This window comes from Salmo salar, chromosome ssa09 (genome assembly GCF_905237065.1).
Source record: "Salmo salar chromosome ssa09, Ssal_v3.1, whole genome shotgun sequence".
NCBI classification, from domain to species: Eukaryota; Metazoa; Chordata; class Actinopteri; order Salmoniformes; family Salmonidae; genus Salmo; species Salmo salar.
The window spans coordinates 6267756-6411934 of NC_059450.1; the positions used below are offsets into that span (position 1 = coordinate 6267756).

At 41.8% G+C, this 144179-nt stretch overlaps 4 protein-coding genes and 1 pseudogene across 6 annotated transcripts; all 5 read left to right on the forward strand.

Annotated features, from left to right (window-relative positions):
• The first annotated feature begins 5153 nt into the window (after positions 1 to 5153).
• Positions 5154 to 8458, forward strand: manea (mannosidase, endo-alpha). Its single transcript, XM_045723328.1, is given in 6 exon segments — positions 5154 to 5200; positions 7844 to 7959; positions 7962 to 8022; positions 8024 to 8119; positions 8121 to 8211; positions 8213 to 8458. Coding segments are annotated over 6 exon segments (657 nt in total).
• Positions 8459 to 9809: 1351 nt separating this feature from the next.
• fut9a (fucosyltransferase 9a) lies at positions 9810 to 36990 on the forward strand. Of its 2 annotated transcripts, XM_014209981.2 has the most exons (4): positions 9810 to 10180; positions 17374 to 17417; positions 34417 to 34625; positions 35550 to 36990. In XM_014209981.2, the coding sequence occupies exon 4, from the start codon at positions 35558 to 35560 to the stop codon at positions 36644 to 36646; it is 1089 nt and encodes a 362-aa protein (XP_014065456.1). In that variant the 5' UTR covers positions 9810 to 10180; positions 17374 to 17417; positions 34417 to 34625; positions 35550 to 35557; the 3' UTR covers positions 36647 to 36990. The 2 variants fall into 2 exon arrangements, with proteins under 2 accessions (XP_014065456.1, XP_014065457.1); XM_014209982.2 differs by lacking the exon at positions 17374 to 17417.
• A 28790-nt stretch (positions 36991 to 65780) lies between these two features.
• LOC106610578 (four and a half LIM domains protein 2-like) lies at positions 65781 to 84263 on the forward strand (annotated as a pseudogene).
• Positions 84264 to 85137: 874 nt separating this feature from the next.
• si:ch211-266g18.9 (transforming growth factor-beta receptor-associated protein 1) lies at positions 85138 to 101366 on the forward strand. Of its 2 annotated transcripts, XM_014209979.2 has the most exons (13): positions 85138 to 85212; positions 85404 to 86145; positions 86556 to 86750; positions 88028 to 88182; positions 89018 to 89100; positions 89284 to 89628; positions 89735 to 89792; positions 90026 to 90169; positions 90327 to 90467; positions 90582 to 90741; positions 91044 to 91465; positions 91610 to 91709; positions 99962 to 101366. In XM_014209979.2, exons 2-13 carry the CDS (start codon positions 85458 to 85460, stop codon positions 99994 to 99996), a joined length of 2526 nt encoding a protein of 841 aa, XP_014065454.2. In that variant the 5' UTR covers positions 85138 to 85212; positions 85404 to 85457; the 3' UTR covers positions 99997 to 101366. The 2 variants fall into 2 exon arrangements, with proteins under 2 accessions (XP_014065454.2, XP_014065453.2); XM_014209978.2 differs by lacking the exon at positions 99962 to 101366 and having other exon boundaries at positions 91610 to 92608.
• A 35061-nt stretch (positions 101367 to 136427) lies between these two features.
• Positions 136428 to 143339, forward strand: col10a1a (collagen, type X, alpha 1a). Its single transcript, XM_014209977.2, has 3 exons — positions 136428 to 136648; positions 137051 to 137186; positions 141008 to 143339. Exons 1-3 carry the CDS (start codon positions 136643 to 136645, stop codon positions 142852 to 142854), a joined length of 1989 nt encoding a protein of 662 aa, XP_014065452.1. The 5' UTR covers positions 136428 to 136642; the 3' UTR covers positions 142855 to 143339.
• Positions 143340 to 144179: the final 840 nt, after the last annotated feature.

Here is a 144179-nt window from a genome sequence, read left to right on the forward strand (position 1 = left end):
GGCCACTCTGGCAGAACAGGGCAGTCCGGCCACTCTGGCAGAACAGGGCAGTCCGGCCACTCTGGCAGAACAGGGCAGTCCGGCCACTCTGGCAGAACAGGGCAGTCCGGCCACTCCGGCAGAACAGGGCAGTCCGGCCACTCCGGCAGAACAGGGCAGTCCGGCCACTCTGGCAGAACAGGGCAGTCCGGCCACTCTGGCAGAACAGGGCAGTCCGGCCACTCCGCCAGTTCAGGGCAGTCCGGCCACTCCGGCAGTTCAGGGCAGTCCGGCCACTCCGGCAGTTCAGGGCAGTCCGGCCACTCCGGCAGTTCAGGGCAGTCCGGCCACTCCGGCAGTTCAGGGCAGTCCGGCCACTCCGGCAGTTCAGGGCAGTCCGGCCACTCCGGCAGTTCAGGGCAGTCTGGCCACTCCGGCAGTTCAGGGCAGTCTGGCCACTCTGGCAGTTCAGGGCAGTCTGGCCACTCTGGCAGTTCAGGGCAGTCTGGCCACTCTGGCAGTTCAGGGCAGTCTGGCCACTCCGGCAGTTCAGGGCAGTCTGACCTCTCTGGCGACTGTTGACTGGCGGGCAGCTCTGACGACTGTTGACTGGCGGGCAGCTCTGACGACTGTTGACTGGCGGGCAGCTCTGACGACTGTTGACTGGCGGGCAGCTGCACCATCTCGTCCGTATAGGCGAGATGGTGCGCACCTCAGCGTAACATGGCGCCCTCCACCTCGTACGCACCTCCCTGTAGTCACGGGTAGCTGGCTTACGGCTCTTCCCTGGCCTGGCCAAACTACCCGTGTGCCCCCCCCCAAAAAAATCTTGGGGCTGCCTCTCGGGTTCCCTCAGCTCCCTTAACTTGTCCGCCCAGAATTTTCTCTCGTCCTGCCAGGTCCATTCTTCCATTTCCTTCTCCTGTGGCTTCCTCCTCTTCTGCTGCTTGGTCCTTTGGTGGTGGGTAGTTCTGTAACGGTTGTCTTCATGAATGGACCAAGGCGCAGCAGGTATGTGAATACTCATGGTTATTTTATTACCAAAAAAAGAGTAAAGCATCCACTTGAAAAAACAATGACGGTGACAACAGTAGCAGTTTTACAGGCTATACACGCAGTGTAAAAACAACTACCCACAAACCCAAGTGACAAACATACTCCTACATATATGACTCCCAATCAGGAACAACGATCCCCAGCTGTTCCTGATTAGGAGTCACAAGACCAACACAGAACACAAGACTGCCACGTCCTGACCCCAAAACTACAACAACAGCTCCATCTGCTGGTCAGGACGTGACAATCAGATGACAACCCTAGGACATTATGTTATACAATACATGCATGTTTTGTTCAATCAAGTTCATATTTATATCAAAAAACAGCTTTTTACATTAGTATGTGACGTTCAGAACTAGCATACTTCCGGGGAATTCGCTAACATTTTACTAAATTACTCACGATAAACGTTCACAAAAAGCATAACAATTATTTTAAGAATTATAGATACAGAACTCCTCTATGCACTCGATATGTCCGATTTTAAAATAGCTTTTTGGTGAAAGCACATCTTGCAATATTCTAAGTACATAGCCCAGGCATCACGGGCTAGCTATTTAGACACCCGGCAAGTTTAGCACTCACCAATATCAGCTTTACTATTATAAAAGTTTGATTACCTTTTGTTGTCTTCGTCAGAATGCACTCCCAGGACTGCTACTTCAATAACAAATGTTGGTTTGGTCCAAAATAATCCATCGTTATATCCGAATAGCGGCGTTTTGTTCGTGCATCCCAGACACTATCTGAAATGGTAAATCAGGGTCGCGCGCATGGCGCAATTCGTGACAAAAAAAATCTAAATATTCCATTACCGTACTCGAAGCATGTCAACCGCTGTTTAAAATCAATTTTTATGCCATTTTTCTCGTAGAAAAGCGATAATATTCCGACCGGGAATGTCCATTTAGCTAAACTGAGGAAAGTAAACAAAGCTTTCGGTCGACGCGTGCACGCGCCTGAGTCTCACAGTACTGTAACCAGCCACTACCCAAACGCGTTACTTTTTTTCAGCCAGAGCCTGCAAAGCCACGATTCAGCTTTTTGCCGCCTTCTGAGACGCTATGGCAGCCGTAGGAAGTGTCACGGGACAGCTAAGATCCTCACTCTTCAATAAACAGAGACAAGAAGAACGACACCTTGTCAGACATGCCACTTCCTGCCTGAAACCTTGTCAGGTTTTTGCCTGCCAAATGAGTTCTGTTATACTCACAGACACCATTCAAACAGTTTTAGAAACTTTAGGGTGTTTTCTATCCATGTGTAATAAGTATATGCATATTCTAGTTACTGGGTAGGAGTGGTAACCAGATTAAATCGGGTACGTTTTTTATCCAGCCGTGTCAATACTGCCCCCTATCCTAAACAGGTTAGAAAGACAATGCAATCGTCCCCCTTGAATCTTATTGGAGATCTGGTTGAAAAAGGCCCTAAAGATTTATGTTATACAACGTTTGACATGTTTGAACGAACCTAAATAAATTAAAAAAATGCATTTTGTTGAGAGAGAAGTCCCGCGACCGACGGAATTTTTGGAGCAGCCTTCAGAACGCGCTAACAAGAACAAGCTATTGGGACGTAAAGGATTAACTTTTTCGAATGAAAATACATTTGTTGTGGACCTGGGATTCCTGGAAGTGCTTTCTGATGAAGATAATCATAGGTAAGGGATTATTGACAATAGTATACAAGAGTAGATTTGATATGCGATTGTTACAAGATGGTGCTGACCTGTAACGGTAGCCTATTTTTCTGAGTATCGCATCCCCTTTTATCGCAAAGTGTGATTACCCAGTAAAGTTATTTTTAAATCTGGCATTACAGGTGCTTTCAAGAGATATTCATCTATAAATCTTAGAATGACAATATTACATTTTATTACAAATGTTTTCGAATAGTAATTTAGTAAATTGTAGCGCTGTTTCACCGGATGCTTTTGAGGGAAAATAGTTAGTCAACGTCACGCGCCGATGTAAAATGCTGTTTTTATATATAAATATGAACTTTATCGAACAAAATAATGCATGTATTGTATAACATGGTGTCCTAGAAGTGTCATCTGATGAAGATTGTCAAAGGTTAGTGCTGCATTTAGCTGTTTTTTGGTTATTTGTGACGCATGTGGTTGGTCGGAAAATGGCTATGTGGCTACTTTCACGATTTACTCCTCTAACATAATCTAATGTTTTGCTTTTGCTGTAAAGCCTTTTTGAAATCGGACAACGTGGTTCGATTCAGGAGAGGTGTATCTATAAAACGATATAACATAGTCCTATATTTGAAAAAATATATATATTAAATTTCGTTATGCTAATGGCGATAGGATTTTTCGCTGGATGTCCGCTGGATGTCCGTCCCGAGCCCGCCCAGAGGTTAATAAGATTATTTCATTCATTCAGATCTAGGAAGTGTTATTTTAGTGTTCCCTTTATTTTTTGGAGCAGTGTATTAAAGGCAATGCTACCAAATACTAATTGAGTGTATGTAAACTTCTGACCCACTGGGAATGTGATGAAGGAAATAAAAGCTGAAATAAGTAAATATCTCTACTATTATTCTGACATTTCACATTCTTAAAATAAAGTGGTGATCGTAATTGACCTAAGATAGGGAATCTTTACCAGGATTAACCTTTCTGGCGCAGGCGTTCCGCTAGCAACCCACCTTGACAACATCCGGTGAAATTGCAGAGCTCCAAATTCAAAATACAGAAATAGTCATGATAAACATTCATAAAAAATACAAGTGTTATACATTGGCTTAAAGATTAACTTCTTGTTAATACAGCTGCTTTGTCAGATTTCAAAAAGACTTTACGGCAAAAGCATACCATGCGATTATCTGAGGACAGCGCCCCGCTTACAAAAGCATACAAACATTTTACAACCAAGTAATGGAATTACAAAAGTCAGAAATAGCGATAAAATTAATCACTTACCTTTGAAGATCTTCATATGGTTGCAGTCACAAGAGTCCCAGCTACACAATAAATGTTTGTTTTGTTCGATAAAGTCCCTCTTTATATCACAAAAACTCTGTTTTGTTGGCGTGTTTTATTCAGTAATCCACTGGCTCAAAGGCGGTCAAAACATGCAGACGAATACATCCTAATAGTACCAGTAAAGTTCGTAAAGTTCGTTGAAACATGTCAAACGATGTTTATAATTAATCCTCAGTTTGTCAATTGTCTAAATAATCAATAATATTTCAACTGGACAATAGCGTATTCAATATAAAGGAAAAAGAACGAAGTGTGCGCAATCGGTCACGTGCGCAAAGGAGCTCTGCTTCATTCTGCATGCCACTTACAATATGGTCTCATTCTTCCTAATTTTTCAGAAAACAAGCCTGAAACAATGTCTAAAGACTGTTGACATCTAGTGGAAGCCATAGGAACTGCAATCTGGGTCTTAACCATTTAGATACTCTATATGCATTCAATTGAAAACTACACACATCAAAAATATCCCACTTCCTGGATGGATTTTCCTCAGGTTTTTGCCTGCCATATCAGTTATGTTATACTCACAGACATTATTTTAACAATTTTGGAAACTTTAGATGCATATCCTAGCTTCTGGGCCTGAGTAACAGGCAGTTTAGTTTGGGTACGCTTCTCATCCAGATGTTGAAATACTGCCCACAAGCCATAACAAGTTAATAATAATGTAACAAACTACAATTTCAGAAATTACCTTCGCTTGGGGGTAGCAATTCTGTCACTTGCTTTTCAGTTGTCGGTAGGCTACTCCTGACCGATCATAAATGGATAAGTAGCCAACGTTTTTTAATTTCAATCTGTAGGGTGAACCAACAATCAGCAGCCAAATTTCAAAGAGAACAATAAGCCCAAAAACGTCAAATAGTTCTCACAATAATGGACAGTGGATCACAACAGGCATTAAAATAAGAATGGCAAGGTTTAGACATTTATTGATTTGGTGGCGCTCATATTCATATTATTAACAGTTGTTTTAAAGCCCTTTACACCACAAGATTCTTCATTTGGAAGTCCATTTGGTCTCAAATTGTTCCTTAATATCAAGGGACCTGGAAAAAATAACATTCAAATGCATAGTAACATTGACATTGTCATCACTGAAGCAGCAAAACGAATGACACAGACCACCGAGAGGGTCAAGAACATGGAGGCTGCTCTCAGGCAATTCCCTGCTTTAAACTACAATGTGCATTTACTTAAAAATCGCACTGTTGGTTAGGGCCTGTAAGTAAGCATTTCACTGTAAGGTGAATAACTGTTGTATTCGGCGCACGTGACAAATAAACTGATTTGATTTGCATGCCTTTTACTACACATGGTATGGCAACACACATTTTGATGGAAAGTACATTCACTGGCACCACCCTATTCTGCCACACTGGGACTCAAAGGTGGCAGCAAGATAGCCAAGAGGGGGAGACAGCCCACCAGATGACATTGGAGCCTACTTCGGGAGCTTATAGTTCCTGGGACCTCTCTGTTATTGAAGCTCACATTAAGCAACTGTGAATGGCAGCTATACCCCTCAACAATTCACCCCTCTGTGGACAAGACCCAAGTTTGTAATCTCATTCATCATCAGTTGGATAACTGAGTCTGTGCATTTGTGTGTTCTTGCTGTTTCCTGGTATCCACTCGGCATGAAGGATGAAAACAGGTGCGTATGATAATGCAAAAAAGCAAGCATGGCTCATATATATTTATTCTTTGACCAATATCATAAAACAAAGCAAAGAAAAATGTGTCATTTACATTTACATTTAAGTCATTTAGCAGACGCTCTTATCCAGAGCGACTTACAAATTGGTGCATTCACCTTATGATATCCAGTGGAACAACCACTTTACAATAGTGCATCTAAATCTTTTAAGGGGGGGGGGGTTAGAAGGATTACTTTATCCTATCCTAGGTATTCCTTAAAGAGGTGGGGTTTCAGGTGTCTCCGGAAGGTGGTGATTGACTCTGCTGTCCTGGCATCGTGAGGGAGCTTGTTCCACCATTGGGGTGCCAGAGCAGCGAACAGTTTTGACTGGGCTGAGCGGGAACTGTGCTTCCTCAGAGGTAGGGGGGCCAGCAGGCCAGAGGTGGATGAACGCAGTGCCCTTGTTTGGGTGTAGGGCCTGATCAGAGCCTGAAGGTATGGAGGTGCCGTTCCCTTCACAGCTCCTTAGGTGTCCTAAGTCATTTTTTTGTTTACTCAAATGTAATGCCTCTTTTGTCCCTATTGCCATTGATTTGTGTCTACTACACAGGTTGCTTTTCATATTGAACCATACAAAGGAAGAGATCAAACAAGTATGTTTCCAATGTCAAATACAGTTGAAGTCGGAAGTTTACATACACTTAGGTAGGAGTCATTAAAACTCGTTTTCAACCACTCCACACTTTCCCTGTTAACAAACTATAGTTTTGGCAAGTCGGTTAGGACATCTACTTTGTGCATGACACAAGTCATTTTTCCAACAATTGTTTACAGACAGATTATTTAACTTGTAATTCACTATCACAATTCCAGTGGGTCAGAAGTTTACATACACTAAGTTGACTGTGCCTTTAAACAGCTTGGAAAATTCCAGAAAATTATGTCATGGCTTTAGAAGCTTCTGATAGTCAAATTGACATAATTTCAGTTAATCAGATGTATACCTGTGGATGTATTTCAAGGCCTACCTTCAAACTCAGTGCCTCTTTGCTTGACATCCTGGGAAAATCAAAAGAAATCAGCCAAGACCTCAGAAAAAAAGTTTAGACCTCCACAAGTCGGGTTCATCCGTCATAACGCTCAGGAAAAAGACGCGTTCTGTCTCCTAGAGATGAACGTACTTTGGTGCAAAAGTGAAAATCAATCCCAGAACAACAGCAAAGGACCTAGTGAAGATGCTGGAGGAAATAGGTACAAAAGTATCTATTTCCACGGTAAAACGAGTCCTATATCGACATAACCTGGAAGGCCGCTCAGCAAAGAAGAAGCCATCGCTCCAAAACCGCCATAAAAAAGCCAGACTACGGTTTGCAACTGCACATGGCGACAAAAATCGTACTTTTTGGAGAAATGTCCTCTGGTCTGATGAAACAAAAATAGATGGCATCATGAGGAAAGGACGATTATGTGGATATATTGAAGCAACATCTCAAGACATCAGTCAGGAAGTTAAAGCTTGGTTGCAAATGGGTCTTCCAAATGAACAATGACCCGAAGCAAACTTCCAAAGTTGTGGCAAAATGGCTTAAGGACAACAAAGTCAAGGTATTGGAGTGGCCATCACAAAGCCCTGACCTCAATCCTATAGACAATTTGTGGGCAGAACTGAAAAAGCGTGTGCGAGCAAGGAGGCCTACTAACCTGACTCAGTTCTGTCAGGAGGAATAGGCCAAAATTCCCCCAACTTATTTTGGGAAGCTTGTGGAAGGCTACCCGAAACGTTTGACCCGAGTTAAACAATTTAAAGGCAATGCTACCAAATGCTAATTGAGTGTATGTAAACTTCTGACTTCAACTGTACATCATAGTAAATAGTACGCCGTTCCTTATTATATATTTTTAATTTGGCCTTCAGCCTTGTCAGTATCAATGGAGTTCCACTTCTATTACTACTCAACATAGGTTTTACCAAAGCTTAATTCATGTATTTGTTCACTAATACCTTATATTGGTGATGTTTAAAATACGACCTCAGCTTTATGGATTTGTCTATGATTGAAGTCCAATGCCTAACTCAAGCAGATGTCTATTTCTTCACCTTTTTAAGTAGACCCCATTTGTAAAATTGTACTTAATTTGTAATTGTGTCATTCTATCTTAAGAGATGGTGAGCACTCTGCATTCTACAGGCATAGAACAAACACTGGAAAGTTTCTTCAACTATTCTACATGTACGTTTCATATCTACTCAACTCAGAAGAGTGGGAAAAACACCTGAAAGCAGTAGCATTAGAGATACTCCCTAGCAGGGCATCTTCATAGGACTCCTCGTTGAAGAGAAACAAGAGGGATATAGTCACCTCAGGTTTCGACGGAGTTTACACTTACTTTGCCACTAATGGGTTTTTCTATGGCTCCACTTACCGCAGTTGGGACTCCATTCTGTGGAGACAACAACCTGTTGTTCATTCCAAGTGTGGGGCCAGGTTATATTGACACCAGTATTAGGCCTTGGAATTTCCAGAATACATGCAAACCGCATTAACGGGAAGTACTATGAAAAGGCACTGCATGTAGCCCTAGTTGCAGGTGCTGATATTATCTCTATAACGTAATTTAATGAATGGCATGTGGGAACCCAGACTGAGATGGCAATTACAAAAACAAGCCAGACTGTGTACCTAGATTGCTTACTCAACAAGCCTGTTGTCTATTTTGAGATAACTCGCAAACAAGCAGCAATATTTAGCATTGAGAGGAAGAGATGGCCAGAATGAGTGTCTAACATCGTTTAATCTGAACAGAAATTTACTTCACACATATTGCATTAATCAGCCAGGTATACACAGTATAGATTGTAGAATTTGACAACAATAGTGTGACAGAAACCTATGTTCCCTTTTTATCCTGTGTGGTAACATTAACATGCTAACAAATAAAAAGGCAGCCTTATGTACAGAAATATAGAACTATGTGATCTTTCTCCTGCTTCATATGATTATGATGATTTGCACTTTAATGTATAACTGTTTACTTAAATTATATTTGGGCAGTTGCCTACCCAGGGCCTACCCCAAATAAACCCCTTCCTGACTAAAAAGCACTTTTAATGGAGGATCTGAATTTAATATGCTTCTTAGTCCAGGGAATGCTTAACCTTGTTCTGTGCAACCCACCACGATGTGACAGTTCTTACGTCAGAGCATTATATACTTACTTTTCGATCACATCACTATTTAACAGGACACTGAGAATGTTTAATAATGTGAATGTACCCCATAAATCAAATTGTCATATACATACCAATGACTAAGCAGTTTGAAGCTTGAGTCCTTAATTGAAAGAGCTATCATCCATGATACCAAAATGATACCTTTTTTTTACATTTACATTGTTTACAAACATTAGAGTAAAACAAGCTCATATTTTGGATTCTGATGGGGTACAACGGTTGAACTAAGTTAATGAGGCAAGTTATACGTTTAAGAATCAATGGGTATATCATTTATGTATGTCCAGAAATATATGTATCAACTAAGGATTCTAGCTTGAAGTTTGTTAGTATTTATGAACATACCATTAAATCAACATTGAGAACATCTAGGCTACTCTTATGTGATGTGTCATTTCAGGGTTATCCTTCTCCTCCATAAGCTTTCTTTAAATATAGGAAATGCAACAAAAGGGGCAAACATTGTCATTAAAATCATCAACCTGGATACATCAACATAATCTCTGGTGATGTGCACTGTAGACTACTGTATCTCCAAGACAATTTAGATAGAGGATTAGACTATTCAAAATTGTCTACCAAATAAAGCACGAATCTTGTCAAATATGTGAATGTGGGTTTGGATATAGGCAATGCCTATGTTGTATTTGTAATTTTAAACATTTACTTGGAAAACCACGTCACCTGCGAACAAATAGGCTAATTGTATGAGCAGCGGGAATATTGCACAATCATTCCTAATTCAGATTGGGAACGCATGAATCACATTCAATTTAATCAATAGCCTAATGCATTTTTAGCATGCACGTCCGACTAGAATCTCTGCTAGTCTACCTACATTTGGTTTTGCGAAAACGCTTTCAGCATACAGCTGCATTATCGTTAAATAGGGGCAAGGTAGCGCATGGGCAGCCGGTGGGGAATTATTCCACATCGCATCACATGCCTTACATTGCGTCCTTATATTAATGAAACGTTGCATTTGATAATATTTTGTGAATTAACAATAGCCTAACAGTCATTTTCTAATTCTGGTAACCTTGGCAATCAGGTCGCATTAGATGGGTATTTATATAGCCCTCCGTTGCAAGATCGTGGAAACGATATGGGTTTCGGCTCCCATGAATCTTTGCCAATTCCTGCAAATATTGCCACCGGCGCAGTGTATTTACATCCTTAACGTTTTCGGCATGTAGGATGGTATGAGGGAACGACCTGGCAAGCCAATGGGAAGTTATGCATATTTTAACACACGCTTGTCGAGATGGTGAGTAAAATGTATTTTTCTCCGCTCCATGTCAGAACAGTGGTACCTGGTATCGCAAGACATTCTGTTCTAGCTAATTAAAAATGAAACGTCAATAAAAAAAATCAACGAAATGCGTATATCTCGTCATCGTTCAAGTCACAATTTTGGGTTAAAATTATGCATTGAGAAAAGTACACATTTGTATTAAGGTCATTGACGTTATCCTTCCTCTTGATGCATGAGGATAATGAGTAGTATTCTCAAATATGCTTACGGCCAACAGTGATATGAACCTGTGTTGGTGCGTAAAAGGGCGTTTGTTAACCAGAGAGAATAGGTAGCCTATCGAATAAGGCTACATTTGAACAATTGCTTTTATTTTAAACAATTAAACACAACGCTGCATCATGACGAAAGACACTCATTGCAAGTGTGTGTAGGCTACATCAGGTTTTTAAATGACCTTCAGTTGCACTGGCTAAAAATCCATTCTCACTTTGGATACAGCTCTTAAACCAGCTTTCGCTAGTGTAGCCTATAAACCAAAAGATAAATGGTTTAGGAAATTATTCTAATAGCTAGCCTGCAAATGGACCCGTTTTATTCTGCCCTCGGGAAAATGCAATAGCCTGCACAAGACCATTGCATGCACCCCACTAAAGCATTTGCCTACCTATGATTTTATTCTGCACTGTTTTAACTCAAACAGTGCAGAATAAGCTCACGTAACCTAATATTGCAAGCTATGATATTGCTAAAATGTAGAGTACAAGTACTCAATAGTCTGTCCTATATACAGAAACAAACAACATAGGATATCTTAAAGCAAGTTGGAAATATAAACCAGTAAACACACAGATACAATAGGCGGAAATATCAACTATTAATATTTATGATGACTTCACTTTTTGGTAGCTGTTCAATAGACAACCTTCCAAGTCAAATTTGCTCTCAATCAGTGCTGTATGGTCCTGCCTGACAAAAATACATACAGTAACACATGTTTTTGATGTTGTGGCCATTGTAATCTGCTCTACAGAAAACAACCCTAAACTGGCTGGAGGGGGTTGGGCCACAAACTCATGTAACCCAATATTGCAAGCTCTGATATTGCTCAAATGTGGATTACAAGTAGTCAGCTGTCTTCTTACACAAACAAACAGCATTAGGAAATCTAAATGAATCTTGGAAATATAGACCTGTAAACACAGACACAATAGTTCGTAGCTGTTCAATAGGCAACTTTGCTCTCATTCGGTGCTGTATGGCCGTGCCTGAAAGAAAGGCATATAGTTACAAGTTTTTTGATGTTGTGGCTCCAAAGAAAAACAAGTGGGCACAGACATCAAAATTAAAATTTTGGGAGTGCAAGGTTCCATAAACGTTTTTGGATCTTTAGCCCCTAGTCTTGCAATTAAATCAAAGGGGCAATCACAGATCTTTATATTTTGCCTCAAATCCAATATGGCTTCCAAAATAAAATAAAATATGGCTGCCATAATAACATTTGATGCAGTATAAATCACCTGTAAATATGCATTTTGTAAATGAGGCATTTGTTCAGAGATTTGCAACACTCATGCCTATAAAGACTGTTGGTGTGAATCAATTTTATTCTGAATCCAATATGATTACACTCACACCTTAAACTGCATAGAGTGCCTTCGGAATGTATTCAGACCCCTTAACTTTTTCCACATTTTGTTGTGTTACAGCCTTATTCTAAAATTGATTAAATAAATGTTTTTAAATTGGCAACAGTCTGAAGCATTTATTTGGGCTGCAATCTGAGGTGCAGTTAACACTAATGCACTTATCCTCTGCAGCAGAGGTACAGTAACTCTGGGTCTACCTTTCCTCTGGCGGTCCTCATGAGAGCCAGTTTCATCATAGCGTTTGATGGTTTTTGCGACTGCACTTGAAGAAACTTTCAAAGTTCTTGAAATTTTGCGTATTAACTGACCTTCACGTCTTAAAGTAATGGACTGTCGTTTCTCTTTATTTGAGCTGTTCTTGCCATAATATGGACATGGTCTTTTACCAAATAGGGCAATCTTCTTTATACCACCCCTACCTTGTCACAACACAACTGCTTGGCACAAACGCATTAAGACGGAAAGAAATTCCACAAATACATTTTTAACAAGGCACACATATTAATTGAAATGCATTCCAGGTCACAACCTCATTAAGCTGGTTGAGAGAATGCCAAGGGCATGCAAAGCTCTCATCAAGGCAAAGGGTGGTTACTTTGAAGAACCTCAAATATAACATACAGTTGAAGTCAGAAGTTTACAAACACCTTAGCCAAATACATTTGAACTCAGTTTTTCACAATTCCTGACATTTAATCCTAGTAAAAATTCCCTGTTTTAGGTCAGTTAGGATCACCACTTTATTTTAAGAATGTGAAATGTCAGAATAATAGTAGAGAGAATTATTTATTTCAGCTTTTATTTCTTTCATCACATTCCCAGTGGGTCAGAAGTTTACATACACTCAATTAGTATTTGGTAGCATTGCCTTTAAATTGTTTAACTTGGGTCAAACGTTTCGGGTAGCCTTCCACAAGCTTCCCGCAATAGGTTAGAAGGAATCTGCCAAAATTCACCCGACAGAACTGGTGTAACTAAGTCAGGTTTGTAGGCTTCCTTGCTTGTACACGCTTTTTCAGTTCTGCCCACAAATTTTCTATAGGATTGAGGTCAGGGAATAGTGATGTCCACTCCAATACCTTGACTTTGTTGTCCTTAAGCCATTTTGCCACAACCTTGGAAGTATGCTTGGGGTCATTGTCCATTTGGATGACCCATTTGCGACCAAGCTTTAAATTCCTGACTGATGTTGTCACGACTACCGCCGAAGCTGGTCCCTCTCCTTGTTTAGGTGGTCGACGTCACCGGCTTACTAGTTGCCACCGATCGATGTTTCACTGTTCATTTGGTTTTGTCTTTATTGTGTACACCTGTTTTTGATTTCCCTAATTATGTTTATTATTTAACCCTCTGCATTTCCTGTTTGTCTTGTCGGTGATTGTTTCCTGTTTTGTGTTCTTGGATGGGTTGTTCCCCAATCCTGTATTAGAAGAAGGTTATTCATGAATTTTAGTAAACACGTATTTTGTTTACACTCATCCATGTGTCCTGCGCCTGACTCCGACACTTCTTCTAACTAGTGCATTACATATGTCTTGAGATGTTGCTTCAATATATCCACATAATTTTCCTTCTCATGATGCCATCTATTTTGTGAAGTGCACCAGTCCCTCCCGCAGAAAAGCACCCCCACAACATGATGCTGCCACCCCTGTGCTTCACGGTTGGGATGGTGTTGTTCTTCTTCGGTCTCTTTTTTTTTCTGAGGTCTTGGCTGATTTCTTTTGATTTTCCCATGATGTCAAGCAAAGATACACTGGGTTTGAAGGTAGGCCTTGAAATCCATCCACAGGTACACCTCCAATTGACTCAAATCATGTCAATTAGCCTATCAGAAGCTTCTAAAGCCATGACATAATTTTCTGGAATTTTCCAAGCTGTTAAAAGGCACAGTCAACTCAGTGTATGTAAACTTCTGACCCACTGGAATTGTGATAGTGAATTATAAGTGAAATAATCTGTCTGTAAACAATTGTTGGAAAAAATTACTTGTGTCAATCGCAAAGTAGATGTCCTAACTGACTTGCCAAATCTATAGTTTGTTAACAAGAAATTTGTGGAGTGGTTGAAAAACAAGTTTTAATGACTCCAACATAAGTGTATGTAAACTTTTGACTTCAACTGTATATTAGTTTCTATGCTAACTAGCTCGTTAGATAAATATGGTGCTAAGATATCAGGTATGAGCTAATAGCCAACGTAGCTAGTTAACGTTAGATAGTTATCATTTTGAACATGCACCATTTTCGGCAACGAGTCATCTTACTTGCAGTGTAATGTTAGCTATTTACTGGTGTGCTGATCTGACCAGAAGCAGTTATTATGCACATTTATGGCTGGGTAGAAAATGTCATCGCCATTGAGCTATTTCTCATAGTGGCAGTAAACAGCAGCAAGTGATATGAGGAGATGTGAAAGGGAGCAGAGTTAGCCTCGCTCTATCCAATAATAGCAGTAGGATCAAGTTACAACCTGCCCATTGCTTGACAGATAGCTGAAATAGCCAATTGAGTTGTTTATAATTTGGCATAAATGTGCATAATATCTAACAAGGAGAGTGAGGGTAGGAACAAAAAGATGAAACGACGATGCACGTTCTGTCACACCCTGATCTGTTTCACCTGTCTTTGTGCTTGTCTCCACCCCCCACCAGGTGTCTCCCATCTCCCCTCATTATCCCTTTGTATTTATACCTGTGTTCTCTGTTGCCAGTTCGTTTTGTTCGTCAAGCCTACCAGCGTTATTCCCCTTGCTCATGTCTTTGCCAAAGTTCCTGTCTTCTAGTTTTTCCGGTTTTGACCATTTTGCCTGCCCTGAGCCTGCCTGCCATCCTGTACCTTGTCCCACCACACTGGATTATTGACCTCTGCCTCTCCTGACCCTGCTTGCCTCTCCTGACCCTGCTTGCCGTTCTGTACCTTCCTTACCTCTGCCTGCCCTTGACCAATCGTTTTGCCTGTCCCCTGTGCTAATTATTAACTTATCACTTCGACACTGTCTGCATCTGGGTCTTTCCTAAAATGTGATAGTACGAACTGGTCATGGCTGACCCAGCAGACTCAGATTAGCTCCACAATCTCGCTGCAAGGAGCCACCATTGGACGACACGAGGAGTTACTGCAATGTCTTATGGAGGGACTCCATACCCTGGCAGAATGCCATGACCAGACTTCGAGACTTTGCTGGAGCAATTCCGCGCATTCCCCACTGGGCAGCGGGTCACACCCCTAATCTCCCAGCCTACCCCAGTGTCTCGAGAACCCCGCTTACCTCCTCTGGAGCGCTACGCTGGAGATTCCGGAACCTTCCGGGCTTTTTTCTCCCAGTGCTCCCTCATTTTCGAGCTGCAGCCTTTTTCGTTCCCCTCGCACCGCTCAAGGATAGCATACATTATAACGCTAATGTCCGGGAGGGCACTCGCCTGGGCTATGGTGCTGTAGGAGCAACAGTCCACCGTCCGCCTCAGTCTAGAGGAGTTCATGGCGGAAGTTCGGAAGGTGTTTGATTCTCTGTTGCCTGGGAGACAGGCTGCGTCAAGACGCTCATAGTGTGGCAGACTGCGTGGTGGATTTTCACATGTTGGCGGCTGAGAGTGCCTGTAACCCGGAAGCATTGTTCGAAATGTTCCTTTATGGATTATCGGAGGTGGTCAAACATGAGCTTGCAGTCCAGGAGCTGCCCATGGACCTTGACTCCCTCATGGCCCTGACCATCCAGATCGATGGGCGGCTTCGAGAATGTTGGAGGGAGAGGGAATCTGTGCCCTGTCACCCAGGCTGCGCTGACATCTTCCCGTGGGCTCGAAAGTTGCCCTGGACCTCTCCGCCATTCCCGCGGAGTACCAGGACCTCCAGCAGGTGTTCATTAAGGCCCGGGCCACTTCGCTTCTGTGGCACCAACCCTATGACTGCGGGATTGACCTTCGTCCAGGCACCAATCTGCCCCGGGGACAACTATACTCTGTCGAGTCCGGAGACCTACACTGAGGACTTCCTAGCTGCAGGGTTCATCCGTCCTTCTGCCTCCCCCACCGGCGCAGGGTTCTTCCAAGCTGGACCTACGGAACGCCTACCTCCTGGTGCGGATACGGGAAGGGGACGATTGGAAGAATGCCTTCAACACGGCCAGAGGTCACTACGAATATCTGGTCATGCCATTTGGCCTTACTAACACCCCAGCTTGTGTTCCAGTCTCTGGTTGATGTTCTCCGACATGTTGAACCGGTTCATCCTCGACGACATCCTCGTCTTCTCCCGCTCCTCCCAAGAACATGTGCTCCATGTCCGACAGGTTCACCAATGCCTCCTGTAGAAACAGCTTTTTGTGAAAACTGAGAAGTGCGAATTCCATCTGGATTCCATTTCCGCACCGCCAAGCGTCTCAATTCCAGGCAAGCTAGGTGGGCCCTGTTCTTCACCCGGTTCAACTTCTCCCTCACCTACTGACCAGGATCCAAGAACATCAAACCAGATGCGCTGTCATGCCGCTATAGCCCCGTGGCTACACACTCGGACCCCGAGACCCTCTTTCCTACCTTGTGTCTGGCGACGTCACTCAGCTGGGGAATAGGAAGCAGGTCCATGAGGCACGGCGTTCCCAGCCGAACCCCAGGGGGGGCCCAGATAACCGGATGTTTGTGCCTGATGCTGTCCTCTCCTTGGTCCTGGAGTGGGCCCATTCCTCCAGGCTTGCCTGCCACCCAGGCTCCCGTTGGACCCTGGACTTTGTGCGACAACGCTTTTGGTGGCCTACCATGGTCCCGGATGTCTCCACGTTCATCGCCGCATGCACGGTCTGTGCGTAGAACAAGACTCCTCGGCAAGCTCCGGCTGGTCTTCTTCAACCACTGCCTGTCTCTCACCGTCCCTGGTTTCACATATCCCTTCCCCCATCTGATGGCAACTCCACCATCCTTACAATAGTGGACCCGTTTTCCAAAGCTGCCCACTTCATTCCTCTCCCCAAGCTACCCTCTGCCAAAGAGATGGCCCAGCTCATGGTGCAGCACATCTTCTGGATTCATCGACTCCCGGTGGACATGGTCTCCGACTGGGGTCCTCAGTTCTCATCCAGGTTCTGGAAGGAATTCTGCATGCTCATTGGCTCGTTGGCCAGCCTGTCCTCCGGGTTCCCCCCCCAGTCCAACAGCCAGTTGGAGCGAGCCAAACAAGACTTAGAAGCTACTCTTCGCTGCCTGGTTTCCGCCGACCCCACCACCTAGATCCAGCAACTAGTGTGGGTCGACTATGTCCGCAATGCCCTTCCTTGCTGGAAGAGAACCTGGTTGGCCCTTAAGACCACCTCCATGTATTGATGACAAGCAGACCGCCACCAGACCCCGGATCCCCGGGAAGAAGGTATGGCTGTCCACCTGGGATCTGCCCCTCCAGATGGAGTCCTGCAAACGTTTCCCCCCCCCCCCCCAGTTTATCGGCCCTTTCCCCATCTCCAAGGTCATGTTCGTCTTCTGTTGCCCCATACCCTCCGTATACATCCCACTTTCCATGTTTCTAAAATCAAACCCATGTCTCACAGCTCTTTGTCTCCTGTTTCCAGGCCCACCCCTCTCCCGTCTCATCGACGGCCAACCGGCGTACACGGTAAGGTGTCTCCTGAAGATTATACCTTGGGGCAGGGGATTCCAGTACCTGGTTGACTGGGAGGGTTATGGCCCGGAGGAGAGGTGCTGGGTCCCCGCTAGGGACATCCTGGACCCAGGCCTCATCACGGATTTCCACCCCGGTCAACCAGGTATGCGCCCAGGTGGCGCCCCTAGAGGGGGTACTGTGACACCCTGATCTGTTTAACCTGTCTTTGTGCTTGTCTCCACCCCCCACGAGGTGTCTCCCATCTCCCCTCATTATCCCCTGTGTATTTATACCTGTGTTTGTCTATTGCCAGTTTTTGTTCGTCAAGCCTACCAGCATTTTTCCCCTTGCTCCTGTCTTTTCTAATGTTCTGGTTTTATAGTTTTCCCGGTTTTGAACATTCTGCCTACCCTGACCCTGCCTGCTGTGCTGTACCATGTCCCACCACACTGGATTACTGACCTCTGCCTGCCCTTGACCTGTTGTTTTGCCTGCTCCCTGTTCTAATAATTTATTACTTCGACACTGTCTGCATCTGGGTCTTTCCTAAAACGTGATACATTCTGTCTGAATGACTCAAATCTGCCAATAGTTTGAGAAGTAAGAATGCGCACACAACAGACACACGTGTGCTGACCTACAGTTTACTTGGTCCATAAACATGTAGGAAGATTGCATCCTGACAGCTGAGAAATTATTTCGCCCTATCAAAAAATACTTGTTTCATAAGCATCTGTGATCACAAACCATGAATTTGTTAGACCATTTGCATTGAGTTCTTGTATATTCTCAAAATAACAGCTGTGTCTATGTGATGTCTTTCCTTACAGGCATGATATGCTGGAATGATGCTTCTATGCAAGTGTATGATTCTCATGAAACCAGTTTTAAAATGTATGTAGCAAATTGAGTTACAAAAACCATGATCTACAAAAATCAACTATCATTCTGAGAAATAAGATATCTACTTTTTGGGAAAGTGTCTTTTTTTTTAAGTACATTTTACAATTTTTCACCCAAAATTCTCATTCCCGAAATGCATCCGGATTAAATTCTCGGGACATTTATTTTTAATAAAACAAAGTGTTGCTGTAGTTTTTACATAAATCATAAAAAATGGTATACTAGTTGAAGTTTACATTAAACTACACTGAGTCTACCAATCATTAGGAACAGCTTCCTAATGTTGAGTTGCACCTTTCACTACTATTTCAGAATAGAAGACACACTATCAAATAACACATATGGAATCATGTATGTTTTATATTTGAGATTCTTCAAAGTAGCCACCCTTTGCCTTGATGACATCTTTGTACCCTCTTGGAGAGAGAAACGCTCTGAATTTACGAACGGACAATCTGACAACACTGAGTTTACGAATGCCCAGAACACACTCTGGCACTCCAGATTAAATTTACGAAGACACCCGTAGCATAAGCCAGCCTTTAGTCTTTAGTTGTTTAGTACATAGCCTCACATGTGAATCCTTAAAGAGTCGGGTGGGGATAAAGCTTTAGAGGGTGTGAACGACGCTGAATGGGTGTAGACAAAGAAGAGCTCTCCAGTAGGTACCAAAAACATTCAAGGGACATTTTCTCAGAAGTGAGGTTACAAGTTGATCAACTTTCAAAGCAGAATTACTTTCCCATTGTTCCTCAACTGAAGTGTATGATATACCATTTTCTAGCTCTGAGTCTCTACTTCTATCCAATGTAAAAAACACCATTTCAAATGTTGCTACATAGGACCGATTTTACCCGTTCGGTCACAAATATTCTTTATGTCAATAACATAGGAATCACTACAAAACGTATACACTATATTAGGCCCTTATATATAGTAAACATCTTAGATATGGTTACTACATGCGATGCATCTGGATTCTGCTTTCAAGCACATGAAATCACTGATCTGGCTTTAAGTTCTGTCTATAAAAATGACCTTTTCGTAACAAATTAAACCAGAACCATGCACATTCACTAATAATGTAGCAGGCTTTGCCAACACTTGGTCTGTTTTCACACATTTTTCCTTTCAATTTTTTAGATTAGTGATGCACCGATATGACATTTTTGGCTGATACCAATATCCAATATTTTCCTTGCCAAATATAAAAACCGATACCGACAACCAATATTTTAAATTTGAGCAGCCTTAAGCATTCTAGGACAGTTAAATAGTTACACAAACACACACACACGGACGCAGCGGTCTAAGGCACTGCATCTCAGTGCAAGAGGCGTCACTACAGTCCCTGGTTCGATTCCAGGCTGTGTCACATCCGGCCGTGATTGGGAGTCCCATAGGGCGGCGCACAATTGGGCCAGCGTTGTCCGGGCTTGGCCATCATTGTAAATAAAAATTTGTTCTTAACTGACTTGACTAGTTAAATAAAGGTTACAAACACACACCACTGACCAAGAAGCTATTTTGTTGGCATTTACGTATGTCCCCATTACCAGTAAAACATAATCAAAACCTATTTCTTTCACTTACTTGCGGTGCTGTTTCGTTGTTCATTTGTTCAGTCATTTCATTCTCAACCAGGATTTCATCATACATGTCAAGCAGTGAAGTTTCAGCTGTCTGTACGTGGCCTCTCTTCTTCTGTGCGCATTGTCCCTATGTCCATTTCTGTCTTGTCCAGCTGTGTATGTAACATTTCATGTAAACCCTGGTTCTTGTCTGCATCAAAGTAGCGGTCCTTGTACCTAGCATCGAGGATGGCGGTGACACAGTAGAGGCTCAGAGAATACCACCGAATCGCTTGTTCACGGCCTCGAGTACTTTTGTAAGTTACCCCACGGTCTGTGTCGACAGTTTTGTTGAGCAGGCGTTTCAATGCCATGACAGAGGGTATCACGTCTGCTGCAAACGCAGTTGATTAGCTTATTTCTCCAGTCAGTTGTTCAAATGGCGCTAGGAGTGTGTTTATGTTTCAAACATGTTCTCAAATTCCATTGAAATGGCAGCAGCGGTATGAGAACCACCACATTCCTGAGCATGCAATACAGCTTTCCTCAGTACTAAATCCTCGTCGACCCACTGTGCTGTCAGACTCCGCATGCTCATGGGTCTGACATCGCTGGGCCAAATGTCAGTCGTGACGCCCATAGCAAGTAGCATAATGAATTCCATTATTTTGGCATTAATGGATTTTGCCTTTTAGTTGTCTCGAGGACATTTTTTTACTCTTTCAAATGACTGCTCTACTTGAACTTTTTTAGTTGTTGGAAGTGTGCGTTTAGTATTTCTCTGCTTTTGTTCTGTGTAGTGCTGTATTTTTTGTGGCATCATTACGTCATCTACTTACGTTAAACTGGACATTGGGCCGATGCATTTTTAGCTAATATCGTCTGATTCTGATATGCTCACCGATTTGTCGTGCATCCCTATTTTAGATGGCTAACAACACTAATAATAGTAATATGGGAATAGGTAGGCCTAATCCTATTAAGTTTTTATCTTAACGAAGACAATGAATAACCCTGTCAAGAGGTCTCGGGTCTTCTTCCATTTGAAAAAGCTAACAGCAGATGTGGTATTTTTACAAGAGACCCATTTACAGATCACTCAAGGCTAAAAAACTTCAGGTTTTCCATTCAGACTTTAACTCCAAAGCCAGAGGGGTTGCAATTTTGGTTAGTAAAATAATACATTTCTCTACTACTGTTATTTCAGACAGTAATGGCAGATATTTAATCATAACTGGCACCATTTGGCACAATCTTATAGTATTGGTCAATGTATATGCTCCCAATTTTGATGATGTTGAATTTGCCAATCGGTTGCTCTGGAAAATCCGTTCTCTTAACACCCATCTTTTGATATTTGGCGGGAACTGAATTGTGTTATTAGCCCAGCTTCAGACCGCGCCAACCCCAGAACTATGTCCCCTTCTGCTATGTCAAAGTCCTTCTCTGATTTTATGGTTCAGAATGGGTGTACAGATCCCTGGAGATTTCAGAATCCCCAGGCAAGAGAATATTATTTATTTTCACATGTAGACCATTCTTTTTCTTGTATTGACTATTTCTTTATTGATCATAAGTTACTTCCAAATGTCACCTCTTCTGAATATTTACCCATTGTAATTTCTGACCATGGACCTTTATCCCTCGACATAGGACTATCAGGACAAACTCGTACTCCTCTCATTCTCTCTTATGGAAATCACTTAAGGCCTACCTTAGAGGATTAATTATTTCTTATTCTTCTCATTTAACCTTTCTGACGCAGGCGTTCCGCTAGCGACCCACCTCGACAACATCCGGTGAAATTGCAGAGCTCCAAATTCAAAATACAGAAATAGTCATAATAAACATTAAAATACAAGTGTTATGCATTGGCTTAAAGATTAACTTCTTGTTAATCCAGCCGCTTTGTCAGATTTCAAAAAGGCTTTACACGAAAGCGTACCATGCGATTATCTGAGGACAGCGCCCCGCATACAAAAGCATTCAAACATTTTACAACCAAGTAAAGGAATTACAAAAGTCAGAAATAGCGATAAAATTAATCACTTACCTTTGAAGATCTTCATATGGCTGCAGTCATTAGAGTTGTCCCAGCTACACAATAAATGTTTGTTTTGTTCGATAAAGTTTCTCTTTATATCCCAAAAACTATTTTGTTGGCGCGTTTTGTTCAGTAATCCACTGGCTCCAAGGCGGTCAAAACATGCAGACGAATACAACCTAATAGTACCGGTGAAGTTCATCGAAACATGTCAAACGATGTTTATAATTAATCCTCAGGTTGTCAATTGTCTAAATAATTGATAATATTTCAACTGGACAATAGCGTATTCAATAGAAAGGAAAAACAGCGAAGGGTGCGCAATCGGTCACGCGCGCAAACCAGCTCTGCATTCTTTCTCAGTCCACTGACAAAAAGGTCTTCTTCATTTTTCAGAAAACAAGCCTGAAACAATGTCTAAAGACTGTTGACATCTAGTGGAGGCCATAGGAACTGCAATCGGGGTCCTTACCCATTAGATACTCTATAGGCATTCAATTGAAAATACCCACATCAAAAAAATCCCACTTCATGGATGGATTTTCCTCAGGTTTTCACCTGCCATATCAGTTCTGTTATACTCAGACATTATTTTAACAGTTTTGGAAACTTTATAGTATTTTCTATCCAAATCTACCAATTATATGCATATCCTAGCTTCTGGGCCTGAGTAACAGGCAGTTTACTTTGGGCACGCTTCTCATCCAGACGTCGAAATACTTCCCCCAAGCCATAAGAAGTACAACATTTGGAAGCTAAACTAGAAGAACTCTCTAAAGCCATCCTTGACTTAGACCATCAATATGCCTTGATGCCATCTCCAGAGCTATATAAGCAACACTTGAACTTACAATCCGAATTCAATCTCTTGTCCGCTACAGATACAGAACGGTTACTATTGCATTCACGTGTTACCTACTACGAAGATGGCGACAGGGCAAGTCGTCTGCTTGCACACCAATTAAAATGCAACGTCTGATTCCCCAAATTAAAGATTTCTGACCCTACGGGGATCATTGACACCTTCAAATCTTTCTATTCCTCCCTGTATACATCTGAATTTCCATCAGATACTGCCAATTTGACTACATTTTTGGGTGAACTGGAGACTCCCACAGTTGAGGCTGAAACTGCAGATGATTTTGATTCTCCTCTCAGTCTTGAAGAAGTTAAGTCTATCAAGTCGATGCAGAGTAGCAAAGCTCCAGGGCCTGATGGGTTTCCAACTGTGTTCTATAAGAAATTCCATACCAAGTTAGCCCCCTTACTTTTATCTATGTAAAATGAGTCACTTGAACGTGGTTCACTGCCACCTACCCCAACACAGGCTTCAATAGCGCTTCTACTTTAGGGCCCTAAGCCTCCTTAATGTGGATGTAAAGCTGCTGGCGAAGATGATAGTGAGGCGTCTGAAAGTAGTCTTACCAGGACTCATATCACAGGAACAAACCGGCAGATATACATTTTTTAATATTTGGATGCTGTTTTACAATTTATTCTAAACAATTCTACAACTCCCCTGAGGCGGTAATGTCCCTTAGACGCAGATAAAGTATGACAGAATTGAATTGGAGAACCTATTTTCTGTAGTTAAATGTGGATTTGGGGACAAATTTAGCTCATGGATCAGACTCTTTTACACATCCCCCCAGGCCAGTGTCTGTACCAATGACACCCGTTCTGATTATTTTGCCCTGGAATGTGGGACATGCAAAGGCTGCCCACTGTCCCCTTTATTATTCGCCGTCGCCATTGAACCCCTTTCAGTAGCTTTGCGGGCATCCTCCTCTTTCCAAGGTGTAACACGGGAAGGAGTTAGGTCATCATTATAACATAGAGTAACAAATCATCTGCATATAAATGATAACCTATGTAAATAACCCTGTAACCTGTTTACCTTCTATTCTGGAGAACTTTGGCTCCTCCGGTTACAAGCAGAATCTCCAGAAAAGTGAGTGCTTCCCAATCAATCCAGCAGCGCAACAGCTCCAGCAGACAGACTTGCCTTTTTAGCTTAGTCACTCTGGTTTGAAATACCTTGAAGTGAAAGTAACTCGTTCATTACATGCTCTTTTTTCTGCAAACTTTTCTCCCTTCCTTGCGCAAATTAAAACAGATTTTCAGAGATGGGGTAGCTTACGACTTTCACTTATAGGAAGGATTAATGCTGTAAAAATGAACAGTTTACCCACATTCCTTTATCTATTTTAATCTATTCCATTGTTTTTACCAAAGTGTTTTTTTAAGTCAGTTAATCACATTTATCTGGGGAGGCAAGGTACCCAGAGTCAGTAGATCTTTACTTCAGAGATGCAAGTTTAGTGGAGGGCTTGCACTACTCAACTTTTTATACTATTACTGGGCAGCCAACTTTCAGAAATTGCCATTCTGGTAAAAATTGGCATCTTACATTCAAACAATGAATCCTGATCTAGGATAACTTTTCAAAACATGAAATTATTTGGCTTGCTCTAAAAAAATCTGAAATGTTGTCCATTAAGTAATGGTTTTAAAACAATGATGATCATATTTAAAAAAACTATGGCACGTTACCATCTCAAGGCACATTTTAGTATTTCTGCTTCTCTTCCTGCTTTACTCTGCTCTTCTCTCCCAGCATTCCCCTCTTGCTATACTGGCAATCCTGTAGTGCTTTCCACACTTAAGATTTGGTACCAGTTGACAGCATTTTAAATTCTCCTCTGCATCTACTATGGGTCCTATTGATAAGAATCACTTATTCCCCGCTTCCCTAATAGATAATACCTTTCCTTGTCCAGTAAGACTTACATGCACATTTTTTTTTTCTTTCTAGTTTTCCCAACCTGGCCTCTAAATATTCTTTGCCTCCATCTCACTTTTTCTTTGCCTCCTTCAAATTAGGCATTGTGTCTCCTCCCAATTTTCTGGCTTCCCTGCTCTACCCCCTTGCCAACCCTGGGATGGCAATGACTCTTTAACCTCAACAGAAAGCAGTCATTTCTCAGATCTGTGTATTATGTCATTGGACAAACACTCCACCAACAAAACTAAAACTGCTTGGGAACGGGAAATGGGTGTTGAATTTACCAAGGAGTGGTGGGATGAGGTGATTGATAGGGTACGCTCCACTACATCTTGTGCTCGTCTTGGTCTCATACAATTTAAGGTTTTACATAGATTGCATTTTTCCAAATCCAGATTGTCTGAACTACATCCAAATGTGAATGATGAGTGTGATAGATGTCATGTTTCACCATGTGACCTTAGTCATTTAATGCTCTAAACTACAAAATTACTGGGATTCTATTTATTTTATTTTATCTGAGGTACTTGAAATCAACTTGCAGCCATGTCCCTTGATAGCTGTTTTTGGTATTCCAGAATACCTGTTCTCCTTGGACCCCAAACATGCCGATATTGTTGCTCTTACATCCTTACTAGCTCGACGTAGAATTCTTCTCCAGTGGAAGTCTGCTCAGCCCCCCTCTACTTCTCAATGGCTCAACGATGTAATGTTCTTCCTTAGCTTGAGAAAATTAAGTATTCTCTTAGGGGTTCCAATTATACATTTGTTAGAAAATGGCAACCATTTATATCATACTACAATGGCTTGCAGAGGCTCCCCTCTGATAAGATGCTTTAAGGTTTCCCAGTAGGTATTCCCAATAGTCATTACATAATATGTACAGTCATCAATATAATGCTATCCAGTCCAAGCAAGGTTTACTGATAATTTTAGTTATTTCTGTTTTTGTTGCTCCACTTTTTGTATCTTGAATCTGTATTGAGTTGTCTGTGAGAATTGTTTTTTAATTATGTCAAAAACTTGAATAAAATGATATACAAAATGTTTTAATAAAAATTAACACCGGTCTGGTAAACAATCTCTCAAGCACAAACCCACATGCTAGTGAGTAGCCAGCTAATATTTATTTTTCAAGTTTAGCCAACTAGGTATAATTTCACAAGCTTTGAATTCAGCTAACAAGGCAAACCAGTTGAATTGTTGTGAACACAACCTTCTGTCCGTCTCCAACTGTTTGAACAGTGCTAGCCTGTCCACTTTGTTCAGATGTTGAAATCAAGTGGCCTACCTTATTTCTCAGAATGAGAACAAATTGCAAATTCTTTATATAATCGTTTTATGCTTTTTGCACATTTATAAAACAGACTAAACAGCTAGTACAACAATCATTATTTAACAAAAATGCTGCTAGTGGTACCGTGATACGCGCGCGACAAACTGAGCATGCATTTTGCAGAATGAATGTTCATTGGTACATTTGTTTTAATAGTGTCTGCTATGCTCACAATTTGAGGAGTTGAAACATAAACAGAGTATGGTTGGAAAGGTTCACTTCCCCTCTATTACAGTAAAATAATGTCTCCATGTGTTTCGGTGTCCATATGACCGATTCTATTGACAAAACCTCAAATGCGAATAGCGAGTTGAAACAGTTTGTCAGAGAGGGAGAAGTGATCTCTTCATCTTTGTTTATATGAGCGGTAGGGGGAGGGGCTTGGGAGAAAGAGGCGAAGCGAGAGGTTTCACTCTCGCCGAAATCTGTCCACAATAAGCCTTATGGTTTTCTCTGCGCTTATTTTGAACCAAAGCTTGTCACCTGCCTTGATTATCGCGCAAAAACATACATTTGAATTAATCTAATTAATTTGATAAATTGCCCAGCCTTAATCACAAATGCAGTGAGCCAGTTGAAGGTCATGTTGGATTCAGGCTAAATGATAAGGAGGTGACTTAAGAGTCCAATCCTGGAGGGCCAAATTGGGGGCAAGTCGTAAAGATAGGGAGAGGTTGTCCGAGTCCAGGGTTGGATTCTCTTTCTTTTCTTTGGAGCCTCCCAGTTGCATCATTGATTCTCAAAGAGGCTTGTAACTTGAAATACTTGGTGTTGCCATGCCAAGCAGTCTGCTGCCTTTTTATATATCCAGACAGTTTCAGTGTATATGGTAGGCATATCGGATTCCCATCATACACAAAAATAGTACAGGTCATAAGTACAGTACACAAATCTGAAAAATGTCTCATTTAAAACATGTACATATACAGGTGATTAAACCACCATTTAATGGTAATGTGGCAGCCATATTAGATTTTGGTCACAATAGGATTTGGAGTCAAATCTAAGGGGGTCCCTAATGTAAATTACAAGAGTAGGGTCTAAACATATCAAATCCACAGAGGAACCTTTTGAATGGGAAAAATGAAAATGTTCAGTGTCTGAGCCAACTCTCCTTTATTACAATAGCCACAACATAACAAATGTGCAACCGTATGCATTTTTTTCAGGCAGGACCATACAGCACTGAATGAGAACACATTTGACTTGGAAGGTTGTCTATTGAACAGTTACCAAAAAGTGAAGTTTACATTCATCATAAATATTCAAAGTTGATATTTCCGACTATTGCATCGGTGTGTTTCCAGGTCTATATTTCCAACATGCATGAAGATATCCTAATGTTGTTTGTTTGTGTATGTAGGGCAGACAACTGACTACTTGTATTCCAAACTTAAGCAATTTCAGAGCTTGCAATTTTGGGTTACATGAGCTTATTTTATGAAAAATTATTTTGGGCCATACTGATATTAGTCCATACAAACGCATTGATTAACAAATTCACTACATGGAAAAACAAATAGTCCCAAAAACGGAAGTGTCTGTCCTATATCTGAGAGATATAAGAAAGTATTTCACCCCCTTATTTTTGGCACTTGACAGTCTCCATATATACTTCCACTCATTTTTTCAACTCGTATTAGGAGACATTCAGACAAGTCTTGTGAGGCCTGTGAATGTCCTAGAGCAAAGCATGTATGTGTTCGTGAGAGTCTAAACTTTCCACAGAGGTCATATTAGTGTGTAGCCCAAGCTGTTCGGATGCTACAGACAGAAGTTGACAGATCGGCTGTAAAGATGCCTGTGGGTGTCCTAGAGCAAAACAACCGACATGTTCTTGAGTCTCATCTTTCCATAGATGGGTCATACTAGCAGGCCAAACCGTTCAGATGTTATAGACGATTTTGTGAGAAGGCCGATTTTCGGGATGTCTCATGGCCTGACAAACACCCCTCTAGCTCTGTCACCTTTCACCGCAGATGCAGAAGTGCAACATCGGCGGATGCAGTAAAACTGTTGCCTTGTCACAGCCAGGTCAGCAGTTGGGGCAATTGCGTACACAATAGTATCACCCGCATATAGATTAATCATTTTCCTAATTTTTAAACAAATTGCCCAGCAATGAGGGGGGCAGCACACTTTATTTTTTATTTAATTTTTTTTGAGCATATCCAATTGGTCCTGGAGATTTATTGGTATCTACAGCAAGTAAGGCATCAAGGACTTGTTTTTCTGTGTATCGCCGAAATGCAAAAACTTCACTATAATTTTCAGAGTCAAGCTGCAAAATTCCCGAATCAGCATTTAGCCCACTCTTCAAGAGTGTTAGCCCGCTGAAATGTATGATTAAATGCTCAATGATGGCATTTTTGTCCGTAATGGGGCCAGATTCTGAATTAATTTGTTGGGACGGAGAGGAGGAATTACAACCCTTCAGAGATTTGAAAGTTTCCAGGAATATAGCTTGATTCCCCTTGCAATCCGAAATAGTGATTACATTAATCAGAAAGGCTAAATCTGATTTGTCTTATACATTGTTTCCTCAGTTGCCTATATCTGGGCCTAAGCAACATACTTACTTGGAGTATTCGTAAAAATAGGATCAATCAAGATAGATTTAGAAGAATCTTTAGGATTCTGCCGTGTAGGCTCAGTTATCAGCTGAAACAGGTTTAGCTCAGAGCAAATATCTTTCAATGTATTTGACACTGGCGTCCTCCAATCAATATTAAAATTGGCCACAATTAATAGCTCAGATCTACCATACTTGGATAGTAATTCTGATAAATTGTTAAGAGCATGACAGAGCCGAGGTAGGGCAATACACTCCTGTGTCAGCTGGTTATTATGACCAAGGCCCAAATTAAGAATGAGACAATACCACATTTTAGGGACAGAGATAGCAAGAGAGAAACATTTCAATTGTCCTTTGTAAATATGGCAACACCCCAATTCGTTCTAATCTGTAAACATTATAACCAGACAGAGTCCAGCACAGAATTATTCAACTAAGTTTCAGAAATTACCAGAATGTCCACAGTGGATTGAGAAGACAGAGTTTCAATAAAATCCATCTTTGAAATCAGATTTCTGGCATTTACATGAACAAATCCAAGACCACAGCTTTCATGTCAGATGGAGCCTGTAATTCAAGCATGCTATGATCAGTAGCTAACCCCTCATTTGAAAATACCATGGGATTGGTTTGAAATAGCATTGTATATGATCAAACACAATTTTTTCCAAAAGTTTACTAAGGGTTGGTAATAGGCTGATTGGTCAGCTATTTGGGCCAGTTAAGGGGGAATAACCTTTGCTTCCCACACACTTTCTAGTATACGTGTTAGACGATTCTGTGCTTCAAACTTAGTGGCAACAGTTTGGGAAAGGCCGTTTTCTGTTTCAGCAAGACAGAAATGGTTTGTCGAGATCGGTGTGGAAGAACTTGACTGGCCTGCACAGAGCCCTGACCTCTACTCCATCGGACACCTTTGGGATGAACTGAAAAAACAACTGCGAGCCAGTCCTAATCGCCCAACATCAGTGGCCGATCTCACTAATGCTCGTGGCTTAATGGAAGCAAGTCCCCGCAGAAATGTTCAATAATCTAGTGGAAAGCCTTCCCAGAAGAGTGGAGGCTGTTATAGCAGCAAAGGGGGGACCAACTCTGTATTAATGCCCTTGATTCTGTAATTAGATGTTCGACGAGCAGGTGTCCACATACCTTTGGTCATATATTGTAGCATCGTTCACACCCTCATAAGCTCTAGATCCACCCACCTCTTTAAGAATTCACGTGACCATGTGCGCTAAAGCAGTGAGGTAGTGCTTAAAAAACAAAAAATATCAGGTAAAAACACTATCTAGACTTAGAGCTATATCATGAGAATCTTTGGTTCAGGTCATGGATGTGAACAAAGGAATTTGGAGCTGTCCATTGCCTTTTCATTGCAAATGTCCTGATCTTCTCAAAAATATGTTTCTCCGGTTGTGTCTATTCCAGGGGGGATTCTTGCACATCTCTGCATAGCAGCTGAAGCTGGTTCCTTCTGAGTGAAAGCTCTTTGGCCAAAACAACACCAGACTCCAGACAATTGAAGCTGTAATGGAAGAACGCAGAAAAAATAGACAAGACATTAAAACCTTGCATACCAGCAAAAACATTAATTGACCCCAGAGTTCACGCAATAAGCTCAAAGTAAAAAGACAAAATACCTGAAGTGTTGCTTGTTCACCCTCGTTCATCTCCTTGTACTGGTGGAGGAGAGCAGGTTCTTATGCTGAAAGACACATTTCAGAAAGTTGATTAAAACATGAATTAATTCATCTCCGATAGCTTGGTATTGCCTGTAGACTGCTACATCTGTACTAAAATGCCCTGTTTACACTCAAACTGATTCCAGCTAAACAATGGCAATGCTAACTAGCTAGATTTAGCAAACATTTATCTTCATAATTACCAGCTGGACAGATGTACATGGTATTCATCTAACTAACCAGCTAGTAGTTGAGCATGCAAAAAACGATCTCAGAATCTACTGTATAATCCAATGTATTTAGCCATCATTTCATCGTGGCAAGCTAGCTAGTCAATTTAGGTAACATGTGTCCCTATCACTTATCATGGGATTTGATTAACTTGCTAAATCAATTACCATTCACACCACAGTGGCTATTTTTGGTAGCTAGTAAGTTAAACATGACAAAGAATACATCAACAATCAACATTAACAGCGGAATGCAACTGGCCAGCTCAGCTAGCTAATGTTAGCTGACTATACCTGTATTTATCTGTCTAGCTAGCTACGTAGCAATGAAAACTACTTTTTGATACAGTTGAGCCAATAACGTATACACATGTAGCTAGCTTGCCATTTTCACTGTAGACTCTTTCAAAATAATCCTTCCCACTGGGCTTCAACCAGACTGCCTTTGCCACTGAAGACAGAGCTGTGTTGATACCTACAGCTGAATTCAGGACAACACTGTTTTTAAAAGCTGTAGCTACATTTTGCATGTTGTCCATTATGAAAATATGAGTAAGTCCAATGATCAAGGCATTTCTGTCTTTGATCAAGCTATGGATATTTCAAATAGAAATGGTGTCTTTTTGTAAAAAGCACATAAAGGCTTCATAATTCAAAGGTCGTTTTAACTGACTGCTATTATCTCATAGAACAAAATGTATAATATCTACTAAGCCTGTGTTAACCTCAGACTTTATTTTTAGCGTTAATTACAAAACACTATTCTTTCCCCATAGAGATGGCTGAACAAACCAGAGGTAACTAATTTCTGGGTTTCAGCACTATAAACTGGTGAGTTCTATATCCGCAGAGAGCAGGGTGTGCCATTTGACAGAGTAGCCTTGAGTGACAGAATGGGCTCTCTTTCTCGTCAATGTCCCAGCCCCCTCATTATCTCAACCAATCATGGCCAGGCAAGATTCAGAATTTTCTCCATGGCTAAACATCTTCGTGATTTCACATTTACAGATTACATACACGTTTGTTATTAAAGGTACAAAATGTAGAAATCACTACGCCATTTCGTGGTTGCAAAAATGTTAATAGTTCACCTAATTACCAGTCTGACAAAACAAGCACCGAGTGTAGATAATCATTGTATCAAATCGTATATGTCACATGCGCCAAATACAACAGGTGTAGACCTTACACTGAAAGGCTTACTTACAAGCCCTTAACCAACAATGCAGTTCAAGAAACAGTTAAGAAAATATTTACTAAATAAAATAAAGTAGTAACACAAAATAATAATACCGAGTCTATATACAGGGTGTACGTACCGAGTCAATGTGTGGGGGTAAAGGTTAGTCGAAGTAATTTGTACATGTAGGTATGGGTAAAGTGACTATGCATAGATAATAAACAGCGGGGGTGGCCATTTGATTAATTGTTCAGCAGTCTTATGGCTTGGGGGTAGAAGCCTTTTGGACCTAGACATGGCGCTCCGGTATTGCTTGCCTTGCGGTAGCAGAGAGAACAGTCTATGACTTGGGTGACTGGAGTCTGACAACTTTTGGGGCCTTCCTCTGACACGCCTAGTATATAGTTCCTGGATGGCAGGAAGCTTGGCTCCAGTGATGTACTGGGCCATACGCATTACCCTCTGTAGTGCCTTATGGTCGGATGCCGAGCAGTTTCCATACCAGGTGGTGATGCAACCGATCAGGATGCTCTCGATGGTGCAGCTGTATAACTTTTTGAGGATCTGGGGACCCATGCCAAACCTTTTAGTCTCCTGAAGGGGAAAAGGTGTTGTCGTGCCCTCTTCACAACTGTCTTGGTGTGTTTGGAACATGATAGTTTGTTGGTGATGTGCACACCAAGGAACTTGAAACTCTCGACCCGCTCCAATACAGCCCCGTCGATGTGAATGGGGGCGTGTTCGGCTCTCCTTTTCCTGTAGTCCACGATCATCTCATTTGTCTTGCTCACGTTGAGGGAGAGGTTGTTGTGCTGGCACCACACTGCCAAGTCTCTGACCTCCTCCCTATAGGCTGTCTAATCGTTGTCAGTCATCAGGCCAACCACTGTTGCGTCGTCAGAAAACTTGGTGTTGGAGTCATGCTTGAGCACGCAGTCGTGGGTGAATAGGGAGTACTGGAGGGGACTAGGCACGCATCCTGAGGGGCCCCCGTGTCGAGGATCAGCATGGCAGATGTGTTGTTGCATTTTAATTGGGTATGAATACAACCAGACGTCACATTTCTATCTTATTTTAAAACAAATCACTTCAAAATGTAGGCTACCTGCGTATGTTCATCCACTATATTATATTTCATCCGAAATAATTCCAACATCCAAAAAGAGCAATCACGCCATTTGATGAATGAAAAGAGACAACTGTTACAAAACACCAAAAGGTGTAATGACATTTGGCGAATGATGCGTGTTGCTGACAAAAATGGGTTTTTTTTAGAAAGAAAAGTTGGAACACCTGAAAAGGGGCTGAAATACAGAACTGCGAGCCGTGAGCTGCCCAGTGAATCAAGCCTACCAGACGAGCTAAATGCCTTTTATGCTTGCTTCGAGGCAAGCAACACTGAAGCATGCATGAGAGCACCAGCTGTTCCAGACGACTGTGTGAGCACGCTCTGGCTGTGGGGCCAGACAGATTACAAGGACGTGTGCTCAGAGCATGCGTGGACCAACTGGCAAGTGTCTTCACTGACATTTTAAACATCCCCAGAGATGTCACTGCAGTCCCTGGTTCGATTCCAGGCTGCATCACAGCCGGCTGTGATTGGGAGTCCAATTGGGCGGCGCACAGCATCGTTCTGGTTTGGCCGTCATTGTAAATAAGAATTTGTTCTTAAATCACTTGCCTAGTTAAATAAAGATGAAATAAAATAAAAATATGGGCCACCATATGTCATGTGTCCACTTTCCTCTTAGCATCATTCTCATATGCGTGTGACATGTCTTAAGATATTAATACTGTATTACTACCAGTATGCATGTGTGATGAGTATCCTTGCCTGAGACCTGAAGAATTGTGCTAGCTCCCGGAACTTATACCTAGGCTTTAACTAAATAGGCTAACACTGTCTTGCATCAATGATATTAATCAAGTTCCGTATCAGGCCAGTCACACATGTAAAGTAATATAACCAAGTTATTTCAGTGGTGCAAGTCTATAGCCTTAATTGTCATTTAATTTTTACAATTCTAAGCCGTGGGGGGGTCTCAACTGACATAAAATTGTTTTAAGGTGGTCATACTATGGATCATTTAGCTATTTGATTTGGATTTGGGATAAAAAAAATGTGGATAAATTATTGAATTTGGCTTTTTACTACTATAGCAAAAAAAAGACTTAAAAAACAAGGTTTTGAAGTGTTTCTACCTATTTGGGTAGGCACAAAACTACCTTCATACTTCCATAAAAAAATTGAAACCCGGTATCGGATACCTTCAGAATCATCCTGTGACACAGAGCAAAATGGAGACACCATCGTGTTCGTGAGAATCTCCCCTTTCCATTAGTGGACACATTCAATGCAACAAAAACATATCTCTAGCTTAAATTGACAGATTGTTATGGTGATGTTTTTCATACCAGTGCGTCAAATCGACTCTTGGGGGTTAAAGGAGCAATATGTGATTGCTACAAATACAAGCTTGTTTTACTCCATTGTTTGTAAACGCTGTAATCGTAAATAAACACTAGATATAGCCTCAAAACATGATTAAAACTATAATTATGATCTCATGGTCAGTCCTCGCATCCATAGCTCCGTCTATGAATTTCTCCAGCTCCATCCCAAAAACAGTAGCAGGGTATTGTTTGAACTGAATATTGTCTCTTTAACAAACTATTGTAACCTCACTTATTCTCTCTTTCCTAAGGAGACATCAATGAGATGACCTGGGAACTCAAAATCAGACCAAATTCACTAGACGAGTAAGGACCTTATTCCAACTGTGTACAGCAACACTTCATTCAAACGCTCACCGAGAAGAGCAATCTCATTGCTGAGCCAATGTAGAACCTGCACCTTCAGAATTGCATGACTTCTTTCCTTGCCTGGATTTCAGCACACAGTCAGATCTACCAGGTGTGGAATAGTTATTTTTTTATTTTATGTAACTCATAGTAAAATTATATGATGCATATTCAATGTTACATTACCTTCTTGATTGAAGAATTATAGGTAACACTTTATTTGGATAGTCCATCTGTAGATGCTTTACAGACTATCATTAACATGTCAACTAACTACCTACTAACTCTAACCCTTAACCTAAACCTTATTTAAACCATAACCTTAGCAAGCACTTACTTATCAACAGATAGTTTGTTGGTAGTATGAGCATCTACAGATGGAAAATCTGGATTATAGGATTGCAATGTATGCCAGGGAGAGACAATACATTTTTACCAATCGCAAACGAGCCCAAGCATCTCACACTGTACGTTAAAGCTTCCACGTCTTGCGGTCTTTATTCAAACCAAACTACACAACATGGTGCAAGTACACTTCCAGCAATTTGCCCTGTACCTTTCGTTCCATAGTTTGTTTATATCCATTGGTTATTGCTGGTTGTCGAAAGGCACATTTGACCTACCCTGGCCAGCGGAGTTTCACGTTTGGAACTATTCTATTAGTCCCTAGTTGCAAACTCCACCTACTCTGTAAACCGGGCGAGCTAATCTAGTGTGCCTGTTCACAAATTGCCTCACTCTGCACGAGCCATGACAAAAATGTTTGCCAAACTATTAATTGGACGTGACAAAATAACATTAAAGCCATTATCTTAATGCGGTTGGCCCTCTCATACTGTACGAGGCAAGGATGCCACGAGATATACAGTTTACAAACAATCTAGAAAATGTGTCATCAGGACCCTAAGGGCAAAAATGTAGCCGATTTCGCACAGTTGTCCCTTTTATTCACTGGAAAGAGTAACTTTGATTAAATGATAAGGAATTTACTGATTTGAGTTTAATGTAATTTCTTTTTTTTTACGTATCTTTATAGGACAGAGTATGCCATCTGCATCTTTCCACAGAATTCTACGACCATTTCTACTTGGCACCTTTCTACTGGGCTGTTTTGTGACTCTGTTTTTGATGTACTTCAAACCGTCAACTAGCTGGCTATCAGGTCCTGTAGAGTCAACAGCATCCACTATCCAAGTTAAAAATCTCTTCTCTACCAAGGGTGACAAAAACCTTACCACTGTACTTGTCTGGCTCTGGCCCTTTGGACAGACCTATGACCTGGGTGTCTGCAGCTCTCTGTTCAACATTGAGGGCTGTTTCATCACAGCAGATCGGAACCTATATAATAAGTCAGATGGGGTCGTCATACATCACAGGGATATCTGTACTGATCTCTCCAACCTGCCCCCCCTTCAGCGTCCCTCCTTCCAAAAGTGGATATGGATGAACCTAGAGTCACCATCCCACTCCTCTCAGCTGCCCGGTATTGAAAACTTGTTCAATTTAACTCTGAACTATCGTCAGGATGCTGATATCGAAGTGCCTTATGGGTCGATTGTGACGGCCCAAGGGGACGAGGATTTCGTGCCACCGAGCAAAAGCAAGTTGATCTGCTGGATTGTCAGCAACTGGAACCAGGATCACGTGCGAGTGAAGTACTACAACGAGCTCTATAAACATATTGAAGTTCACGCTTATGGACAAGCCTTTGGAGAGTACATTGCAGATCAAGAATACTTTCCTACCATCGCCAGTTGTAAATTCTACTTGGCGTTTGAGAACTCAATTCACAAAGACTACATCACAGAGAAACTGTATAACCCACTCTCTGTAGGGACGGTGCCTGTGGTTTTAGGTCCACCAAGACAGAACTACGAGAACTTTGTCCAGGGGGAAGCCTTTATCCATGTAGATGACTTCACCTCACCCAAAGAGCTGGCTGATTATATCCTGCTCTTGGACAGGAATGAGGAAATGTATCTCAGATACTTTGAGTGGAGACGGCACTTTAAGGTGAAAAAGGCATACTTCTGGGCCGAACACACATGCCTCGCTTGTGATCATCTCAAAAGGCACAAGGAGTACAAGGCATTCAATAACCTTGATAAATGGTTTTGGGGTGGAATTCCTTGAAGGGCCATGAAATTGTTGTTTTGCAGTTGGAGGCATTACTTAAAAATATATTTGACATTGTCTTTGACAATGTTCCAACATGTTTTTCTCACTGGTTATAGGGGCCCAAATGAGCCATTCTCTTTTTTTATTTTGTTGCCAGACAGATTTGCTCAGCCTTAATTTGTCTATTGCATTTCAATTCAATCATGATTTATGTTGTCATTTGCAATGCATTTAATATTTTATTCATAAAATCTCACTTTTATACATGACCAAAAGTATGTGGACACCTGCTCGTCGAACATCTCATTCTAAAATCATGGGCATTAATATGGAGTTGGTCCACCCTTTTGCTGCTATAACAGCCTCCACTCTTCTGGGAAGGCTTTCCACTAGATGTTGGAACATTGCTGCAGGGACTTGCTTCCATTCAGCCACAAGAGCATTAGTGAGGTCGGGCACTGATGTTGGGCGATTAGGCCTGGCTCGCAGTCGGCATTCCAATTCATCCCAAAGGTGTTCGATGGGGTTGAGGTCAGAGCTCTGTGCAGGCCAGTCAAGTTCTTCCACAACGATTTCGACAAACTATTTCTGTATGGCCCTCACTTAATGCACAGGGGCATTGTCATGCTGAAACAGGAAAGGGCCTTCTCCAAACTTTTGCTACAAAGTTGGAAACACAGAATCATCTAGAATGTCATTGTATGCTGTAGCTTAAGATTTCCTTTCACTGGAACTAAGAGGCCTAGCCCGAACCATGAAAAACAGCTTCAGACCATTATTCCTCCTCCACCGAACTTTACAGTTGGTGCTACTCATTCAGGCAGGTAGCATTCTCCTGGCATCCGCCAAACCCAGAATCGTCCATCGGACTGCCAGATGGTGAAGCGTGATTCATCACTCCAGAGAACGTGTTTCCACTGCTCTAGAGTCCAATATCGGTAATATTTACACCTCTCAAGCTGACGCTTGGCATTGCACATGGTGATCTTAGGCTTGTGTGCGACTGCTCGGCCATTTCATGAAGCTCCTGACGAACAGTTCTTAAGCTGACGTTGCTTCCAGAGGCAGTTTGGAACTTGGTAGTGACTGCTGCAACCGAGGACAGGCGATTTTTACCCGCTACGCGCTTCAACACTCGGCGGTCCCGTTCTGTGAGTTTGTGTGGCTTACCACTTTGCCGCTGGGCCGCAGTTGCTCCTAGACGTTTCCACATCCCTAATAAACACTAAATACAGCACTTAAAGTTGACTGGTGCAGCTCTAGCAGGGCAGAAACTCGACAAACTGACTTGTTGGAAAGGTGGCATCCTATGACAGTGCAACGTTGAAAGTCACTGAGCTCTTCAGTACGGACATTCTACTGTCAATGTTTGTATATGGAGATTACATGGACGTGTACTCGATTTTATACACCAGTCAGCAACGGGTATGGCTGAAATAGCAGAATCCATTAATTTGAAGGGCTGTCCACATACTTTTGTGTATATAGGTGTGTTTAATCTCTGAATGTGACCACATCTGCTGCTATTTGTTTTTTATGATGTACTGTAACTGTTTTGCTATGTGGGAGTCAGGCTGGCATGACATTTTCATATGGCAGCATACAATACATTTTTGAAATTTAAGAAATAGTTGTCAATTAAAATATGTACTATTTATTGAATTGAGGCATTTTATGATAGACCTTCATATGTATTAGTGATACAGTCATCTATGCAGTGTTTATTGAACACATATGAAAGTAATTCAATTGTGTAATTTACTGTAAAATGTAAATTTGTGTACTGTTTGAAGGTTGCATTTGCACTGCAAAACACACTGACACTCATCTTTAATCATATATGTACAGTAAGACAGTGTAGAAAGAAGGAAAGGAAGATACATAAAAATAGAGAACTATTATGTTAATAGTGGTTTCTTAGTGAGCATTATCACATTAAATGCATTGCAGTTCTATCATATGCTCCATGAATATTTTACTTACAATGCGAACATTATTCAATTTCATTTAGAATGTTTTTGCACTCATATTTACTCCCTATTGTGGTACAAGGATGAGAGCACACATTTTACATGAATAATGAATCATATGCTTATCTGTGTGGGCTTGTCTATTGCCATCTAGCCACATTGTCTTAAATATTCACTTGTATATTTTTAACCTTTAAGCAAATTTCACCATATGAGTTCAGTGCATGAAAAATAGGATAACTATTCAAGCTTGGATCTGCCCACACATCTGTGGTTTCATTGTGAAAGATTGAAAATGCTATTGATTTGTTATTTTTTACCAAAGATACCTCCAACCTTGAACTTAAACGCTACATAATGACCTGAGGTAGTATGTGCATTATGTACACTACCGTTCCAAACTTTGGGGTCATGTTGAAATGTCCTTGTTTTTGAAAGAAAATCAAAAAATTGTCCATTAAAATAATGGACCCAGTTGTGCACCGGGGCCTCCCTTACCTCTCTTTCAATTCTGGTTAGAGCCAGTTTGGCTGTACTGTGAAGGGAGTAGTACACAGCGTTGTACGAGATCTTCAGTTTCTTGGCAATTTCTCGCATGGAATAGCCTTCAGACTGACGAGTTTCAGAAGAAAGTTATTTTTTTCTGGCCATGTTGAGCCTGTAAATTGAACCCACAAAATGCTGATGCTATAGATACTCAATTAGTCTAAAGAAGGCCAGTTGTATTGCTTCTTTAATCAGAACAACAGTTTTCAGCTGTGCTAACATAATTGCAAAAGGGTTTTCTAATGATCAATTAGCCTTTTAAAATGATAAACTTGGATTAGCTAGCACAACATGCCATTGGAACACAGGAGTGATGGTTGCTGATAATTGGCCTCTGTACTCCTATGTAGATATTCCTTCCATAAAACAAATCTACCGTTTCCAGCTACAAAAGTAATTTACAACATTAACGATGTCTACACTGTATTTCTGATCAATTTGATGTTATTTTAATGGACAAAAAAATGTGCTGTTCTTTCAAAAACAAGGACATTTTGAAGTGACCCCAAACATTTGAACGATAGTGTATATCATAATACCTGTCATTATGTCATGTTTATGACTATATTATGATGCTGGTATGATGTATAGTTCAAATACAGTGTACCACTTTCGTTGAAGGTTGCATACATAAACAATTCATAAAATGTTCATGGAATCGGTACCCTAAAGACCTTCAGAGTGCATTCATATAGTCATTATTGAATAGTATGTCACATGACAGGATAAATGTGAAAATAAAAGTCACATGAACAAATACATTTTTGGCAGAACAAACATTTTCTTCCCTTATTTTACTTTATTGGTTCATTGAAATACTTTTTACTATTTCCAAAACCTCTAGAGCATTATTATACATCACTACAAAGTAATCATGAATGTTGCCATTGTTATACTTTGCTTACTTTGAATTTAATTTCCAAAAATCCATAGCCAGCACAAAGCATATTCTTGAAATGATCTGAAATAATATCCTGTCTCTGATGTTTTCACCAAAAGCCACAACAGAACACTGTCACCGGCAATTGTTAAAAGCAATTTAGCCATTTCCTTTTGCTTTCCAAATGCAAAAAACCGAAGGTTTACTTACCATATATTATTTCGTAATGTAAATGATAGTGATCAACCAAAACATGAACTAAGAAAATGTTTCTGTTTGTCAAGAACAATGATTAACTGTGGACTAATGTCACTAATGACCTCAGAGTTAGACTGACCGGTCAACCCGAATGGGAAATATAACTTCTGTTGCTTACATGCTCTAAAAATTCACCAGATATTTACAGTATCTGGCTATATGTTTTGCAAACACATGTAAAAATGCAATCAATAAAATGTTTGAGAAGTTGAATTTAAAAGTTAAGGACATTTCAGTGCTCCGAACTACCACCATTCCCAATGTTTTCGCATCTCAGAGTTCTTTCTGTAGATGCTTTACAAATGCACTATGAAGGTCTTTATAAATGTTACTTATACCTTAATGGATGTGTTATGAATGTTTATGCTGTTATGAATGCTTTATGTAGGAGTAATGATGTCACTGTGCTTGCTTAGCTGTGCCACTTCCTCCAGCTCACACCGAGAAAATGACCTCTGCCTCGCAACACATGACTACCCTCTTGAAACCCCTTTAGCTAGCTGCGCTACCAAAAAGCTACCTTACCAATGCAATGGCACAGGTGGTGGTTTCAAGTTAGGGCTTGATTCAATCCATTTTGCAGAAGATCTGCAGTGTAGCGCAATTCAAATGTAAAGGTAATTTCCGTTTGAGCCGACATGTGCAGCGTTTACCATGAATGCAGTCTCCGCAAACACAGGAACATTGCCTTTAAATATCAATCGAGCCATCTTCCACGATAAACATTAAATCAAGTTATACATGCAACCTTCAAAGAGCAAACGGTGTAAACAACTTTCAGACTGCTTTCATTTTGTTTTATTTACTCAGTGGGACCATTTGTATAAAGAGGGTAAATAAGTATTTTTCTTATAGACTATGTAGAAGGAAAAAATAAATCATAGCCTCAACATGTCGAAACATCACCTTTTGTTGACTCCCTGAAGATGATCTACAGTACTGTGCACGGCCGACATTCGTAATGGTGTGTTCCATCCTTAAAACAAACTGGTCCACTGACACAGATCATGCCTGTATGTAGGCAAGCGGAATTCTGTAACTTTCATTTTAAAAACACCCCACAGTTCTACCATTTCATTAAAAAGTGTAGAAGATTTAAGAAGGCCGTTCACCGAATGGCTTTTTATTTCACTGTTCCAGTCTGTGATTTCTTTATACTGCTGTGACATAGCCTAGTTCCAAAGGCTGAAGCAGAGCTGCGCCAGCGGTGCATTATAGCCTGCTGCCAGTCAAGGGTGAGCTGCACAGCAAAGTCAATCAATCTAGCTGATATTGTGGGCAGCTGACAGTAATATGTAGGCTACCCTTGGTTGCGCCATTTTTTATATATATTTTTTTACCTTTATTTAACTTGGCAAGTCAGTCAAGAACAAATTGTAAATAACAATGACAGCCTACCCCAGCCAAACCCTAACCCGGACGACGCTGGGCCAATTGTGCTCCGCCCTATGGGATTCTCAATCATGGCCGGTTGTGATACACCCTGGAATTGAACCAGGGTCGGTAGTGACAACTCTAGCACTGAGATGCAGTGCCATAGACCGCTGCACCACTCGGGAGCCCAGAGTTGACCTATACTCCAACTAAGTTAGCTAGTCCATTAATAGCTATTTAAGTTTGGAAAACAAATTGCTAACACTAATTCTCACTAGCTAATAATGCCCAGTGAGTAGGCCAACAACTACTGGCTAATAGATTCACTTTTTTATTTGACTAGGCAAGTCAGTTAAGAACAAATTCTTATTTACAATGATAGCCTACCCTGGCCAAACCCGGAAAACGCTGGCCCAATTGTTCAGCTCCCAATCACTTCCAGATGTGATTCAGCATGGATTCAAACCAGGGACTGTAGTGATACCTCTTGCACTGAGATGCAGTGCCTTAGACAGCTGCGCCACTCGGGAGCCCAACTTGCAGAGGTAGGTATTAATAACTAACTTGCTAGTAAAATAAAATGACAGCACATAGCCTATTAGTGTCAGCAGACCACTACATTTTTACAGCCACAGATTATAGCTAATAAAAAGATTGTATTCTTCAGCTCAGCCACTGGCGTTGCCTTGCTTCGATCTTCTGGCTATGTCATAGTTGTATCAACCAATCATATTTTCAAGTTATGCAATAAAATGCAGTCAATCAAGACCGTCAAAAGGCATTCTAAACACTTTTAGAATAATGTGGTGTATATTTTGTATTTGTAATATTTCAGTCTCTAACTTTCAAGTGTACTCAACTTTGAATAATGTTGGTTCTTCAAAGCAGCTCATGAATGATGGGGGAAAAGAGACACTTAAACCAGAGAGCCAGTGTTGAAGACAGTGGTAATACTGTTGTGGGAAGGACATTTTTCCTCAAGTGAGACAATTACACAAAGGAGAATGCAGACAGTTTTTGGCTTAAACGCTAATCCTGTTGTGACATTACCTAATTTCAACCATCTTTTTGAAATTCAGCAGAGATATAGAACTTTTATTCATGTGTAAATGTGTGACTCATTGTGCTGGTGGCTGTCTCAAATGGAGCTATTGTGAGTTCATGAACTGTCCCAGAATATGATTATGAAACTGTTTTGTTGTACAGAAAAGAAACTGAGGTTCAATATGGTGGTGATCTGTCGCAAAAGGTTTGTTCTCTGATCAATTTTTTCTTTGCACAAATTCTGTTCTCCCTTTTCAAGTCTGTGAGTGAGTGTATTAGGAGGGCAGCTTAGGATGTGTTTCTTATTCAAGTTGGCACAAAGTTAGTGTCATGGACATTGTCTCTGCATGAAGTGCATTCTTCATGTTTTGCTGAATCCTAATTGAACAATGCTCATTTTTTGCCAGTTTACAGGAAGAGATGTTGAATCAATCATTACAAGGTTTTTGCCAAATCATTGTATTTTGCCAAATGTTGTGTTGAACTGTAGATGTGTTTTAGTGTCAAGAAAATAAAGAAATTGATAAAAGCAAATACGTTTTAAATTGTTTATATACATTACATATTGATTGGAAGACAATGTGCCAGATTGACTACGTTTAATGTTCATAAGGTTTCAATAAGAAAGTCTTCTAAATGAAGAGTATCCCAAATCCCAGACTGTAGCTAATCCTGTTTAGATCTTGTAAAACAAATCTGTTCAGACCAGGATCCTATCAAAATCCTATTGAGAATAGGATCCTGAAAAAAAAGGGCCCAGTGTTATGATGGTAGCGCCTCAATCCTCTGGCTGTTAGTTACCCAGGACCCATCACCAGAAACTCTGGCTTTCATAATCATCCCTTCGAACATGCAGAGTTGAGACAGATTGATTGTCAGTTGGACACAGCGGGCCAAACCCTAACTTTACATAAGCATGATAGAATTCAAAGCAAGATTTGCATGAATCTTATGTGTGGATACTATACACTGTAAAATAATCTTGTTTTTACAGTATTACACAATAAAACTCACAGTAAAGTTCCATATTAATTATTTAGAGTAAATTGCCATAAATGGCAATGCAGTCTGGGATTTTAGAAGTAAACAGTAAATGATTCCTTAAATTTCAAATTAACTTTGCTTTAACAGTACATTACTGTAACCGCACAGTGTTGTGGGATGCTGGCAACCTTTTCAAACAAGTGATCCAACCAAACAAGGTGTGTATAGCATTTATGATTTACAAAATTAATTAAAACACTATTACACTAATGGAAAACTGATTTACACAATGTGTACATTTATCAAAAATAAAATACTGTAAAGCATTATACTCCAGCACACAGTACATTTCTGTGAGGCATTATACTTCAGCATACTGTAAATTATGGTGCAAAGAATTTCTGTATTTCAAATGGTTCCGTAATTCCACCCCACAGAATATAGTATCATACAGTATGTTTGGCACACCAAAAACCTTTTGACCATTACTGGTTACATGGTATTGTTGTTTCTGGCTCATTAACATACATGGAGGCATGCCTTATAAGGGGCTACATTTCTGCCACCCATTAGTGAGAGTGCTGTACCAATTTAACGGATATGTGGTAGTGTTGCTATTAGTGATGTGCATTCTGGCTCTTTTCTGTGAGCCGGCTCGTTCGGCTCAGCTCACCAAAAAGTAGCCGGCTCTTTTGGCTCCCAAACGGCTCATAAAAAAATATATGTTTTGTATTTTTTCAAGTCAAACAGTTTGCGATAGTTTGAATATGATTGGTGTTAAAACAATTCTAATTAAATTATTAAATCATACTTTACCTTAACCACAATGTATTTAAAGATGCATTGGTTTGTTATGAAAAAGAATGCTGTTAAACATTTGAATTTAAAGTATAACTTTTGAATGTATATAAACAAAGTGCATATAAATCTAACCATTCAAAATGAATACAATCTGAACAGCATAATAGAATATTGCACCATGTCAAAGAAAAATAAATAACAATTTGCTAAACTGCAGCATCCCATAAATTGAAATAAATGTAAAAAAGGATGCTATTACACATGTGCATTTAAAGTAACTTTTTTTATGTATATAAACAAAGTGCATATAAATGTAACAATTCAAAACGCATTCAATCTGAACAACATAATAATAGAATATTGCACCATGTCAAAGAAAAATAAATAGCAAAACTGCAGCATCCCACTTAAAACATTAAACTGGTCCCTCGTTTCTCTCTCTTCTTTATTGCCATGTTATAACCAGCAGCACACGGCAATGCTGCCCATATTTTTGCTTTTATGAGAGATTTGCATTCAAAAATGCAAGCTGCCTCTCTTTCAAGGGGCAGTAATTATTTGTCCCGTTTTCGAGAAGACCCTCTCAGAGGGAACAGATGTGGCCGATATGCAGAGTCTCCCTGTCATGACTTTAGTAAGCCGTGGGTAGACAGAGGTCTTGTTCTTCCACCAGCTCAGAAGATCTGCAGATCTTTGGAGGAGGGGCTGTCCCTCCCTGCTGCTGAGGTTATTCTTTGAAGAGCCTCAATCACTCTGGCATCACTGAAGGCTAACTTCTTAATAAACCTGGGGTCAATTGTAGCGGTTTCTGATAGCACGTGATTATATTCCATTCTGTGGAACTTTCTGTCCATTGATGAACATAGGGTGTCCATCAACTCTGTCACATGTCCTGTGGTTACATTTGCTTATATCTGGTGGCTGAGCATCAACAGGTGCATTGACAATGGCCAGGGTAGAGATGATGGCATCCTTTGACTCAAAAAAACGCTTCAACATATAAAATGTTGAATTCCACCTTGTAGTGCAGTCTTGTTTAGGCCTCAGCTCAGGCATCCCCATCTGGCGTTGTGTAGACTTTAGTTTTTCAGCACCTACTGCGCTCCTGTGGAAGTATTCCACAGCTGCTTTAACTTTGTCCACAGTGGGCTTCATCAACTTCAGAGCATCTCTTACAATCAAGTCCCGCACTGAAGCCTATGTTCTCTCGTACAGTTGTGGAATAAGTGATTTTGAAAGGGTTTTCCTGCTTGGAATTGTGTACATTGGATTTAGACTATAGCTATAATTTCTAAAACCTCTGTCCTCCACGATCGAAAAAGGCTGGAAATAATTTTAGCCAAAGCAATATCAATTTAGCCTTGTTTTGCTACAGACATAGACTTTGGCATAAACTGGTCCATAGAAGACTGCGTTGCTGTGGGTCGTGGAGCAGGCCTACTTGACTGAGTGGATACATCTCCACGTGTGGAGGTGCTGGCTCCACCACTATCACTAGCAGGCCCGCTAGTTTCTCGAAGCTCCGCTACAGCTAGCTTCACAGTTGGGTGCACAGGTCGCATATGCCGCTGTAGGTTGTGCGTAGAACCGGCTTTATATGAGATTCTGTTTTGGCAAATTCTATACTGTGCTCTAACATTGTCTACATTATTAAAATGCATCCAAAATACTGTGCTTCCGACTCATTTTCCTGCTGTTGTTTTCACAGACCTTCCTCTTTCTTTTTTTTTCTTTGCATATATTTTTTTGATTTTTATTAACCCCAACTTCAACATACTCTCCTGCAACCTGCCTCGCCCAATGTGGTATGGATCAGCTATTTTCTTTACTTTAGAACCAGAACCCCCAACAGAAGCTAGCCAGCTGACTAGCTACTAGCTAGTAGTCAGCTACCCACTGCTAGCGGTCATCAGCTAACCTTTAGCCTGGACAACTCCTGCCAGTCTGCACAGCGTGATTCAACCCAGAGTTTATCGGACTCCCTTTCGCTTGATGCCCTCAATCTCACAAATTATCAATGAACCTACCAGGTACAACCCCAAATCCGTAAACACAGGCACCCTCATAGATATCATCCTAACCAACCTGCCTTCCAAATACACCTCTGCTGTCTTCAACCAGGATCTCAGCGGTCACTGCCTCATTGCTTGTGTCCGTAATGGGTCTGCGGTCAAACGACCACCCCTCAATACTGTCAAACGCTCCCTAAAACACTTCAGCGAGCAGGCCTTTCTAATCGACCTGGCCCGGGTATCCTGGAAGGATATTAACCTCATTCCGTCCGTAGAAGATGCCTGGTTATTCTTTAAAAGTGCTTTCCTCACAATCTTAAATAAGCATGCCCCATTCAAAAAATGTAGAACCTGGGAACAGATATTGCCCTTGGTTCTCTCCAGACCTGACTGCCCTTAACCAACACAAAAACATCCTGTGGCGTTCTGCATTAGCATTGAATAACCCCCGCGATATGTAACTTTTCAGGGAAGTGTCATGACGTTGCCCTCTTTGGGTACAGCGAGCACAGTTGACCCCCTCCCCCTGCACTTCTTCACCATCTCCCTCGGTCTCCTACACCCAGGTTGCTGTGGTCAGAAGGGGTCATAAATTCCTAAGAAAATGTCCCACCTCATGGCCACAATATAAAGAGACAGTGTTTTCATGGAGAGAACAAAGGATTCTACCACCTCACAGAATTGGAGAACCGAACTATATTTATGTTCTGGAGAAGGTATAAAAGATCGGTGAAGAATCCAGCTACAAACTGGTCCGTTTGGTACAATTTTGTGAAACTCATGAGAGACAATATTACCATAATAATGTTTATATACTAGCCTCAACTATGAGACTTACGTATAAATGGTTGTATAAAATGTATGAATAAGGATAAAGCTATTTGGAATATGTTAGGATGCTTGTAAGATGTTAATGTGAGAGAATTGTATTTTCTGTTTAATGTCTTAACTAAGTCATCAACACGCCCCCAGGGACACAGACTGGACCTGGCATCATGTGACAGCCTTTTCTACGTTCAGTATATAAACCCCCACCCAGGGTTTCTTTCCTAAGACCAGGCCTCCACTCCATTACGAGTTGGCTAATAGGTTTGACCATGCATCCCTCTACTGAACTTTAACCATACCACGTGGTTAACCTGTTAGGGCTAGGGGGCAGCATTGACACGGCTGGATAAAAAACATACCCGATTTAATCTGGTTACCACTCCTACTCAGTAACTAGAATATGCATATACTTATTACATATGGATAGAAAACACCCTAAATTTTCTAAAACTGTTTGAATGGTGTCTGTGAGTATAACAGAACTCAAATGGCAGGTCAAAACCTGAGAGATTCCTTTACAGGAAGTGGCCTGTCTGACCATTTGTTGAACTTGTTTTCCATCTCTATCATTTACTAAGGATCTCTGCTCTAACGTGACACTTCCCACGTCTTCCATAGGCTCTCAGAGCCCGGGAAAAAACAGAATGTCGTCATTCCAGCCCCAGGCTGAAACACATTATCGCCTTTCTCAAGTGGCCCATCAAGAGACACTAGCTTATGCGCGTGACCCCGACCGCCCCGCCTTTGGGATTTTTTCCTCTGTTTGCCGAAAAGGAGATTCCCTGTCGGAATATTATCGCTTTCTACGAGAAAAATGACGTAAAAATTGATTTTAAACAGCGGTTGACATGCTTCGACGTACGGTAATGGAATACTTTGAATTTTATTGTCAGGAATTGCGCCAGCGCGCGACACTTCTTTACTATTTCGGATAGTGTCTGGAACGCATACGAACAAAACGCCGCTATTCGGATATAACGATGGATTATTTTGGACCAAACCAACATTTGTTATTGAAGTAGTTGTCCTGCGTGTGTATTCTGACGAAGACAACAAAAGGTAATGACATTTTTATAATAGTAAATATGATTATGGTGAGTGCTAAACTTGCCGGGTGTCTAAATAGCGAGCCCGTGATGCCTGGGCTATGTACTTAGAATATTGCAAAATGTGCTTTCACCAAAAAGCTATTTTAAAATCGGACATATCGAGTGCATAGAGGAGGTCTGTATCTATAATTCTTAAAATAATTGTTATGCTTTTTGTGAACGTTTATCGTGAGTAATTTAGTAAAATGTTAGCGAATTCCCCGGAAGTTTGCGGGGGGTATGCTAGTTCTGAACGTCACATGCTAATGTAAAAAGCTGGTTTTTGATATAAATATGAACTTGATTGAACAAAACATGCATGTATTGTATAACATAATGTCCTAGGGTTGTCATCTGATGAAGATCATCAAAGGTGAGTGCTGCATTTAGCTGTCTTCTGGGTTTTGGTGACATTATATGCTGGCTTGAAAAATGGGTGTCTGATTATTTCTGGCTTGGTACTCTGCTGACATAATCTAATGTTTTGCTTTCGTTGTAAAGCCTTTTTGAAATCGGACAGTGTGGTTAGATTAACGAGAGTCTTATCTTTAAATGGCTGTAAAATAGTCATATGTTTGAGAAATTGAAGTAATAGGATTTTTAACGTTTTGAAAATCGCGCCACAGGCTGGCAGTGGCTGTTACGTAGGTGGGACGAATTCGTCCCGCCGGTCCCATAGAGGTTAAACTATTAGACTATCGATACAGAATAAGAACAAGTCTTTGATATGAATTACTAGTCTGCAGCTAGGAATTCGGTATCATTGAACGCGAAGACCGGCGAAACATCCATTCTATAACGACATTAATGAATGTCGCTTTGAAAGAGCCATTCTAACCGAGAGAGAGAGAGAGAGAGAGAGAGAGAGAGAGAGAGAGAGAGAGAACGCGAGGACAAGACTCTCCAACAGAACCGAACTTTTCAACAAAGATCCCGACGACACACTGAGCGTAAATATATATATTGATAGCAATTGTTCCCGAATGAGTGAGCGTTCATTGTGCAAAGGATTAGCATTTCAATTGTTAATATTTATCAACTCTGTAGTGTCTTCTCCGCTGCCCCCACCCCCCTTTTGTTTAACCTGTTATGGCTAGGGGGCAGTATTTTCACAGCTGGACAAAAAACGTACCCAATTTAATCTGGTTACTACTCCTGCCCAGTAACTAGAATATGCATATAATTATTGGCTTTGGATAGAAAACACTCCAAAGTTTCTAAAACTGTTTGAATGGTGTCTGTGAGTATAACAGAACTCAAATGGCAGGTCAAAACCTGAGAGATTCCTTTACAGGAAGTGGCCTGTCTGACCATTTCTTGAACTTCTTTGCCATCTCTATCTTTTACTAAGGATCTCTGCTCTAACGTGACACTTCCTACGTCTTCCATGGGCGCTCAGAGCCCGGGAAAAAACAGAATGTCGTCATCCCAGCCCCAGGCTGAAACACATTATCGCCTTTCTCAACTGGCCGATCAAGGGACTGTGGGCTTAGGCGCATGCCCTGGCCGCCCCCGTCTTTGTGATTTTTCCTCTGTTTGCCGAAAAGGAGATTCCCGGTCGGAATATTATTGCTTTTTTACGAGATAAATTGCATAAAAATTGATTTTAAACAGCGGTTGACATGCTTCGAAGTACGGTAATGGAATATTTAGATTTTTTTTGTCACGAATTGCGCCATGCGCGCGACCCTGATTTACCATTTCGGATAGTGTCTGGGACGCACGAACAAAACGCCGCTATTCGGATATAACGATGGATTATTTTGGACCAAACCAACACTTGTTATTGAAGTAGCAGTCCTGGGAGTGCATTCTGACGAAGACAACAAAAGGTAATCAAACTTTTATAATAGTAAATCTGATATTGGTGAGTGCTAAACTTGCTGGGTGTCTAAATAGCTAGCCCGTGATGGCTGGGCTATGTACTTAGAATATTGCAAAATGTGCTTTCACCAAAAAGCTATTTTAAAATCGGACATATCGAGTGCATAGAGGAGTTCTATATTTATAATTCTTAAAATAATTGTTATGCTTTTTGTGAACGTTTATCGTGAGTAATTTAGTAATTTTTTTGCAAATTCCCCGGAAGTTAGTTAGTATGCTAGTTCTGAACGTCACATGCTAATGTAAAAAGCTGTTTTTTGATATAAATATGAACTTGATTGAACAAAACATGCATGTATTGTATAACATAATGTCCTAGGTGTGTCATCTGATGAAGATGATTAAAGGTTAGTGCTGCATTTAGCTGTCTTCTGGGTTTTTGTGACATTATATGCTAGCTTGAAAAATGGGTGTCTGATTATTTCTGGCTTGGTACTCTGCTGACATAATCTAATGTTTTGCTTTCGCTGTAAAGCCTTTTTGAAATCGGACAGTGTGGTTAGATAAAGGAGAGTCTTGTCTTTAAAATGCAGTGAAATAGTCATATGTTTGAAAAATTGAAGTTTTTGTATTTTTGAGGAATTTGTAATTCGCGCCACGCCTATCATTGGATATTGGAGCAGGTGTTCCGCTAGCGGAACGTCTAGATGTAAGAGGTTAACAAGCCGCCATGCCGGTTTAGCCCACTAGGGCACATTCCTCTACCATTTCTTTGTAACGATACCTACTGTTAGTATGCCTTTCTGTGAATTATTTAGTTTAGTAAATAAATGATTTTAACCTCTCTAGGGTCGGCGGAACGAAATCGTCCCACCTACGTAACAGCCAGTGGAATCCTGTGGCGCGTTATTCAAATACCTTAGAAATGCTATTACTTCAATTTCTCAAACATATGACTATTTTTCACCATTTTAAAGACAAGACTCTCGTTAATCTAACCACACTGTCCGATTTCAAAAAGGCTTTACAACGAAAGCAAAACATTAGATTATGTCAGCAGAGTACCAAGCCAGAAATAATCAGACACCCATTTTTCAAGCTAGCATATAATGTCACAAAAACCCAGAAGACAGCTAAATGCAGCACTAACCTTTGATGATCTTCATCAGATGACAACCCTAGGACATTATGTTATACAATACATGCATGTTTTGTTCAGTCAAGTTCATATTTATATCAAAAACCAGATTTTTACATTAGCATGTGACGTTCAGAACTAGCATACCCCCCGCAAACTTCCGGTGAATTTACTAAACATTTACTAAATTACTCACGATAAACGTTCACAAAAAGCATAACAATTGTTTTAAGAATTATAGATACAGAACTCCTCTATGCACTCGATATGTCCGATTTTAAAATAGCTTTTTGGTGAAAGCACATTTTGCAATATTCTAAGTACATAGCCCAGCCATCACGGGCTAGCTATTTAGACACCCAGCAAGTTTAGCACTCACCAATATCAGATTTACTATTATAAAAGTTTGATTACCTTTTGTTGTCTTCGTCAGAATGCACTCCCAGGACTGCTACTTCAATAACAAATGTTGGTTTGGTCCAAAATAATCCATCGTTATATCCGAATAGCGGCGTTTTGTTCGTGCATCCCAGACACTATCCGAAATGGTAAATCAGGGTCGTGCGCATGGCGCAATTCGTGACAAAAAAATCTAAATATTCCATAACCGTACTTCGAAGCATGTCAACCGCTGTTTAAAATCAATTTTTATGCAATTTATCTCGTAAAAAAGCAATAATATTCCGACCGGGAATCTCCTTTTCGGCAAACAGAGGAAAAATCACAAAGACGGGGGCGGCCAGGGCATGCGCCTAAGCCCACAGTCCCTTGATCGGCCAGTTGAGAAAGGCGATAATGTGTTTCAGCCTGGGGCTGGGATGACGACATTCTGTTTTTTCCCGGGCTCTGAGCGCCCATGGACAACGTAGGAAGTGTCACGTTAGAGCAGAGATCCTTTGTAAAAGATAGAGATGGCAAAGAAGTTCAAGAAATGGTCAGACAGGCCACTTCCTGTAAAGGAATCTCTCAGGTTTTGACCTGCCATTTGAGTTCTGTTATACTCACAGACACCATTCAAACAGTTTTAGAAACTTTGGAGTGTTTTCTATCCAAAGCCAATAATTATATGCATATTCTAGTTACTGGGCAGGAGTAGTAACCAGATTAAATCGGGTACGTTTTTTATCCAGCCGTGAAAATACTGCCCCCTAGCCATAACAGGTTAAACAGCGGTTGACATGCTTCGAAGTACGGTTATGGAATATTTAGACATTTTTTGTCACGAAATGTGCCATGCTCGCCACCCTTATTTACCCTTTCGGATAGTGTCTTGAACGCACAAACAAAACGCCGCTGTATGGATATAACAATGGATTATTTGGGACCAAACCAACATTTGTTATTGAAGTAGCAGTCCTGGGAGTGCATTCTGATGAAGAACACCAAAGGTAATCGAACTTTTCTAATAGTAAATCGGAGTTTGGTGAAGGCTAAACTTGCTGGGTGTCTAAATAGCTAGCCCTATGATGCCGGGCTATCTACTGAGAATATTGCAAAATGTGCTTTCACCAAAAAGCTATTTTAAAATCGGACATATCGAGTGCATAGAGGAGTTCTGCATCTATAATTCTTAAAATAATCGTTATGTTTTTTGTTAACGTTTATCGTGAGTAATTTAGTAAATTCACCGGCAGTGTTCGGTGGGAATGCTAGTCACATGCTAGTCACTTGCTAATGTAAAAGCTGGTTTTTGATATAAATATGAACTTGATTGAACAAAACATGCATGTATTGTATAACATAATGTCCTAGGGTTGTCATCTGATGAAGATCATCAAAGGTTAGTGCTGCATTTAGCTGTGGTTTGGTTTTATGTGACATTATATGCTAGCTTGAAAAATGGGTGTCTGATTATTTCTGGCTGGGTACTCTGCTGACATAATCTAATGTTTTTCTTTCGTTGTAAAGCCTTTTTGAAATCGGGCAGTGTGGTTAGATTAACGAGAGTCTTGTCTTTAAAATGGTGTAAAATAGTCATATGTTTGAAAAATTGAAGTTTTTTTAGGTATTCCACCTAGCCCATAGAGGTTAACTGCAGCCTTTGTAATTCCTCTTTTTCAATTGGCAGCAGGGGAAGGCCAAGACCGCTGTGCTGTGGAGTCAGCTGCAATTCTGAGAAACATTGAGGCAAAATTGACTGCAAGACATGATGACAACTTCATTCCAGTTTTGGTCAGAGGACTTTTGAGAGAGCTAGAGGAAAATGGAGCAATGTCTAAAGAAAGCTTTCTCAAAACAGCCCAATCATTCTTCCCTACGGCTGTGAACTACTTGCAAGCATGGGGAAAGCACACAGATAATCTAAAATATTTACATTGTCTCCTTTTAAAAAGGCAACCTCAACGTGAAGAGATCCAGAAGGCAGCAGGCACACTGCAGGAAAAATGCCCCAATGTGACCATCCATGAGGATGCATTGTTTGGCAAGGTTACTGGCATGCAAGAGGTCCTAAAGGGGGGATCGCTTGACGAATGGAAACCATCTGAGACACCGCTTAGTCAGAGATTGAGCCCGGTGGTTACCCACTTCAAAGAGTACGACACCCAACACACTAACCTGGCTAGATTAGCATCTGTTGTCATGTGCTTACCTGGAAGTAATGCACCAGTCGAGAGAGTGTTCTCCCAAACGAATGATGTATGGACAGCAGCAAGAAATAGGTTCACTATTCATTCAAGGCCATGCTTATTGTGTAGACAAACTTCAACCTCCCCTGCCAGGAGTTCATGGAGAAGCTGGCCGAAGACGGAGCAATCCTGAAGAAAATACATTCTTCTGAGAAATATACATATTAGGTTGGCATAAGTATATTATGTAGTTACCAATCTCGTCATCTTATTTCTTTATTATGTTGTTAAGTATTTCCCATATACTATTGTCTGTTTTTTTCATCCTTCTGCTCTAATTCTACCCAGACAACCAGGACCTCTGAATGCCTGTTCAGATTGGACAGTTCTGTCTTGTCTGTGGTGTTTCTTTAATGATATATTGACCGCCGAACTGGAAATGTCCTGGTTTTAATTTCAGAAATCTGGTCACCTTAGGCAACAGATTACACAACAGTATCATCCGCATACAAATGGGGGTTACAGTTTCTTACAGACTAACCAATATTGTTTATACATACATTGAACAAAAATAAACGCAACATGTAAAGTGGGTCTAGGCCACTTTTTTTCTCCATTTCCACCTAAATGATGTGCCCAAAGTAAACTGCCTGTTGCTCAGGCCCTGAAGCCAGGATATGCATATAATTGAAGTTTGTAGAAATGTTAAAATAATGTAGGATAATGTAACACAATAGATATGGTAGGAGAAAATCCAAAGAAATACCAACCCAGAAATGTTTTTTTTTGAGAGACAATCCTCTTAGAAATGCAAGAGAAAGGTCATATTGTAAAATATCTCCCTGGATGTAATTCCTATGGCTTCCACAGGGTGTCAGCAGTCTATGTCCAAGGTTTCAGGCTTTTAACTTCAAAAACAAATAAGAAATAACAATTTTGGTAGAAGGACACCGTCTTGGAAATCCGTGTCGGGGCACACCATGAAGAAACTAAAATCGGTTCCTGTTGAACATACTTCTTTCCTAAATAAATATTGTAGTTTGATTACATTGGGAAAAGTATTTTGACTTCTTGAAACTAAGTTTAGGGGTAGATTTTCGGATTCCTTTCTCTGCAAGTTGAACGAGTGGGTTACTCAAATCGATGGCGCCAACTAAACTGACTTTTTGGGAAATAAAGAAGGATTTTATCTAACAAAATGACCCTACATGTTATAGCTGGGACCTTTTGGATGACAAATCAGAGGAAGATTTGAAAAAAGTAAGTGAATATTTAATCGTTATTTGTGAATGTATGAAACATGTGCCGGTGGGAAAATATTTTGATGTGGGGCGCCATCCTCAAACAATTGCATGGCATATTTTCGCTGTAATAGCTACTGTAAATTGGACAGTCGATATAAGACACTTATATGTACCTAAATGTTTAAAATCTAATATAAATATTAGAATTTATTTGAACTCGTTTCACCGGAAGTTGTCCCGCTAGCGGGACCCCGATCCTTAACAGTTCCCAGAAATGTTCCATAAGCACAAAAAGCTTATATCTCTCAAATGTTGTGCACAAATTTGTTTATGGCCCTTTTGGTGAGCAATTCTCCTTTGTCAAGAAATTATCCATCTGACAGGTGTGGCATATCAAGAGGCTGATTAAACAGATTGATCAATACACAGGTGCACCTTGTGCTGAGGACAATAAAAGGCCACTCTAAAATGTGCAGTTTTGTCACACTACACAATGCTACAGATGTCTCAAGTTTTGAGGTAGCGTGCAGTTGGCATGCTGACTGCAGGAATGTCCACCAGAGCTGTTGTCAGATAATTTAATATTAATTTCTCTACCGTAAGCCGTCTCCAATGTCATTTTAGAGAATTTGGCAGTATGTCCAACCGGCCTCACAACCGAAGACCACGTGTAGCCACGCCAGCCCAGGACCTCCACATCTGGCTTCTTCACCTGTGGGATCATCTGAGACCAGACACCCAGACAGACAGCTAATGAAACTGAGGAGTATTTCTGTCTGTAAAGCCCTTTTGTAGGGAAAAATGAATTCTTATTGGCTGGGCCTATGGTATGTCATGCGATGGTATGTTGAGCAGTCCTCCCACTATGACTCAGGAAACCATGCAGTTTATTAGGCTACAGATTAAATAAATTATGATGAACTTCACATGGTGATGAAAGTGCACACTGATAAGCTTGATGCTCCTTTCCAATAAATATCGAGGGTCTTATTCTGGTGACATGATGATTGATGCTTGGCTGCTGTTTGACAAATAAAAATAATATCGCTCTTATCCATAATAATCTCATAATGTAGGTAAACTACCCACACTGTAGGCTTATCAGCAAGCTGTTGAGCTGGCTAGAGTACACGGGCCAAGACCAGAGTGGACACGTTTGCTATCTAACGCAACAAGTTCTTGAACAAAACGGATGGGACACCGATCTGTAGAGATCCTTAAACCACTCTGTCTTTCAAATAAAAGGCCTGCAGAGACCCCACTGGTCACAAACTGATTGAATCAACGTTGATTCAATGTAATTTGTGAAGGTAATGTGGCATGGAATCTACGTGGAAAATAGGTAACAATTTCAACCACAGGGTTATGTCATCATGGTAACCAAATTTCAGCATCAACAACTCTTGTTGTACAAATTCAACATATGTTATACATCAGATCTTCAACATTATATCCAGTATCAGAAAGAAAAAAGGCTGGGCAGCAGCTCCTGTTGGAGAACTGATTTATCTACAGCTAACCTCTGGTCTCCCATCCAGCCATGATATTTGTCATTGATTATTGAGTGATGTCCACTTAAAAATGTATTAGATTCACTGTGGCTATGGAAGTCATTTCAAAAGATACGTGTGGTGGCTAATTTCTGCATTACCAAATGAGGAGAGTTACAAACACACCAGTCTGAGTTAAACTACATCTTTAATACTTAAGATACTTTTGCAAAAGCACTTTGACCTTCAAGAATGCACTATCTCTAATGAACCATTGAAAAAGGGTGCCAACACAATAGCTACTGAGATATTTTATACCCAAGAACCACCCCTTCAACGTACATGACGAACCACAGATCTTAGGAACAGTTCACAAAGGGACCTTATACTTTAGAAAGGAGTATCCACAGCCAGATAGCATTCGCTATAAATTATCGTTCAGTTTGGTCCCTAATGACGTCCCTGGTACTTCATAGAACAAAAACACCATTTCATCCAATGGCATATATCAATTGTCAACTCTAGATACTCCCATCTCAAGTAAACCCCCTCTTGACCCCACTCCTGGACAGGCTCACTGAGGGGAGTGACTTGCGCACAGACATTGTGGAGACAAATAATTGGTTCCCCATTAAACACGCCATCCCTTCACATGGTTTAAGAATAGGTAAAGACACATTCACATATGAAGACAATGTTTCATTCTAAAACATCTTAATTATCTATATTATCCAACTAATTCTGATTTATCCGCCACATAAGTTTCACAGAGCAAATAAAATAGGACCATACTTTATCAGTCATATGTAATCAATGATGCCATTAATGCCTATATACCATTTGCGAAGTCATCAACAGCTATTGTTTCAGTTCAACACAGAATTGTAAAAGAAATCGAAATAAAATTGTATTCGTCACACGAATACAACTGGTGTAGACTTTACCGTGAAATGCTTTCTTACGAGCCCTTCCCAACAATGCAGAGTTTAATAATAACATAAAATACACAATAATGGAGCTATATGCAGGGAGTGCCAATACTAGTTAAATGTGCAGAGGTACGAGGTATTTGAGGTAGGGTAAAGTGTCTAGGCATTAGGATAGATATTAACAGTCAAATAAAGAACAGAGAAGCAGCAGCAAATGATGAGTGTAAAATTGTGTGTGTGTGTGTAGGTGGAGGCTGTTGAGGGGAGGACGGCTCCTAACAATGGCTGGAACGGAGAAAATGGAATTGCATTGAACACATGGAAACCATGTTTTTGATGTATTTGGTACCATTCCACTTATTCTGCTCTAGCCATTACTACGAGCCCGTCCTCCCCAATTAAGGTGTCATCAATCTCCTGTGGTGTGTTTTGTGTGTGTGTGTGTGTGTGTGTGTGTGTGTGTGTGTGTGTGTGTGTGTGTGTGTGTGTGTGTGTGTGTGTGTGTGTGTGTGTGTGTGTGTGTGTGTGTGTGTGTGTGTGTGTGTGTGTGTGTGTGTGTGTGTGTGTATGAAGTGAATTTTTGTGGGTTTTGTGTGGGAGTGTCAATGTAGTGTGTGTGATTGTGTGTGTATATGGTGTGTATATACAGTGCCTTCAGAAAGTGTTCATACCCCTTGATTTATTTCACATTTTGTTGTGTTACAGCCTGAATTTAAAATGGATTAAATATTTTTTCTCCTCTCACCCATCTACACACTATACTCCATAATGACAAATTGAAACATGTTTTTAGCAAATGCATTGAAAATTAAACAGAAATGTTTTATTGACATAATTATTCACACCCCGGAGTCAATACTTTGTAGAAGCACCTTTGGCGGCAATTACAGCTGTCCATTATTCTTTTCAAAATTCTTCAAGCTCTGTCGAGTTGGTTGTTGATCAAATCAAATCAAAGTTTAGTTGTCAGGTGCGCCGAATACAACAGGTGTAGACCTTACAGTGAAATGCTTACTTACAGGCTCTAACCAACAGTGCAAAAAAGGTATTAGGTGAACAATAGGTAAGTAAAGAAATAAAAACAACAGTAAAAAGACGGTGAAAAATAACAGTACATACAGTAACGAGGCCATAACAGTAGCGAGGATACAGGCACCGGTTAGTCAGGCTGATTGAGGTATTATGTACATGTAGATGTGGTTAAAACCTCTCTAGGGTAGGGGGCAGTATTTTCACGGCCGGATGAAAAACGTACCCAAATTAACCGGCCTACTACTCGGGCCCAGGAACTAGAATATGCATGTTATTAGTAGATTTGGATAGAAAAAACACTGAAGTTTCTAAAACAGTTTGAATGATGTCTGTGAGTATAACAGAACTCATATGGCAGGCAAAAACCTGAGAAAAATCTAACCCAGAAGTGAGAATTCTGGTGCTTGTAGTCCTTTCAAGTCATTGCCAATCAAACACACAGTGAGTTAGGGTTCATTTTGCACGTCCTAAGGCTTCCACTAGATGTCAACAGTCTTTAGAAAGTTGTTTGAGGCGTCTATGATGAACACAGAACGAACAAGAAGGCTGGGAAGTTGTAGACCCATCAGTTCATTGGCGCGCTTCACGTGAGAAGGTACCTGTGTTCCAAAACGTTTTTCAAGACACTGGAACCGTCCGGTTGGAATATTACTGAATTTTCACGTTCTAAAGGCCCTAAAGATTGATGCTTTACAACGTTTGACATGTTTGAACGAACTCAAATAGATTTAATTTTTTTTACTTTGTGACATTTTTGGCGCGAACTGAACGCACGAACAACAAGGAGCTATTTGGACATAAATGATGGAGTTTATCGAACAAAACAACATTTATTGTGGACCTGGGATTCCTGTAAGTGGCTTCTGATGAAGATCATCAAAGGTAAGTGAATATTTCTAATGCTATTTAATATTTTAGATGACTCCAAAATGGCGGGTATCTGTATTGCCTTAGTGTATTTTTCTGAGCGCAGTACTCAGATTATTGCAAAGTGTGCTTTCCCAGTAAAGTTATTTTGAAATCTTTCACAGCATTAGCATAAAGGAGATGTTCATCTATAATTCTTTGAATGACAGTTTAATATTTTATCAATGTTTATGACGAGTATTTTTGTAAATTGGAGGCAAATTGGAGGCAAAGTATTTTCTGAATGTCACGCGCCAATGTAAAATGCTGTTTTTAGATATAAATATGAACTTGATCGAATAAAAAATGCATGTATTGTGTAACATGATGTCCTAGGAGTGTCATCTGATGAAGATCGTCAAAGGTTAGTGCTTCATTTAGCTGTGTTTTGGGTATTTGTGATGCATGCTAGTTGCTTGGAAATGGCTGTGTGGTTATTTGTGTCTATGTACTCTCCTAACATAATCTAATGTTTTGCTTTCGCTGTAAAGCCTTTTTGAAATCGGACAACGTGGTTCGATTCAGGAGAAGTGTATATGTAAAATAGTCCTATGTTTGAGAACTTTGAATTATGACATTTTGTGGTTTTAAATTTGGTGCTCTGATTTTTCACTGGCTGTTGAATAGTGTGGGACGATTGCGTCCCACCTACCCTAGAGAGGTTAAAGTGACTGCATATATGATAAACAGAGAGTAGCAGTAGCGTAAAAGAGGGGTTGGCGGGTGGTGGGTGGCGGGACACAATGCAGATAGCCCGGTTAGCCAATGTGTGGGGGCACTGGTTGGTCAGGACAATTGAGGTAGTATGTACATGAATGTATAGTTGAAGTGACTATGCATATATGATGAACAGAGAGTAGCAGCAGCGTAAAAGAGGGGTTGGGGGCACACAATGCAAATAGTCCGGCTAGCCGTTTGTTCACCTGTTCAGGAGTCTTATGGCTTGGGGGTAAAAACTGTTGAGAAGCCTTTTTGTCCTAGACTTGACACTCCGGTACCACTTCCCATGCGGTAGGAGAGAGAACAGTCTATGACTGGTGTGGCTTAGGTCTTTGACAATTTTAAGGGCCTTCCTGTGACACCGCCTGGTAAAGAGGTCCTGGATGGTAGGCAGCTTAGCCCCAGTGATGTACTGGGCCGTACGCACTACCCTCTGTAGTGCCTTGCGGTGGGAGGCTGAGCAATTGCCGTACCAGGCAGTGATGCAACCAGTCAGGATGCTCTCGATGTTGCAGCTGTAGAACCTGAGTGCTACAGGTCTGTAGTCATTTAGGCAGGTTGCCTCCGTGTTCTTGGGCACAGGGACTATGGTGGTCTGCTTGAAACATGTTGGTATGACAGACTCAATCAGGGACATGTTGAAAATGTCAGAAAAGACACCTGCCAGTTGGTCAGCACATGCCCGGAGCCACGTCCTGTTAATCTGTCTGGCCCCGCAGCCTTGTGAATGTTGACCTGTTTAAAGGTCTTACTCACGTCGGCTACACATTTTTACTACTGAACTTATTTAGGCTTGCTTCAAGACATTTTAGAGTTTCATATATAATATTCCACTTTGACATTATGGGGTATTGTGTTTAGGCCAGTTACAAAAAAATAGAAATGTAATCAATTTTAAAAAACATTTTGAAAAAGTCAAGGGGTGTGAATACTTTCTGAAGGCAAAGTGTGTAACGGCTGTCGTATAGAGGGGACCAAGGCGCAGCGTGTTGAGTGCTCATAATTACTGTTTATTGAACTCAGAACACTAAAGAAAATAACAAAGAGAAAACGATCAGCTAACAGTTCTGTCAGGTACTGAAGTCTACACAGAACACAACTAAACAGAACACAACTGCCCACAAACACAATAGAAAAAAACCCAACTTAAATATGATCTCCAATTAGAGACAACGCGAACCAGCTGCCTCTAACTGGAGATCATCCCAAAAAACGCCAACATAGAAATAGGAAACTAGAACTAAACATAGAAAAGAAATAGAAAACCACCCAAAACACCCCTGTCACGCCCTGACCTACTCTACTATAGAAAATGACATCTTACTAGGGTCAGGACGTGACAAAGTGAGTCTAGTGAGTGTGCGTAGGGTCAGTGCAAGATAGTCAGTCATGATAGTTTGGGTACCATTACTTGACTATTTAGCAGTCTTATGGCTTGGGGGTAGAAGCTGTCTCGGAGCCTGTTGGTCTGGTACCGTTTGCCGGAAGGTAGCAGAATGAACAGTCTATGGCTTGGGTGGCTGGACTCTTGCAATTTTTCGTGCCTTCCTCTGACATCGCCTGATATAGAGGTCCTGGATGGCAGGGAGCTTTTCCCTAGTGATGTACTGGGCTGTCCGCACCACCTCCTGTAGCGCTTTGCATTTGCCATACCAAGTGATGATGCAACCAGTCAAGATGCTCTTGATGGTGCAGCTGTAGAACTTTTTGAGGATCCTTCTATTCTCAGCCATTTTCCTTGACTCTGGTTGAACAGTATGTAGATTTTATCTTCATCAATCAAGAAATAGTTGATTGATGACATGCTATACCTGCAAACCTGTCAGATGCATGCTGCATGATTACTGTGTCTGCCACCTTTGTTACCCTACTCTCATTGTCAAAATATTTCTAAACAGTAGATGTTTACTCTATTCAACGTGTTATAGCTTTTAACTCCTCCTTAGAAGAAGGGATCATATGTCTGGCTCGCTAACAGGCCTTGTCTTACGATGACTCACTTGGCAAGAGTGGGTGGGAACCAATTTCACAGGCACTCACAGATTAGCCCTAAAGAGGTGCAAGGTTTTGCTAGATCACAGAGTTTGCGATTGTTCCTACTTGTCCCCTGCCCACTCCCTTTGAGGCTATCCTGTTTAGGCCGAGTACTTGGCTGAGAGCCTGGACCTTGGGTCTCCATGGCGGAAAAAGTTTATCGCCCGGCTCTGAGGAACAGGTTTGTGTGAGGCCTCTCATTAACCACTAGAACAAGCCCCATCTCAACCCAATGTATCCACTTATCCTGTCATCACCATACCAGGCAACTATAAGGCTCATTGCAGGGAAGCTTTGTGCCTCAAAGGGAAACATCACTCCACCTCCCCAACAAGTCACCACCTTAATGTACCCAACAAAGTAAAATAATCACACTTTCTTGAAGCCTCGTTGTTCAAGGTCTAATGCAGCCATAGATAACATATTTTTTCAAATGAATCCAATCTGTTTGTAGTTGGATTTATTGCACCCATTACTGAGATGGTTGTTCCGGTTTAGATGTTCCAGGCAGTCTCATCAGTCAAATGCCTGTACCCTCGTAGGCCTTCTAAATTAACAGTTCCAATTGTTGGATGTCTGTAAATAACATACATTTATTGCACCCGTAACTGAGAGGGTTTTTCCACACTGGCTGGATTTCAATAGAAATTACACATCATTTTGCAAGCCAATGCAGCCGCTTTGTTGTCTGACTGACAGTGCATTTTTGTAATTTTTTTTTGTTGTTGACATTTTTAGTAGACACTCTTATCCAGAGTGACTTACAGTAGTGAATGCATACATTTCATTTCACACACCATGCTGGCGTTGCAAACACCATGCTCTACCAACTGAGCCACAGGGAAGTGTGCTCAACTAGCAAACCTCAATGTGTTAATGTCTGTTTAGTAGTGTTAACACAGAACTGCTATTTCACGACCACTGTCAGATTAAGCCAGTCCACAGCATGAAATCTGTACCATTTTGTTTGCTCATAAATATAGGCCACTACTCTGTCTTTGTACATTACATTGCAGACAGACATGCCAATGAAAGCAACACATTTTAGAAGTGTGTGAATAGTTCAAGTGTAGTTGGATATACAGTCTCAACTTTTGCAGCATTTGTGACATTGAGTCCATCTGAGCATAATTAATAGTTGCGTCCTCAAACTTGTGAAGTTAGCAAACATGATAGCTAACATTATATTAAAACTGATAAGGTTCACATGAATACTACAGGCCAAGATTAATTAAACCTCTGCTATCTGACAACGTTTCTAATCAATCCTCAGGTACCATAATATGTAAATAAATGATTAAATTTAAGACGGAGAATAGTGTGTTCAATACCGGAGATAAATAACGAAGTGCGCGCCCTCATCCAAGCACGCCACAAGACTACAGTCAAAATGAGAGCCACCTTGAAAAACGACTAATTCTAGCTCATTTTTCAAAAAACAAGCCTGAAACCCTTTCTAAAGACTGTTGACATCTACTGGAAGCCATAGGAACTGCAATCTGGGAGGATTTTCTTTGATTTTCCCATAGACAAGAATTTCAATGGGTGGTCACCTCCAAAAAAAAAAATGTACGGATGGATTCTCCTCAGATTTTTGCCTACCATATCAGTTCTGTTATACACACAGACATTATTTTAACCTGTTGGAGCTAGGGGGCAGTGCACGGCCGGATAAAAAACGTACCCGATTTAAACTGGTCCCTACTCTTGCCCAGAAATGAGAATATGCATATAATTAGTAGATTTGGTTAGAAAACACTCTAAAGTTTCTAAAACTGTTTGAATGGTGTCTGTGAGTATAACAGAACTCATATGGCAGGCCAAAACCTGAGAAGATTCCATACAGGAAGTGCCCTGTCTGACAATTTATTGTCCTTCTGTAGCCTCTCTATCGAAAATACAGCATCTATGCTGTAACGTGACATTTTCTAAGACTTCCATTGGCTCTCAGAAGGCGCCAGAAAGTGTAATGAGATGTCTGCAGTCTCTGGGCGAAGTACAGCAGCTCTGTTTGTTACTGGTCAGGCTGAGGACAGTGACAATGGAGATGCGCGTTCATGTGAATTCTCCATTTTGTTCTTTCAGTCTTTGAATGAATACAACGTTGCCCGGTTGGAATATTATCCCTATTTTACGAGAAAAATCGCATAAAAATTGATTTTAAACAGTGTTTGACATGCTTCGAAGTACGGTAATGGAATATTTTGACATTTTTTGTCACGAAATGCGCTCGTGCGTCACCCTTCGAATTGTGACCTGAACGCAAGAAGAATACGGAGTTATTTCAATATAACTATGGATTATTTGGAACCAAAACAACATTTGTTGTTGAAGTAGAAGTCCTGGGAGTGCATTCTGACGAAGAACAGCAAAGGTAATCCAATTTTTCTTATTGTAAATCTGTGTTTGGTGAGGGCCAAACTTGGTGGGTGTCAAATTAGCTAGCCGTGATGGCCGGGCTATCTACTCAGAATATTGCAAAATGTGCTTTCGCCGAAAAGCTATTTTAAAATCTGACACCGCGATTGCATAAAGGAGTTCTGTATCTATAATTCTTAAAATAATTATGTATTTTGTGAACGTTTTATGCTGAGTAATTAAGTAAATTCACCGGAAGTTTGCGGTGTGAATGCTAGTTCTGAACATCACATGCTAATTTAAAAAGCTGGTTTTTGATATAAATATGAACTTGATTGAACAAAACATGCATGTATTGTATAACATAATGTCCTAGGAGTGTCATCTGATGAAGATCATCAAAGGTTAGTGCTGCATTTAGCTGTGTTTTTGTGACATATATGCTTGCTTGAAAAATGGCTGTGTGGTTATTTCTGGCTATGTACTCTCCTAACATAATCTAATGTTTTGCTTTCGCTGTAAAGCCTTTTTGAAATCGGACAATGTGGTTAGATTAACGAGAGTCTTGTCTTTCAAATGGTGTAAAATAGTCCTATGTTTGAGAACTTTGAATTATGACATTTGTGGTTTTAAATTTGGCGCTCTGATGTGTCACTGGCTGTTGAATAGTGCGAGACGATTTCGTCCCACCTACCCTAGAGAGGTTAACAGTTTTAGAAACTTCAGTGTGTTTTCTATCCAATACTACCAATTATATGCATATCCTAGCTTCTGGGCCTGAGTAACAGGCAGTTTACTTTGGGAAAGACATAATGGATTCATTACACACAGTCTATTATTATATTCATTGATTTACTGACGGACTGGGCAGGCGCACTGGAGGCCTGATGCGTGGGGCTGTCACAGGTGGCGCCAGACTGGTGACACGCACTTCAGGGCGAGTACGAGGAGCAGGCACAGGGTGTACTGGGCTGTGGAGGCGCACTGGAGGACTGGAGCGTAGGGCTGGCACAATCCGTCCTGGCTGGATCCTCACTTTAGCCTGAGAAGTGCGGGGCGCTGGCACAGGACGCACTGGGCTGTGAATGTGCACTGGAGACACCGTGCGTATCACCGCAAAACATGGTGCCTGACAGGTCACACGCTCCCTCAAGCGAGGGCGTGGAGGAGACACAGGACGTACCAGACTGGGGAGGCGCACTGAAGGCCAGATGCGTGAAACAGGTGCATATGACACCGGACTGGTGTCACGCTCCTCAGCACGCCCGCTCTGCAGCGCTCTCAATGCTAACCCCTCTCTCCGGAACCTTGCGTCGAGTTCCTCACTCGTCTCCCTGACTGGCTCTGGTTCACCCCTCAGCTCTCCACGGTAAGCACGAGGAGTTGGCTCAGGTCCCAAACCTGACTCCACCAAACTACCCGTGTGCCCCCCCCCCCTCGTAATATCGCCGTTCTGCTCTCGCTGCTTCAATCTCCTCCTTAGGATGGCGATACTCCCCAGGCCTTGTCCAGGGTCCTGCCCCATCCAGGATTTCCTCCCAGGTCCAGTCCTCCACCTCACACTGCTTCATCTTGGTCAAGCAGTTCCGCCCAGCCGTGTACATGTGTGGGTGGGAGATTCTGTCACGGCTGTCTGAAGAATGGGACCAAGGCGCAGCGTGTGTATCGTACCACATTTTATTAAACTGTGAAACTGTGCAAGACATACAAATAAACAAAATAAACAAAACAACAAACCGTGACGAAGAGGTGCAACATACACTTACTCAATACAATCTCCCACAAACCCAGGTGGGAAAAACAACAACTTAAGTATGATCTCCAATTAGAGACAACGATGACCAGCTGCCTCTAATTGGAGATCATCCCCGTTGTATTAGTTAATGTGACGACTGTTGCTCATCGAATGATTAACGGTTTATAATTGCGTGATTAAATGAATTAAGCAATAAATCAAGCAATTATTAACTCATCAACCTGGGGCACCATGGGAACAGTATTTTGATTGAGTTTCTATTTCCCAAATTAACTCAAAGGATATCAGAATATCGATTTTACAACAGTCGCTAAATTAATCAACCTCTTGTCTCATGTCTGAACGTCGCATAATCCGGGAATCTGCACGGACCCGGGTCCCACCAATGAGTTTACCACACCAATCTTAGTTGATTATTTATTTACTAGCAAGCTCCGATGTCAACAACTACAGACCAGTATCCCTTCTTTCTTTTCTCTCCAAAACTCTTGAACGTGCCGTCCTTGGCCAGCTCTCCTGCTATCTCTCTCAGAATGACCTTCTTGATCCTAATCAGTCAGGTTTCAAGACTGGGCATTCAACTGAGACTGCTCTTCTCTGTGTCACGGAGGCTCTCCGCACTGCTAAAGCTAACTCTCTCTCCTCTGCTCTCATCCTTCTAGACCTATCTGCTGCCTTTGATACTGTGAACCATCAGATCCTCCTCTCCACCCTCTCCGAGTTGGGCATCTCCGGCGCGGCCCACGCTTGGATTGCGTCCTACCTGACAGGTCGCTCCTACCAGGTGGCGTGGCGAGAATCTGTCTCCGCACCATGCGCTCTCACCACTGGTGTCCCCCAGGGCTCTGTTCTAGGCCCTCTCCTATTCTCGCTATACACCAAGTCACTTGGCTCTGTCATATCCTCACATGGTCTCTCCTATCATTGCTATGCAGATGACACACAATTAATCTTCTCCTTTCCCCCTTCTGATAACCAGGCGGCGAATCGCATCTCTGCATGTCTGTCAGACATATCAGTGTGGATGACGGATCACCAGCTCAAGCTGAACCTCGGCAAGACGGAGCTGCTCTTCCTCCCGGGGAAGGACTGCCCGTTCCATGATCTCGCCATCACGGTTGACAACTCCCTTGTGTCCTCCTCCCAGAGTGCTAAGAACCTTGGCGTGACCCTGGACAACACCCTGTCGTTCTCCACTAACATCAAGGCGGTGACCCGATCCTGTAGGTTCATGCTCTACAACATTCGCAGAGTACGACCCTGCCTCACACAGGAAGCGGCGCAGGTCCTAATCCAGGCACTTGTCATCTCCCGTCTGGATTACTGCAACTCGCTGTTGGCTGGGCTCCCTGCCTGTGCCATTAAACCCCTACAACTCATCCAGAACGCCGCAGCCCGTCTGGTGTTCAACCTTCCCAAGTTCTCTCACGTCACCCCGCTCCTCCGCTCTCTCCACTGGCTTCCAGTTGAAGCTCGCATCCGTTACAAGACCATGGTGATTGCCTACGGAGCTGTGAAGGGAACGGCACCTCCATACCTTCAGGCTCTGATCAGGCCCTACACCCAAACAAGGGCACTGCGTTCATCCACCACTGGCCTGCTGGCCCCCCTACCTCTGAGGAAGCACAGTTCCCGCTCAGCCCAGTCAAAACTGTTCGCTGCTCTGGCACCCCAATGGTGGAACAAGCTCCCTCACGACGCCAGGACAGCGGAGTCAATCACCACCTTCCGGAGACACCTGAAACCCCACCTCTTTAAGGAATACCTAGGATAGGATAAAGTAATCCTTCTACCCCCCCCTTTTAAAAGATTTAGATGCACTATTGTAAAGTGGTTGTTCCACTGGATATCATAAGGTGAATGCACCATTTTGTAAGTCGCTCTGGATAAGAGCGTCTGCTAAATGACTTAAATGTAAATGTAAGCTAAAATGATGATAAAAATACACATACACAAAACACAGTATAGCTATTGATTAGGACTTAGTATAACGGGCCAACACACTATGGCACGTGTTACCCAAGATGGGGATTTAGAAGAGAGAGAAACCAAGAAAGTACACGAGAGAAATATACATTTGGGTTCATTTGTCAGCCATGCTTATTTAAACCTTGCCCCGAACTGCCGCTCTTATGGGTCAGAATATAATGATGTAATTACGTGTTGCAGGTCTCAGGTGGGAAGCTCCGCGTGGGTCGTTTAGGCTTCTCAATGACGCACTTCTCCGGCGCAACTCTCTGGTTGTCCTCACGATGTCAGTGTCCTTCTTGGCTTAGTGGTCTGATCCCTCGCGGTCTTCTGAGGACAGACAGCTCTGTGGCTCAGAGCTCACAGCTTCGGACTCGAACGGTGTAGATACCACGATTCAATGGAGAGTGGAGGCTGGGTGGTTCGGCTTGAATTCACCCGCTTAGACACAGCTACTCGTCCGTAGCTCGTGTATAAAAATATTTCTTTGTCTTCAACCTTGTTTCGTTTTGGGGTTCGTTGACTTCGTTAGACCTTCGCTGCAGCTTGGGGTCAATTAGTCTGATATGTTAATTCTTCACTCTCCTGTCTTATACCCTCGGGTCAGAAGTGGGCGTAACCCCCTTTAGGGCAGTTCTCTGGGCGGACCAAGTTAAGGGGCAAGGCCTAGATTTGACTAAAATCCTATTTTAGACACTACCTTCACATCTCATCTTTACCAAAACATTCTCTTTGATTTGGATATTTTCCACACAACGTACAATGTATAAACATCAGGCATATACTGGGAAAACTCTTAAAGGTACAATGTTTTCATAATAACGTCATCTCTTAACCTTTAATAACAATTCAAAAGTTACATACATTTTCATATTCCACCTCTCGTCATGACCACCATTGTGGCTGACGGAAACCATTGTTCCAAAGTCCCTTTATTGCATGTTTAATGTTCTGAGGCCAGTTCTCCATAGTGAGAGGACAAAGGAATTTCTCAGTGGCCTACGGTTTATTATGGGCGTGAGGTGTCATAAAACCCCCCACATCTTCAGACCCCTAGATCTCTCCTCCTCTGTTGGGGGTTTGGGAGATAATCTGTAGGGTGGTGGTCTCCTGTACCCTGACCTGATCAGGACAGTCATGACAATAGAAATACAAAAACAAGAACATGACAACATAGAAAATCTAAACTAGACACAACCCCGTCACGCCCTGACCTACTCTACCATAGAAAAGCTTCTATGGTCAGGACGTGACAATTTCACATTATTCATTACAAGATTTATTCATTACATGATTTGTCCCACATACATTTATTTTAGTTTTGAAATATTTAGGACTAACTTATTCCATGCCACCCATTCTGAAACTAACTGCAGCTCTTTGTTAACCTCTATGGGCTAGGTGGGACGCTTGCGTCCCACCTACTCAACAGCCAGTGTAATCCCGTGGCGCGTTATTCAAATTCCTCAAAAATGCAAAAACTTCAATTTTTCAAACATATGACTATTTTACACCATTTTAAAGACAAGACTCTCGTTAACCTGTTAGGGCTTGGGGGCAGTATTGACACGGCTGGATAAAAAACATACCCGATTTAATCTGGTTACCACTCCTACCCAGTAACTAGAATATGCATATACTTATTACATATGGATAGAAAACACCCTAAATTTTCTAAAACTGTTTGAATGGTGTCTGTGAGTATAACAGAACTCAAATGGTAGGTCAAAACCTGAGAGATTCCTTTACAGGAAGTGGCCTGTCTGACCATTTCTTGAACTTCTTTTCCATCTCTATCATTTACTAAGGATCTCTGCTCTAACGTGACACTTCCCACGTCGTCCATAGGCGCTCAGAGCCCGGGAAAAAACAGAATGTCGTCATTCCAGCCCCAGGCTGAAACACATTATCGCCTTTCTCAAGTGGCCGATCAAGGGACACTGGGCTTATGCGCGTGACCCCGACCGCCCCCGCCTTTGGGATTTTTTCCTCTGTTTGCCGAAAAGGAGATTCCCTGTCGGAATATTATCGCTTTTCTACGAGAAAAATTTCGTAAAAATTGATTTTAAACAGCGGTTGACATGCTTCGAAGTACGGTAATGGAATATTTAGAATTTTATTGTCACGAATTGCGCCATGCGCGTGACACTTCTTTACTATTTCGGATAGTGTCTGGAACGCACGAACAAAACGCCGCTATTCGGATATAACGATGGATTCTTTTGGACCAAACCAACATTTGTTATTGAAGTAGCAGTCCTGGGTGTGCATTCTGACGAAGACAACAAAAGGTAATCAAACTTTTATAATAGTAAATATGATTATGGTGAGTGCTAAACTTGCCGGGTGTCTAAATAGGGAGCCCGTGATGCCTGGGCTATGTACTTAGAATATTGCAAAATGTGCTTTCACCAAAAAGCTATTTTAAAATCGGACATATCGAGTGCATAGAGGAGGTCTGTATCTATAATTCTTAAAATAATTGTTATGCTTTTTGTGAACGTTTATCGTGAGTAATTTAGTAAAATGTTAGCGAATTCCCCGGAAGTTTGCGGGGGGTATGCTAGTTCTGAACGTCACATGCTAATGTAAAAAGCTGGTTTTTGATATAAATATGAACTTGATTGAACAAAACATGCATGTATTGTATAACATAATGTCCTAGGGTTGTCATCTGATGAAGATCATCAAAGGTGAGTGCTGCATTTAGCTGTCTTCTGGGTTTTGGTGACATTATATGCTGGCTTGAAAAATGGGTGTCTGATTATTTCTGGCTTGGTACTCTGCTGACATAATCTAATGTTTTGCTTTCGTTGTAAAGCCTTTTTGAAATCGGACAGTGTGGTTAGATTAACGAGAGTCTTGTCTTTAAATGGCTGTAAAATAGTCATATGTTTGAGAAATTGAAGTAATAGGATTTTTAAGGTTTTGAAAATCGCGCCACAGGCTGGCAGTGGCTGTTACGTAGGTGTCCCACCTAGCCCATAGAGGTTAATCTAACCACACTGTCCGATTTCAAAAAGGCTTTCCAACGAAAGCAAAACATTAGATTATGTCAGCAGAGTACCCAGCCAGAAATAATCAGACACCCATTTTTCAAGCTAGCATATGATGTCACATAAACCCAAACCACAGCTAAATGTAGCACTAACCTTTGATGATCTTCATCAGATGACAACCCTAGGACATTGTTATACAATACATGCATGTTTTGTTCAATCAAGTTCATATTTATATCAAAAACCAGCTTTTTACATTAGCATGTGACTAGCATGTGACTAGCATTCCCACCGAACACTCCCGGTGAATTTACTAAATTACTCATGATAAACGTTCACAAAAAGCATAACAATTGTTTTAAGAATTAGAGATACAGAACTCCTCTATGCACTCTATGTCCAATTTTAAAATAACTTTTCGATGAAAGCACATTTTGCAATATTCTCAGTAGATAGCCCGGCATCACAGGGCTAGCTATTTAGACACCCAGCAAGTTTAGCACTCACCAAAGTCAGATTTACTATAAGAAAAATGTTATTACCTTTGCTGTCTTCGTCAGAATGCACTCCCAGGACTTCTACTTCAATAACAAATGTTGGTTTGGTTCAAAATAATCCATTGTTATATCCAAATAGCGGCGTTTTGTTCGTGCGTTCAAGACACTATCCGAAAGGGTAAATAAGGGTGACGAGCATGGCGCAATTCATGACAAAAAAATTCAAAATATTCCATTACCGTACTTCGAAGCATGTCAACCACTGTTTAAAATCAATTTTTATGCCATTTTTCTTTAAAAAAGCGATAATATTCCGACCGGGAATCTGCGTTTAGGTAAACAGACGAAAGAAAATAAAGCATGGGGTCGACTCGGGCACGCGCCTAAGCCCATAGTACTCTGATCGGACACTTGCCAAACGCGATAAAGTGTTTCAGCCAGAGGCTGCCTCGATATCGTTCAGCTTTTTCCCGGGCTCTGGGAGCCGTAGGAAGTGTCACGTTATAGCAAAGATCCTCAGTCTTCAATAAAAAGAGCCAAGATGAAACACAACTTGTCAGACAGGCCACTTCCTGCATGGAATCTTCTCAGGTTTTGGCCTGCCATATGAGTTCTGTTATACTCACAGACACCAATCTGAACAGTTTTAGAAACTTTAGGGTGTTTTCTATCCAAAGCCAATAATTATATGCATATTCTAGTTACTGGGCAGGAGTAGTAACCAGATTAAATCGGGTATGTTTTTTATCCGGCCGTGTCAATACTGCCCCTAGCCTCATAAACATTGATTGACTTGTTTGGATAAGTTTATTGGTAACGTTTGGGATTCATTTTGTATGCATTTTGAAGGAGGGAAACCGAGTGGATTATTGACTGAAGCACGCCAGCTAAACTGAGTTTTTATGGATATAAAAAAGGACTTCATCGAACAAAAGGACCATTTGTAATGTAACTGGGACCTTTTGGAGTGCCAACAGAATAAGATCTTCAAAGGTAAGGCATATATTATATCGCTATTTCTGACTTTCGTGTTGCAACTCCCTGGTTGAAAATGATTTGTTATGCATTTGTGTGCTGGGCGCTGTCCTCAGATAATCGCATGGTTTGCTTTCGCTGTAAAGCCTTTTTGAAATCTGTCACGGCGGCTGGATTAACAACAAGTTAAGCTTTATTTTTATGTATTTGCACTTGTGATTTCATGAAAGTTTAATATTTATAGTACTTTAATTTGAATTTGAAGAAGTTAACCTGTTAGGGCTAGGGGGCAGTATTGACACGGCTGGATAAAAAACAATACTGCATAAAAATGGATTTTAAACAGCGGTTGACATGCTTCGAAGTACGGTAATGGAATATTTAGAAAATTTTTGTCACGAATTGCGCCATGCTCATGACCCTTATTTACACTTCGGATAGTGTCTTGAACGCACGAACAAAACGCCGCTATTTGGATATAACGATGGATTATTTTGGACCAAACCAACATTTGTAATTGAAGTAGCAGTCCTGGGAGTGCATTATGACGAAGAACATCAAAGGTAATCAAACTTTTGTAATAGTAAATCGGAGTTTGGTCAGGGCTAAACTTGGTGGGTGTCTAAATAGCTAGCCGTGATGGCTGGGCTATGTACTCAGAATATTGCAAAATGTGCTTTCACCGAAAAGCTATTTTAAAATCGGACACCTCGATTGCACAAAGGAGTTCTGTATCTATAATTCTTAAAATAATTGTTATGCTTTTTGTGAACGTTTATCGTGAGTAATTTAGTAAATTCACCGGAGGTTTGCGGGGGGTATGCTAGTTCTGAACATCACATGCTAATGTAAAAAGCTGGTTTTTTGATATAAATATGAACTTGATTGAACAAAACATGCATGTATTGTGTAACATAATGTCCTAGGTGTGTCATCTGATGAACATCATCAAAGGTTAGTGCTGCATTTAGCTGTCTTCTGGGTTTTTGTGACATTATATGCTAGCTTGAAAAATGGGTGTCTGATTATTTCTGGCTGGGTACTCTGCTGACATATTCTAATGTTTTTCTTTCGTTGTAAAGCCTTTTTGAAATCGGACAGTGTGGTTAGATTAACGAGAGTCTTGTCTTTAAAATGGTGTAAAATAGTCATATGTTTGAGAAATTGAAGTAATAGGATTTTTAAGGTATTTGAAAATCGCGCCACAGGATTCAACTGGCTGTTACGTAGGTGGGACGAGTTCGTCCCGCCTGCCCTAGAGAGGTTAAGTGTTCCAGTCATTTCAGTCGCTGTAGTAGCTAACGTTTATAATGTTGAGTCATCCGCATTCAAAGACACACTGGCTTCACTCAGCCAGTGGCATATAGTTAGTAAACATCGAAAAAAGTAAAGGGCCTATACAGCTGCCCTGGGGAATACCTGGATTATGTTGGAGACGCTTCCATTAAAGAACACCCTCTGTGTTCTGTTTGTTAGACAGGTAATTCTTTATCCACAATATAGCAGGGTGTGTAAAGCCATAAAGCAATCGTTTTTCCAGCAGCAGACTATGATCGATAATGTCAAAAGCCGCAATAAAACAGAAACAAAACAGCCCCCACAATCTTTTTATTTTCAATTTCTCTCAGACAATCAGTCATTTTTGTAAGTGCTGTGCTTGTTGAATTTCCTTCCCTATAAGTGTGCTGAAAGTCTGCTGTCAATTTGTTTACTTTAAAATAGCATTGTATCTGGTCAAACACAATTTATTCCAAACGTTTACTAAGAATAGAGTAGAGAGAGTAGACTATTACTTTATTTATCCAAACTTGGGAAATTGTTATCACAGGATGCATCATCAATGACATAAAATGACAGAACACCCAACAATGACCAACATGTTAAGACAAAGGCACGTGCACCAACCATAGTATCCCTAAAAGAATAGTCTGATTGAAGTGCTGTTTTCTATCCTTCTCTGGGGAAAACAGGCAAAAAACATTTTCCAATAGGAAGTCCTCATCAAGCAGTTTATCAATTACGCTCATTAAAATGCCTTATGGCTGTGAGTAAAAATGACCCTCTAAACCTCTCTGTTGAACATCTAGGCAAGATGAACCTGTTACTGAAGCTGCTCCTGTGTTGCATTAGAGTGCTGTACAGTAGTGGGTGTGTGTCATTGTCTATGATCATGTGTATTTGTACTTGCAGCCTTTTTAAGAACATATCCTGCAATGATTCCAGGCTGCAGCCAAGTGTATCACTGGCTTTGTTAAGCTTGTTTAAGTCTGCGTAAGTTAAATTCCCTTTCCAGCCCACAGTGTCCAATCCTGGTACGAGTGTAAAGGTTCATGAATGATGTCTTCCCCACATTGACCGTATATGTACACTACCATTCAAAAGTTTGGGATCACTTCAAAATGTCCTTGTTTTTTAAAGGAAAGCACATTTTGTGTCCATTAAAATAACATCAAATTGATCAGAAATACTGTGTAGACACTGTTAATTTTGTAAATGACTATTGTAGCTAGAAACAACAGATTTTTTTATGGAATATCTACATAGGCGTACAGAGGCCCATTATCAGCAACCATCACTCCTGTGTTCCAATGGCACGTTGTGTTAGCTAATCCAAGTTTATCATTTTAAAAGGCTAATTGATCATTAGAAAACCCTTTTGCAATTATTTTAGCACTGCTGAAAACTGTTGTTCTGATTAAAGAAGCAATAAAACTGGCCTTCTTAGACTAGTTGAGTATCTGGAGCATCAGCATTTGTGGGTTTGATTACAGACTCAAAATGGCCAGAAACAAAGAACATTCTTCTGAAACTCGTCAGTCTATTCTTGTTCTGAGAAATGAAGGCTATTCCATGGGAGAAACTGCCAAGATACTGAAGATCACGTACAACACTGCCTTCGCAGCATTGTCCCTTCACAGAACAGCGCAAACTGGCTCTAACCAGAATAGAAAGAGGAGTGAGAGGCCTCGATGCACAACTGAGCAAGAGGACAAGTACATTAGTGTCTAGTTTGAGAAACAAACGCCTCACAAGTCCTCAAGCTTTATTAAATAGTACCCGCAAAACACCAGTCTCAACGTCAACAGTGAAGAGGCAACTTCGGGATGCTGGCCTTCTAGGCAGAGTTGCAAAGAAAAAGCCATATCTCAGACTGGCCTATAAAAATAAAAGATTAAGATGGGCAAAAAACACAGACACTGGACAGAGGAAGATTGGAAAAAAGTGTTATGGACAGACGAATCTAAGTTTGATGTGTTCGGATCACAAAGAAGAACATTTTTGAGACGCAGAAAAAAATCAAAGATGCCGAAGGAGTGCTTGATGCCATCTGTCAAGCATAGTGGAGGCAATGTGATGGTCTGGGGGTGCTTTGGTGGTGGTAAAGTGGGAGATTTGTACAGGGTAATAGCCTTCCTTCTTTAAGATCCCTATCACTCCATTTTGCAGTGCTTAATTGTAACCAATTTCCTCGTACAACAGGACAATGACCCAAAGCACAGCTCCAAACTATGCCAGAACTATTTAGGGAAGAAGCAGTCAGTTGGTATTCTCTTTTTAATGGAGTGGCCAGGACACTCTCCGGCTCTCAACCCTATTGAGCTGTTGTGGGAGCAGCTTGACCGTATGGTACGTAAGAAGTGCCCATCAAGCCAATCCAACTTGTGGGAGGTGCTTCAGGAAGCATTGGGTGAAATCTCTTCATATTACCTCAACAAATTAACAACTAGAATACCAAAGGTCTGCAAAGCTGTAATTGCTGCAATGGAGGATTCTTTGACGAAAGCAAAGTTTGAAGGATACAATTATACCATTGTCAACGTCTTGACTATATTTCCTATTAATTTTGCAACTCATTTCATGTATGTTTTCTTGGAAAACAAGGACATTTCTAAGTGACTCCAAACTTTAAAACGGTAGTGTACATACCCCAACCAGAAACCACGGACTACAGAAAAAATCTACACTAAGCTAAAGGCTAGAGTTGCCGCTTTCAAGGACTGGGACTCTAATCCGGACACTTATAATAAATCCCTCCCTTAAGCCTCCTTAAGCCTGGGAGTCAAAATGCCTTTTGGTGATTATCCAATGAGTTTTGTTAAGGTATATGTAATTTACCTATGTTTGTCATACTCTTCTATAGTAACATGTGCAAGTTATGTGTTTGCCTTGACTTCTACATCAGACCCCATTGAATCCTTCGTTTTTATTTATGTTTCACAAAAAAATGTAAACCATGAGATGAATATGAAACCTCTCATATACATATGGGTTTATCCTATGGCTTCCCTCTCAATATTCACATAGCTTTGTCATAACCACAACTTTTTCACAAAAATAATTGTTTGCCAGTATGCTCAGCACAAACTCCCTTAGTTTGCAGTGGAGCATGTCCATTCTCTGCAGAGATTACTGGTAATAAAATGGCTGTTCTCCAATTGCTGTGAAGTGTGCTCTCTGCCTACTGGGTGTACGGTAAGATTTTTGTACTGACCCCATATAATGTATATTTTCATGTGCATATTTATATATTAGCACGTCAGTGAAACTGGAGTACATGATTGTCAGGCATAAAGCCTTTAGTCAGTTATGGTTTAAACCAGCAAACGTTTATAGACATCTAATTAACTCAACTGCATGACTGCATCAAAGCCACAATCCTTATGGGCATATACCCTCAGATAATAAAGACTGGAAAATGCATCCCATGACATTTTGACATGCAAATAAGATTGTATTTATTGTAGTTCTCTCGAAGAATGACCTTCCAATTAATGTTAAAAACCATGATTTTAAGCTATATATAAGTTGTTCAGAAATTAACCAATGACAACTAAAACAAAAAATGGTTATGTAATAAATGATAAGGTAAGCCAATTGATAAGCAAAACAGTAATCTCAGTAAGAAACAATTTACAAATCATGGGATACATTTAATCACTGAAATTACTGTGTCAATAATAACCATCATTCTGAACTATTCAATGGTTAACACTGTCTATATGTTTGTTTGATAGGATCTGTCTTATATGGATCACCACTGGCATGAGCAGTGCTTCAAGTGTGCCAAATGCAGCTGCTCTCTCATGGAAAAGCCCTTTGCAGCTAAGGATGAAAGGGCACAGAGTGTTACTCCCATGAGTACTCCTACAAGTGCTCCAACTGCAAGAAAACCATCATGCCCGGTACTGTTGGACAACAATGATGATGATATTTATTATGATAAAATATGTATTTTTGTTGAAAAAAAGGTGTAAAAGAGAACCATACTGGGTACTTTGGTTTGTCCCCATAGGGGAACCCTTTTTGGTGCTGTGTAGAACCCTCTACGTAGGGTTCTTCAAATAACCACCTGTATATGGTTCTATCTCTATGAAAGGTGCTACCAAGAACCATTTTATAATCTAAAGGTTCTTACTAGAACCATGTATGAAGGGTTCATCCAAGAACCCTTTATGAACGGTTCAAACAGCCTTATTTTGACAATACACTACATACACTACCGGTCAAAAGTTTAAGAACACCTCATTCAAGGGTTTTTCTTAATGTTTACTATTTTGAACATTGTGGAATAATAGTGAAGACATCAAAACTATGAAATAACACATATAGAATCATATAGTAATGAAAAAGTGTTGCAGCACTCTGATGCAGCACTCTATCACTCTCCTTCTTGGTCAAATAACTCTTATACAGCCTGGAGGTGTGTTGGGTCATTGTCCTGTTGAAAAACAAATGATACAGCGCCTTGCAAAAGTGTTCATCCCCTTTGGTGTTTTTCCTATTTTGTTGCATTAAAACCTGTAATGTAAATGGATATTTTGGGGGATTTCATGTAATGGACATACACAAAATAGTCCAAATTGGTGAAGTGAAAAATTCAAAAAAATGTCAAATGGAAAAGTGGTGCGTGCGTATGTATTCACCCCTTTTGATATGAAGCCCCTAAATAAGATCTGGTGCAACCAATTACCTTCAGAAGTCACATAATTAGTTAAATAAAGTCCACCTGTGTGCAAACTAAGTGTCACATGATCTGTCACATGATCTCAGTATATATACACCTGTTCTGAAAGGCCTCAGAGTCTGCTACACTACCAAGCAAGCGGCACCATGAAGACCAAGGAGCTCTCCAAACAGGTCAGGGACAGATCAGATTTGGGTTATAAAAAAGTATCCGTAACTTTGAACATCCCACGGCGCACCATTAAATCCATTATTAAAAAATGGAAAGAACATGGCACCACAACAAACCTGCCAAGAGAGGGCAGCCCACCAAAACTCACGGACCAGGCAAGGAGGGCATTAATCAGAGAGGCAACAAAGAGACCAAAGATAACCCTGAATGAGCAGCAAAGCTCCACAGCGGAGATTGGAGTATCTGTCCGTAGGACCACTTTAAGCCGTACACTCCACAGAGCTGGGCTTTACGGAGGAGTGGCCAGAAAAAAAGCCATTGCTTAAAGAAAAAAATAAGAAAAAATGTTTGGTGTTCGCCAAAAGGAATGTGGGAGACTTCCCAAACATATGGAAGAAGGTACTCTGCTCAGATGAGAATAAAATTGAGCTTTCTGGCCATCAAGGAAACGCTATGTCTTGCGCAAAACCCAACACCTCTCATCACCTGGAGAACACCATCCCCACACTGATGCATGGTGGTGGCATTATCATGCTTCATGCTAAATACAGGGAGATTCTTGAGGGAAACCTGTTTCAGTCTTCCAGAGATTTGAGACTGGGATGGAGGTTCACCTTCCAGCAGGACAGTGACCCTAAGCATACTGCTAAAGCAACACAAGTGGTTTATGGGGAAACATTTAAATGTCTTGGAAAGGCCTAGTCAAAGCCCAGACCTTATTCCAATTGAGAATCTGTGGGATCACTTAAAGATTGCTGTACACCAGCGGAACCATCCAACTTGAAGGAGCTGGAGCAGGCTATATGTGCCAAGCTTACAGAGACATACCCCAATGGACTTGCAGCTGTATTTGCTGCAAAAGGTGGCTCTACAAAGTATTGACTTTGGGGTGGGGGTGAATAGCTATGCACGCTCAAGTTTTCTGTTTTTTTGTCTTATTTCTTGTTTGTTTCACAATAAAAAATGTTTTGCATCTTCAAATGGGGTATGCATGTTGTGTAAATAAAGTGATACAAACCCCCCAAAAATCAATTTTAATTCCAGTTAGTCAGGCAACAAAATAGGAAAAATGCCAATGGGGTGAATACTTTCACAAGCCACTGTAGTCCCACTAAGCCCAAACCAGATGGAATGGTGTATCGCTGCAGAAGGCTGTGGTAGCCATGCTGGTTAAGTGTGCCTTGAATTCTAAATAAATCACAGACAGTGTCACAAGCAAAGCACCTACACAGCATAACACCTCCTCTATGCTTTACGGTGGGAAACTTATATGTGGAGATCATCCGTTCACCCACATCGCGTCTCACCAAGACACGGCGGTTGGAACCAAAAATCTCCAATTTGGACTCCTGACCAAAGGACAATTTCCACCGGTCTAATGTCCATTGCTTGGGTTTCTTGGCCCAAGCAAGTCTCTTCTTCTTATTGGTGTCCTTTAGTAGTGGTTTCTTTACAGCAATTCGACCATGAAGGCCTGATTCACAAGTCTCCTCTGAACCGTTGATGTTGAGATGTCTGTTACTTGAACTCTGTGAAGCATTAATTTGGGCTGCAATTTCTGAGGCTGGTAACTCTAATGAACTTATCCTCTGCAGCAGAGGTAACTCTGGGTCTTCCATTCCTGTGACGGTTCTCATGAGAGCCCATTTCATCATAGCGCTTGATGGTTTTTGCGACTGCACTTGAAGAAACTTTAAGTTCTTGAAATGTTCTGTATTGACTGACCGTCATGTCTTAAAGTAATGATGGACTGTCGTTTCTCTTTGCTTATTTGAGCTGTTCTTGCCATAATATGGACTTGGTCTTTTACCAAATAGGGCTATCATCTGTATCACCCCCCCCCCCCCAGTTGTGTGTAGGGGTGGTCTATCTTCTGTAGACCACCCCTACCTTGTCACAACACAACTGATTGGCTCAAATGCATTAAGAAGGAAAGAAATTCCACAAATTAACTTTTAACAAGGCACACCTGTTAATTGAAATGCATTCCAGGTGACTACCTCATGAAGCTGGTTGAGAGAATGCCAAGAGTGTGCAAAGCTCTCATCAAGGCAAAGGGTGGCTATTTGAATAATCTCAAATATAAAATATATTTTGATTTGTTTCACACATTTTTTGTGTTACTACATGATTCCATGTGTGTTATTTCATAGTTTTGATGTCTTCACTATTATTCTACAATGTAGAAAATAGTGAAAATAAAGAAACCCATGAATGAGTAGGTGTTCTAAAACTTTTGACCCGTAGTGTATATCATAGGGCCTAGTTATACCCTAACATGGGAGTGTTGAGAATCTCCTGGTTTACAGGCCACATCAGGCCAGCAAGTCACATTATACTAGCTTGCAAAGTGGTGTGTAATTCCTATTGGAATCCAGCCAGAGTTAGGATTTCCAACAAGTGGAATTGTTACTCACCCGAAACCTGGATTCAGAATGACTGCCAGGGTAGGCAAGATTGAATACTCAATCATCTAAACTGGGTGCAATTAATCCAATTACTAATAGATTGGGTTTAGAAAACGGTATGTTATTTATCTTTGTGTAGCATAAAATTAATCAACCAATTAATGTATACGCAAAAACACAGATGTTACAGTAAAACAAACAATTCTGAAAATCTCCCTGCAATAGAGCATGCTGGGAAATATTATATATGGTTCTATGTAGAACCCTTCTTGACTTCCAAAGAACCCTTCTTGCCTTCCAAATAACCTTTCTTGCCTTCCAAAGAATCATCAAAGAACCCTTTCTTCCAAAAACTGTTCTTAGGATGGTAAAGGTTCTAGGTAGAACCCTTTGCCTTACAGAGAACCCTTGTCTTCCAAAAAGGGTTATTCTGATCAAAACTGTTCTTGGTTGAATCCTATCCCTCCGCAAATAACATTTTTGTAACCCTTTTTTCTAAGAGTGTAAGTTCCCGCAAAACAGAGTACAAGGGGAACAGCTGGCATGAGACCTGCTTCCTGTGCCACCTTTGCCAGCAGCCACTAGGATCCAAGTCCTTCAATCCAAAGACAATGGCTACTTCAGCATGCCCTGCTTTGAGAAGCAATTTGTCTATCAGTGCTGTGCCTGTAAAAAAGTATGAATCCTATACTTAAAATAATGCTTGGTTAAAAATAAACTAATCTGGGTAAGTATTGGACAGAACCAGTGGTGAAAAAAGAACCCAATTGTAATATTTCAGTAAAAGAAAAGATGCCTTTTAATAGAAAATTACTCAAGTAAAAGAGAAAGTCACCCAGTGAAATGCTACTTGAGTAAAAGTCAAAGTATTTGGTTTTAAATATACTTAAGTATCAAAAGGAAATGTAATTGCTAAAATATACTTAAGTATAAAAAGTTAAAGTATAAATCATTTCAAATTCCTTATATTAAATAAACCGGCACCAATTTCTTGTTTTTTAATTTGCCGATAGCCAGGGGCACACTCCAACACTCAGACATAATTTAAAAACAAAGTATGTCTCATGGTTTGGACTTTGTTAAATAACAAGGGTTCTGATAAGTTTTTATTTACACTGTGACATAATATTATAGGATCTGGATACCCTACATACTGTATAAGCAGCACGCTAGAAAAATGTGTCATTGTATGTTTCTTATACGCTGAGTTATAAAAAACATTAGGAACACCTTCCTAATATTGAGTTGCACCCCTTTTTATATATTTTGTCTTGCCCATTCACCCTCTGAATGGCACACATACACAATCCATGTCTCAATTATCTCAAGGCATAAAAATCCTTCTTGAACCGGTCTCCTCCACTTCATCTACACTGATTGAAGTGGATTTAACAGGTGACATCAATAAGGGATCATAGCTTTCACCTGGTCAGTCGATGTAATGGAAAGAACATGTGTTTTGTACATTCTGTGTGTGTGTGTGTGTGTGTGTGTGTGTGTGTGTGTGTGTGTGTGTGTGTGTGTGTGTGTGTGTGTGTGTGTGTGTGTGTGTGTGTGTGTGTGTGTGTGTGTGTGTGTGTGTGTGTGTGTGTGTGTGTGTGTGTGTCTCTCCTTAAGGCAGGGGATTCCAAACCTTTTTGTCCCGTGACCCCATTTTGATCATAACATTTTTTGCGAAAGAAGTGATGTAATCAACGGCCACTGTTCACTTTTTTTAATTGGGGCTATGACAGTCTATTACAAATCGTTCTGGCAGTACTTTTGACAGTATTTCAATCTGAAGGAAGTATGGTTTGAAGTGACTGAAATGCATCAGAAAGGTATTGGGAAGTTCAGAAGATCACCATGCAATAAGTTTGTATGATTTTCTGTGTAGAAAAGATCATCATCATTGATGTTCTTTTTTCCCCCCAGTCTGATTTAGTGACTGGTCTTGTCCGCTCTGTTCTAATGAGTTCTTGCATGATGTTCCTGAGGCTTATCTTTCAGTGATGGGGTCATAATATTTTCTAGCTTAAATTGTTCAAAAGATAAAGCTACATTTGTAGGAGTAAAACAGAAACCGCTCTGTTTATTACAACCGCTCCTGACATAACCCCGGTTCTATGAACAAAGCGCAATAGTTTTTTCTGAGTACCTCTCGCGACCCCACATGAGGTCGCAACTCCTAGTTTGAGAAATACTGCCTTAAGGCCATTACGACTGGTGTGACTTACAATAACAAATCTTTCAGGACAGCGTCTCACCTCCAGAGAGAAATACCCCTAATGTCTGAACTGCTTTAGCAACCTCTATGCCAAGAAGTGTGGGGGTTGTACCAAACCCATCACCGGTGAGTCACCCTACGAATATTGTCATTCATTTTCTCACCCTTCAGGCTAAGATTTTCTATGAATATTCTCTATTTATGCCATGCAATCACATGTTGTCTCTTGGTGTTTGTGTTTGTAACATTATATGTGTGTACTTGTAAGTGTGTGTGTGTCTATGCGTGCATTATTCTGCATAGTGTGCTGTGCTGATACAGTAGGTGGGTTTATGTGTGCATATCTGTGTCTGAATCTGTGTGTCCTTTTGTGGCAGGTCTGGCAGGAACCAAGTACATCTCCTTTGAGGAACACCTGTGGCACAGCGAGTCTTTCACCTGCATGCAGTGTTCCGTGTCTCTAGTGGGCCATGGCTTCCTCACCCAGCACGACAACATCCTGTGCACCGACTGCAGCAGAGAGAAGTGACCTTGTAACAATCCAGCAAATGGTCAAACCACACTCGAAACATTACTATTACAACATATTTTGAAACACCACAACAAATCCCTACCCAGCAAGAAGTGACAGAAGATGGTCACGATATTTTACCTTTTATTGTTGTATTGTTGTTGTTTCATTGCTAGTGTGATGATTGTGAGGACAGGAGCCTTTGATGTCCACCTGTAGCTTCCCTTTTCAAGAGAAGTAATAGAATTGTTTGCCAAGTTAAATCTGTAATTTACAGAATAATTTAACTTGTCATAATCTACATGACAAAGGGGTATAGTTGACCCCAATAATTTTGTCTGCACATTAGTCTGTCCTGTTTGCATGTTATGTGTTCATCATTATTCACATCAATATAATAGTTGTTTTGTAGTAGTTCAAATAAGGTGACCATTTTTTGTTCAACTAAAAAATGTGACCCTCTTTTATGAATGCCTAAAATGGAATGTATCTGTTGTGTTAAATGAATGACACTGCTTTGCTTTAATTAATAAAACGTTGTATGGGATCATGTCTTTTGTCTCTTGTACTGAAGATTTTGAGGGCTGTTTCTGGTAAGAAACTTGTAGCAATGATGCCATCCAGAGGATGTAACCAATTATGTCAGGTCACAGACACAATGCACTAAACTTGCTGTAAAATAGGCACAGCATATACTGTAAACATGACATCTTGGAAGAGCACTTGCTTTCCCATATTACAGAAAGGCCTGTTGCATTTCTATAACATTATGAATGTTGCACCTTACTAAACATACCCCAGTTTATACTGAATGTTCACCTACTGTTTCCTGACATTGTCCACTGACCACAAACCAAACACTACAATTCATTTTAAGTTTTGTGGCACGTCAAAATATAATTCCTCAACACAGATTGTTTTCATCCTTGTAAAAACGGTTTTATGGTTTAACTTGTGGTGGCATTGTGCAATTGTACTCCTAGGCTGAGAATAAGTGGTGTAAAATGCTGACACAGACTTCCTCTCAGGATGGGAGTCACATGATGAGGTCAAACTACACTTCAGATGAGAAGGGATTTCTAACAACACAAGATCGAGGTAAGGACAATTTATTAGAATAAATATGAATAGATATGTATCTAAACCTTGTGAATATACTTTTTCATTTGATGATAGATTTGAATTATAACATTGTGACAACATTGGTGAAATACATTTCCATTTTAAACTTTTTTGGGTTCAGTTGTAGATCATTGATGAAACATTATTTGCTTTATTTTTTTATCTAGAGTATTCTAATCTAATATCGAGAACAGCAGCATACATCAACAAATACAGTAGCAATGAGTTTGAAAGCCTTTACTCAAGTGCAAGTCTATGAAAAACTTCCCAACCCTAAAGAAAAATACAAATTCAGCATCCATAGCCTGGAGTGTTACGACAGAAATATATACATTGGAACCAAAGACTCATTGGTCCAACACCTTATCCTACCCAGCACCAGTGACTCGAAGGACTCCAGTCAAAGTCCTCGGGAGGGGAGGGTGAAACTGCTAGGCTCAAGCAGCCCAGTCACCCAATTAAGGGTGATACCAGTTCTCAATCACCTTCTGGTTCTGTGGGATCGTTCCGTTAGCGCCCTCAACATGTTCTCCCTAGAACCCCTTCCTTTCCTGAAGCGGATCCAACACGTGTCTTTCTTTGAGGTGTGTGAATCGGCACTGTCAACCTCATCGCAGTCTGTGTTTGTGGAGCTGGTGACAGCCTCTAGCAGAAGCAGAGTGGTCCGCATCCATGTTGTGGGGGTGGAGAGATGGGATTGTGTAAAAGAGGTGTCTCTACCCCAGGACCCTGTGGCCTTAGCTGTGGATGATAACACTTTCTGTGTGGCAACCAGTGACAGGTATTTCCTCCACGATCACAAGAGTGGAAGCACCGTTGATCTCTTCCCTCACAACCTGAGCAGGCAGAATATCATTGTGAGCACCGCAGGAAAAGGGGAATTCCTTTTAAATGGGCCCGGCTCCTTGGGTAAGAGCTACTGTCATGAAAACAATTACACTCACACGCAGCACATGCTCTGTACCCTTCAAAAGAATGCCTGTGGACAAACACATCAGACACCTTATAGACAGCTACTTTGTCTGATTTTATAGTCAAGCACTGTGCCTGTACATAATATAAACAACACCACACTAGTAGCTTATAATAAATAATTGGTAATGTTTATATCGCCATTCATGACGGCAGTGAACACAGAAGGATACAACTCCACTGCTGGGAAAAGTATAGATTTCCTGTTTTTACACATTTACTGTAAGATATCATTATAATCTACAAAATGAGTGACTAATATGTGTTATTTAAAATAACGTGTTGGTTGGTACAGTTTATCTATAGGATATTTGTTCTATAGATGTACTATTATTTGTTTGCCACAGGCATGTTTGTCATGAAGAATGGCATATGCCAGCGGCCACCAGTGCAGTGGTCTGAGGAGCTGTTGGCAGCGGTGGTGTGTTACCCCTACATCCTGGCCCTGCAGCCTCAGGCTCTCTATATCTACAGTATGGTGGATCAGCATCTTAAACAGACTGTGCCTCTGCTTAGGGCCAGGGGCCTGCTCTCAACAACAGGTACACTGTAAAACCATCCTGTTATTATAACTCTAAATCATTGTATAAACTGCATACAGTAGATTACGTAAATTACATTGCATTGCGTGAAAATATTCAACGGTTGGGAAATATTTGACGTATTTTGGACATTCTCGTAATATTTTATGTATTTTGGACTTTACCATAACATTTGCTATGTAAAATACAGTAGCAGTTCACTTACTGTATTTGTGAATTTTCTAAATATAACGGCGCTCAAAGAGCACATGGTTGACAAAATCAAAGTACATTCTTTAATGTAAGAAATATGTTATTTTTTGCTGTATTTCCAATGGCTTGTAACTTCCACCCCACAGAAAAAAGTACGATACAGTATTTTGGAGCGCCAAAACCTTTTGACCACTAGTGGGTGCATGGTATTGTTGTTTCTGGCTCATTAACATATTTTGAGGCATGCCTTGTGTGCCTTGTGATGTACCAAGAGTGCTGTACCAATTTAACTGAAATGTGCTAGTAGCGTCCTATCAATTAAATGTATATAAGCGACATATTGGAGTTTCCGCAAGTCTTAAACCTTTAATAGTTGTGTATTTGACATGTCCTTTGGTCTGTTTAGCCCTGTCACTATTTGGAAGCCTTTGTTAAGGCCTCTGGAATTGCAAGTGATACAAAATACGAAAATGTGGTCTTATATCACTTGCACTTCTGGAAGCCTTAACAAAGGCTTCCAAACTGGCATTCATTGATATTCTGTAATATGTAAACACATTACCTAGCAGCCAACCTGCTTGCAGCAATTCAATGTAATTACGGTAAAATACTGTAAAATACAAACCCCATTTCTCCACAATTAATTAAATTAATGAATTAACCCATTTGTTCATTAATTACAATTACCATAATACGATCACTGTAATGCATTATACTGTTGTTTTACTGTAACTTACAGGCAGCCAGTTGCCTGTAAGTTACCATAAAAACAACAGTAAAAAAAGATCACAGTAACGGTATTGAATACTGCAAAAATACAGTACGGTAACATACTGTACCTTTTTCTACGGTAATTTACAAGAAAGGGTTTACAGTGTATTGGACCAACAAATCAATCAAGCTGCCAACCAATAACACATTTACATTTTTATTCATTTCATTCATTCAGTCAGTGCTGATGACAATGTTTAATTGTGGTCATTCTGCATATTGTGGTGTGTTACCCCTACATCCTGGCCCCACTCTGGTTCGAATACTCTGTTTTGGGTTTCTGTCAGAACATGTCAATGTTATCCTCTCTTTAGAGGGTGTGTACATTTTTATGGAGAGAGAGATCATCGGTTTGTCCCATGTACCATTTGAGGAGCAGATCCAAACCCTGGTAAGGTATGAGAGAGTGGAGGAGGCATTGGGACTGCTTGGTGGAGTTCAAGCTCATCTTCCACAGGTTTCTTACAAGGTAATCACTGACAATAAACAAGATCTCCTTTTGACTCTGAATCAAATTGCCTAACTGAACACCAAGAATAAGAACTACAACTCTCACGTAATTAATCAAACATGGTTATGACTTTGAAAATGAAAGGACTCAGGACAGGCAGGCAAGTCGAACCCAGACAATGCAAGCTCTTGTACACAAGGGTTCTTACAAGGTAAAACACAGATTATAAACAGTTGAACAGATGATTAATCTCTCATCTTCCTTGACTCTTCCATCCTAGAAAATGAAGACAAAAACTAATCCAACTATTCACATACTACAATAGTCTAATCCCCAGGACTACAAGTTCAAAATTGCATCAGAACCGTATTCTATATTAGAGCTTTATAACTGATGTGTAGACAGCATTAAATATATTAAAACCCTCATAACATGGAATATGAATTTAATATTTCATCAGGGTAATCATGTTCATCAGTTATTGAGCTGCACATGGAGGTGTATGATGAAATGCAGCATGCACCAAGGCAACAGATGGTATCAGAGATTTATTGGAATCGTGGTAGATTCTCAAGTTATAGGTCAAGGGTTGAATTGAGGATTCTTGAATGAATATGCCTTCTGTTCATTACTTTTTCATTATACTTTCTCTGTCTCGAAAGCATTGAAATCTGGGTTTGTGGGTACTAAATTTAGATATACATTAACGTGTTGCTCTTAAGATTTAGCTGCAAACACATTAACTTCAGCCCCAGTGACTTGAGAAAAATAAATTGATTTAAAATATGCTTATTTTTAATATGTACCAGATCTTAGAAGATATTTGATTTTACAAATGTATTTGATTTGACAGGAGCTGCATAAGATCATCACTTGCATGGATGGATTCATTAAATTCTACCAGGAGTCTTTTTCAGAGGCCAAAGAACTTTTTATGTGAGGACAGTCCTTTTCCACATCTTATTTTCAGTATGGACCCCTAATTTAAAGAAACTACCTTCAATCATAGTGAAAGTAGATAATGTCAATAGCATTATTTATTGCTTTGTTATAACAGTTTGCATTATTAGTTCTGCTGTCTGTTGAATTGTTTCAATTATTCATTCCTGTTTTCGACAGCAAAGGTGAGTTGGACCCTAGAGAAATCATCAGCTTGTATCCAGAGATGGAACCACTCTGTGAGACCTTTCATTCCCAGCTGGTCAAAGTGAACAACGCAAAGGAGCTCTTGGCACTACGGCAAGAGGACAGGACCACATTTCAACAGTATCTAGACTTCCTGGGCGATTTCCTAAGGGTGGTTCGAGGGACGAAGCAGGGAGTTGAGTGCAGTGAGGATATCGATACTGCACAACTGAGAATATACACAGAGCAAGGTGACAGAGAAGACCTGGACGCACTTGTGTCCTCTCCCAATTCCTGCTCAATCGACAAATGTGTGCCTCTCCTTGAGCTGCACAAGAGGTGAGAATGGGTGGCTGTTCAGTATAAACTGAGAACAACATATTTGAATCTTGCAATGCTTCATTTAACATAATACTGCTATAATTTCATTATACTGTCATCTCAGATTTTTCACACTTGGATTACTCTACCAGAGTCATGGTCACCATATCAAAGCAATCCAGGTAATCTCTGAGTTTAGCATTCAATAAATAGATGATTTGCATTTATTTTAACCAGTCTAATCAATAGCATATTCTTTGTATCTTACTTTGTACCATATTTGTGTTATAAGACAGTGAACAATGATATAATGTAGTTTCTGCTTAAATTAGGATTTCAGACCATACTGAAAATAAGATGTGTAAAAGTACTGTCATCACAAATGTTATTTGGCCTGGTTCTCACAATGTTGCAGACTTGGGTGAAAATTACTGATGGGCAATATGAAGACAGCTCATGTTCAAATGTGTATGAGCACATTGTGAGAACTCTCAGTCGACTAAAACAGAAAGACGTCGTTTGGACGTTTGCAGACTGGGCTCTCCAAAGAAACCAGGAGGTATCTGAGTATCCATATAGCTCAACTGTAGAGGGCAGAGTTATATGATAAAAAAGTATAAAAATATTATAATTTTAATAAATAACATCATTATTTGATCGGAACTATACCTCATGTTGACCTATTTTAGTGACATTTCTTTACTGTAACTTTTAAGGTTGGAATACAGATTTTCACAAAAAGAGATCCAGAAGACCAAGACACATTTGCACAGGACGATGTCCTCACTTTTTTAAAGAAGTACTCTCTAGCTTTGATGTTGTTCCTGGAATTTTTGGTCCATGATTTGAAAAGTGAGGTTGGTACCACCAGTATATCAATAGCACCACACCACTTTTACCCATAATAAACTGTTGTTTGAAATTAATTAAAGGCACATATTTGTATCCCCCCTCTTTTTATCATTTCTCAGGAGGAGAAGCATCATACCCTTTTGGTCACCGCATATGTCACCCAGATACTCAGAGCCTTACAGAATGGAAAGGGTACGGATTCAGATGGAGGAATGACCAGAGATAAACTGCAACAGTTGCTGTGGCAGTCTTCCCTCTATGACACCATGACAGTACATGGTATGTGAGTCATATGGAAATGTATCATGCTTAATGTATGTAGGAAATCCTTACGTAACTATTTACATCAAAACTACTTAACAGGATAAATAGAATTATTACTCATGTTGTGCTCTAAGAATTGTGTAGCTTATTAAACTCCATATTCATTAGGATTGATGTAGCTTAATAAACTTCATATTCATTCATCCACAGTAACAATATTTGTTTTTTCTTCTCTCTAGAAACCTGATTCCCAGGTTAGATTGAATAGTATATGTGATTATTGTTTTATAATAATATAAGTATGACTGATATTACAGAGGCCATCCAGCCGACAGTCCTGCACATAGAGCAGGCCATCCTGCTCGGGAGAGATGGTGACCACAATCAGGCCCTACAGACCTTGGTCCACAAAGAGAGAGACCTCCAGGTTGCAGGGGCCTACTGCAGGAGGGCTGCTGGATGGCAGGAAAGGGAACTGGAACACACACTTTTCCTCACCCTGCTCCAGATCTACCTGGGCTCCAATGAGCTAGCAAGTGCAGCTGTGGACCTGTTGAATGCCAATGCTGCTGCTTTTGAACTGGAAATAGTCCTTCAGGTTCTGCCGGATTCCTGGTCTGTTCAGCTGGTCTCCCAGTTCCTGTTGGGGTCTCTTAGAGGGACTTTCCATCAAAGACGAATGGCAGGGGTAGAGAGGGGCCTGGCCCAGGTAGAACTCCTTAGACACAAGTACACTTGGGTGAGCACATGCTTCAATATTTTCTCAGGGATGCACTTGCTTTATTTATAATGGGAATCTTCAGGTATTCATAATGTGGAAGTAGACTCCATTTTATTAATACATGTTATGCATTGCATTAATATTCATCTCTTGTCCCCTCAGGCCCAAGCCTCAAAAAGAATGCTGAAATTGGATAAGGGTCTGGTGTGCAATACCTGCCAGAAGGATCTCACAGAGCCAGAGTTTGTGTGTAGTCTTAGGGGTGAGCTGATTCACACTAACTGTGGAAGCTACACAGAGTAGCTTCCACAAATCCAATGCAAGTCAATGGTACCTATATTAACATTTTCCCATTCACGTCAAAATCCTCTATAAGTAACTTCATTCAGTTAAAACAATCCATTTTTAGATACTTTAGGATGATTTGGACATAATGCGCAAAAATGATAATGATTATAGGTACCATTGTTTTTTTTATTGAACCTTTATTTAACTAGGCAAGTCAGTTAAGAATACATTCTTATTTACAATGACGGCCTACCTGGGAACAGTGGGTTAACTTTCTTGTTCAGGGGCAGAACGACAGATTTTTACCTTGTCACCTCGGGGATTCGATCCAGCAACCTTTCGGTTACTGGCCCCACACTCTGACCACTAGGTTACCTGCCGCCCCAAATCCAATTATTTGCATTGAATTTGTGCCAAAACTGTTAAAAAGTTAGCATTTGAAACAGTGGCCAGGGAAACAAAACCAAAGCATGGATTGCTGTCATACCTTGTCTATAGACTGCTTACAGGGAAAGAAAACTAATATGCCATTTTGCAATTAGGATGAACTATCCCTTTAAGGCAGCAACATTTGACAGCTGTGCAAGGGGTGTGACGACTTCCACTAGGCACTGTGTCTGCTTCTTACCCAATCATTAGTTTAACCCCTGGTCGGGCTCGACATCCAGCGAAAAATCCTATCGCCATTAGCATAATGAAATGTAATATATATATTTTTTCAAATATAGGACTATGTTATATCGTTTTATAGATACACCTCTCCTGAATCGAACCACGTTGTCTGATTTCAAAAAGGCTTTACAGCAAAAGCAAAACATTAGATTATGTTAGAGGAGTATATCGTAAAAGTAGCCACATAGCCATTTTCCGACCAACCACATGCATCCCAAATAACCAAAAAACAGCTAAATGCAGCACTAACCTTTGACAATCTTAATCAGATGACACCCCTAGGACATCATGTTACACAATACATGCATTCTTTTGTTCGATAAAGTTCATATTTATATATAAAAACAGCATTTTACATCGGCGCGTAACGTTGACTAACTATTTTCCGTCAAATGCATCCGGTGAAACAGCGCTACAATTTACTAAATTACTATTCGAAAACATATTTAAAATGTAATATTGTCATTCTAAGAATTATAGATGAATATCTCTTGAAAGCACCTGTAATGCCAGATTTAAAAATAACTTTACTGGGTAATCACACTTTGCGATAAAAGGGGATGCGATACTCAGAAAATAGGCTACCATTACAGGTCAGCGCCATCTTGGAACAATCGCATATCAAATCTAGTCTTGTATACTATTGTCAATAATCCCTTACCTTTGATTATCTTCATCAGAAAGCACTTCTAGGGATCCCAGGTCCACAACAAATGTATTTTCGTTCGAAAAAGTTAATCCTTTATGTTCCAATAGCTTGTTCTTGTTAGCGCGTTCTGAAGGCTGCACCAAAAGTCCGTCGTGCGCAGGACTCCACTTTCGAAAAAATGCATTTTTTATTTATTTAGGTTCGTTCAAACATGTCAAACGTTGTATAACATAAATCTTTATGGCCTTTTTCAACCAGAGCTCCAATAAGATTCAAGGGGGACGATTGCATTGTGTTTCAAAACGTTTCGAAAGGGGAGGGTAGCCAGGGGCGCCGGCGTCATAATGGTGATGGCCCTCTCCGTGTGACCACGTTCCACAGCGTGTCATTCATTCAGTTTTCACAGTAGAAGGCTCATCTAGTGGAAGCAATAGGAAGTGCTCAATGAACCATTGCTCACTGTGTGATTTACAGGCAAACTGATGAAGTTGAGTCCGCAATTCAGAATTCCACTTCCTGTTACGATCGGTCTCGGGGTTTTGACTGCCATATGAGTTCTGTTATACTCACAGACACCATTCAAACAGTTTTAGAGACTTTAGGGTGTTTTCTATCCACAAGTATTAATTATATGCATATCCTAGCTTCTGAGTTTGAGTAGGAGGCCGTTTAAAGTTTTATGGTGAATTCGCAATATACACTGAGTTACACTAAACATTAGGAACACCTCCTAATTTTGAGTTGCATTCCCTTCTGCCCTCAGAACAGCCTCAATTCGTTAGGGCATGGACTCTACTAGGTGTCGAAAGTGTTCCACAGGGGTGCTGGCCCATGTTTACTCCAATGCTTCCCACAGTTGTATCAATTGGCTGGATGTCCTTTGGGTGGTGGACAATTCTTGATACACACAGGAAACTGTTGCACATGAAAAACCGAGCAGCGTTGCAGTTCTTGACACACTCAAACCGGTGCGCCAGGCATCTACTACCATACCCCGTTCAAAGGCACTTCAATCTTTTGTCTTGCCCATTCACCCTCTAAATGGCACACAAACACAATTCATGTCTGAATTGTCTCAAGCCTTAAAAGTCCTTCTTTAACCTGTCCCCTCTCCTTCCTCTACACCAGTGGTTCCCAAAATGTTTCTATTCCCGTACCACTTCAAACATTCAACCTCCAGCTGCATACCCCCTCTAGCACCAGGGTCAACGCACTCTCAAATGTTGTTTTTTGCCATCATTGTAAGCCTGCCACACAAACACTATACGATACATTTATTAAACATAAGAATGAGTGTGAGTTTTTGTCACAACCCGGCTCGTGGGAAGTGACAAAGAGCTCTTGAAGGACCAGGGCACAAATAATAATATAATAATAATCAATAATTTTCTTTCTTTATTTAGCCATCTTACATATAAAACCTTATTTGTTCATCAAAAATGGTGAATAACTCACCACAGGTTAATGAGAAGGGTGTGCTTGAAAGGATGCACATAACTCTGCAACGTTGGGTTGTATTGGAGAGAGTCTCAGTCTTTAATAATTTTCCACACACAGTCTTTGCCTGTATTTCGTTTTCATGCTAGCACGGGCCGAGACTCCACTCTCACATAGGTGCGTGGTTGCAAAGGGCATCGGTGTCTTCACAGCACGATTTGCCAAGGCAGGATACTCCGAGTTCAGCCCAATCCAGAAATCTGGCAGTGGCTTCTGATTAAATCACATTTTTTGCAATTATGATGAGGCTCTCTTGTTCAGATATCGGTAAGTGGACCGGAGGCAGGGCATGGAAGGGATAACGAATCCAGTTGTTTGTGTCGTCCGTTTTTGGAAAGTACTTGTGTAATTGCACACCCAGCTCATTCAGGTGCTTCGCTATATCACATTTGACATTGTCCATAAGCTTGAGTTCATTTGCACACAAAAAATCATACAATGACGGAAAGAGCTCCAACTTCTTAATCATAGCCTTGTCATCATGCAAGTGGTCAGACAAATGAAAATTATAGTCAGCGAAGAAAACCTTAAGCTCAACTCTCAATTTAAAAAAAAACATGTCAATACTTTGCCCCTTGATAACCAGTGCACTTCGGTATGTTGTAAAAAAACACTGCCCATATAATTTCATGATGCAGATAATAGACAAGAGTTCAGGAGCCTTGCTTTAACAAAGTTAATCATTTTCACTGTAGTGTCCAAAATGTCTTTCAAGCTGTCAGGCATTCCCTTGGCAGCAAGAGCCTCTCGGTGGGTGCTGCAGTGTACAGAAGTGGCTTCGGGAGCAACTGCTTGCACACGCGTTACCACTCCACTATGTCTCCCTGTCATGGCTTTTGCGCCATCAGTACAGATAGCAACACATCTTGACCTCCAAAGTCCATTTGATGTCACAAAGCTGTCCAGTACTTTAAAAATATTCTCTCATGTTGTCCCGGTTTCCAGTGGTTTTGCAGAAGAGGATGTCTTCCTTAATTGACCCCCCATAAACGTAACGGACATATACCAGGAACTGTGCCAGGCCCGCCATGTCTGTTGACTCATCCAGCTGTAACGCATAGAATTCACTGGCTTGTATGCGAAGCAGTAATTGTTTCAAAACAGCTCCTGCCATTTCACTGATGCGTCGTGAAACAGTGTTGTTTGATTAAGTAATTGTGTGTATAGTTTTTTGGGCCTATTCCACCAGCATTGTCCCAGCCAAATCTGTGGCAGCAGGAAGAATTAAGTCCTCCACAATAGTATGGGGCTTGCCTGTCCTAGCCACTCGGTAGCTCACCATATAAGATGCTTCTAGCCCCTTCTTATTCATGGTATCTGTTGCTTTTATACATGTCTTACTACTCGAAAGTCGTCTTTATTCTTGCTCAAAAAACTCCCGTGTCTTATTTTTCAAATTGTCATGTTTCGTTTCTAAATGTCTGCGCAAGAGTGAAGGTTTCCCGCGAGAGAGTAACAGTTGATGTGATTGGATGCTAATTATTTGACTAGGCTACCTGTATTTAACATTGTGTTGTTATTTCCTTGAACAGTAAGTAGATGGTTTAATTATATTTTTGGCAGTGAAACGAGGCTACTCAGGCGAGAAAAAAACTCACCCAAATGTATATCTCGTTGGAAAATATAAATGTAGTGTTTGAAAATGTGAAGATAAATGTAAAAATATAACATTTTAAATATGAATCACATTTTTATTTGGCGTTCCCCCAACGACATTGCGCGTACCAACCCCAGTTTGGGAATACCTGCTCTACACTGATTAAAGTGGATTTAACAAGTGACGTCAATAAGGGATAATAGCTTTCACCTGGATTCACCTGGTCAGTCTATGTCAAGGAAAGAGCAGGTGTTCTTAATGTTTTATATACTCAGTGTATAATATTTATTGCGTACTAACAGTGTCTGTGGACTCAGTGTAGTACTCCAATTTAAGGACCATTCACCAGACACATTCCTCAATTAGAATAATGTAAATAAGTTGTCTAAATAACAGAATTATACAATAACCTGTTTAAGGAAAAACACCATTGTGTCACATGCGTCGATGAAAGGGGACCAAAGCGCAGCGTGTTGAGTGCCCATCTGCTTTTATTAACGTAATAAAGTGAACACTTAAACAAAAATAACAAACCGAAAGTCAACAGTCCCGTAAGGCATACAGGCTATACAGAAAAACAACCACCCACAACCCACAGGAAAAAACAGGCTGCCTATCAGAGACAACTAACGACACCTGCCTCTGATTGGAAACCATACTCGGCCACACAAAGAAAAACTAACATAGAAAATGACAACTAGAACATATCCCCTGGAAACAAACAAACCCCAAAACACACAAAAACAACACCCCCTGCCACGCCCTGACCAACTACAATGACAAATGACCCTTTTTACTGGTCAGGACGTGACACATTGCCCATGATACAGCACGCAATGCACATGTTCACTGTGGTATGTCTAAACCATTTCCTTTAAAACCATAGACAGCAATAGTTATAATGTAAATACACATTGAGGACACTGTGGGACATACTGTATTCAATGATCAGACTGATATTTTGGATATGGAAACCACAAAGGGTAGAATTTGGCCATCCTGAATGGAATTTAACCATTTGGCCATCCTGTCCTGCTCTTGGTCTCCACCCTCAATTTCCACTGTGTACATTTACATATGAAGATGGAAATAGATGTGACAGTTTCTACTGCAGTTACTGTGTATAATTTCAACAAACAAGTCAGCACAGCTATCAAATCTTGGACATGGCTGAAAATAAAAGTGTTAATTGCTCTAAATTAAGGAAATACTCATTTATGTTGCAAATGAATTGTTCAAAAATAAAAACTCATTGTGTATAGAACACTAAATACGGTGTAATTCTGCAACCACTGAGTTTGCTTTGACATCAAGTATACCTCATTTTAAAACTCAGCTAGAAGGAAGGAGACATGTATCTATTTCTGTCACAATTAAGTAATTTAGGCTAATCATAAGTGCAAGTATTTCTTTATGCTCATAGTTTTTTGGAAAAGTGCCCAGGAGCAGAAGTCTGACATACATCTGGCAAGAGTTTTTACCACACTTCAGTTAACACCAGTGTTTTCACCTGGACAGAGGGCATTTTACTCTTGCACTTTTTATTAGGCCTAAGTGTGTTTCGACATGGTCAAGTTTCAAACCTGGCCTGGATGAGCTCTATGTGTGTTTTAGGTCTTAGGCAAGTCTCCCTCCTGGGTGGGTTCTGTTTAACACTGATTCTAGTTAAGCTCACTGACTGGCTGTGTTAGGCTGTGTCTGATGACCACTGGGTGTACCCTGCAAGGGGTCACTCTGGGACCATGTCCACTCCCCTCCTTTCAGAGACACCTCCTGGAATAATGCTAATGTTGTTTTGAATGCTTGTGCAACCCAACAAATGTTTTTTTTCATCTTTGATGTCCCCCAACAGTTTTTTAAAACAACTTCTACATAAGCAACAAAGTATCCTGGAGTATGGGTCTCACTATGATACAAAAAAGTATATATCTAAGGACAGATACTGCTTCAATATTGGAGTTAACTGGAGTACAATGACTTTTCCTCCTGTTGTTAATGGCCTGTATATGCAATCTGGTGCTATGTTACACGTGTGTGTGTCTGGGCAGGCGACAGCTCCCCTGGAGTGGGGCCCTGGATCTTTAAATGGCCCAGACCAGACGGTCATTTCACACATGAGGGAACAGGATGGATGCAAAAATCAACAGTTATAGAGCAAAGTATGGTTAGGAACCAGACATTGGTCTCCCATTATACATATCCACACCACAGACAAAGGAAGGAGGAAAAACAATAACATTTACTTCTTGTGCTTTTCTAAACGTAAAGGCACTCGGGATCTGAAAATGCAACTGTTTAGTTTTAGTGTGTGCATGCACCTTTATTGTTGTAGGCTAATTTCGGCTAATATCTTTACAATCCATATATTAGATTAGTTGTATAGAATCATATTCTCTATGAGCTGTCAGAGATCTGAGGTTCAAATGCAGTTCTCAGTCATTGTGCTTTTCTTCTGCAGAATTTGTTCCAATATATTTCCAAATCACAGGAGGTTGGTGGCACCTTAATTGCGGAGGACTGGCTCGTGGTAATGGCTGGGGCAGAATAAGTGGAATGGTTTCAAACACATGGTTTCTATGTGTTTGATGCCATTCCATTCACTCCGTCCTCCTCTCAGCAGCCTCCACTGTTCCAAATCTATTAATTGTTCCAGTTCCAAAACAATTCCAATCACATATTTGAACTGTTACAGGGAAAGGGACAATTACTGTAGTTTCCAATTTGGTAACAGCAGGTAGTTAAATAAAGGTTAAATATATATATTTTTTTTTAATAAAAAAATAAAACCCATGTGGAACCTATGTGAAGAATGAATATACGATGGTGTGCATCCTACTCATTTTTAGACATTTAGCCACCAATTACTGCATCATGTCTCTTATGATGAATTGTTCTGTCTCTTAGTGATCACTGAAAGACAAGGCAAATCTTAATTTGCAAGTCTTGGTAGCGTTAATGGTAAGATTCAAGAAAACCTAGGATTGAACCTTCTTTAATTTCTACTATCCCTGACAAAACTAATGCTATAGCTGAGCACAGTAAGTACGTTAATAAATAGCCTTAAGGATGATCAAAACATATCTATTTTTTCCTTCTAAGGCAACTCTGTAATTTCCATAGCTTTCTTTAACTTTGGGTTTGGAGAAGTGGCACTCTGGGAAATGTGTAGTGTGACCCACTGGAGACCCACCCAGTCCTCCCGTGTCGAGACATATCATGCTTTATCATGTATGCCACATCTGATGGGTTGATCTCAAGGGCTTAGTATCGAATAACTGATTTTCTCTGTCCATGTTGAGGTGATATACTGTAAATCAGTTTGAAACACTTAGGTATATTATTATTTTAATATTGGCTCCCTCCCTGACTAGCATGATGGTGCTAGTCAGGGAGGGAGTTGTAAAATGGAACAAAAGGTTAAGCAATGAATATAACTATTGACGATACGGAGTGAAAAATCATTCCATGGCAATGTGAGTTGTATTTGAGGTGTACTCCCACAAATGGACCATGTTTATCTCTTCGGAGATCATGCCAGGATAAATTGTACAAAAATAGAAATAGCTGTTATAAACAAATAGTTTTAGTTCATTCCGTGTCCTGAAGTCAGCCATAAATCTGTTTATCAGCTACTTAAGTGATATTAGCTTAATGGTCTGTACTGTACATGTAATGGCTCCATTTTATACAAGAATAAGGCTTGGTTTATGGCAAATGACACCTACTGGCACCCTACCTGTTTTGCACAGGGCCCTCCATTGTTTGTTTTATCAGATTCTGTACCTTAACCCATCATTTCCTTTCCATTCAGAAGTTGTTGAGAGTCGGAGGATCTACAATGAGTAATTTTGAACGCAACAGAACCATTCAACAGGGCTATTCCTGAGGCAATGGGATCCACCTGGGTCCTGAATTGTCAGACGTGTTTCATGTCCACTTCTCATCTCTAGCTCATTGGGGTTTCTACACAGCAGAATCTCCAGTATTGAATCAACACTGATAGTTTTAAATTTAACTCTGGGCCAATGTGTATATGGGTCCACACGTTGCAGTGTTAAATTAACACTGCGCTTGGTGCTAACGCTGTTATGCTTTGTCAGTGTTAGGCAATAACACCTCATATAGTACTTTTAACCATTATGAATAGGTTGCTCAATGTTGGGTTAAGGGCATTACAATATTATTTACAACTCTTTATTTTCACATGTTCTTATATCAGCATTTACAAAGAACTGTCAATGGACATGCTCAAACTTGAATCTTCTACCTCTTTGTGTGGATTTCCCGGAAGACGAGACACTTTGTTACTCATTGCTGCCTTTCACAGTTTGGAAAGTGCATTACATATTTGTTCACAAAAAAGGGAAAAGGGAAATGGAGAAAAAAGGAAATTGCACTGTCATCTAACCCTATATATATATATATATATATATACACAGTACCAGTCAAAGTTTGGAAACACCTACTCATTCCTGGGTTTTTCTTAATTTTATTTCTCCATTGTAGAATAATAGTGAAGACATCAAAACTATGATATAACACATACAGTGGTTCGTCCTTTAAAAGTTGCAGCGTACTGCAACACAGCTTGCATGGCCAACCACTGGTACCATTGATGCTAGTTAGTGCTAGTTTGACCACCAGAAGGCATCTTTGAGAAGCATTTGATGGCCTTCAATAGTGGCTGCTCCCAAGGATGAACCAGACTTGTGGAGGTCTACAATTTTTTTCTGAGGTCTTGGCTGATTTCTTTTGATTTTCCCATGATGTCAAGCAAAGAGGCACTGAGTTTGAGGGTAGGCCTTGAAATACATCCACAGGTACACCTCCAATTGACGTCAATTAGCCTATTAGAAGCTTCTAAAGCCATGACATCATTTTCTGGACTTTTACAAGTTGTTTAAAGGCACAGTCAACTTAGTGTATGTAAACTTCTGACCCACTGGAAATGTGATACAGTGAAATAATCTGTCTGTAAACAATTTTTGGAAATATGACTTGTGTCATGTACAAAGTAGATGTCCTAACCGACTTGCCAAAACTATAGTTTGTTCACAAGAAATTTGTGGAGTGGTTGAAAAACGAGTTTTAATGACTCCAGCCAACTGTACCTGCTAATAGCCATAATGACTCTGTACAACGTGACTGTGTATGTTTGAAAGAGCATTTTCCAGTAAGCAACAATTTGTTTCAATAAACAACTTATGTTTCTGTAATTCAGTGATATTTATTCCCAAAGTAATTCGTTATGGATCCATAACTAAATAAACACATGCATTGTGAAAGAGTATTTTAATCATTATTTTATTTTACGAAAGCATAAAGATGCTGATAAAGAAATACAGTACTGTACAGTATATGCTTTTACATTTGGATATACATGTTTATTAGGCTACTGTGCAGTCTGACAAGTAAACATAGCCTACAGTACATATTGTTGTAAACATGGGAAGTGCCTAATTCCTTACATAAGGGAGAGCAGTCCATATCCAGACTTTCTCGGTGACCTCAAGTACTCCTTAACTCTGTCTTTAATGCTTTTTCGGGTTGCATCAGTCATGGACAGAAACTTTTGTGACACAGTATTAATGATGAACACCCGGAGGTTCACTGGTAAGCTACATTTGCCTTGGTCAAGTTCTGTTGTCAGAAGAGAAATGGAAATGTCAGGGTGAATCGACAACCTGACGAACCCGCCAGGTACGTTGACTTTGCCTGTCGAAGGTGGAGTTCCAGAGCTCACAGGTGTGCCTGGCATGGATTGTGACTCCATCTCGTTCCTCGCCCTCTTCATTCTCCGCCTGACTCTCCCCCAATGCCACCCGGCTCTGGACCAATGCATCAGCTGTCACCCATATCTCTGCCTTCAGATAATGTTTCTCTTTCTGGTCTGCCTTCAATGACTCGATCTCGGTCTTCAAAGTTTGAATCTGATCCATGTGCACCTTCATCAGATGAGCGGAATGGTACCGCCAAGAGCCCCCATCGATTACAGTGACCTACGATAGAAACGGTAGATCAATCAAGAATTAAAAGTGACTCCAACACACAAATGTTGCGTACACATTTTAAGAATCTAGCAAAACTAACCGCTTTCTTGACAACCATGCGTTTTTTTCGGTGCGGCCCGTTGTCCAGACCTTTTTCCACTGATCACTACAGCTGGTTGTCGTCATGGTTGTATGCTCTGCAAAAACACATTCACGTTTTTAGTACACAATCATTTAAAAAATATATTTTTTATTTAACCCTTATTTAATTATCAATTTTATTACACAGTATGCCTACACATTGATAGGCTATATACATTTTTTTTATAAAATGCACTGAAACCAAAATACCTTTAGTTTTGGTGATCCTCTCCGCTCTGATCCTCTGGTGGTTGCAGTCCTACCCTGGGTAGCACCATAGAAAGAAGCTGGCTTGATGAAAACTATGTCCACTATGTCTGTTCTGTTTGGTCGCAATGTCATTTTTTAGACAAACAGCTCGTTTTTGAATGGTAACTGTGTTAATGGTGGAGTTTGGGGCGCAAGGCACTACAGAGGGTAGTGCGTACGGCCCAGTACATCACCGGGGCTAAGCTGCCTGCCATCCAGGACCTCTACACCAGGCGGTGTCAGAGGAAGGCCCTAAAAATGGTCAAAGACCCCAGCCAGCCCAGTCATAGACTGTTCTCTCTACTACCGCATTGCAAGCGGTACCGGAGTGCCAAGTCTAGGACAAAAAGGCTTCTCATCAGTTTTTACCCCCAAGCCATAAGACTCCTGAACAGGTAATCAAATGGCTAGCTGGACTATTTGCATTGTGTGCCCCCCCCCCCAAACCCTCTTTTTACGCTGCTGCTACTCTGTTTATCATATATGCATAGTCACTTCAACTATACATTCATGTACATACTACCTCAATTGGGCCGACCAACCAGTGCTCCCGCACATTGGCTAACCGGGCTATCTGCATTGTGTCCCACCACCCGCCAACCCCTATTTTACGCTACTGCTACTCTCTCTTCATCATATATGCATAGTCACTTTAACCATATCTACATGTACATCCTATCTCAATCAGGCCTGACTAATCGGTGTCTGTATGTAGCCTCGCTACTTTTATAGCTTCGCTACTGTATATAGCCTGTCTTTTTACTGTTGTTTTATTTCTTTACTTACCTATTGTTCACATAACACCTTTTTCGCACTATTGGTTAGACCCTGTAGGTAAGCATTTCACTGTAAGGTCTACATCTGTTGTATTCGGCGCACGTGACAAATAAACTTTGATTTTATTTGACTTTCAGCTTAAGTACACAGCAGTACACAGCAGACCATAAGTACACAGCAGATCGCCAATTGTCCTCACTTTGATTATGCTGCTAATCGGGCTACCAGTGTTTGAAAACCTGTTTTCAAAATGCCACCAGCTGTCCATCACTACTGTAAATCAAATTAAATATTTAATAATATCTGCCCTCCGAATTCATATCTAAGGAGCATTTTTCACGCCATTATTAGTTACATTGTTTTAGTTTGAACGTGCAGACTAGCACTAAGAGCAGCGGGAACGTTTCCCCAGTCAGCACCATTATTAGTGCATTGCCCCGAGTAGCAGTGCTACTCCTCCCTTCCAAATGGTGCTCGGCTCTGCAGCCCATCCCGTGCCCCCTGCCCTCGTGCCTTGAACCTCGCGCGCTCACCGCTATTTCAGTGGATACAGCTGGAGAACTACAAGGCAATCCCATTGTGCGCCACTCGGGAGCCGTGACCAATATGACCAATATATATTGTCCTGCTAGTAACAGGGTTAATAATATATCTGTGAGAATATCCAAGGGACTTTTATTTAATTCTAATTTAATAATAATAATAATAATCGCTTTGTTTAAAAATATATATATATTTTGGAGATGATTTTGTTTTCAAATAAGAAAAAGGCCATTCTTGAACATACGGTGAGACATTGTTACTAATTTGTAAATAAAGCCAGTGTCACGTCCTGACCATAGAAAGCTTTTATTTTCTATAGTAGAGTAGGTCAGGGCGTGACTGGGGGGTTAGTCTAGTTTATTATTTCTATGTGGGGTTCTAGGTTTGTTTTTCTATGTTGGTGACTGTGTATGATTCCCAATTAGAGGCAGCTGGTAATCTTGGTCTCTAATTGGGGATCATACTTAAGTAGCATGTTTTTCCAACTGTGGGATATGGAATATTGTTTATATTTAGTTGCCTGTTAGCACTGCATTGTCGTCACGGTTCGTTTATTTGTTTTGTATTTTGCTAAGTTTCACTTTCTAATAAATTATGTGGAACGCTACTCACAGCTGCACTTTGGTCCGATCATTCCAACGAACGTGACAGAATATCCCATCAAACCAGGACCAAGCAGCGTGTCCGGGAGGAAATGGCATCCTGGTCTTTGGAGGAGATCAGGGAGAAGATAAGTTGGACCTGGGAGGAAATAATGGAAGGGCAGGAGATCCTTCCTTGTCAGGAGTCACAGCAGACGCAAGGAGCAAAGGAGGATCAATCACGACGGAAGCCAGAGAGACAGCCCGAAAACGTTTTTTTTGGGGGGGCACATGGAGTGGTTGGCGGAGACGAGGAGTGAGTCAGAGACCGAGGAGGAATATTGGGACAGACTGAGCGAGGAATGGGCGGCGAAAGTTGAGGAGAGTGATGAGAGAGAGCTGTTGGTTTGGCGTAGTATGCACGGCATTTGCCCTGAGGAGCGTGTTAGCCGTCCGAGGCCACCTGAGTCAGCTCCTCGTACTCTTTCTGAGAAGTGTGTTAAAGTTCCGGTACAATTGATGCCGGCTATATGCACCAGGTCTCCAGTACACCTTCACAGCCCACTACGTCCTGTGCCAACTCCCCATAGTCACCATAGGGAGCGTGTGACTGGTCAGGCACCATGTTTTGCGGTGATACGCACGGTGTCTCCAGTGCGCATCCACAGCCGGTGCGTTCTGTGCCAGCTCCTCGCACTTGCCGTGCGAAAGTGGGCATCTGTCCAGGACGGGTGGTGCCAGCTCAGCGCGCCTGGTCTCCAGTGCACCTCCTCGGTCCAGGATATCCTGCTCCGGCTCTACGCACTGTGTCCCCAGTGCGCCTTCACAGCCCAGTGCATCCTGTGCCCATGCGAAGGTGGTCATCTGTCCAGGACGCGTTGTGCCAGCTCTACGCTCCAGACCTCCAGTGCGTTTCACTTTCTAATAAATTATGTGGAACGCTACTCACGCTGCGCTTTGGTCCGATCATTCCAACGAACGTGACAGCCAGTTTGTCATTTTGAATTATTTATTTCTGTTTTAGAGGGAGAGAAACCAAAAACCTACAGTCATCCCAGTCAAGGCCAGCACTGGTATTAAACCAACATCTGTAGCAACACAGCTTGCACTGCGATGCAGTCTAGGTTTTTGGTTTCTAGACTGCAGACTGTCCTGTGCCAGCTCCCTGCACTTGCCATGCGAAGGTGGTCATCTGCGCTTTGGTCCGATCATTCCAACGAACGTGACAGCCAGTTTGTCATTTAGAATTATTTATTTCTGTTTTTAGAGGGAGAGAAACCAAAAACCTACAGTCATCCCAGTCAAGGCCAGCACTGGTATTAAACCAACATCTGTAGCAACACAGCTTGCACTGCGATGCAGTCTAGGTTTTTGGTTCCTAGACTGCAGACTGTCCTGTGCCAGCTCCCTGCACTTGCCTTGCGAAGGTGGTCATCTGTCCAGGACGCGTTGTGCCAGCTCTACGCTCCAGACCTCCAGTGCGTTTCACTTTCTAATAAATTATGTGGAACGCTACTCACGCTGCGCTTTGGTCCGATCATTCCAACGAACGTGACAGCCAGTTTGTCATTTAGAATTATTTATTTCTGTTTTTAGAGGGAGAGAAACCAAAAACCTACAGGCATCCCAGTCAAGGCCAGCACTGGTATTAAACCAACATCTGTAGCAACACAGCTTGCACTGCGATGCAGACTGCTGCGCCACTCCTGCGCTGTACAACATGAATGGTCGGGAGTAGGCCTCAGCACTACAGTAAGAGCAAAATATTCCTAACATTTCCACACCCTAATTGTAGTCTAAGTTTCTCTTAGAATAAAAACCTTTGTGTAACAACAGTTTTAGTAATTAATACTGAAGTCATGCACAATTATCAGTTTCTATATGGTTTGTCACCCATTTATTGTCAGTTAGAGACATAGTAGCACCTTGGGACCCAAAAGCACAATCACTGCTCTAATTCCCCCTTACGCTAGTCTGGAGCAATGAAGCAGTGACGTAGGGTAAACCACAAATTACCACAGCATAATCACAAAACGTTTAGTGGAGCAACCACTGTATGGAATCATGTAGTAACCAAAAATGTGTTAAACAAATCAAAATATAAAGTAGCCAACCTTTGCCTTGATGACAGCTTTGCACACTCTTGGCATTCTCTCAACCAGCTTCATGAGGTGACCTGGAATGCATTTCAATTAACAGGTGTGCCTTCTTAAAAGTTATTTGTGGAAAACCTTTCCTCCTTAATGCGTTTGAGCCAATCAGTTGTGTTGTGATCAGGTAGGGGTGGTTTACAGATGGTAGCCCTATTTGGTAAAAGACCAAGTCCATATTATGTTAAGAACAGCTCAAATATGCAAAGAGAAACGACAGTCTATAATTACTTTAAGACATGAAGGTCAGTCAATCCGCAAAATTTCAAGAACTGTGAAAGTTTCCTCAAGTGCAGTTGCAAAAACCATCAAGTGCTATGATGAAACTGGCTCTCATGAGGACCGCCACAGGAAAGGAAGACCCTGAGTTACCTCTGCTGCAGAGGATAGGTTCATTGGAGTTACCAACCTCAGAAATTGCAGACCAAATAAATGCTTCACAGTGTTCAAGTAACAGACACATCTCAACATCAACTGTTTAGAGGAGACTGTGTGAATTAGGTCATTACGGTCAAATTGCTGCAAAGAAACCACTACTAAAGGACACCAATAAGATCTCAGTATATATACACCTGTTCTGAAAGGCCTCAGAGTCTGCTACACTACCAAGCAAGCGGCACCATGAAGACCAAGGAGCTCTCCAAACAGGTCAGGGACAAAGGTGTGGAGAAGTACAGATCAGGGTTGGGTTATAAAAAATATCAGAAACTTTGAACATCCCACGGAGCACATTAAATCCATTATTAAAAAATGGAAAGAATATGGCACCGCAGCAAACCTGCCAAGAGAGGGCCGCCCACTAAAACTCACGGACCAGGCAAGGAGGGCATTAATCAGAGAGGCAACAAAGAGACCAAAGATAACCCTGAATCAAATCAAATGTATTTACATAGCCCTTCTTACATCAGCTGATATATCAAAGTGCTGTACAGAAACCCAGCCTAAAACGCCAAACAGCAAGCAATGCAGGTGTAGAAGCACGGTGGCTAGGAAAAACTCCCTAGAAAGGCCAAAACCTAGGAAGAAACCTAGAGAGGAACCAGGCTATGAGGGGTGGCCTGTCCTCTTCTGGCTGTGCCGGGTGGCGATTATAACAGAACATGGCCAAGATGTTGATAAATGACCAGCATGGTCAAATAACAGTAATCACAGTGAACAGGTCAGGGTTCCATAGCCGCAGGCAGAACAGTTGAAACTGGAGCAGCAGCACAGCCAGGTGGACTGGGGACAACAAGGAGTCATCATGCCAGGTAGTCCTGAGGCATGGTCCTAGGGCTCAGGTCCTCCGAGAGAGAGAAAGAGAGAGCATACTTAAATTCACACAGGACACCGGATAAGACAGATACTCCAGATATAACAGACTGAATGAGCTGCAAAGCTCCGCAGCGGAGATTGGAGTATCTGTCCATAGGACCACTTTAAGCCATACATTCCACAGAGCTGGGCTTTACGGAAGAGTAGCCAGAAAAAGTAATTGCTTCAAGAAAAAAAAAGCAAACATATTTGGTGTTCGCCAAAAGGAATGTGGGAGACTCCCCAAACATATGGAAGAAGGTACTCTGGTCAGATGAGACTAAAATCTTTTTGTCCATCAAGGAAAACGCCATCTCTGGTGCAAACCCAACACCTCTCATCACCCTGAGAACACCACCCCCACAGTGAAGCACAGTGGTGGCAGCATCATGCTGTGGGGATGTTTTTCATCGGCAGGGACTGGGAAACTGGTCAGAATTGAAGGAATGATGGATGGCGCTAAATACAAGGAGATTCTTGAGGGAAACCTGTTTCAGTCTTCCAGAGATTTGAGACTGGGATGGAGGTTCACCTTCCAGCAGGACAATGACCCTAAGCATACTGCTAAAGCAACACTCGAGGGGTTTAAGGAGAAACATTTAAATGTCTTGGAATGGCCTAGTCAAAGCCCAGACCCCAATCCAATTGAGAATCTGTGGTATGACTTAAAGATTGCTGTACACTAGCAGAACCCATCCAACTTGAAGGAGCTGGAGCAGTTTTCCCTTGAAGAATGGGCAAAAATCCCAGTGGTTAGATGTGCTAGATGTGCCAAGCTTATAGAGACATACCCGAAGAGACTTGCAGTTGTAATTGCTGCAAAAGGTGGCTCTACAAAGTATTGACTTTTGGGGGGGGGTGAATAGTTATGCATGCTCAAGTTTTCCGTTTTTTTTTCTTATTTCTTGTTTGAAGATGCAAAATATTTTTTATTGTGAAACAAAGTGGTAGGCATGTTGTGTAAATCAAATGATACAAACCCCCCAAAAATCAATTTTAATTCCAGGTTGTAAGGCAACAAAATAAGAAAAATGCCAAGGGGGTGAATACTTTTGCATAATAAAACTCTCCCCCTCAACTCTGGTTATTAACACTAAAACTGCCATTATTTTACACCAATGGAGTGTTAAATTAACACTTAAGGAGTAACAACTGATGTGTGGGAAGAGGTCCAAATAAAGCTACTGACTCTATGGAAACCTTTACTGAGAAGGAAACTGTTACTGAGAGAGGAAACTCTGCAAGGCTAAAGTCTCTTTCAGTCCCTGGTAGAGTTACAGAATATACTTGAAGTTAACTCAAATGGAGAATATTATTCATTAGCAATAGACAAACATTATCCATAATAGATTTCAGTTTTTTTCTAATGAGATATCTTAACAATTTCAGACAAGTGACTATGGTTGGATTAAGGTCGTCGGATTTGTGAACAGTAGGCCTATCATTCCCACAGATAACTGCCTGTCTGTGTCATGTGTTCAGTGTTCATTTACAAAAGAGACTAGTCTCAATAAGACTTTCATGTTGAAATAAGGGCAAATCAAATAATTATGAGGTAGACATCAATCAGAAGTGAGGGCGGGTGCTGTAAAACATCTGATATCTTGTCCTGTGTGAAACTAATGCTATCAGGATAAACATGTCTGCTTGACCGCTAAATCACAGCTAGATTTTAACCTTAATCTCAGACTGAGCCTCATCTGGAAATTGACATCACTGATTACAAGGCAAACACTGTCTGAGTTACTGTACACTGAGAAACTTTCAAATGTAGCAACACACATAATTAGACATTTCGCACCAATATTTTCTACAGATGATCACACCCATTACCACAGTAGAAAGACTGTAGAGCTATAAAAGGTTTTTAAAACCCTAAATGTATACTAGCAGTGTACAAAGGGGGGGGGATTTTATGAATTGTTCAGCAGTCTTATGGCTTGGGGGTAGAAGCTGTTGAGGAGCCTTTTGGACCTAGACTTGGCGCTCCGGGACCACTTGCCGTGCGGTAGCAGAAAAAACAGTTTATAACTTGGGTGACTGGAGTCTCTGACAAATTTATGGGCTTTCCTCTGACACCGCCTATTATATAGGTCCTGGATGGCAGGAAGCTTGGCCCCAGTGATGTATTGGGCTGATCGCACTACCCTCTATAGTGCCTTACGCTCAGATGCTGAGCAGTTGCCATACCAGGCGGTGATGCAACTGGTCAGGATGCTCTTGATGTTGCAGCTGTAGAACCTTTTGAGGATCTGGGGACCCATGCCAAATTTTTTCAGTCTCCTGAGGGGGAAAAGGTTTTGTTGTGCCCTCTTCACGACTGTCTTGGTGTGTTTGGACCATGATAGTTCGTTGGTGATGTGGACACCAAGGAACTTGAAACTCTCGACCTGCTCCACTACAGCGCCATCGATGTTAATGGGGGCCTGTTCGGCCCACCTTTTCCTGTAGTCCACGATCAGCTCCTTTGTCTTGCTCACATTGAGTGTGAGGTTGTTGTCCTGGCACCACACTGCCAGTTCTCTGACCACCTCCCTATAGGCCGTCTCATCGTTGTCGGTGATCAGGCCTACCACTGTTGTGTCGTCAGCAAACTTAATGATGGTGTTGGAGTCGTACCTGGCCGTGCAGTCATGAGTGAACAGGGAGTACAGTTGTGGGTGAACAGGGAATACAGGAGGGGACTAAGTACACACCCCTGAGGGGCCCCAGTGTTAAGGATCAGCGTGGCAAACATGTTGTTGCCTACACTTGCAACCTGGGGGCGGCCCGTCACGAAGTCCAGGATCCGGTTGCAGAGGGAGGTGTTTAGTCCCAGAGTTCTTAGCTTAGTGATGAGCTTCGTGGGCACTATGGTTGAATGCTGAGCTGTAGTCAATGAACAGTATCCTCACATTGGTGTTCCTTTTGTCTAGGTGAGAAAGGGCAGTGTGGAGTGCGATTGAGATTGCGTCATCTGTGGATCTGTTGGTATGCGAATTGGAGTGGGTCTAGGGTGTCCAGGAGGATGCTGTTGATGTGACCCATGACCAGCCTTTCAAAGCACTTCATGGCTACCGATGTGAGTGCCACGGGGCGGTAATCGTTTAGGCAGGTTACCTTCACTTCCTTGGGCACAGGGACTATGGTGGTCTGCTTGAAACATGTAGGTATTACAGACTCGGTCAGGGAGAGGTTGAATATGTCAGTGAAGACACTTGACAGTTGGTCCGCGCATTCTTTCAGTACACGTCCTGGTAATCCATCTGGCCCAGCGGCTTTGTGAATGTTGACTGGTTTAAAGGTTTTGTTCACATCGGCTACCGAGAGCGTTATCACACAGTCATCCAGAACAGTTGGTGCTCTTGTGCATGCTTCAGTGTTGCTTGCCACGAAGCGGGCATAAAAGGCATTTAGCTCATCTGGTAGGCTCGCATCACTGGGCAGCTCGCGTCTGCCTTTCCCTTTGTAGTCCGTAATAGTTTTCAAGCCCTGCCACATCCGACGAGCGTCAGAGCCGGTGTAGTAGGATTCAATGTTAATCCTGTATTGATGCTTTGCTTGTTTGATGGTTCGTCTGAGGGCATAGCGGGATTTCTTATAAGCGTCCGGATAACTCTCCCGCTCCTTGAGAGTGGCAGATATAGCCTTTAGCTCGATGCGGATGTTGCCTGTAATCCATGGCTTCTTGTTGGGATATGTACGTACAGTTACTTTGGGGACGACGTCATCGATGCACTTATTGATGAAGCCGATGACTGAGGTGGTGTATTCCTCAATGCCATTGGATGAATGTTCCAGTCTGTGCTAGCAAAACAGTCCTGTAGTGTAGCATCCACATCATCTGACCACTTCCGTATTGAGCAAGTCACTGGTACTTCCTGCTTTAGTTTTTGCTTGTAAGCAGGAATCAGGTCAGATTATGGTCAGATTTGCCAAATGGAGGGCGGGGGAGAGCTTGAATGCATATCTGTGTGTGGAGTGAAGGTGATCTAGAATTTATTGTTCCCTGGTTGCACGTGACATGCTGGTAAAAATTTGGTAAAACTGATTTAAGTTTTCCTGCATTAAAGTCCCAGGCCACTAGGAGCACTGCTTCTGGTTGAGCATTTTCTTCTTTGCTTATGGCCTTATAGAGTTGGTTGAGAGCGGTCTTAGTGCCAGCTTCATTTTGTGGTGGTAAATAGACGGCTACGAATAATACAGATGAGAACTCTCTTGGTAGATAATGTGTCCTACAGTTTATCATAAGGTACTGTATCTCAGGCGAGCAATACCTCAAGACTTCTTTAATATTAGATATCACGCACCAGCTCTTATTGTCAAAAAGACACACACCCCCACCCCTTGTCTTACCAGAGGTAGCGTCTCTGTTCTGCCGATGCATGGAAAATCCCACTAGCTCTATATTGTCCAGTCAAAGAGGAATATTAATGTTCCTCATTTATTCTTAGGCACAATGAGCGGCTTCATGCCGGCTGGGGTAGTAATCTTATAGATCACAGTGGCTGGGATGTGGTGTTGAGGAACTGCCTACGTGTGCACTTGGAAATTCTGACTGGCGAGTTCATAAACTGGCTTAGCTAAGCACTTAAAACATAAAGTGGATAGCAGAGAACATGCCTACCATTTACCCTCACTTTGAGGGCAGACAAGAGTTTTAGAAACGGTTCTTCGGCCTCTCGAGTGGCGCAGCGGTTTAACCTGTTAGGGCTAGGGGGCAGCATTGACACGGCTGGATAAAAAACATACCCGATTTAATCTGGTTACCACTCCTACTCAGTAACTAGAATATGCATATACTTATTACATATGGATAGAAAACACCCTAAATTTTCTAAAACTGTTTGAATGGTGTCTGTGAGTATAACAGAACTCAAATGGCAGGTCAAAACCTGAGAGATTCCTTTACAGGAAGTGGCCTGTCTGACCATTTGTTGAACTTCTTTTCCATCTCTATCATTTACTAAGGATCTCTGCTCTAACGTGACACTTCCCACGTCTTCCATAGGCTCTCAGAGCCCGGGAAAAAACAGAATGTCGTCATTCCAGCCCCAGGCTGAAACACATTATTGCCTTTCTCAAGTGGCCCATCAAGAGACACTAGCTTATGCGCGTGACCCCGACCGCCCCCGCCTTTGGGATTTTTTCCTCTGTTTGCCGAAAAGGAGATTCCCTGTCGGAATATTATCGCTTTTCTACGAGAAAAATGTCGTAAAAATTGATTTTAAACAGCGGTTGACATGCTTCGACGTACGGTAATGGAATACTTAGAATTTTATTGTCACGAATTGCGCCATGCGCGCGACACTTCTTTACTATTTCGGATAGTGTCTGGAACGCATACGAACAAAACGCCGCTATTCGGATATAACGATGGATTATTTTGGACCAAACCAACATTTGTTATTGAAGTAGCTGTCCTGGGTGTGTATTCTGACGAAGACAACAAAAGGTAATGACATTTTTATAATAGTAAATATGATTATGGTGAGTGCTAAACTTGCCGGGTGTCTAAATAGCGAGCCCGTGATGCCTGGGCTATGTACTTAGAATATTGCAAAATGTGCTTTCACCAAAAGCTATTTTAAAATCGGACATATCGAGTGCATAGAGGAGGTCTGTATCTATAATTCTTAAAATAATTGTTATGCTTTTTGTGAACGTTTATCGTGAGTCATTTAGTAAAATGTTAGCGAATTCCCCGGAAGTTTGCGGGGGGTATGCTAGTTCTGAACGTCACATGCTAATGTAAAAAGCTGGTTTTTGATATAAATATGAACTTGATTGAACAAAACATGCATGTATTGTATAACATAATGTCCTAGGGTTGTCATCTGATGAAGATCATCAAAGGTGAGTGCTGCATTTAGCTGTCTTCTGGGTTTTGGTGACATTATATGCTGGCTTGAAAAATGGGTGTCTGATTATTTCTGGCTTGGTACTCTGCTGACATAATCTAATGTTTTGCTTTCGTTGTAAAGCCTTTTTGAAATCGGACAGTGTGGTTAGATTAACGAGAGTCTTATCTTTAAATGGCTGTAAAATAGTCATATGTTTGAGAAATTGAAGTAATAGGATTTTTAAGGTTTTGAAAATCGCGCCACAGGATAGCCGTGGCTGTTACGTAGGTGGGACGAATTCGTCCCGCCTAGCCTAGAGAGGCTAAGGCACTGCATCGCATTGCAGTGCTTGAGGTGTCACTACAGACCTGGTTCGATCCCAGGCTGTGTCACAACCGGCCATTAGCAGGAATCCCATAGGGCGGCGCACAATTTGCCCACTGTCGTCTGGGTTAGTGAAGGGTTTGGCCAGTGGGGGGGCTTTATTTGGCTCATTACGCTTTAGCTTCTCCTTGTGGTGGGCTGGACGCCTGCAGGCTGACTTCAGTCTTTGAACGGTGTTTCCTACAACACATTGGTGCAGCTGGCTTCCGGGTTAAGTAGGCAGGTATTAAGAAGCGTGGTTTGGCAGGTCATGTTTCAGAGGACGCATGACTCAAACTTCGCCTCTCCCGAGCCCGTTGGGGAGTTGCAGCGTTGAGACAAGATCAAAAAAGGGGGTAAATGCAAAAAAATAAAAATAAATCGGAGACATCATTATGAATCTAAGCATGGTACTTTCAAAAGTTAGGCCAACTTTTCCACCCCAGACAAAGTATTTGTACTTGTACTTATTATTATGGATCCCCATCAGCAGCTACTCTTCCTGGGGTCCAAAAAAATTAAGGCAGTTATACAATTTTAAAAACATTACAATACATTCCCAGATTTCACCACACTGTGTACCCTCAGGCCCATACTCCACCACTACCACATATTATCTACAGTACAATACAAAATCCATGTGTACGTGTGTATAGTGCGTATGTTAGCATATGTTATCAAAATCTGGACCCCTACAAATCAGCCGGACTAGACAATCTGGACACTCTCTTTCTAAAATGATCCGCTGAAATTGTTGCAACCCCTATTACTAGCCTGTTCAACCTCTCTTTCGTATCGTCTGAGATCCCCAAAAATTGGAAAGCTGACGCAGTCATCACCATCTTCAAAGGGGGAGACACTCTAGACCCAAACTGCTACAGACCCATATCTATCCTACCCTGCCTTTCTAAGGTCTTCGAAAGCCAAGTTAACAAACAGATCACCGTCCATTTCGAATTCCACCGTACCTTCTCTGCTATGCAATCTGGTTTCCGCGCTGGTCATGGGTGCACCTCAGCCACGCTCAAGGTCCTAAACGATATCATAACCGCCATCGATAAGAGACAATACTGTGCAGCTGTATTCATCTACCTGGCCAAGGCTTTCAACTCTGTCAATCACCACATTCTTATCGGCAGACTCAACAGCCTTGGTTTCTCAAATGACTGCCTCGCCTGGTTCACCAACTACTTCTCAGACAGAGTTCAGTGTGTCAAATCGGAGGGCCTGTTGTCCGGACCTCTGGCAGTCTCTATGGGGGTGCCACAGGGTTCAATTTTCGGGCCGACTCTTTTCTATGTATACATCAATGATGTCGCTCTTGCTGCTGGTGATTCTCTGATCCACCTCTGCGCGGACGACACCATTCTGTATACTTCTGGCCCTTCTTTGGACACTGTGTTAACAACCCTCCAGACGAGCTTCAATGCCATACAACTCTCCTTCCGTGGCCTCCAACTGCTCTTAAATGCAAGTAAAACTAAATGCATGCTCTTCAACCGATTGCTGCCAAAACCTGCCCGCCCGTCCAGCATCACCACTCTGGACGGTTCTGACGTAGAATATGTGGACAACTGCAAATACCTAGGTGTCTGCTTAGACTGTAAACTCTCCTTCCAGACTCACATTAAGCATCTCCAATCCAAAATTAAATCTAGAATCGGCTTCCTATTTCGCAATAAAGCATCCTTCACTCATGCTGCCAAACATACCCTCGTAAAACTGACTATCCTACCAATCCTTGACTTCGGCGATGTCATTTACAAAGTAGCCTCCAACACTCTACTCAGCAAATTGGATGCAGTGTATCACAGTGCCATCTGTTTTGTCACGAAAACCCCATATACTACCCACCACTGCGACCTGCATGCTCTCGTTGGCTGGCCCTCGCTTCATATCCGTCGCCAAACCCACTGGCTCCAGGTCATCTATAAGCCTTTGCTAGGTAAAGCCCCGCCTTATCTCAGCTCACTGGTCACCATAGCAGCACCCACCCGTAGCACACGCTCCAGCAGGTATATCTCACTTGTCACACCCAAAGCCAATTACTCCTTTGGCCGTCTTTCCTTCCAGTTCTCTGCTGCCAATGACTGGAACGAACTGCAAAAATCACTGAAGCTGGAGACTCATAACTCCCTCACTAACTTTAAGCACCAGCTGTCAGAGCAGCTCACAGATCACTGCACCTGTACATAGCCCATCTGTAAATAGCCCATCCAACTACCTCATCCCCCATACTGTTATTTATTTTGCTCCTTTGCACCCCAGAGTCTCATTGCCAAAATCCCGACGTATCCCTTTAAGCTAACAAGCTAATGCTTTTGGTCATTTGCTTTAGCAAAAGTTAGGCCAATGGCATACGCATACCCTCTTATCCCTCAATTCGAGTCCTGGTGTTAATTTCACTGACACAGAGGTAGGCTATTTAAAGAGTGCATGGTGCAACACCATGAGCTGTCCAATTGATTATGCCGCTGCTGCAGCTGCCGCTTCAAGTTTCAGCGCCACAATGTTACTTTACTCTGGCTAATTGTGAGGTTAATAACTGATAAATAGCTTCATCATGGGCAAGAAATATATTGTTGTTATTAAAATCAATTATAGTAGTAGCAAGCTATCAAAGTCTTCACGCTCTCCTTCTCAAACTGAACAGTGCTAGTGCTAGTCCGCACACAAAATATTTAATTCAGAAATGCAGACAGGCTCTATAGACTTCTATATATGAGTGACTGGTGTTATGTTGGGCACCTAATGACCAAGAAAGGATTTTATGAAAAAAATACATTACAAGACAAAACAGCTCGCTCATCAAGCATGATAGGCATGTAAGTGTAAAAGCAAAGCTTGTTTTAATATAATAAAAAAAGCTTGAAAAGGTAGTGGAATGGGATTAGTGCTGTGTATGAAGAATCCAATACTTGTATATGGTACAAATCACATTATTGTGAAAGCACCTCCTCTAAGAGTATGAATTAGGCTGTTAGAGAAGATTTGAATCCTAAGCAATCTGCATACACATTGTTTGAAGTACAATAGACCAACAGCTATGACAGTAGGTCAAAGCTGTGTGCTGGCAAACCTTAATTGTAAAGGACTTGGGTTGATACATCTGAACATTAGGAGCTTACTTCCTAAACTGGATTACATCAAGAGCTGGGCTATACAGATGAATCCAGATATTCTGGTATTAAATGAAACTTGGATTTCTGGGGACATTCTGAACTCTGATATTAATATTGAGGGTTATAATATGTTCAGAACTGACAGACAGGGTAGAGGTGGTGGAGTGGTTATTCTTACTAAAAAAATAATTTACCTGTCTCTTTACTGAAATCTATTTCTCTTGCCAAAAAATGTAGCTACTATCTTTAAGCCTTCATCTGGGGAAAACTGTTTTAGGGGTTTTATCGTCCTCCATCGGCTAACCTTTGTGCACTAGAGGAGTTAACTCATTTGTTGTCTTCTTTTATTAAATAAGAAGTTATTATCCTGGGTGACCTAAATCATGATTGGGAAATGCAGGCTTCAGACAATCTAAAAGACATATGAAATTATCTAAACCTAACCCAGCTGGTGACTAAGCCTACACAGCCTAACACTGGCTCTTAGGTAAATTGTTATGGCTGTATTGTTTTAAAAAGCCAATAATGTTGTGGGTCCATCAGACCCTCAAACATTGGGTGAATAACAAAAACAAAAACATGAACATCACACAAGGGTTGTAACGGCTGTCTTCTGTAGAAATGGACCAAGGCGCAGCAGGTATGTGAATACTCATCTTTAATTAAAATAAAGAAGTAAAGCATCCACTTAACAATGCAAACAAAGTGACAACAGCTACAGTTCTGCAGGCTAGAAACGCAGTGCAAAAACAACCACCCACAACCCCAAAGAAAAACACACACACCTATATAGGACTTCCAATCAAAGGCAACTATACACACCTGACCCCAAAACTAAAACACTAGCTCCATCTGCTGGTCAGGACGTGACAGTACCCCCCCCTCAAGGTGCAGACCCCGGAATGCACCTACCAACAAAAAAAAAACAACACAAAACCCATAAACAATAACCCTAAAATAATAAGGGAGGGAAGGGAGGGTGGCTGCCGTCACCGACGGCACTGTGCTACACCCTCCCTCCCCAACCCACCTATCCTGGAGGTGGCTCAGGTGCAGGGCGTGGACCTTGCTCCACCGTCGGCGTAGCCCACTTCGGTGGCGCTGCTAACTGCGCCGGGCAGATGGGCCACTTGGGCTGACCCTGGCAGACGGACCACTCGTGCTGGGCCGGAGGACAGGAGGGCCCCTCGGGCTGGGCCGGGGACAGGAGGGCCCCTCGGGCTGGGCCGGGGGACAGGAGGGCCCCTCGGGCTGGGCCGGGGGACAGGAGGGCCCCTCGGGCTGGGCCGGGGGACAGGAGGGCCCCTCGGGCTGGGCCGGGGGACAGGAGGGCCCCTCGGGCTGGGCCGGAGAGCAGGAGGGCCCCTCGGGCTGGGCCGGAGAGCAGGAGGGCCCCTCGGGCTGGGCCGGAGAGCAGGAGGGCCCCTCGGGCTGGGCCGGAGAGCAGGAGGGCCCCTCGGGCTGGGCCGGAGGACAGGAGGGCCACTCTGGCCGATCCTGACAGGCCGGGCACCCTGGCAGATCAGGGCAGGCGGGCCACTCTGGCAGAACAGGGCAGTCCGGCCACTCTGGCAGAACAGGGCAGTCCGGCCACTCTGGCAGAACAGGGCAGTCCGGCCACTCTGGCAGAACAGGGCAGTCCGGCCACTCTGGCAGAACAGGGCAGTCCGGCCACTCTGGCAGAACAGGGCAGTCCGGCCACTCTGGCAGAACAGGGCAGTCCGGCCACTCTGGCAGAACAGGGCAGTCCGGCCACTCTGGCAGAACAGGGCAGTCCGGCCACTCTGGCAGAACAGGGCAGTCCGGCCACTCCGGCAGAACAGGGCAGTCCGGCCACTCCGGCAGAACAGGGCAGTCCGGCCACTCCGGCAGAACAGGGCAGTCCGGCCACTCCGGCAGAACAGGGCAGTCCGGCCACTCCGGCAGAACAGGGCAGTCCGGCCACTCCGGCAGTTCAGGGCAGTCCGGCCACTCCGGCAGTTCAGGGCAGTCCGGCCACTCCGGCAGTTCAGGGCAGTCCGGCCACTCCGGCAGTTCAGGGCAGTCCGGCCACTCCGGCAGTTCAGGGCAGTCCGGCCACTCCGGCAGTTCAGGGCAGTCCGGCCACTCTGGCAGTTCAGGGCAGTCTGGCCACTCCGGCAGTTCAGGGCAGTCTGACCTCTCTGACGACTGTTGACTGGCGGGCAGCTCTGACGACTGTTGACTGGCGGGCAGCTCTGACGACTGTTGACTGGCGGGCAGCTCTGACGACTGTTGACTGGCGGGCAGCTCTGACGACTGTTGACTGGCGGGCAGCTCTGACGACTGTTGACTGGCGGGCAGCTCTGGTGATGGTTGACTGGCGGGCAGCACTGACGACTGTTGACTGGCGGGCAGCTCTGGTGACTGTTGACTGGCGAGGCTGGGTTGACACACTAGACTCCTGATGCGTGGGGCTGGTATAGGACGTGCCAGCCTGGAGACACGCACCTCCATGCTAGTGCGTCTGGCGGGAAACACCGGACCGAAAGGGCGCGCTGGCGGTCTTGATTGTAGGGTTGGCATCCCCCCTTCCGGCTCGATGCTCACCTTGCCCTGGCACCTGCGGGGCGCTGGTACTGGGCGAACTGGGCTGTGCGTCCGTATAGGCGAGATGGTGCATACCTCAGCGTAACATGGCGCCCTCCACCTCGTACGCACCTCCCTGTAGTCACGGGTAGCTGGCTTACTGCTCCTCCCTGGCCTGGCCAAGCTACCCGTGTGCCCCCCCCCAAAAAAATCTTGGGGCTGCCTCTCGGGTTTCCTAGCCAACCGTGTTCCAGCGTAACGTTCCCGATGGTTCCTCTGTCCAGCTGCCTCCACTCTCCTGAGTGCCTCCACCTGTTCCCATGGGAGGCGATCCCTTCCGGCCAGGATCTCTTCCCAGGTATAGGCTCCCTTGCCGTCCAGGACGTCCTCCCATGTCCATTCCTCCCTTTTTCTCTCCTGTGGCTTCCTCCTCTTCTGCTGCTTGGTCCTTTGGTGGGTGGTTCTGTAACGGCTGTCTTCTGTAGAAATGGACCAAGGCGCAGCAGGTATGTGAATACTCATCTTTAATTAAAATAAAGAAGTAAAGCATCCACTTAACAATGCAAACAAAGTGACAACAGCTACAGTTCTGCAGGCTAGAAACGCAGTGCAAAAACAACCACCCACAACCCCAAAGAAAAACACACACACCTATATAGGACTTCCAATCAAAGGCAACTATACACACCTGCCTTCAATTGGAAGTCCCAATCATCCACCCAACATTTAACCAATACAAACATGCCACGTCCTGACCCCAAAACTAAAACACTAGCTCCATCTGCTGGTCAGGACGTGACAAGGGTTAAAGGAATACCAGCTACAAGCCCAAATATTCTGGTAACGGTACACTGTAACACGTTTTTGTTGTTTGACAGTATTATACAATAAAACTAAGAGCAAAGCACTGTAATAATTATTTACACTACATTTCTGTAAATGACAATGCACTCTGGGTGAAAAACGTTGGTTTTACAGTATTTTACTGTAACGACAATTCTTAGTGATCGGATTGAGAGACAAGGTCTGAAGTGAACTAAACATTTATATGATTTACAATATGTATTACACCTAATATCACAGTGTAATGGAAAACTGTGATTTATACGGTACATTTGTACACCCCAGGGAATACAGTACCGTACCGTGTTTTTGGAGTGCCAAAAACCTTTTCACCACTAGTGGTTGCATGTTATGGTTGTTTCTGGCTCATTAGCACATTTTGAAGCATGCCTTGTAGGCAACTACATTTGTGCCACCCATTAGTGAATGTGCTGTACCAATTTAATGGATATGTGTGGTAGTAGTGGCCCAATGATTAAATGTGCATAGGGGACATATTGAAGTGGCAGAAAGTTGTAAACATTTAAAGCTTGAGTATTTGCCATGTACTTTGTTAGTTTTGCCCTGTCAGTCACTGCCAGTTTGGAAGCCTTTGTTGAGGCCTCTAGAAGTGCAAATGATGTAAAATGGCATTCATTGACATGCTGTAATATTTAGCTGACACTCTTATCCATAGTGACTTACAGTAGCAATTAGGGTTAAGTGCCTTGCACATTGACAGTTTTTTCACCTAGTCGGCTCTGGGATTCAAACTAAGACTACCTGCCGCTCTACAGTCATGGCCAAAAGTTTTGAGAATGACACAAATATTGTCTTTAGATACTTTTGTCAGATGTTACTATGGAATACTGAAGTATAATTACAAGCATTTCATATGTGTCAAAGGCTTTGATTGACAATTACATGAAGTTGATGCAAAGAGTCAATATTTGCAGTATTGACCCTTCTTTTTCAAGACCTCTGCAATCCGCCCTGGCATCCTGTCAATTACCCTCTGGGCCACATCCAGACTGATGGCAGCCCATTCTTGCATAATCAAAGCTTGGAGTTTGTCGGTTTTTGTTTGTCCACCCGCCTCTTGAGGATTGACCCCAAGTTCTCAATGAGATTAAGGCCCGGGGAGTTTCCTGGCCATGGACCCAAAATATTGATGTTTTATTCCCTGAGCCACTTAGTTATCACTTTTGTCTTATGGCAAGGTGCTCCATCATTGTAACGGTCATCATATGAAGTGAACCAAGGCCCAGCGGGTTGAGTGCTCATTTTAACTTTTATTTGAACACTGAAAAAACAAAACAAGAAAACTAACGAACGCACAGTAATGCAGGCTACACACAGCTATGCAAAAAAAACAACTTCCCACAAACCACAAGTGAAAAAAGGGCTACCTAAGTATGACTCTCAATCAGCAACAACGATGTACAGCTGTTCCTGATTGAGAGCCATACCAGGCCAACAAAGAAATACACAACCTAGAAAATCATAGAAATACAAAACCAGAACAATACCCCAAAACCCCTACAACACAAAACAAACACACCCCTCTTACATAATAACATACCCAATAAACCCCGAAACACTCTAAACAAACGCCCCCTGCCACGTCCTGACCAAACTATAATAACAAATAACCCCGTTACTTTTTTCCAGATGCCCCAAACATTCGGAAAGGGGATTCATCAGAGAAAATAACTTTACCCCAGTCCTCAGCAATCCAATCCCTGTACCTTTTGCAGAATATCAGTATGTCCCTGATGTTTTTCCTGGAGAGAAGTGGCTTCTTTGCTGCCCTTCTTGGCACCAGGCCATCCTCCAAAAGTCTTTGCCTCACTGTGCGTGCAGATGCACTCACACCTGCCTGCTGCCATTCCTGAGCAAGCTCTGTACTGGTGGTGCCCCGATTCCGCATCTGAATCAACATTAGGAGACGGTCCTGGCACTTGTTGGACTTTCTTGGGCGCCCTGAAGCCTTCTTCACAACAATTGAACCGCTCTCCTTGAAGTTCTTGATGATCTGATAAATGGTTGATTTAGGTGCAATCTTACGGGCAGCAATATCCTTGCCTGTGAAGCCCTTTTTGTGCAAAGCAATGATGACGGCACGTGTTTCCTTGCAGGTAACTATGGTTGACAGAGGAAGAACAAGGATTCCAAGCACCACCCTCCTTTTGAAGCTTCCAGTCTGTTATTCGAACTCAATCAGCATGACAGAGTGATCTCCAGCATTGTCCTCCTCAACACTCACACCTGTGTTAACAAGAGAATCACTGACATGATGTCAGCTGATCCTTTTGTGGCAGGGCTGAAATGCAGTGGAAATGTTTTTGGGGGATTCAGTTCATTTGCATGGCAAAGAGGGACTTTTCAATTAATTGCAACTCATCTGATCACTCTTCATAACATTCTGGAGTATATGCAAATAGCCATCATACAAACTGAGGCAGCAGACTTTGTGAAAATTAATATTTGTGTCATTCTCAAAACTTTTGGCCACGACTGTACTATGTAAACACATTGCCTAGCAGCCAACCTGTTTGCACCAATCCCATGCATTCTGTCAGGCTGTATCACCGCAACTGCACTGCCCTCAACCGGAGTGCTCTCCAGAGGGTGGTGCAGTCAGCCCAACGCATCACCGGCTGCCCTCCAGGACATTTACAGCTAAAAGCTGATTTGCAGTATACAGACCTGAAAAAAATATAAAAGGAATAATATTAGATTGAAAAAGATGGAAAGCGAGTCTCTAGCTATTTCGGTTAGAAGCCAGTTCAGAAAAGTAGTATGGCTTGGGCGGAGGGAGCATTGATGGTGTAGGGCAGGAGAAAAGTCAGTCTAGACAGGCTTGGAGCTTTTCTTCAGAGCTCTGTGACTTCTGCAGTTCCTCGTACGTAGCTAGTCCTCCACTGCTGAAAGTGTAGCACTCACCTGGGTGATGCCCTTGCAGCTGTAAAAGTGCAGAAAGCCCACCACACATCTGCAGTGGACTGGAACAGTCCCTACAATGACCCTATGATTTTCCAACAACTTCCCCTATGCCAATGTCAACATCGTTGTGCAATACACAATACAATAGTTGCTTTTGAGCTGTTGCATTATATCCTCATAGAATCCTATTACTATGTAAGAAGCATTTACAGTATACTCAGCAGTCAGGCATTGAGTATGTCATTGTGTGAGTAATAGGGCTATGTTGTTTTTATAGTATATTGAAAGTATGGCTAAGACAGTCTCACCCAAAGATGACCATTTGTCAGATAACGTTAGCATTATGGTTTCCATATAGTGGTTGTTCAAAAGAAACAACCAAGACACACTGTACTAAGGACAGTTTTCCAATGCCTCAATTTGTGGCCACGTGAGACACGAAACATGCAGACAGCTCTAGAGCTCTACAAAAGCCACCTTCTTTGCAACTGTTCAAAATATCTTGCACAAATGAAGAGCTTGGTCAAACCAAAACCCCTAAACAAACAGATCCCGAAGCTGACCAATGTGATCGTGCAAACCCGTTTGAATGAATCCACCATTATAAGTAAAAAAAAAATATTGATTAATTTTAAGTTGACCTTCTCTCCATGAATGGCCAGTAGCAGATTCAGTTGCAGACATCTTGTTTACACATTCTTAGATACATTTTTCTGTCTTTTCAGATATTCAAACACTTGGTTTGTTCTTCAGAGAAATCAATGTATCAATCAAACTTCTATGAATGGTTAAAAATCCTTACAATTGTCACAGGTACACAGTATGAAAGGGTCCGAAGAATAACACATGAAAGTATTATACAACAAATGAACACATTTCGGTAAGACTTGCTATACACTGTCATAACAACCCATAAGTAGTTATAACATCCTTATAATACAGTACTATGAAGCATTATAAGACCGAAGTCCAGAATGCATCATAACCCTACTTTGGTGAGCTGACCACCTGCCTTGGCTGCTATGATGTTGAACCCAAAAGCTGCACCCTTGCGAAAGTTTCACATAACATGGTGAATGATAATGTTCACGAACTTGGACAGTGCATCGATGCACTTCTTGAAAAGTAACCACCCGGTGCGACATCGAGAGGAGAACAATGGTGGCAATGAGTGAGAAACAGCACAGTCAGTGTTTTCTCTGATCAAGTGTCAAACTTGTTTGTATAAATACCTGACGTTGTACTGTAAATAAACATTTCGCCAGGCATAGTTATACTTTTGACTCATCTGTCCATGATCATTCAGTTGTTTCCAGGTGCTTTTTGGCAAGCTTTAGTCATGTTTTTGGATGGGATTATGGATTAGGGATGTTTGTCTTTGGGACCCTGGAATTTCGCTACCAATCAGTCACATGGTAGTGTGATGGTTTGGGAATGCTTTACTGCCTCAGGACCTAGACGACTTGCCTCAACAGAAGGAACTATGAATTCTGCTCTGAATCAGAGAATTCTACATGAGAATGTCAGGCCATCCGTCTGTGAGCTGAAGCTGAAGCGCAGCTGGTTCATGCAGCAACACGATGATCCAAAACACACAAACAAGTCTACATGAAAATTGTTAAAAAGCAACTAATTTGAAGTATTTGAATGGCCTTGTCAAATTCCAGACCTAATTCCAATTAAGATGTTGTGGCAGGATTTGAAATGAGCAGTTCATGATTGAAAACCCACAAATGTAAGAGTGGGCCAAAATTCCTCCACGGCGATGTGAAAGACTGATCAACAGCTACAGGAAGCATTTGGTTGCAGTCATTGCAGTTAAAGGTAGCACAACCAGTTATTGAGTGTAAGGGGGCAATTATTTTTCACACAGGGGAATTGGGTATTGCATAACTTTGGTAATTACATAAATAAAATAAGTATATGTATTTTTTTGTAAACTCAGGTTCCCTTTATCTAATACAGAGGTTTTGGTTGAAGATCTGATAACGTTCAGTATAAAAACAAATCTAAAATAGAGAAAATCAGAAAGGGTGCAAATTCTTAATGCATCATGACGATGTATTGTAAGGATTTCATAACTACTTATGAGACGTTATGACAGCAACTGTTATAATGTGCTATAAGTGTATCCTTTATGTGCATTATATTCGTGTGCCTCATAGAAAGTGTGAGGTTTTCAACACCACAAGAAGTGTCAACTCCCACACAGCCTCCAATGGTGAGCCACCAAGTCCTACAAACCACATAGAGTCCAGCCTCTTTCTTAGTACTGTACACTGTCATACACTTTAACCTGACTGGTTTCATATGACAGTGGATCTGTGTACAGTATGAAAGATATGTGGATTGTGTGGGCAAGGTTTATTTTATAGCACCCATAATCAAATACAACAGCACTTCTCTCTCGATGACTCATTATGGTGCAATGCATAGTCTCAATTCTAGAGAGAAGGGTGAACAGGAGCGGTGACAGTGTCTCGTCTAAACTTCCTGTCTGTCCCATCACATACATTTTGAGCTACAGGAAATGGAGAAGTATATCCATTTGAAGCATCAGTGTTTAGATAGTAAAGTCAAATCAATTATGGTAAACATAAATGGTACCATATGAATGATACTTCATGGTCCTTTTTGTACAATTGATGAATAGCAGGCAAAAATTATGTAATAATGAGTTTAATGGAACTGACCCATACTTTTTGGGTAAAGTTAACCTTATAGTACAGAGTTTAGGTCTGTTTCATATTAACTCAAGTAAATAGAATTGCACATGGGTTTGACGTCATAGTTAATTCTGCATTGTCTAAAATGGCACTCCAGTCTGCTATGGCATTGGCTTTCACAATGACAGCTGCATGCTGGTGTTCTCTCACACTTTGACAGGTTTGTCAAGTTTTGTGAAATTGCAGAAATTATCCCATGCAGACAGCTAAACCTGCAATTTTCGTAGGCTTTCTGTCTTTGATTATTTATTATCCTTAAATACAGGACTCCACCACCAACACTTATGTGCTGAAAAACCTATTAAGATGGCTTTATTTAACTTTGATACCCTTAAATTATTTCACAATAAGCATTCATTTCTGCCTCCCTTTCCATCATTAAGACTGTCTTCTATTTGATTGGGAATTCTTGAAGACAATCCACAGGAGAGTAAATGTCACGCTCGTCGTAAAGATTGGACCAAGGCGCAGCGGGAATGTGTATGCTCATCTTCTTTATTTAATGAGAAGAAAACGAAACAAAACACTTAATACAAAAAAACAACGACGAGAAACAGTCCTGTAAGGAACACAACTACACAAGGAACAACTACCCACAAAAACCCATGAAAAAACACCCCTACTAAATAGGATCTTCAATTAGAGGCAACCAGGAACAGCTGCCTCCAATTGAAGGTCAACCCAATAAACTAAACATAGAAATAGAAAGACTAGAACCAGACATAGAAATAGACTAACATAGAACATAAACCAAAAAACCCCGAAACACATTAAATAAACACCCCTTTCCACGTCCTGACCAAACTACAATAACAAACAACCCCTTTTACTGGTCAGGACGTGACAGTAGAATTCAAAAACATAATGGTAATTGTTTTACAAGATCATGAATTGGAAGTAATATTTAATATGGAAAGTACATTCTTGATTACAATGCATTGTCAGGAACACTGTATAAAGAAAATACACTATATATACAAAAGTATGTGGACACCCCTTCAAAATAGTGATTTGGCTATTTCAGCCACACCCGCTGCTGACAGGTGTATGAAATCGAGCACACAGCCATGCAATCTCCATAGAGAAACGTTGGCCGTAGAATGGCCTTACTGAAGAGCTCAGTGGCTTTCAACATGGCACCGTCATAGGATGCCACTTTTCCAACGAGTCACTTTGTCAAATTTCTGCCCTGCTAGAGCTTTCCCGGTCAACTGTAACTGCTATTATTGTGAAGTGAAAACGTCTAGGAGCAACAACGGCACAGCCGCAAAGTGGTAAGCCGCACAGGCTCACAGAATGGGTCTGGCGAGTCCTGAAGCGTGTAGCTCGTAAAAACTGTCTGTCCTCGGTTGCAACACTCATTACCGAGTTCCAAACTGTCTCTGGAAGCAACTTCAGCATAAGAACTGTTCGTTGGGAGCTTAATGAAATGGGTTTCCATGTCCGTGCAGCCACACACAAGCCTAAGACCACCATGCGCAATGCCAAGCGTCAGCGTGGTGTAAAGCTCGCCGCCATTGGACTCTGGAGCAGTGGAAGAGCATTATCTGGAGTGTTGAATCATGCTTCACCATCTGGCAGTCCGATGGACGAATCTGAGTTTGGCAGATGCCGGAAATATTAAGCTACAGCCTTCAATGACATTCTAGATTATTCTGTTTCCAACTTTGTGGCAACAATTTGGGGAAGGCCCGTTCCTGTTTCAGCATAACATTGCCTCCATGCACAAAGTGAGGTCCATACAGAAATGGTTTGTCGAGATCGGTGTGGAAGAACTTGACTGGCCTGCACAGAGCCCTGACTTCAACCCCATCGAACACCTTTGGGATGAATTGGAACGCTGACTGTGAGTCAGGCCTGACTAATGCTATTGTGGCTGAATGGAAGTAAGTTCCCGCAGCAATGTTCCAACATCCAGTGGAAAGCCTTCCCAGAAGAGTGTAGGCTATTTTAGCAGCAAAGGGGGGACCAACTCCATATTCATACCCATGATTTTGGAATGAGATGTTTGACGAGCAGGTGTCCACATACTTATGGTCATGTGGTGTATCTATAAATGTCATTTCAAACTCAATCACCTTTTATGTTTTTCTTCTGGTACCAGTAACAAAGGATTTGGTGACCATATAAATAGTAGCATAACCATATAAGTAAAATCACTATTTCAATAAGAATAACACTTTCAACATAATAATCAAATGGTTCAAGAGCTCACATCTTCTAGTAATTAAATAACACATTACATTTCAATTAATTACCAATTAAAAGACAATGTTTTGTGATAACTAGGAATTTTCTTTCTGGTGTTTTGGTCCCTGTTTTAGCAAACGCCACTCCTCTGGACCGTTCCCCTTCTGTATCCATTTTGGGGATGTTTGTCTTTGGGACCCTGTAATTTCACTACCAATCAGTCACATGGGCCCCCATCAACCCTTCCATTCATAACTCACAAAGGAGCTCTTAGTGGTACATTGAGTTTATTGAAACGTTAAATCCGTAACCTAACCATGATGGGATATCTTTAGCCTTAGCTCACGTGCTGGGTTTGGCCTCCCTTACATCAACTGCCAAATATATTATCCTCCTGGGTCCGGTCAGCAGGAGGAAAAACCAGAAACATCAGTTCTTGAGGCGCACAAAAACATACAAAATGGGAAACCTTTTGTCCAGACACTTATCATCCCACAAGTTGAAACACTGCTAGGAATTCAATGTTAAAAGTGGTCTTAAACCCTCTTACTGTGTGTTACAACAAAAAAGAGACCAAGAATTTCCAATTCATTCCAAAGGTGTTCGATGGGGGTAAGGTCAGGGCTGTGCAGGCTAGTCAAGTTCTTCCACACCAATCTCGACAAACCATTTCTGTATGGATCTCACTTTGTGCACGGGGGCATTGTCATGCTGAAACAGGAAAGGGCCTGCCACAATGTTGGAAGCACTGAATCATCTAGAATGAGTTTAAGATTTCCCTTCACTGAAACTAAGGGGTCTAGACCGAAACAAGAAAAACAGCCTCAGACCATTATTCCTCCTCCACCAAACTTTACAGTTGGCACTATGCATTGGGGCAGGTTGCGTTCTCCTGGCATACGCCAAACCCAGATTAGTCTGTTGGACTGCCAGATGGTGAAGCGTGATTCATCACTCCATAGAACGCGTTTCCACTGCTCAAGAGTCCAATGGCGGCGAGCTTTACACCACTCCAGCCGACGCTTGGCACTGTGCATGGTGATCTTAAGCTTGTGTATGGCTGCTCGGCCATGGAAACCAATTTCATTAAAGCTCCTGACAAACAGTTCTTGTGATGAAGTTGCTTCCAGATGCCGTTTGGAACTCGGTAGTGAGTGTTGCAACCGAGGAAAGATGATTTTTACGCACTTCAGCACTCGGCGGTCCCGTTCTGTGAGCTTGTGTGGACTACCACTTCGCGGTTGAGTCGTTTTTGCTCCTAGAAGTTTCCACTTCACAATAACATAACTTACAGTTGACCATGGGCTGCTCTAGCAGGGCAGAAATTTGACTAACTGACTAGTTGGAAAGGTGGCATCCTATGACGGTGCCACGTTGAAAGTCACTGAGCTCTTCAGTAAGGCCATTCTACTACTAATGTTTGTCTATGGTGATTGCATGGCTGTGTGTTCGATTTTATACACCTGTCAGAAACGGATGTGGCTGAAATAGCCAAATCAACTAATTTGAAGCGATGTCTACATACTTTTGTATACAGTTGAAGCCGGAAGTTTACATACACCTTAAGCAAATACATTTAAACTCAGTTTTTCACAATTCCTGACATTTAATCCTAGTCTTAGGTCAGTTAGGTTCACCACTTTATTTTAAGAATGTGAAATGTCAGAGTAATAGTAGAGAGAATGATTTATTTCAGCTTTTATTTCTTTCATAGCATTCCCAGTGGGTCAGAAGTTTACATACACTCAATTAGTATTTGATAGCATTGCCTTTAAATTCTTTAACTTGGGTCAAACGTTTTGGGTAGCCTTCCACAAGCTTCCCACAATAAGTTGGGTAAATTTTGGCCCATTCCTCCTGACAGAGCTGGTGTAACTGAGTCAGGTTTGTAGGCCTCCTTGTTCGCACACACTTTTTCAGTTCTGCCCACAAATTCTCTACAGGATTGAGGTCAGGGCTTTGTGATGCCCTCTCCAATACCAGTACTCTCCAATACCATTTTGACACAACTTTGGAAGTATGCTTGGGGTCATTGTTCATTTGGAAGAACCATTTGCGACTTCCTGACTGATGTCTTGAGATGTTGCTTGAATATATCCACAAAATTGTATTGTGAAGTGCACCAGTCCCTCCTGCAGCAAAGCACCCCCACAACATGATGCTGCCACCCCCGTGCCTCACGGTTGGGAGGGTGTTCTTCGGCTTGCAAGCCTCCCCCTTTTTCCTCCAAACATAATGTTGGTCATTATGGCCAAACAGTTCTATTTCTCCAAAAAGTACGATCTTTATCCCCATGTGCAGTTGCAAACCAGCAGTGGCTTCTTCCTTGCTGAGCGGCCTTTCAGGTTATGTCGATATAGGACTCATTTCACTGTGGATATAGATACTTTTGTATCTGTTTCCCCCAGCATCTTCACAAGGTCCTTTGCTGTTGTTCTGGGATTGATTTGCACTTTTCGCACCAAATTACGTTCATCTCTAGGAGACAGAACGCATCGCCTTCCTGAGCAGTATGATGGCTGCGTGGTCCCATGGTGTTTATACTTGCGTACTATTGTTTGTACAGATGAACGTGGTACCTTCAGGCGTTGGGAAATTGCTCCCAAGGATGAACCAGACTTGTGGAGGTCTACAATTATTTTCTGAGGTCTTGGCTGATTTCTTTTGATTTTCCCATGATGTCAAGTAAAGATATACTGCAAAAAAAAATAAAGGGAACACTTAAACAACACAATGTAACTCCAAGTCAATCACACTTCTGTGAAATCAGACTGCCCACGTAGGAAGCAACACTGATTGACAATACATTTCACATGCTGTTGTGCAAATGGAATAGACAACAGGTGGAAATTATAAAGGAGTGGTTCAGCAGGTGGTGACCACAGACCACTTCTCAGTTCCTATGCTTCCTGGCTGATGTTTTGGTCACTTTTGAATGCTGGCGGTGCTTTCACTCTAGTGGTAGCATGAGACGGAGTCTACAACCCACACAAGTGGCTCAGGTAGTGCAGCTCATCCAGGATGGCACATCAATGCGAGCTGTGGCAAGAAGGTTTGCTGTGTCTGTCAGCGTAGTCTCCAGAGCATGGAGGCGCTACCAGGAGACAGGCCAGTACATCAGGAGACGTGGAGGAGGCCGTAGGAGGGCAACAACCCAGCAGCAGGACCGCTACCTCCGCCTTTGTGCAAGGAGGAGCAGGAGGAGCACTGCCAGAGCCCTGCAAAATGACCTCCAGCAGGCCACAAATGTGCATGTGTCTGCTCAAACGGTCAGAAACAGATCCTCAGACCCCTTGTGAGACCATATGCTGGTGCGGTTGGCCCTGGGTTCCTCCTAATGCAAGACAATGCTAGACCTCATGTGGCTGGAGTGTGTCAGCAGTTCCTGCAAGAGGAAGGCATTGATGCTATGGACTGGCCCGCCCGTTCCCCAGACCTGAATCCAATTGAGCACATCTGGGACATCATGTCTCGCTCCATCCACCAACGCCACGTTGCACCACAGACTGTCTGGGAGGAGATCCCTCAGGAGACCATCCGCCACCTCATCAGGAGCATGCCCAGGCGTTGTAGGGAGGTCATACAGGCACGTGGAGGCCACACACACTACTGAGCCTCATTTTGACTTGTTTTAAGGACATTATATCAAAGTTGGATCAGCCTGTAGTGTGGTTTTCCACTTTAATTTTGAGTGTGACTCCAAATCCAGACCTCCATGGGTTGATAAATTGGATTACCATTGATTATTTTTGTGTGATTTTGTTGTCAGCACATTCAACTATGTAAAGAAAAAAGTATTTAATAAGATTATTTCTTTCATTCAGATCTAGGATGTGTTGTTTAAGTGTTCCCTTTATTTTTTTGAGCAGTGTATATTTATTTTACCTTTATTTAATTAGGCAAGTCAGTTAAGAACAAATTCTTATTTTCAATGATGGCCTAGGAACAGTGGGTTAATTGCCTTGTGCACGGGCAGAACAGATTTTTACCTTGTCAGCTCGGGGACTTGATCTTGCAACCTTTCGGTTACAAGGAATTTTCCAAACTGTTTAAAGGCATAGTCAACTTAGTGTATGTAAACTTCTGACCCACTGGAATTGTGATACAGTGAATATAAGTGAAATAATCTGTCTGTAAACAATTGTTGGAAAAATGACTCGTGTCATGCACAAAGTAGATGTCCTAACCGACTTGCCAAAACTATAGTTTGTTAACAAGAAATTTGTGGAGTGGTTGAAAAACAAGTTTTAATGACTCCAACCTAAGTGTATGTAAACTTCCGACTTCAACTGTATATAGTGTATGTGCAGGAGTAAGAATTACGCATTTTGGGACATTAACGTTCTCTTTGTGTCCTCTGGTGTGGCACATTTTTTATATTTTTGGGGGTGGGGAGTGACAGAGTTTAATACTTTATGTTTAAAGTATTTTACAATGCACAGCAATAGACAATATAAAGGCTTTGTCACTGATGTTCATTTCTACAGCACTTACCCTAATCCATAATGGTTATCACGATGGAGGCAATGCTACCACATCATGCCACTGAGTTGAGCAGAGGACGAAGGAAGAATAAGTTATACACTGTCATAGTCTTATAATACTGGATTTCACCACCAAGTATAAGGAGATTAAGCCCTTCATAATGCTTTATTGTAGAAAAGGACAAAATTCTATATTGTGCAAACATATAAAGTAACCAAATTACACTGTTAGCTTTAAGGCGCATCATGCACTTAGTTTCCTTTAGATATACAGTAGGAGCATCATACATTTGATTTTTTATGTGTTTGGCTTCTTTGTGGTTAGCACTGTTTAAAATAACAAAAATAAACTAGAATTATCTGAACGTGGAAAAATTTACAATCCTGACTCTATCCTCTCTTGCTCTATCATTTAGCTAAATATGACTAAAGTTGGGATGATCGGTCCTCTTATGTGGGTCATAAACAGAGTTTGAAATAAAAGTATGGCCAAGGCATATCAGTATAGGTGGCACAGGAATATACTATATACCACCACAGTATTAGGTACAGCAACTGTTTCACAGCACTCTACAACACATAGTAATGAAAACAGCCTTGTTCAAAGGGGGAACATGTATGAACAGAATGAAAAACACGCTTGGCATTTATGATGGGTGCCTGAAAGTGAGTCTTTGGCTAATTGCATAGAATGATCTAATGTCACATTCCTTTTGTTCTAATTCCAATGTCTTAGAAATGAGACATCTTTATACTAGTTAATCTGGGATATTTCAGTGTTTTGCGCTAATATAAAACATGATCTTTCATTTTATAGTGACAACATGCTCAAACAATACTTGTCAACCTCGACTAAATGTTATAACTATCAACTATGCAAGGCAGCACTTTAGAAAATTACAGTTAATTTGGTCTAAATCTAAAATAGGAAAAGTTCAAACAAGTTTCATGTTCTTAGAATTTTTTATTATTTCCTTTGTGGAAGGGGTTTCTCATGTCACGGCTAATATAGAAATCCTCCACAGAATCCTGTTACAGCATACCCCTTCCTCTCACCCCTGTCTTCACCCCTATTTGCCTCTGTGACGCAAATAGACATATAAACCAGTCAGTGCATTGAAAATGCAGGAAATCAATCATAAATGGTACTATGTTCAAAACGTTTTAGGACACAATCTGTATATTAAGTACCCTACACATAATTTATGGCCACTTGTGTGTTATAAAACTATGATTATTTGGGTGTATGCATTTCTTACATAGCGTGGACGAAATTCAGAAATTACATTGAGAGCATCCCAAAGTAAGCGAGACATGGGTCAGGGACCATAACACTGGGCGATATACAGTAGCTGATTGAGGAAATACTACATTGTGGCAGGAGCTATAATTGTAGGGATATGCCTGATGATGTATATTAAGGTAGAAGACTCCCAAAATAACAACAAGCGACCACAGAGGCAAGGCCACTTCACATTCCACAAAGTTGAATGGCAGAACCTGCCCCCTGGTGTTCAAGTCTTGATCATCTCAAGAGCACTGGTCAACCACACACTACACTGCATTCACCAGGCAGAGAAAAACAAGTCCAACACAAATGGCTTTTCCAGTACTTATTTTTAGAGCGTTATTAGCTGTTTCGAGGGTGAAGAACGAACAAAAATACAGAAGTTAAGGACTATAAACTGTTAGGCCTAAAATAGTGGATGAAATGAAAGGTTCACTGTGTACTCGACCAAACAGAATCCATGCTGCTGTGTTCATTTTAGGGTAAAGGGCTAAGTGTGTTTAGCCTTAGGTAGGTGTACATTTAGGTCCTATTATGACTGTTGTAATATTAGGTCAAGAGAGGAGCCATACCTCTGCTGCCCTTCCAGTGTTTGTTTTTGTTTACTTTATCATAGGACGGGTGGGAGATGTTCAGACAGTAAGTAAAGGTAACAGGCTTGTCAAATACAGACAGGCTGGGGCAGATATATATTGGGGATGTATATCCTATCCTCAATGCCATCTAGCTGAGGCAATGATTCCACTGTGGCGGCGCCAAAAACCTGGGGTTGTTTTTAGATTTGTTTTAGTATCTGGATATGTGCGTAGAGGGTCATTTAATAATGAAACAGAAACAGAAAACATACTCGCAATGTGTTTAGTCTTTGATAAATAAGAATATTTATCATTGATAATCTATATCTGAAATGTATAATTTGTCATCTACATCTATAGCATGTGACTAAGTGATATTTCAATATTTTGACTGTCCTTAGTAATGCAGATCACAGGATATAATTAAAAGTGTTGCCCTATTCTCCACATACTGAAGTTTCAAATGAAAACATACCTGTCATTCAGGGCAGGTGGGGCTCTGTTTTGAGACCCACATTTTTCTCAACAAATAAATAATTATATATATATATATATATATATATACATAAAAATATACACTACCGTTCAAAAGTTTGGGGTCACTTAGAAATGTCTTTGTTTTTGAAAGAAAAGCAAAAAAAAAGTCCATTAAAATAACATCAAATTGATCAGAAATACAGTGTAGACATTGTTAATATGGTAAATGACTATTGTAGCTGGAAACAGCTGAATTTTTATGGAATATTTACAGAGGCCCATTATCAGCAACCATCGCTCCTGTGTTCCAATGGCACGTCGTGTTAGCTAATCCAAGTTTATAATTTTAAACGGCTAATTGATCATAAGAAAACCCTTTTGCAATTTTGTTAGCACAGCTGAAATCTGTTGTTCTGATTAAATTAGCAATAAAACTGGCCTTCTATAGACTAGTTGAGTATCTGGAGCATCAGCATTTGTGAGTTTGATTACAGGCTCAAAATGGCCAGAAACAAAGCACTTTCTTCTGAAACTCATCAGTCTATTCTTGTTCTGAGAAATGAAGGCTATTCCATGTGAGAAATTGGCAAGATACTGAAGATCTCGTACAACGCTGTGTTCTACTCCCTTCACAGAACAGAGCAAACTGTCTCTAACCAGAACAGAAAGAGGTGTGAGAGGCCCCGGTGCACAACTGAGCAAAAGGACAAGTACATTAGAGTGTCTAGTTTGAGAAACAGAAGCCTCACAAGTCCTCAACTGGCAGCTTCATTAAATAGTACCCGCAAAACACCAGTCTCAACATCAACAGTGAGAGAGTGGATGAATATACACACTGAAAAGTGTTAAAATTAGAACTACAGCGAGTTAGTTTAACACTTTTAACACAGATTTAGCTGTTTACTCTTATGGTAATATTGACAGAAAACTGACCAAATCTGGAAGAACATTTACCAGATTTGTTCACCACACATATGGTAGAGGAAAAATGTTACAGGGAAAACCCATATGAACAAGAGCAATAATTAAAATAAATCTTCAAACCAAACAGTAAACTATTTTACATTTTGGTGTCTAAACTTGATTATTTTGCAAGACTAAAATAAGTTCTAATCATGTGTCTAACTATTCAAAGCAAATAGGCATCCTTACAGTTTGTGACATGCCTGCATTGGGCAGATCTGTTAGCTAATTACAGCGTAGCTCTGAGAAGGGAGGTACTTGTGTGGTGGGGGCTATTTTTTATGATCCAAGGGGCAGATATGGTATAAATACTCACATCATTGTACTGGGAGGCAGCAAATTCTCCAACGTGCTCCTAACCTAAGGATATACAGCAGCAGTAGGAGGACAGTGGTGCTGAAGATTTCTTACCCCTTTTTTGGAACTCCAACTCACTCAACTGCATGCTGGTATGTGTGCTCTTCCTCTCTATCCTCTTAATCTCTTGGTGCAATGAACAATAGGGCCCTTCTGAGGCTTGACTCCTACTCCCACTGGGTTGAGCTAGGACTGGGCAGGTGGAAGAGATGTTGGTGCCTTATAAAACCAAGCAGGATAGCCAGAGTTCTAGGAGAACAGGCAGAGATCCATGAGGCTGAAACTCAGTATTCAAACGAATTTCCTTGCTATCTATATAATTTGTTGTGCTTTTTTTGGTGGGGGGGGGGGTGTAATTCAGTTATGTGTGCAGTTCAGAGTTCAGTATATGTGTGCAGAGAGAAAAAAAGAGTGTTACAAAAATGTCCTTTCTTGAGTCATTGCAGCAACTTCAAAATGAAAGCTCAGCAGTACTGAATCTTTTCCTGTTTCAGAAAATGGAAGTAAGAGTATTGAGCATCCTCCTCCTCCTGGTGGCCTTGACAGCTGTTCATGGTAGTGGTACATATGTAGTGAAGAAAGTAATAAAGGCCTCCCCCCAATACCAGCCCTACTCTGTGAAGAGCCACGGTAAGAACCAACATTACATTTACATTACATTTAAGTCATTTAGCAGACGCTCTTATCCAGAGCGACTTACAAAATGGTGCATTCACCTTATGATATCCAGTGGAACAACCACTTTACAATAGTGCATCTAAATATTTTAAGGGGGGGGTTAGAAGGATTACTTTATCCTATCCTAGGTATTCCTTAAAGAGGTGGGGTTTCAGGTGTCTCCGGAAGGTGGTGATTGACTCCGCTGTCCTGGCGTCGTGAGGAAGCTTGTTCCACCATTGGGGTGCCAGAGCAGCAAACAGTTTTGACTGGGCTGAGCGGGAACTGTGCTTTCTCAGAGGTAGGGGGGCCAGCAGGCCAGTGGTGGATGAACGCAGTGCCCTTGTTTGGGTGTAGGGCCTGATCAGAGCCTGAAGGTATGGAGGTGCCGTTCCCTTCACAGCTCCGTAGGCAATCACCATGGTCTTGTAGCGGATGCGAGCTTCAACTGGAAGCCAGTGGAGAGAGCGGAGGAGCGGGGTGACGTGAGAGAACTTGGGAAGGTTGAACACCAGACGGGCTGCGGCGTTCTGGATGAGTTGTAGGGGTTTAATGGCACAGGCAGGGAGCCCAGCCAACAGCGAGTTGCAGTAATCCAGACGGGAGATGACAAGTGCCTGGATTAGGACCTGCGCCGCTTCCTGTGTGAGGCAGGGTCGTACTCTGCGAATGTTGTAGAGCATGAACCTACAGGATCGGGTCACCGCCTTGATGTTAGTGGAGAACGACAGGGTGTTGTCCAGGATCACGCCAAGGTTCTTAGCACTCTGGGAGGAGGACACAAGGGAGTTGTCAACCGTGATGGCGAGATCATGGAACGGGCAGTCCTTCCCCGGGAGGAAGAGCAGCTCCGTCTTGCCGAGGTTCAGCTTGAGCTGGTGATCCGTCATCCACACTGATAATAGCTGACTTTGCCCTACCTAACTGATGGTAACAGTACCGATACTGACTTTTTAGTTAGGTAGGGCAAAGTCAGCTATTCATTACAATAGAAGATCTAGAAGATAACAATTAAATAATTTATAGACAGCTCAACATCACTGGTTTCTTTTTCAATTGTCATCAACTGTATTTTCATATCATATAAAGTAGTGTGTAAAATAGTATGTGCCTCTTGTTAATATATGACTTTAACACCGTCAATTACAGTTCAATCACCCAGAAATGTATAGGTGTGCCTTTCAAAAAGTAGAAACATATGTTTTGATGAATCTAAACTAGGCCTCTACATTTGACCAAGGACATGCCGTTTACACCCTGGGTCATGTGACCACAAACAATTCATTTAAAAAAAGACTCTTACAATTCATCATTCTGCTTTACAAATGCTTGTTTTCTCCCCATACTCCAGTTTCTTAAGAATGAAATGTCCGCTTTTTTATGGTGAAATGGCGAAATAAGAACAGATTGAACCCTTGAGAAAATTATTTTGAGCTAATAATTCAACAGGTTTAAATGTCTATGCAGGTTTGACTTGCACTGTTAATGCTATCATACCCAATGCTTTCGAAGTGGCAATTCCTAAAAAAAAATATATTTACTATTCTAGTTTGCCTTATTAGGCGATTTCCTCCCCCATGCAGGTTTAACATACATGGACAAAAGGGCAATTTCATTGATAAACATTTTGAATAAATGTGCCAAAATCGTTGGAATGACCTTGAGGGAGAGAGTACCCCAACATTTTGCAGTTGATTGGGGGCCATCTCCGAGTAGGAGTGCTGATTCAGGATCAGATCACAATGAATAAGATTATATGGATCATAAATCAAAACTCCTAATTTGAGACACTTGATACATACAGCCCCAGGACTCAGGTTCCCATGTTTCCAGCAAAAGGAGGTGTTAACCAAATGTCAAACCAGAGCGAGGTTAAATTGGGAAACACTACTTACTTCTGTCTAGCTAGCTAACTAACCTGCCTACCCAAAACAAAGATGTAGTGCACCATTTTGGTAAATGGTCAGGCGGTGAATTGCATTCTGGGAATCCTAGTACAAACAAATAAGGTATCAACCAAATGTACATGAAATTTGAATATGGAAGCAAAACAGAGCAAAAAAAAAAGATTATTCCTCTGACAATTGCTGAGTGTAACACAATACTTTACTTATTTTAATAAGTTCTAATCCTCTTCATTTTTCATGTCCATAAATTAAAATGTCCATCCTCCATCACTCAAACAAGTAGGAGGTCCTGGAGTGCCAGGCCATGCCAGGCCCACCCAATTAGATTGAGCAAATACAAAACAAGAATACATTATTATGAAAACAATACTCCTCATACAAATCAAATCAAATGTATTTATATAGCCCTTCTTACATCAGCTGATATCTCAAAGTGCTGTACAGAAACCCAGCCTAAAACCCCAAACAGCAAGCAATGCAGGTGTAGAAGCACGGTGGCTAGGAAAAACTCCCTAGAAAGGCCAAAACCTAGGAAGAAACCTAGAGAGGAACCAGGCTATGAGGGGTGGCCAGTCCTCTTTTGGCTGTGCCGGGTGGAGATTATAACAGCACATGGCCAAGATGTTCAAATGTTCATAAATGACCAGCATGGTCAAATAATAATAATCATAGTAGTTGTCGAGGGTGCAACAGGTCAGTAACACAAGAGTAAGTGTCAGTTGGCTTTTTCATAGCCGATCTTTGAGAGTATCTCTACCGCTCCTGCTGTCTCTAGAGAGTTGAAAACAGCAGATCTGGGACAGGTAGCACGTCCGGTGAACAGGTCAGGGTTCCAGCAGGTCTGGGACAGGTAGAACGTCCGGTGAACAGGTCAGGGTTCCATAGCCGCAGGCAGAACAGTTGGAACTGGAGCAGCAGCACGGCCAGGTGAACTGGGGACAGCAAGGAGTCATCAAGCCAGGTAGTCCTGAGGCATGGTCCAAGGGCTCAGGTCCTCCGAGAGAAAGAAAGAGAGAATTAGAGAGAGCATATTTAAATTCACACAGGACACCGGAAAAGACAAGAGAAATACTCCAGATGTGACAGACTGACCCTAGCCCCCCGACACAAACTACTGCAGCATAAATACTGGAGGCTGAGACAGGAGGGATCAGGAGACGCTGATCCCTCCACCAATGTATTTCTGGCTATGCCCCTGCTGTACAAAGACCAAAAGTGCCCCCATTTGTTGTCTGGGGTGGTCTAGCAGTCTAATCGGCTGCCTTTGATCATATGTACTGTGCAGCTGTGAGCATGGGTGAATCCGACTCAGTGCTCTAGCACCCTCTCTCCTGCTTTCTTTCATCTCTACACCTCTATATCTACACCCTATCCAATAAAACACAACAAATAGGATAAGGTGCCCCACTTGTTTGTAAATGAGTGTTATTATTAGTATTATCTTAGTATTCTTTTTTATTACATTCTGGCACCTAAATGTGCTCATAGTACCTTGAGGTGCCCACATAGGGTAATGGAAGTCAAAGAATTGTGCTTTTAAAGTGCACTACATTTCTGCCTCCCAATTCTATAAACGTCTGAACAAGTATGTGCACTTATCTATACTTAATGGATTTAAAAGGAAAAAATATATAAATATGCTTACACCTTTCCAATGCTTTAAAATATGTATGGAGGAGTGGACAAGTGCACACTTCAGGAGTGGCACACCAATCTCAGCTCCTAGTCTTAAATTAAAATAATAATAATTGGAGAATGATCGACAATAGTAGCTGACTTAATTATAATTCTATTATTAGGTAGAGACAATTGCCAATAACACATTTACTACAAGAGGATCACTTGTCATCTGTTGTATTAATAAGGTGACTTGTTATTTCCCCACAGTGGTGTCAGTGGCAGGAGAGCCCGGTACCCCAGGTGAGCCCGGCCCAGAGGGCCCCCCTGGCCCACCTGGCCCTGCAGGGGAAAGCGCTGTGGGACAGCCCGGACCAGAGGGCCCTGCCGGACCACCCGGACCTGCTGGCTATTCCGCACCTGCCAAACCTGGCTCCCCAGGTGGTCCTGGTAAGCCTGGTGTTCCTGGTGCAGCTGGTGAGAAAGGAAAGGTGGGGGCAGCTGGACTTCAGGGTCCCAGGGGCATGCCTGGACCTGCTGGAAGCCCCGGACCTGCTGGGATCTCTTCCACTGGCATACCTGGACCTCACGGTCTGCCTGGAGCAATGGGACCAAGGGGGGAAACAGGTCTTAAGGGACATCCAGGTGTGCCTGGTTTGTCAGGAGCTAAAGGGGACAGAGGAGTGGGTATCCCAGGGGCACAAGGTGAGACAGGGGCTGTGGGACCTATGGGACCAGCTGGGCAGCCTGGAGCAGTCGGTGTTGGAAAGCTAGGCAAGCCAGGATTCCCAGGTGAGGCAGGAAAGTCAGGTAGCCCAGGTAGGGATGGGGCCGCTGGTCCCATTGGATTGCCAGGTGCTAAGGGCCACACTGGGGCTCCTGGTGTAGGTCAGCCCGGAAAACCAGGTGATAATGGGGCTCCAGGTATGCCTGGTTCATCTGGTCCTAAAGGTCATCAGGGAGCAACTGGAGCAACTGGTGCTCCTGGTATCCCTGGATATGGAAAGCCAGGAGCAAATGGACAGAAAGGTGAAAGGGGAGTTGTAGGAAGCTCAGGTACCACAGGTCAGAAGGGTGAGCCAGGAGCACATGGATTCACTGGAGCTACTGGTGCTACTGGGCCCATGGGTCCTGCCAGTCGTCAGGGTGCAAGAGGCTTCCAGGGAGATACTGGGGCAATGGGACCCAAAGGTGACACAGGTGCAATGGGACCCCAGGGACCAAAGGGATATAAGGGAGATCAGGGAGCACAAGGTTTCCAGGGCAAGCAAGGTTATACTGGGGAAACAGGGCCAACTGGTGCCAGGGGAGCCACTGGAGCTCCAGGTAACAAAGGTGACACTGGCCACACAGGTTCAACTGGTGATTCAGGTGTCCCAGGACCTGCCGGGCCCAAAGGTTTCCCAGGGCGCAATGGTGAGGCAGGGGAGGCTGGAGCTGCCGGCGCCCCAGGTACGAGAGGCCCGGTTGGGCCTGCTGGTCCCGCAGGTACACCTGGTCTTAAAGGACACCCAGGTCTCCCTGGCACACCCGGCCCAGCTGGACTGGCCGTTAAGGCAATCCCCGGCCCTCAGGGTCCCCCTGGGCTCCCTGGTAGTGATGGTCAGGATGGTGGCCAAGGCCCTGCTGGACTTCCCGGCCCACCTGGTCCTCCTGGCGAGGTAATTTTCGAGAAGAGCATAGGCATGGGTGAGATTATGGTGCCTACTCTTGTCAAGGCCCCAATGTCTGCTTTCTCTGTTTCCCTGGCTAGTCCTTATCCTCCATCTGGGGAACCCATTAAGTTTGACAATGAGGTGTACAATGCAGAGAATCACTATGACACTACCACTGGGAAGTTCACTTGCCAGGTCCCTGGAGTCTACTACTTCTCATACACCATTCACGTGAATGGGGCTCATGCTCTGGTGGCTCTGTACAAGAACGTCAAACCAGTCATGTTCAGCTATGATGAGTACAACAAGGGCTTCTTGGACCAGATGTCCGGTAGCACTGTCCTTATGCTTGATGTGAATGACACAGTCTACCTTCAGATTCCCGATGATGAGGCCAATGGCGTCTTTGCCGCTGAGAACGTCCACTGCTCTTTCTCTGGGTTCCTTATCGCTTCAACGTGATACGATCTCACCCAATAACCACACAACAAAATCCGCAAGCTATTTATCAAACAAGTTATCTCCCTGTCTTTACCAACCAGGCAGTTCTCTCTTTTTTGAGGAATAGAAGCATCTCAAATTAAAAATACAAGAAGTGGGTGCTAAGAGGAAGGAAATAAATTATCTAACAAGTTATCAGGGATGGGGAGGCAATCAACAAAGTTATCAATGATTCAGAGTTTTATTTTGTGAGTGGAAGCAACATGTGAAATTGAGGTGTTATGGCTTTGTTGTGTCCTGAAATTTTCTTATTTCACTTTTTTTTCTTTTTTTACTGATTACAGCAAGTGATTCTTGTTTTTGTACAACCTTTTTTTGGTGACCAATCAGATGCATTAATTACTTTCTGTGCACCATGTTGTACCTGACTTCCTTGTATGTGACTTGAATATTGTGAAATGGCAATGGTCAAATTGACCATAAGAAATAAAACAAGATATAACACACCACAAAATACTGACGTAAACTGTTTACCAACAACATTGTTATATCTCCAAAGATTCATGTCATATAAAGCAAAATTACCAAAATAAATGTCTTTAAAAAAAATGTGTGTGTGACTTTCAAACAATGCAAAGGCCATTAAAATGCACACATAATACTGATGATGTTCTTGTCACATAGATGTCACAACATTTAAGAAAAGCCAGGCAGTTAGTTATATTTTAAGGGAAGTCCAAGATCAAGGCTTAACCTTTTCTGTGCAGCGCACCACATGGTTTACAACTCAAGATCGATTATGGAAGGAACTAGTTTTAGTTAATCGTTAAACAATTGGTGTTCATTACATTATCAGATTTCACTATTTGAGACTGTAGTAATGCACATTATGCTCATGATGGGGTGTACATAAAGGACTAAAGTCCTTTTTACACATTTTTCGATTCTGTAAGAACAAACGTTGGGAAGATATTTTTAAGCATACTGTATCTGTGTGTAGCCTCACCCCAACCCTAACCCCAACCCTACTGATGGACTGACCCTAACGCCCAGCCATCGCACCCCAGAGCCTTTTTATTACAAGTGGGCAACCAAGGGGTCTACAACTCTGGCCGGGTGTACCCGGACCCCCCTGGCTCATGCGTCAATGCCGTGGAGTCACTCTCCCTAATCCCCCCTCCGGTTTCCACATGGCAGCGATGGAAGTGGATCAACCGACTCCACAACTAGCAAAGAACCTAACCCTTCGCATCCCACCCCTAACCTTAATCCTTAACCTAACCTGGGTTCACATCCCGCTCCCACCCCTAAACCTAACCTTAACCCTTACCTGGGTTCACATCCCA

Coding starts and splice junctions, on each gene's coding strand:
- col10a1a (XM_014209977.2), top strand. Junction 137,187..141,007: donor CTACTCTGTGAAGAGCCACG/GTAAGAACCAAC, acceptor ATTTCCCCACAG/TGGTGTCAGTGGCAGGAGAG.
- si:ch211-266g18.9 (XM_014209978.2), top strand. CDS start 85,458: ATGAGTTTGAAAGCCTTTACTCAAGTGCAAGTCTATGAAAAACTTCCC. Junction 90,170..90,326: donor CTCTCCAAAGAAACCAGGAG/GTATCTGAGTAT, acceptor GTAACTTTTAAG/GTTGGAATACAGATTTTCAC. Junction 90,742..91,043: donor TGACACCATGACAGTACATG/GTATGTGAGTCA, acceptor CTGATATTACAG/AGGCCATCCAGCCGACAGTC.
- fut9a (XM_014209981.2), top strand. CDS start 35,558: ATGCCATCTGCATCTTTCCACAGAATTCTACGACCATTTCTACTTGGC.